This window comes from Actinia tenebrosa, unplaced genomic scaffold, assembly GCF_029948245.1.
Source record: "Actinia tenebrosa isolate PJP-AT-01 unplaced genomic scaffold, QUT_ActTen_1.0 PGA_scaffold12__29_contigs__length_12842862, whole genome shotgun sequence".
Taxonomy (NCBI): Eukaryota; Metazoa; Cnidaria; class Anthozoa; order Actiniaria; family Actiniidae; genus Actinia; species Actinia tenebrosa.
Window position 1 is genome coordinate 5,394,099 of NW_028292572.1, and position 141,332 is coordinate 5,535,430.

The following is a 141,332-nucleotide window of genomic DNA, read 5'->3' on the forward strand; positions in this document are numbered from 1 at the left end:
TCTGCGAGTTCGTCGTCGGTGTAGAATTCCTTCATCTTTTCTAACACTTCGGGCTTTACATACAAGGAATCCGTAGCTACGCGCGGAACGTCCTCTTTGTCAAACCGCAGTAACATCGCGAGAAGGTTAATGTGCGCATATGCAAGCATGCTGGCACGCAGATGATAATACTGCGGTCGATGGTCCTGGTAGTAACACAAAGCATTCCACTTACGTTCTCTCTGCTCGGCTTCTATGAAATAATCCCATTTCTCCACGGACACCATCGTTCCTTGGTCATGTGCGCGCTTTATAAGGAAGCTTAGTTCGCCTTCGTCTGTTATCAAGCGACGCTGCATATGTTTTTCTCCTTCTTTAGCGCCCTGTGTGAATTTACCTATAACAATCCGCGCTGTGGGGTTGTGCTATGGGAGCCATTGTGTAAAGGCGCTATGACAAAGTATGGCTTCATGCGCTGTGTATTCGAGCAGCTTACGCTCTTCAAAGAACTTCAATAAGGGCACCGGTATCCATTCTTTCTCCTGCAGGTGCTTTCCGTACCACGCATAGATTATTGGATGCAGGCCCGACGCTAATTTCCAAGAGGTCAATCGTACAAACCCCGTTGCCGGGGAGTCGTAGTGACCATCTAGAGACACACGGAAGAATTGGGAGTCTGGATGTCCGTAACGGTCGTAATATTCCTTACAATCTCCTAGACCTTTAAAGCTTGCAGGGTAACAGTGTTTCATATCCAAAGACACGTATTGGTCTTCGTCGTATTCCATGTTCCACAGACCACCGTGACCGTGTTCTACACAGGCTTTGGCTATGTCTCCGAACTCTTTTGGGGTGGATTTCCACCCGTTTCTTTTCTTTGCGGCTAAGAAGTCCAAGCTGCGACTGCTAAGGACCTCGTCAGAGAAGTCTTCCCCTAAGGTCTCACAGGCGCTTTGAATGCGCTGTTGTTCAATTTCGGGTCGATACAAAGTGCCGTCTTGCGTCATAAACTGACTTCCTTCTGAATCCATCAACCAAATGGAATTCTCATGGATTAACTCTGCCAATGGAGAATTCTTATAGACCTTCGTTTCCTTCTTTCTTGGGAACCGCAGTTCGCGCCAGGCGTGCCCATTGTGCTGGTAGATGACTATAGGCGCACCACGGCCCCCATATTTGTGTGTTCCGGAGTAAATAAAGCCGTCGGTGATATCTTTCACATGGATTCGCCTCTCCAGCGCCGTTTCTAACTTCTTGATGTTGTCTATCAACCCTCCGGTCCTATTAGTATCTTTTTCCCATTTCCTGATGGCTTCTCTTCTCTTTAAAGTCAGTTTACCGCCCCGAGAGGAGTCTTCAAAGAACTCTCTTACTAACTTCCCTACGCAATTACCGGGATGTCGCATCGGTTTCAACTTCTTAACGTCTGGCGTCTTTATCTTGTACGCACCGTAAATGACTACGGTAACAGGGTAAGCAACCTCGTAGAACAGCATGTCTATTCCTACCAATGCTCCCGGGCGTGTGTTTTCGTTTAAGACAAACAGGTCCTTCTTACCAGACGCCCTGATAGGATTGCGCCCCTTTTCTATCATCCACTCGCCGTCTAAATACTTTATGAACGTTAGCTCCAACCGGTAGTTACCTTCGGGTATTAAGTTAATTATTCTTTCAGCCCTTTCTTCTGTCATCGTCTCGTCCGTATCTCCCTCCATAAATGTTGTGAAGGCAAAGTCAGCATCCAGGCGATCCAACACCTGAGTTCGCAGTCGGCGCACAGTTTTATTTCGAATGCTTGTGATGGTGTCCATCTATATGTAAAGGATATCTTAACCTCCGTTTGCGATATCTTTGATTCCCAACACAGCAGCAGTAAGGACTTGTCGCGCGGGTATTTCCCGCTGCCGGCGCCTTCCTTAAACCGCCTGTAAAACCCGTAAATCTTTGACATTGACCGCGAGTCCCCCTTACTGCTGCTGAGCCATCTTGTTTATATTCTATGTGCTGAAGGGAGACAAATCTGTCCAATTAGTCAGGATCAAGTGGAAGATGTCATAAATGAAACAAGCAAGAAAGTCAAGGCTTGTTTCACAAAGCCAGACCGTACTTACAGGTCAAGACCAAAACATAATGATGATGGTTGTGGTACTGCTAAATGTAATGTGGACGACGATAATGATGATGATGACATATTGACCATCAATGCAGATCAAGAAGAAACCCTGACCAAGTGTTAAGGAGAGCTGGCAGTCAAAGCTAATCAAAACAAAGAGGCTCTTTACCTCGCACAAAAATTATCAAAATTAATAATTGGGAAGATGCAAACAATATGCAATCTAATAAATTGTTTTCTCATAAATTTTGAAGCTTTTTTTTGAACAATTTTCATTTTTTAATCGATATTAAATTCATATTTCAAGCTTCTTAATCGTGAACCACGACCTTCAGATTTTTCTTGAGAACAGTAGCCTGCGTACAATGCGTCGCTATGTAGGCTATAGAACAGAGATGCTATAAAGTTCAAGGCGAGTCAAGTTTATGTGCAAACTGAATATGTACTCAGTATAGCTAGTGTAAATTATCTGAGGGAATTGTACTGTAGTATAAAACCTAATCTTGTATTTAGTCATTTTAATGGATTTTCTTATCCGCTCAACTTTTAAAATAACGTAAATATTACGATAAAATAGCTTATGACTCACATGGAGAAAACAATTAGGAATCAATTTTCCGTAAGATAAGCTTATTTCAGCTTAATATAAAACAAAGATTACTTGAAAATACGTTTTGCTTGTCTGAGCCATCGATGATGTAAAATTTCCAAAATTTCAGATGATTTCAATAAAAACCTACGATTTTATAGCGATTTGAATTTTCCAATCTGGGCTTTTAAAAATGGCATTTGAATCGCGCAACCAAAACATCAAGTGATTTAGGCTTGTGACGTCACTTTGGTTGCAGTTTCGCATCCAGTATCAAAACAAAATGGCAGAGAACAGACCAACTCGGAGAGGATAAAGATATTGTGTCGCTGGTGCTCCAAATAAGCGAAGCTGTAAAAAATACCACTATTACACCCAATGTAAAAATGCATCAGTTTCCTTCTGATCCAGCTATTCGAGAGAAATGGGTAAAATTTGTGCAAAGACATCGGCATGATTTTCGGGAGCCATTAAGCAAGTATGCCTCACTTCGAAGAGTCATGCTACACTAGAAACTTAGCACCACAGCTTGAAGGGGTGGCCGATGCCAAATTCAATAAAGTATTGATCAAAGAATCTATACCTATGAGAGATATGAGCGTTATTGCCACTCCGGAACCACTTTCTGAGCGAAGAAAACGGCAGGTAAGCGAATGTTATATTCTTGATTCATAAATTTTAAAAAATGTGATTGTTTTTAATTCAAAAGCTATTTCAGGCCATTCGCCATCATATTGCCTTGTGTCACTTGATACTCTGGTACGTATTTATTGTTGATGTAATAGAGTTGAGTTGACCTTTGATTACTTCCCCTCGATTTGGACGCTTTGGTCACTATGAATAGTGGTATCGTTAAAGTTCTTCTTAGCTATTATAGAAAGGACGAGGAAAGCCACCAAATTCGAGTACCCATTGAGTTCGCTTTACAATCCTCTGTGCCAAAATTAAAACAGTATTTAGGCGAATTTTTTGGCCTCAAGGAGCAGGCAACAACGCATGGTCTTGCGAGTTTTCCCTTAAAGCTCTACCGGCTTTCAAAATTGCAAGGAAAGATCGAAAACTACGCCATTAACAGTGATAGTCAGTGGGCATTAGAAATGCGATTATTTTGGGTGAGGAAACGAATTAAACGGTATATATGCGTAAAAACTTTATAGTTTGTTTTCTAATACACGGGCATTTATAACTGAAGTAGTTGTCTGTCACAGCAGGTAGTCAATAATGATTAAAAAAAATTAAAGATATATTTATGTTCCATAAATTTACTGAGCCTTTTTTAAATTTCAGATAAATTGAAAAAGGCTGCGGTTCACTGAGAGTGTATAAGCGAAAAAAGGATGAAAATTATTAATTATTATTAAAAGATATTGCGTAATTATCTTTTAGTTCATGTCATTCAAGACAAAATCGTCAACCGGACTGGAAAAGTGCCAATAGTTGTTCCAGCTTGTGAAAATCCATCTTCACTCAAAAAAGTAAAATGAGGTAGATTCAGTCTTTCCACAATTAAAGCCATAGTAAGGATTCTACGCAAGCCGTTGTTTAACAGTTCATCTCTTCGTATTCTCTCCTATGAAAATTATGTTTGCCTAGTTTCACCTTTTTTAACAGACTAAAAAGTTGTTTCACGTTTTGGGACATTTCACTGCAAGCTTTGAGCATGCCAAGCGATATCGTGAAAAAAGTCTGTATGTGAATACCTCTAAAATGTCTTGCGATGTCTTGCAGAAAGTCACTAAAACAAGACCAGCCAGCCAAAAAGCCAACCAGCCTACAGAACAACAGTTTTACTACCATATGTAGATGGTGTATCCGAAACTTTGTGTAGATGCCTTCAAGACCATGTAGTCCATGGGCCAGCCCAGCTTTAATGTACCACTCAGATGGACCAGCTGAAAATGATAATGTTTGAAGTTTAGTCTGGATAGATAAAAATAAGTTATAACAGCAATTCCAAAAGAGTAGCTTTCTTGCATACTTTTTTTGGTTAAAATATTTAGAAAATTCAATTTAGCACCAAAATCGAGGCTCCATGTTGAAATTGTATGTATCTTGAGTGGCAAACTGATAAATTTAAAAACAGTATTATTATTAAGTGATATTAATAGTAACTGTGAGATTTGCAGCAATAACCTGTCTCTATGCCCAGATTTAGAGGTGAAAAGTATAAGTGCAAATCCAGGGGGGTAAAAATGGGTCCACTGGACCCCCCTTCACATTAAAAATGTTTGAAGTTTTGCTTTGAGACCTTTGATTTTCACATATACAGTCTGTTGTGTTTAAAAGCTGGACCCCCCTTTGAAAAACCCTGAAGGATCCTGGATCTGCCAGTGAGTGTGGTCTAATGTGTATAGTCTACTCCTATTACATCTATGCAAAAGATTTGTGATGAATTGATTATATTCCATATTGTTCTTTAACATTTTAAAAGTCTTTTACCTGATGAGGTTAGACAAGAAACAGTAGCTAGCTGGGAATATATATTTTGCTGGGAAGAAGATGAATTCCTTTCCTCATGTCAAAAAAAGTAAATTACTATAATTCTATACATTTTCCTTGACACCAATGATGGAAAAGGGGAACTTTTACAATATTGGCATTTTTTGGTCTCAGAATAAGAAAACCCTCACTTGCATAACATAGCCCACCTCTCCCATTTTAGAAACTGTTCATCTGTCCCTGCTTGATAAATCCCCAGTAGAGAGGTACGCTGGCTACTCTAGACAAATCACCTCTGTATGACTTATCAATTTTTTATATGGTGGGGTCCCCCCCCCCCCCCCCCAAATGTTTTTTTTTTTTTTGAGTTTCCAGAATATGGAGGTGATCAATAGTGATTGAATCTGCATTTCTTTCAAATAAAAGTATTAATTATGGTGGTATACACAGGCTAGCTCTTATACACAAAAATCCACTGTTCACTGCTGGTTTTTTAACATTTACAGAAAAGAAGAGCTCCAGGAATTCTAGATCACGAAGCCAATAAAAAGCAATCTTGCTCATTACAATATATGCACAGTGCCACTTTCTGAACAGTGTACATCTATTCTCCTTATGAAGCCCTGCTTCGTTGAAAGCCATTAAGCAAAACTACCAACAGCACGGGAATTTATGGATCTTATCATATTTGATAATGTTGATCCCAGCAGCAGGAGTATTTGAAGCAATACCTTCTAACTGAAGGTAATAAAAAAGGTGTGAAGGAATATGTATTTTTAGCACTCGGAATGCCATAAAGTAGTTGATGCTTAACCCTTTGATTCATATGACGCACAAAACTGCACATAAAAAAATGAACCTCAAGTTTAAAAATTCCACTTGAGCATTTAAAAAAATCCATGAGAAATCTACTCACTTGCACAGAAATCAACATCCATTTTTTCTAGTGCATCATGGGAAAAGTGGATTTTTAAGCAGGAAAGGTTCCAACATTAAGTACAGAAATCTTTTTTATAAGTGGCGTGCCATTCACGTGCAAATAGTTCTATTTTTACAGAAAGCAAAATTAGAGATTTGCTGATGTTTTGTACATGGTGCGAGAGTATCCGGCTGGTCTTCGGTGTAATAACCACAGCTGACGTCACAGACTGTTCATCAAGTAATAACGTGAAATGATGAACATTAAAAAAGAAGTGTCGCATAGAAATTAATGAATGTTTTAGGGGACACGTATTTTTTGTCGTTGTTCACTGGTTCCGCTAGTTCTCGTGGTTCTAGTGGTTCTCTGGTTCTCCTGGTTCTCATAGTTCTCCTGATTCTCCTGATTCTCAAGTGGTTCTCCTGGTTCTCATAGTTCTCCTGGTTCTCGAGTGGTTCTCCTGTTTCTCATAGTTCTCCTGGTTCTCGAGTGGTTCTCCTGTTTCTCATAGTTCTCCTGGTTCTCAAGTGGTTCTCCTGGTTCTCAAGTGGTTCTCCTGGTTCTCCAGTGGTTCTCGTGGTTCTCCAGTGGTTCTCGTGGTTCTCCAGTGGTTCTCGTGGTTCTCCTTGTTCTCGAATGGTTCTTGTGGTTTTCTGGTTCTTGTGGTTCTCCCGGTTCTCCTGGGGCTCCTGGTTCTTGAGTGGTTCTCCTGGTTCTCCTGGTTCTCGCTCTTGGGCTTCCTGTGTTGTTTTTTTAGAGTCAGCGGTAGTCAGCGGTACGTCATTCTCTAAAAACAATATGGCGAACCTCACGTGTTTCTTGTTTTATGTTGTTCTATTTTACAATGCAGTTTCTATATCAACCTGCGTTAAAATATCGGAGGAAAGCTATAAATTTAGCAAGACTGAAAAATCACAGAACCGCCTCTCAGGGATCGAATGGACTGTGGTTGAATCACGGTGCGATTCTCAAAGGAGAGCAGCGAAATCAAGTGTGAAGTGACCCGGAATGTTATCTTGTAGATGACATAATAATTTTGGATCCCTTAGAAATATTTCCAAACAATCTTACATGTTGTCCCAGCTGTATCGAATGTGGCTCATTAGGCCAACCACTGAAGGCCACTAGATGGAAGGACGGAAAAACGAAATGTGACAAACCGAGGCGTCTCTATGGTTTGACTAACGGTGCATTATTAGTTAGCAGAGTCTACTTATGTGATCAAAGGCACCAAATCATTGCTCATGATCCTGAGATTCTTAAACAACTGAAATGTGTGATTCCGTAGTTCATATTGTTTCACAAGACCGGTGTAACCAGAGAACTACACAACTTTATATTAACCCATGCACATGCTGGTTTAACTATTAGTGAGGTTCACGCTCTATGGCTACAAAATATGTATGATGCTTATGCTTCGTGGAAAGAATTGTACACTGCAGCAGTTTCACATGAACATAAACCTTTCCCAGCGCTTCAGCAACAATGTTCTTGGCCTGATGAAAAGATAATAGCCTTATGTATTACTCACAGTATATGTATTACACACGACAGAGGTGGCAAAAATTTAAATGCTTTTTTCGGAAAAACAAAAGAATTGGCTTAATTCTGAAAAATATGTTGCCTGATTTTTTGAAAGGAAAAGGAGTGCTAAAAACAAATCTAAACCTATGTTTAGTTAGACTAATCTTTTATTAGTTTTAATATGCAACAAACATGTTAAATGCGTTTCATTGCTACTTCTTTTATAGGCATGAAAGAGTGCAACACAAGAAAGAGTGCGAACCTCCAGAGACACCCCTTAACAAACACAAATCGAAAGAGAACGGCATTTCCAACTACCACAATGCTAGACTACAGTGTGGCCTTATATTCTTAAATATGACTGATGCCATCAAGGAAGGTGATGGAGAAAGGCTTGTGAGATGTTACAATATTATACTCCTGTTTGAGTACAAAGTCAAGCACACCAAATATGCATATGCATTGCTGTTATTTTTTTCAAAAATTATGCTTTATTGTCACCACTTGCCTGATAACCACCGCTCAGCACTTCCAAATGCGATCTCTAATCCCTCAATTTCACTGTCACTCAAGTCTTCTAATGAAGCGGCTTTGATACCGATATGTCCCAAACGTGCGGTCTGTTGCTTCCTAGAGGAGTTCTAGAGGACTAACGACTATAACTTTAATGGTTTTGTTTCTCCTGTCTTCCTTTTCCAATGAGAAGTCAATGTCTTTGGCAGAAATTGGTATATGATGCTTTTGCCATATCCAGTTTGAAGGACGCCGAGGACGTCTTTCATGTCGATTAGTAGACTTTGAAGGCAAGATTCTTGTTCTTTCTTCAGTTTTATACCAGGAAAAGAATTCAGTAGCAAGTTTTAGGTCGTATTGATTCATCAATATTGTTATGTAGAGCTATAGAACGAGCATAGGGAGGCAGCATGGTCAAGTGGTCATAGCGTCGCAATCCTGTGGTGCCGGATTCGAGTCCCGTTGTGGCCACTACCTGATTTCTGATTAGTTCAAATTCAGTTTCTCGAAGATGCTTGTAATATAGCTAACTGGTTTGCCTCCTTGCCAGTTGGGATTCTTAACACGCTTTATATTTATTTGATCTTTCATTTCACTACTGTGCCATGAGTAATGTATGTCACCCTCGTTCAATAAAGTCAATTTATTTATTTGTTTATTTCAAACAAACAACAAACACATATTCAAAATGGTGGCATACCTGACTTCGCGTTGCTTTTGCAACGATTTTAACTTCCGGTAAAGACCTATTGTCTAATTAGCGCCCCAGAAGGCCTGATACTCAGGCTACAACAGTTTCAAATGTTATCTACTTGATGGTTAGTATTTTTTGATTTGACCATAATCCAACCAACCCCGGTCCTAATAGAGAGCTAAAGAAACAACCTCCTTATAGCCCATTTTTTAACTGCATTAAAAGCGTCGATAAAAGCTTACATAAGCCATCCAGACATTCAACGGCAGATACGTGACAGACCCGAAGCAACCACATAGCTTGGTTTGGTCTGATTAACGCGATTGGCTGTTTATGACTCTAAAAGTCTGAGAGTTTTTATAAATTCAGTCAAAACTGACATAACTAAAGTTACTTCCAAAGATTTTTATCAAGAATTCGCTTCGAAACTATTTGTGGTGCCTACAGCTCAAGAGAGATACAACGCAATTTACCCAAATTGTTCTCTTGATTGGAAAAAAATCTATGTTTTGCCTTTCCAAGTTGCTTTAAACACTCGGACAAGGGAATTTCAATTCAAGATCCTAAATAGGATTTTGTACAAAAATATTCAGTTAAAGAAGTTTGGTTATTGTGAATTAGCATCATGTACTTTCGGATGTGGAGAAGATGAAACACTCGAGCATTTATTGTGTGAGTGCCGACACACCCAACTGTTTTGGTTAGAAGTAATAAAATGGCTAGCCGAATGCAATATTGTGATGGATCTTTCAGAACCTATGAATATTTTATTTGGCTTGTACAATATAGGAAATAACTTTCATTTAATCAACCATCCTATATTAATGGGAAAACAAAGTATATTGTATTGTAAAACAAAAAATGTCAGACCTGAATTAAATATCTTTATAACTATAGTTAAAAATACCAAAAAAATAGAAAAACGAATAGCCCAAACTAGGAATAAGCTTACGGTTTATTTAAAAAAGAGGGAGAAAATTAATTAATTAAACCTGCTTTTATGCTGCCAAAATAACTCAATTCCTTATGTGCCGAGTTTCTAATAATTACTAATATCTAAATAGATTGTTAATTTTATATATCTGCCTATCTATGATTTACTAGTGTTATTTTGTTTTGTATTGTTATATTTATGAAAATGACAAATAATAAAAATTGTTAAAAAAAATTTTAAAAAAACATAGCAAGACTATACTATATGAACAAATCATTTAACACCCCTTTATAAACCACCTATGCTTAATGAAGTACCCCGATGCCTCTCAATTCCAAGTCCTTGCAATCTGTAATTGCAATAAATGAAGACAGTATGTACTTGTTAATGTATTTTCTCTATTTTGAATTATTTTGTGGGACAAGTTTACAAAAACATTTCTTCCCTCACAGCGTCCAAGATAAAGTGCCACAATTGTGGAGAGAACAGGCATGTAAAACGACAATGCCCAAGTGAAAAGGGAGTCATGAAACACTACAAACAAACAAACAAAAAAAAGTCCATGTATCCATTTAAAGTCTTCATGTCATATGCGTGTTTGATATTCTCGATTTTGAAGAGGCTTTGCTGAATTTAAAGACATTAATGTGCATATAATGTTTGGTATACTTGCATATATACATATAAAACCGCAAAGCTTACGCAAACTGCAACCTGCGTCGTTTCTACACTGAGGCCCGCACTAAAAGAGGGGAAATGTACGGGACACCCAAGCTCCTTGGTTTCTGCCATGCAATAGAGAGAAACCTGAATCTTCCCCCAAACAACAGGAACATCAAGATGTCCACAGATGCCAGGTTTCAAAGGTCCAACCAGATGCTGGATGCCCAGTTAGTGAACATGAAACGCAGCTGTAAAAGCAACCCCGAACATAAGCCAACAATTGTAGACGAGGATTGGTTAAACTTCGGTCATCAGAGGCATTGTCTGTCAAAAGTCCAGCATCCTTGCTACGAAATGTTTGGTTTCATGTCGTATTGTTTTTTTGTTTTTTTGCTTTTTGTATCAGAGGGAGAGAGGGCCAGAGAGAGCTGACAAAGACGGCTTTAAATTTGAAGTTGATGCTGCCGGCCGTAGATTTGCAACGACGTCTAACGACGAGCTTACGAAAAACCACCAAGGGGATTGAAAGATCACACAACTAGTTCCGCGAAGAATGCTAGGATGTATGAAACCGATAATGACGGCTATAAAGCACTCCAGCTTTATTTTAAGCTGAATCTTAAGATCAATGCATCCTTTTAGTATCCGAGAAAGAACTGGACGCCAACCAAGAATGTTTGGTACGAAGAAAAGCCCCTTGGAGTAAACAAGCTCGACACTGTGATGAAAACCATCAGTTAATTTTCCAAGGAGTACACAAATCATTCAGTAAGAGCAACAGCCATCACCTTGTGGTCAAACGCCGGTGTGCCAAATCGCCATATAATGGCCATTTCCGCACAGAAACGAGCTAAGTTTGGCTCACTACAACACTCGCCCTTCCACCGGCCAGCTACACAACCGCAGAGAAGTCCTGTCGAGAAGTCTTGCAGTTAAAAAGTCTAGAGTCCAAGTAAAGCCACAGCTGCATTCTTTTCGGCTCTGCCTCGTGCAACTCTTACGCTACCATCTTGCTCTCCCAACTATCCGCGTACACCATAAATAGATTTACGCACGCAAAGCATTGACTATTGCTTCATTATGATCTGGTCCTTCATATGCCCTTTCTCCATATTGCTGTATGAATTGATACCATGATAACTGCAACACCCAAACATTAAGGCAAACAGCCTTAAACCCTGGATGGTCTGGTATGCACCTTGGCTGCTCTATTCCTTCTGCCTCAACTGCCTCTTAATTTTTAGCCTTTACCTTATCAAATTCCTGGCAACAACAGCATTCCAATTGTAACATGAACACCTGAGAGAACTATATTGAACACCTCATAATACAATAGTCCTTTGTTTTCTTATACACTGAAAGCTGTGATAAAGTTCAGCTAATTAATGTATTATGCTTTTTCTTTTAACTTTTCATATTCTGTACCAGTTTTCATTTCCTATTTTAATTTTTGTCTTCTGCCTTGACTTGAGTGTTTATTTGCTGGAGGAAGAATTAAATCACGTATAATTGTGATAAAAATTGTTTTTCTTGCTGTTGTTAAGCTTAATTAAATATTAGAGACCTTTAGCATCACGTTTTTTCCTGAAACCGCAAACGGCAAACTTCAAAAACGTCACGTGACCAAGGTCTTGGAGTCAGGTTTCACGTTCGCGGTCTGCGTTTGTACCTGAAAACCATCGTCTAGAGGTTCGTCGTTTACGGCAGATGCTTTAAGCGTTTCAACTGAATTTTCTCACGTTAGGAACCCAAACTTGTGTATTTAATTCATTCTTCTATCGACACATTTGATTTAAAGCAGTAAATTTATTTGAAAAGGGGCTTATTTTTGCTAAAAAGCTGAAGTGACATAAGCTGAATGAAAACAAACATGGCGGCTCCACGTGCACCTGCTGACTAAAACTTTTACTGGTTCGATATTTCAGGTATTAAAGACTAAACTAGCAAGAAAAAGGTAGCAGATCTTTTAACATCATCTTCTTTTGAGATATGGCTCCGTTTCGCTGGCCATTACAGATGCACGACTTGATGCTCGCCCAAGAGGTAGCTGCACACAAACCTTCAGGAAAGGCTGAATGGGAAGAAATTGCTCAAACGTTGAGTAAAGTGTTTTCTAAAGAAGACAAAAATGTCATTCTAAAAGGGAGAGGCTGCAGAGAACACATGGAAAGACTGTTAGAAAAGTATAGAGACGAGGACAAGAAGGCTTTGAAAAGGTACACTGGTAGTGTAGCTTTGGAAAATGCTGAATATTAGACAGTGGAATACCTGCATTGTCTTTATAGCTTTTAGCTGTTTACTGTATCATCTTCTAGGAAAATAGACTGATTCCTTTTCACCTTATTGTTTTGTTTTTCTTTATTGAAAACTATTTTATTTTATGTGCGATTCAGATCTGGAACTGAGGAAGATTACAATGAACTATGCCAACTTCTTGAAGACATATCAACCTTCAGAGGCGATCTGGAAGAGCAGAAAATCAAAGAAAAAGAAAATAAAAAGATCAAGGAGAAATCAGATAAGCAAAAGGGATTAGAAATGAGAGCTGCAGCCTTGTCTACAATGAAAAGTAAGACTGCAGACTTTCTAATCGATTAATTCATGTTAGATTAACTATCAATTTGCTGAGTTGATGAAATGAAAATAGATAAATTAAGTGCTAGTCGTGTTTATTGCTGTTTTTCACAAATTAATTAAACAATAAAGTGGTTTTCATAAACCCCGAAACAAAGTGTACAATTTAAAGTGTAAGAGTGTTTAATAGGTGAAAAGGCATAATAGAAAAAAAAAAGTGTGATAAAGTGTAATATGCCAAAGTGTATTACATGGGTTGATGAAAACCACTCTAGAAATCAAAATAATTAGAATAATTTAGCAGTATTTAGAACTATTTCACTTTTAGTGTTTGTACTCTATTAAAAAGCACTTGAATGCTTTTTAACAGAGCTTGTGATTATCATGAACAGTTTATTACAGATTTACAAATGAAACTTATTTCTTAGAAAGGAAACTTGATGACCAAGAAAGCAGCGGTAGTGATATTGATGAAAGTGACGAGGATGACATTAATGATGGTGATGATGATGATGATAGCTCAAGTAGCGCAAAAAAAGGTGAGACAAGTAAGGGGAAAATCCCATTTTGAGGTGTTGTTGGGGCTTTTGAGGGGCTTTCTCTATATAATTTAGGTATTAATGTCCTTTGTTTGTTTTTAAGATTCCAAAGTCAAGACTGGGCCAAGGAAAAGGGCTTCAAGGCTATCTGCAATAGAAATGTTGGGGAACAAATATAGCAAAAAAGCAGATTACAGAGAAAAAGAGTTAGATTTGAGGAGACAAGAATTTGATCTACAAAAGAAGAAGTATGAAGATGAAAGGGCAGAAAGGGAAGAAAAATTTAAACTAGAACTGGAGGAAAGAAGGGTGTTTCTTTCTTTTTTAAAAGATAAACTCTAAAGCACTTTTCATTGATATAGAGTTGTGTTCATTCATTGACATGCATCTAGCAAAACCAGTTTGATGCATTTTCAAGATTGTTAGAATTTTTCTAAATTGAACCAGCATTTCTTGGCTAAAATCTTTACTGATATGATTTCATGGGCTTACACCATTTCGTTTTGGCATTTTGTTGCCTTTAACCGCCTTTATGTCAATTTTCTCTGACAAAGTTCAATATATGTTTATTAAGGATTCACTCATTGGTTTTACAGATACTTCCCATATTTGTAAAATGAAGCTATATGCAGTTTGAAATTTGTTTAAAAAGGTTAGACAATATGTGCAGTAGTGACTTTGTTTAGTTAACAATGCCTAGATATATCTTATTGATTGGAAAGATATATCTCTAATGTAGGAGGATCTAATCCAAAGAACTTACTGGTTTGAGACCCATACAGGCAGGTATGACAATTAACCAGAACACATGCTACCAAGTAATATTTTGCTGTAGGCTGAAGAAGAACCTTTAAATTTCTCTTAAAATCTAAAAAAGCAAACAGTTGAGTGATTTTTCCAAATCCCCACTCAACAGTTACTCTGACTTTACTCATTAGGCTATTGAACTGCTGTTGATCAGGAGGTAGTCGAGCTCCACGGAATGGCGATATATTCTGTGTAATGCCATAAGCTGGGTCCCCGTATATAACATACGGCTCTCCGCTGGGTTTCTGAAATCGCTGCAGCTTATTTAGTAGGCCACTCTCGCCAAGCATGAAGGCATCGTGCCTCCTCCCCTCTATAGGACCATACATGTGGGCAATAAGCCCATTAGGAGCCTGAACGGACTGTAAAAAAAGGAACTTGTCAATGTTCTTTTTTTTTTAATGTTGTGTTAATACAAGTTAAAAGTTTGTTACCTGGAATTTTAAGCAATGCGTTCGCTTATGCCCACTGTACATAATCCGTTGATTAGCTGTAGGTCGTGCGATGGGCCTTGGCGTTCCATCAATAAAGCCCCAGCATTGTTCAAGTGGTGCTCCTTTATCGTATATAACTTGTGAAAAGAGTTGTGGGTCAAGCCAAATGAGGTCAAGGGATTCAAGCAGATGCTTGAAGCGATCATAAATGTCGTCCAATACCTATAGAAAAAGGAAAGAAAAATAATATACAAAATTGCAGATTAACAAATTAAGGATGCTGACCAGTAGGTATGTGTTTAGAAACTTGCTTTGTTAAATATGAGACTAAGTTCAGACTCGGGTCTTCCAAATATTGGGACAAGATCACACCATCTATTCGGGTATGCTAGCCTTCGTAGCAAGATCATGAGTGCTTCCATCCCAGTTGCTTTAGTTCTTTGGCTGCAGACGAAATGTTCGGGAATCTGTAAGCAGTCCAAAAGGTGTTCCATGTCGTTCTTCTGAAACCTACGGAATATTTTGCGACATTTTATAAGAGAATGATTGGATGAACGAGAAAGACAAAATAAAACTTAATTAAAATCCTACCTAAACATCGTTTCACAGTCGGCATCGGTGATGTCTTGAAAATTCAATCTGGGAACGTCTTTATTCGTTTGGGGTGGAAACAGAAATTCAACTAAAAGTAAGTCAAGATCGTCGTCATCGCTACTGGAGTTATCACTGCTATCGTCGAATAGCAAAACCGTAATGACATCGTCAAAATTTCGCCTAAATAAACCCATATAAAATACACGTTTTGAATATATGAACATAGTTAATAGAGGGAAATGGTTAGGAAACCCTTTTGTTATAAGTCTTTGTTCACTTTTTTCAAGCGTGACCGTGCACAATCCTTTGTTTTACAATTGTTTTACCATTGTTGGCAATGGCTGAGTGAACAGACCAAAATCTTTCTCTTGGCTGCTAGTTCAAAATACCTTAAAGATTTATAAGAGATATTTGAATATTCCTTACAATAATCCCATAGACGAAGTTTATGTTTACTTATTTTGCAATTTCGGATGAGCATAAATCAAACATTGTGCACGGTCAAGACCGGTTCAACATCAAAAGCGAACAAAGACCTGATAACAATAGGTTTCCTAACCATTCCCCTCTATTAACTATGATATGAACGATGAAAAATCTAGATTTATGTGATACCAACCTTGCAGCAGCGGCCATTTTGAGTGAAATATCCCATAATTCACTTGTTTTCTATGCAACCTCTGGGACCGTCAAGCTAAATCGATAAACAGGATCATACCTCTAACGACAAACGGCTAACGTCAAACCGCGGTTTGCCGTTTGCGGTTTCAGGAAAAAACGTGATGCTAAAGGTCTCTATTAACAAAGAAAACACGACAGACTGGATAAAGTGCTTTTATTGCATCAAATAAATATGTCCTTGCATTTTTAAATTTGAGTACTGTTTAGATTAAATTTATGCTAATTATTGAACATTGATTGTGTGACTTATGTCACGTGGACTTTTATCACGTGTTATGATAACATTGATTTATGTAAATGAGTATCAAGTCAGTTTTTTTGGTTTTCACAAATGTATGACACGTATTTTGCTAACCTGGACTATCAAGACGTTATTGCTAACCTGTACTTTACATGATTGGAATTTTATGGAAGTGTAAGAAGTATGTCTTTATATAGTCGCCACAGAAGTAAGTTGTGTGAATTTTATGATTCATTATACACGATTGTAATCGTAAATATTAAGCTATGTGATCTGCATGTTTTAGATCGAATACACTACATTACTACACAATAAACAAGTGCTATACGGTTTGTGGTGACTCTGGTAACTTCTTCGCGGTACATCATTCGATTTCTTTCAAATTCGTCCGTGGAGAAGGGAGAAGTGATGGAAGAAGAACAGCTGAAAACAGCCAAGAACAGTAGAAGATTGGCGAAGTCAACGCTAACACGATGTGGTAATGCTTTAATGACGTTATTAGATAAACAACGGCCTTCTGATGAGGTAAGAAAGTCCTTAGCTAAATTAGAAGAAGCCTTCGAATCACTCGAAGTGAAACACGATGAGTATACATTACTCATAGATGATGATGATGCGTACGAAAAGGAAGAACAATGGATTGCGGCATGTCAAGATCGTTTTTTGGAATTACAAATCGCAGCCAAAACGTATTTATCCAGTTTAGACAGCCACACGGGATCAGACGACCAGAATTTAATGCCTAATGATACAGAAAATGTGATTCCAGAGAATGGCCCAGGCAGTAGCTAAGGAATGATAGGAATGCAAGCTGAGCAGGGTGCGGCGCAAGCAACTTCCGATAACACCGATGGAATCATCGGAATGCAGGCCAATGATTCTAGCATAAACCACTCTATTGTTGTCACAGAAAACTCTAGCACAAACAATCACGATAACACTGAAAATCTCAACGCAAACAGCCCGACGGTTAATAATTTTCCTGCAAACAATAGCACCATTGATGTTCAGGACGGTGAAATTAAAGGCGGGTTACAACCCGAGAAAACTCTGAGTTTCCAACTAGAAAAACCAAAATTACCAAGCTTTTCTGGTGACGTACGCGAGTACGCTATATTCCGAGCAGATTTCAAGCACGCAATCGAAGCGAATTACAGCAAACGCGATAGCATAATGCTATTAAGAACATGTTTGACAGGAAAGCCTCTTGATCTAATTAAAGGCATCGGCACCGACTATGACGCAGCGTGTAGCTATTTGGATTCTATTTTTGGAGATCCAAGATACGTATCAGACACGATCACACACGACATCACCAAATTCAAGCCATTGCAAGATGGCGAAGATATGCGATTTTGCGACCTAGTTCATCTAGTCAACAGATGCTACAACACGTTAAAGGAAGTTGGACTGCCAAGCGACATGGATAACAGTCATATGCTGTCAATCATCGAACATAAGATGTGTGCCGACGACAGGAAAGTCTGGTCTAGAGATGTGGAGCGTGAAAAGACAAAGCCGACATTACAAGCGCTTATCACGTGGATGACAACAGAGATGAAATCAAGAATGAGAGCGGCGGCTCCTTTGAGAGATGCTAGTCATCACAAGGGAAATGTACGTCAAAGTGTACATCACGTTACAAGTACCGGTAACAAAGGCAAAGCGACGAATTGGTACAAGTGCTGGTACTGCAAATATCTTCTGATCACTGGGTTGATCAATGTCAGGTTTTCAAAGAAAAGCCTGCAAGTGATCGATTAAAAGCAGTAAAGGACAACCACGCTTGCTTCAGCTGCCTCAAAAAAGCGGGAAGAGATCACAAATCCCAAAACTGCTCAAGAAGACGTCAATGCCCTGAGATGATTAACGGTGTACAATGTACACAATACCATCATCAGCTGTTACACTGTAACTCTGTGCGCGCTAATGTTGCAGCGACTAGCAGTTCAGATGACGCCCTGTTGCCTATTGTCTCGGGTAACATACGCAGAAGAAATGGTTTATGTCAACGTGGGAACATCATGCTTGATTCTGGTGCGCAGTTAAGTATAATTTGCCAACAAACGGCCGACAAACTAGGACTTACAGGAAAACCTGTATCAATAACCCTGAGTAAAGTGGGCGGAGAAGAAGAGGTCATAAAGATGCATGTCTACAAAGTCCCCATCACATCGTTAGTCGACAATAAGAGTTATACCATCAACGCACCCATCACGACCCCACAAGCTTTTAGCTTTAAATTTTATCGTGTTTAAATAAAGGTATTCTATTCTATTCTATTCTAACGCAATCGGGCTAGCACGCATTACTGATGACGTCAGCGGAGCGCCAATTCAGACCATAACAGAACGACTAAACCTGAGGAAAACCGACATCAAAAGAGGAAAGGGTACTGTACACCTGCTAATCGGGGTCGACCACGCCCACATGCACACTGGAGAAACGAGACAAAGTGGAAATCTGGCTGCAAGACACTCTCCCCTGGGATGGGTGGTTTTTGGATCCCCATCTGACGACATTGATAGTACATCAACGAAGTTAGCATTACACGTGAAGTATGCGCAACCAGTAGACCTTACGAGTTTCTGGACAACAGAAGCAATGGGCGTAAGTCCGAAGCAAGGCTCCTTAGATCACCTCAGTACTGTCGAGAAGGAGGCTTTGGTAATAGAGAAATCCTGTGTAAAAGTGGGAAATCAATGGCTAGTACCCTATCCGTGGTTAAAAGATCCAAACCAGTTACCCGACAACAAGGCCCAAGCACTGAAAAGCCTTGAGTCTACAGAAAGACGACTCTCAAAACATCCTGAGCAAGCAGCCATCTACGACAAACAAATGACTGACCTGGAAGAGATGGGATTTGCGAGAAAGCTCACGAGAGAAGAGGCTGATAACTACAAAGGGCCTATACACTATATAGCACATCACGCTGTCATCCGGCCAGAAAAAAATAGTACCCTAGTGCGCATTGTCTTCAATTCTTCATCAGTTTACAAAGGTCATCGCTTGAATGACTACTGGATGAAAGGCCCGGATTTGCTAAACAATCTATTTGGTGTCCTACTGCGTTTCAGAGAAGATATCGTAGCGTTCGCAGGAGATATTTCCAAGATGTATCATAGAGTCTTGATCACTGAGCAAGATCAACATGTTCACCGCTTTCTGTGGAGAAACCTAGACACGACACGAGAACCAGGTGTTTACGTCAAAACTGTGCTTACTTTCGGCGACAAACCCGCTCCCGCCATGGCTCAGATTGCTCTACGCAAAACAGCACATGAAAATCAAGAGAAGTACCCAGAAGCAGCACAGACACTCAGAGAGAACACCTATATGGATGACATCTGTGAATCAGTACACACCAAAGAGAAAGCTGAAAGGATTATCAAAGAATTAGATGAAGTACTAGAGAGTGGAGGTTTCAAGGCAAAGGGATGGATTTCGAACAAAGTCTTAGACGGCTCTTCAAATCAGCAACGACAGGAGGTCGAAATTCTACAAAGCGAGGAGAAGATACTCGGAGCTGTGTGGAACAATGAAGAAGACACGATTACCTTTAAAGTTAACCCGAATCACATTAGGTGTAAAGAACAAAGCAAGTTGACAAAGAGAACAGTGCTGAGCCAAGTAGCAAGGATATATGATCCCATAGGATTCGCATCTGCCTTTCTCATCAGAGCAAAAATCGGTCTACAACAGTTATGGCAAAGAGGGCTTGGTTGGGACGACGAGCTTCCAGACGATATCAAGGCAGTATGGGTTGCACTGTTCGAAGAAATGAAGGAACTGAACTCTGTAACATTTGATCGTTCTCTAACTCCTGACGAAAGCGCACATTCTCCTATTCTATGCATTTTCACTGATGCATCGCAAGATGCATTTGGAGCGTGCGCATATATCAGATGGCAAGTCAGCAATGGAACATTTGAAGTACGTTTCATAGCAGCCAAGTCTAGAGTAGCACCTATCAAAGCTCTGACGATACCACGATTGGAACTCCAAGGCGCGGTCATAGGATCTAGACTATCCAGAAGCATCCAAGAGGAGACGAGGATTGAGTTTACTAAGGTGATGTTCTTCACCGATAGCGAGATTGTACTAGCTTGGATACGTAGCCAAGCAAGAATCTACAAGCCATTTGTATCAGTCAGGATTGGAGAGATTCAAGACAACTCTGATCCAGCACAGTGGAATCACATTCCTGGCAAGCACAATGTTGCTGATGACCTGTCACGTGGATTGTCCATCAGACAACTTGATGAAAGATGGAAACATGGTCCTGCATTTCTGAAATGCCCCGAAGAAGAGTGGCCCATTACGCACAACGAATCAAACCAGCATTGCAATGATGCTGACAAAGAAATCAAGAAACCAAAGGCAGTATGTACGGCAGTCAAGTCGCCAGACCTTATTGACTACAGCAGGTTCTCCAGCTGGAAGACGCTTATTCGTGTTAAAGCATGGCTTCAAAGATTTGTAAATAATCTACACGCAAGAAAGAGCCCAGCTTATACCAACAAGTCAGGAACGCTCACACCACAAGAGTTGGAACAAGCCAGGAAGACCATCATAAAGGATGCTCAAAGAAGTTTGAAAGCAAGAATCAAGAGCAGTGAGTTAAGTTGCCTAAGCCCGTTTGTGGATAATGAAGGTCTTATACGAGTTGGAGGAAGAGTTGACGAATCTGTTGTTACATACGATACCAAACACCCGTTACTTTTGCCACAGGAAAGCAGAGTTTCCTACCTAATCGCCCTACAGAACCATGAGTCTAGCCATTCCGGCATAGCAAGCACCGTTGCGAAGATCAGGAGACGTTATTGGATACTGAAGATACACCGTATTGTCAAAACGATCAAATTCAGATGCGTCACATGCAAAGCTATGAAGCCACAAACAGAGAAGCAGCTTATGGCCAGCCTGCCAGAATGCCGAGTAACCCCGAGCACTCCACCATTCTACTATACGTCATGTGATTATTTTGGCCCAATTACAGTCAAAATCGGACGTAACAAAACAGCAAAGCATTATGGTGTTCTATTTACCTGCCTGAACACTAGAGCAGTACACTTAGAAATAGCAACTGATGCTTCAACCATGGAATTCATTCAAGTGCTGCGCAGATTTTTTGCTATTAGAGGTTACCCATCGCTCATGATTAGTGACAATGGAACCCAGCTCGTAGGAGCAGAGAAAGAACTAAGACAGATGGTTAAGGGATGGGACCAAGATAAGCTGCGAGATTACTGTGCTGACAAAGGCATGGAATGGAAATTCATAACCCCAGGAGCTCCTCATCAGAATGGGTGCGCTGAAGCCTTGGTAAAGAGCTGCAAATATGCTCTAAAGAAAGCTATTGGCAAACATGTTTTAACTCCGTTCGAGTTATATACATGCCTATTAGAGGTAGCCAACCTCGTAAATCAACGACCAATTGGCAGAGTCCCTAACGACCCAGATGATGGAGCCTACATATGCCCTAACGATATGCTGCTCGGAAGGGCATTCACCCACGTGCCACAAGGTCCCTTTGAGGAGACAGCCAACACTAGACGAAGAGTCGAGTTTGTTCAACAAATAGTTGAATCCTTCTGGAAACGTTGGTCGAGAGATGTATTCCCTCAATTAGTACCACGTCTGAAATGGAAGACCGACAGACGAAACATTCGTGTTGGAGATGTGGTCATGATGAACGACCAAAATGCAGTCCGTGGTAAATGGACCATTGGCAAGATTATTGAAGTGTATCCCGGTCGAGACGGTAAAGTACGAAATGTACAACTCAAGACAGCAACTGGTACGTACTCAAGACCAGTCTCGAAGGTAGCGGTTATTCTCCCTGTTGAAGAAGATGCTAATTGAAGATGAAGACTATGCCCTCATCGGGGTGGAGGATGTTTAGATTAAATTTATGCTAATTATTGAACATTGATTGTGTGACTTATGTCACGTGGACTTTTATCACGTGTTATGATAACATTGATTTATGTAAATGAGTATCAAGTCAGTTTTTTTGGTTTTCACAAATGTATGACACGTATTTTGCTAACCTGGACTATCAAGACGTTATTGCTAACCTGTACTTTACATGGTTGGAATTTTATGGAAGTGTAAGAAGTATGTCTTTATATAGTCGCCACAGAAGTAAGTTGTGTGAATTTTATGATTCATTATACACGATTGTAATCGTAAATATTAAGCTATGTGATCTGCATGTTTTAGATCGAATACACTACATTACTACACAATAAACAAGTGCTATACGGTTTGTGGCACTCACCTTCAGACCGACGACCACCTCTAAAGCAGTAATTTGAAGTCGGCGTATACGTCAAGGTATGTTTGTCTTTTACCTCCATATATTCCAGGCTTTTTAATCGAATAATTTGGAAAAACTTGAAAAGTATGAGGCTGACGACGACCAAGATGAAATTAAGGAGCTCACTAAAGAGCTTCGGGGATTAGAAATGTAGGAGCAGAACTGGCAAAGACAGAGAGACGCAAGGGAATTACGCAAGAAATCAGCCTTAAGGAATGCCAGTGTGGAAAAACTAAGAGCAGAGCCACGAGATCCCTGGACTTCGCCATTGGATGACCTCATCATTGAATAATCAGCAGCAAATGCCTCGAGGAAACCTTTGGACTCAAGCAATCACCACAGCAGCAGCAACAACAAAAGTCCACTTCAGAAATGTTCCTAAAGCCAGCAACGTCTATGGACAGGGATAAGAAAGTATTAGTGATAGTAGATTTCATTGACAATATAATTCCTTTGGAAGACTAGGAAATGTTAGTAAAACAGGGGTCAGCCTATCCCAATTTGGAGGCATAACACTAACGTATTAATAAATCACTCATGATTGTAAGCTGCACGGCTGCTACTAACGCCTTAATACGCAGCCCATAAAGTCCTCCACTGCAATGTAAAGCGCATTGAGACAATATGATAATGCAATATATAAGAACCCCATTACTATTATTATTATTATTATTATCATTATTATCATCATTATCATTATTGTCGTGTCCTATGGACCAAAGAAATCGAAATTAGAGAACGTAACCCTTCAACAGTGGGTGATTGCCAATGCTAGAATGTTTTGAGTGCTTTGGTAACTAAAGGCAATTTGTCAAACTATGATTAAAATTCAGCATGACTAAGCGTAGGAATTAGCTAATCGCTATGTTTGGGAATCGGTTTTAATGTATGATAACGAATTTAGGAAAATTCATGCGATGTACGATTATCCATGGAGATTCGACTCAATACACTAATCTCGTTAACAGGGCAGGTCACGACTAATGTCACAAAAGCACGACTGCGCGACCGTACGTCTAGCGCTTTTAATTCCTTTGCAACAGCGGATAGTAAAGTTATTTGCCGTAAATTCAATTCACCCCTTTGCACATGTGTAAGGTTTCGGGGAGGAAGGCTTATGTTCAGTCATACGCTGGGTGTACACCCGCATCACATTCCAAAAAATTCCACACACCTTCAACAAAAATGACTAACACAAAACTTAAACAATGGACCTTTAAGAGGCCGTCTCGGTAAAAGCCGCCCACTGAATTTATTTTGAAAAATGTTTTTTTTTTCAAATTCTGGCTATTGAAAGACTTCATTGATTTTATCACTGAAATGAATAAAAAATTTTGGCCGCGCTAGAAGCCGTTTCGATGGTTTTTGGGCCATTAATGAGCTCTGGCTGACCAAAAAATTTGCACGTATTCACAAAACTCTAAAAAAATTTCATAGTTTTCGTATTGAAACTGGGGCAATTTGGTTATTAGTACCCCTATATCTTTCCGGTAGGTGAAAAAGTGCGTCATGTCTTCCTCCTATAGTATCAAAGCAGGAATTCCAAATTTTCAAGTCCAATTTTCCAAAGAAAACAAGATTTTATAGGGAATAATTTTGAATTTCTGCATTTATCATTTCAAGTATTAAATGGGGAATAGTGATATAAACTGCATTTAAGTCTGCCACAGCTCGTTGTCTTAGAACTTGACGGGTAAACTTGAAACCACTCTATTGTTTTCTGGGTGCCCTTTTCTGGCTGCTAAAATGAGAACGAATACGATCAAATTAGATCAAAATGCTTATTTCAATCACAAAACATAATATAAATTCGTAAACATTTATGAAGCGATGCTTTTAAGAATAATAATAATATTACTCGGCATATATTACATGATGCAATCTCAAGAAAATAATATAGAAGTCATTGATTTTCGTCCTACGGTATATAAATTATTCAACAAGAGTCTAGTTCCCTTCTAAACAAGCGGTATGTTGCTAGTAGATATTCGCCATCAGCGGTTTCGACCTGGCATGTTCTTCTGGCTACGGAATCAAATGTTTTCAGGAGGAACAAACATTCCTTTGGAGAAAGCTTCATCCCATGTGCTTGGATAATACGTATTTCTTTATAGGAGCAAACACACGCCAAACCCAAAATTGAAAAATTGCCACTACGTAAAATATCCAGATGCGGCAGTTCTCCTAGGTACTTCTTGCAAAAGCCATGCAAAACATGTTACTCCTACTCTTGCCAAGTCTGAAGGGCAAAGAAAATGAAAAATGAAACACCAAATGTGCGAGTGTACGTCCATGACTGAGTTACTTCTCGCAGAGTGGTCACTCAAACAATGACTCACTGTTGTGCACGTCTGCTTCAGCATCTTTCACTCAAAACAACACCTCTTTCTCTATTGTATTCGTAAGTAAATTCTGATCTCATATTACTGCGTGGTCGAAATTATTAGTGAAAACTAGTACCATCTCTGCGTCGCTGTGTTTTCATAACTTTGATAACTGTAACTTTGTTCGTTATTGAAATCATGGAAAGTGGTAAGAGGTAGGTAAAAAAAATTCTAATAAATACTATCTTGTGTTATGCTAGTTGTTGGATCGATTTGCTATAAAATCTGCGTTTCTCGTTAGGAACAAACGATGTGCTGACACGATGCACTGACACAATGGCCGAGGGCCACGTGGCAATGCGTCCAAAACGCTCTTCGGTAAGCTTCATATTTGAACATATCACAGGATTTACCTTTACTACTCTCGCTTTTTATCATAGTTATTCTCGATGTCTTCGAATTCTGAGTACACTATAGCCTATCACTTTGCGTTTATCCCCCTACTTTCCGTTCTCAGAACACTATAGCCTCTCGCTTTTTATAATAGTCATTCTCAATGACTTCGAGTTCTCAGTACACTATTAGCCTCTTCGAGTTTTATCCTCCTACTTTCCCTCTTCATACTTATGGTATATTCAACGACGTCAAAACGTAATTGCCCTTTTCTCATTCTACCCACTATTTAGGTGGACTTAAGCAGTTGTGTGGAAAGCTAGCGACAAGCTCAAAGAAGCGATCAGCTTTTATGCACTGGCGTGCTGGAGATTCCTTCTCTGAAATTGGCAGCAATTTAAGCGTGGCCAAAGCGACTGTGCAAGTATACATAATAGATCTTCTGGCTGTTGGATTGGCTGATGGATTGGGGAATGAAAGCGAGCGGTTGAAAGTCCTTATGGACATGGAGGTGACTCGTCAGTCATTCAGATCTACTGAGAGTCAGACTCTAAAAAGTGGAATAACAGCTGCTGGAGATAAAGGAAATAACAGGCTTGAAATATAACCAGATAAGAACCGTTATTGCATGTCTGATCCATAATACTCGTTTGTAGTATGTTTATTTTTATTTTCTCATGTCGTATTGTATTTCGCATGCATGACGGCGCATGCTATTCATCTGTAACAACTGATTTACTTGAATGAGCTTATGATAAATTACCACATGAATTAGTCCAGTATTCTTTGATAGAATATTCAAGGTCATAACTTTTAGACCTCTCCACTCTTGCTATTTCATACTAATTTTTTCATAATGCAAAATTGTTCTAAGAAGTATTTCCTGTTGCTTTTTCAGTTTTACTACAATAGGGGAAGGTTGTCAATTGGGACGCAAGTCGCAAGTCTCTCTATCCTCCTCCTGTCACGTTATATCATAATAACCTACTTCTTTTTCACTATTTTTTCCTTTTTGTCTCTATATAACTATATTTAGCTCACTTCAGACTAATGTATGTACATTGTAAAACAGAAAAATATCAAACATATAAAAACCAATCTCTCTAACTAAGGGATCGATTAATATTCAATCCTTGAAAGAGATGCAATCGTTAAGGTAGTACCCCAACCATTTTGCATCATGTTAGCAAACCAGCAACCTAAATATGAAATATTTTCAGCTATGCAAAAACCAATTGTTGCACCTCTACTGCCATGACTATCAGAGTCAAGTATCACGGCACTGTTATCTATATTTACAGCTAAAAGAACAGCACGACCATGTGCAACCAGTATACTATCGCCCAATTCATGATTTACCTGCAAAAGGAGCAAGACAAGGTAGAGAACGCGGGAGATGAGTTTGTGCAGCTCAAAGACGAAATTGAGCTGGAGGTTGTCGCCCAATCGATCCTGAATTACAATGGACTTCAAATTGCAACCCTCCAGTCAACACACCTTCTGCCGAACCTTCACCTGGGCCAACACAGAGATATCCTGATGGGCCAAACACCTCTGAAGGTTTGTTCTTTGACATTTAGGATATAATAGTTTTAGAAACAAACAGATATCATGATCAACAAGCAGCAGCCGAGCCAGCTAAGCACAAGCGAAAATGGGCACCTGTTACAAAAGATGAGATGAAAACATTTATTGGCATTCTTATTTTCATGGGGATTGTCAAATTTCCTAGTTCTGAAATGTATTGGAGTAGCGATATATTGATACACACCAGCAAGCAATTGCTTCTATTACGATCAAAACTTGATTCATTCAGATCTGGAGATATTTTCATCTCGCTGATAATGACACAGCTGTACAAAGAGGAAACCCTGGATATGATAAAATTTATCGAGTGAGAAATTTTCTAGACATTATTTTGAGAAACTCCCAGGAATTGTATAGTTTACATCAGCAAATTTCAATTGACGAGACAATGGTGCCTCATAAAGGAAGATTGTAATTCAAGCAATGCATCAAGAATAAACCTGTTTGCTGGGGCATAAAGCTGTGGGCTTTGAGCGAGGTTACGACAGTCTATGTATACAACTTCCAGGTCTACGTAGGCAAAGAGGAAGGAAATTCTGAGCAGAAGCTAGCTCGAAGAGTTGTTCGACAGCTTATCAGTCCAATTGCTGAACAATTTCATCGAAGTAACAATATTAAACTGTTTTTTTTTTTCACATGTAGGCACTTCATGTATGAATACAGGCATTTGACAAAGTATGTTAAAGACCTCTACAATGGCGCATTGTGTCCTTTATGTCCAACGGTACAACTATTTTCGTATTATAACTATCATAAATATCATGATTCTATTAGTTGGAATTAAGTGCATATATGTCTTATTCAGGATAGCATTACGGCAGAATAGCCTTTTTCAAAGTGAGTGGAGAGGGGCATATGCATTGCAGCTGTACGGAGGGAGCGTTGAGTGACGACCGACACTAAAAACGGATGCGAGGGAGACTAATAGCCACGTGACCATGGCCATAATAAGTCTAGCAATGAACTAACCAATGAAAGAACTTCACCCAGCCACCCATATTTACCATCCCTGGGCAAGCACTTGCATGCACAATTTTTCTATTTCTTCAAATGAATATATACTGTTAGATTCCTTTTTTTTACTCTTGTTCGTTTTTTCAACAGGATGGGGGTGTTCTCATTGAAAGCATGGATGGGTGTTTTGGACTATGCAGGAAAAAGGAGAAGGGACATCATTTAGGAACACCAAAACATGGAACACTACTATTTGCAGATCAGGATGATGTTGATAACCTTGTCAACAGTTATGGTAAAGCTGGGGCAGACATGGAACAGGTAAAAACCTCTCCGATCTACTTCAGATTATTCATGCATGGCCAGGTATTTTTTTGTTGTAGCCCACTAAGCTAGACAAATTTTCCACTCTTTCTGTTACATTCAGAGAAAAAAATACATCTCTTTGCTGTTAAAATTGACATGTTTAATGACTTTTTATTATGCACACTCCAACGTCACTCCATTGAAAGGGCATTTATATATGACTGTTTTTTATTCCTTATTTTTTACAGAACTGTAGTAAATTTCATGCCGGAGAGGTTCTAACTGCTTTGAGATCCAAGGGGAAAAACAAGCTCTTTGATGAGAAAGGTGTCTTCGGCCGAGTATGCCGACACGATTTTCCTAAAGGATTTCATAACATAAAGCATGGCGAAAGGTAAGAATCTGTAACTTAATAATTAATATCAAGGATTAGGCCGTTAAATAACGGAATACCAAGTTATCATAAATATATGGCATTGCCAAGCAATGTATGATTCTTCATGTCAATGAATTCTCTATAGTCTGTCGGTAAATAATTATTTTTTGAGTATGAAAGGAAATGTATTCCATCAGAAGCTGCAGGTTCTATGCCTTCATGCATACTGTATGTGAAACAGTTTTTGTTGTACTAAATGTTAAATTTCTTTTCTCTGCACAGAATATCATACTCTGTTTATGAGCTAAAAAAACTTAGAAGTTTTAATGAGAATGCTAAAAGTAGAGTTATCATCATGTATGACATTGCTTGTCTTTTGTCACAGCATTTAAAGGTTAGTAATATCATAGACTGATATAGATGATCAAATTAAGCATTTTATATTATGTAATATAAACTTTTAGAGTGTTTTAGGGTGACTATAATGCCAATCTTATTTGCAGTTTATATTCCAGAAATTTCAGAAATTACATCTACCCTTACCCATATGGTATTTTGAAGTCAGAAGTGGCAGACGAATATTGATGTAGTATAGCATGTAACTCTGACGTAGGATGTGTTGTGTTAAATCATCCCTTCAGTCAACATTTCCAAACACTAAAAGTGTGAAATACTTTGTGCTATTTTGCACATAAAATGTAACAAACACTAAATAAATCTTATAGTGTTTACAAGTATGGTTTGTCTGTACTCTAGCTATCTTGTTTTAGTTTATAAATTTCTGCATGATTTATAGTGCTCCTCTCAGGAAAGCCTCATAGAAGGTGTTGATGTGGCCATACCCATATTTCACTGCTATGGACACAAGGCTTCATGCCAGGTGAGAAGAAAAACAGTTATTTTTGTATTGGTCTTATGACTGATGCCATTTTGTATCTTAATTTCTATATTTTACCAATTGTATAATAGCTATCCTTCTTGTGTCTCAAATGCTTACTAATTTTCTCAATTTTGCTGCATGTTTAAAGATCCAGTATAGTCCGAGAAGGATTGAAGGTATTGGTTTAACAGATGGTTATGGTCTTTTTTGAGAAGGTTCTTGTGTATTACTAAAGAAATGAGTGGCCACAAAAGAACCGATGTTTTGACTGATGGATTACTTCACTATGGTCATCATTTGTACTTCAAATTTGGTATGTAAAAATTATAATAAGTTACATTTCCCTGATGCCTATATACTATAACAGTGACATATAATATCACCAAACAAGCTGTCAGAATGGCAGTGTTCGTGTTGCTTATGACTACATGTGCACAACATAACATGCTTTTGATGAGTACATTTTATGCTTAAATACTTTGATAATTTTTTTGAATCAAAGGATGATACTATGTATTTATCTATAGAGTGTGTGCATTCATGTGACTCGAAATACCTTAAGATATGAATAAATTATAACTACATTGTACAATGAAACAGCCACCATAACGAGAGAAGCTAAAAGGTGGTTATAACATAACATGTTACAGTATTTGAGGTCTTTTTAGCTACCAGGGTAAACTCTTTCTTTTTCTTAAATTGCTATACCCACTTCCATTTTCCAAGAAATATAATTAAGATGCAGAAAAAACCGATCAGCTATGATAAAGCCGTGATTTGCAAAATAAATTAATTCATGTTATTTTTTATAAGGTGTTAGTCTTAAAGCAAAATATTTGAGAGCAGAAACTCTTCTCAAGGATGTCACTTCAAAGCTTAAAGCAGTTACCAATAAACTCCCAGGTAATAATTTATCGCTATCTGTTCTTAAATGTATAACTTATTATCACGGAAATACTTTAATTTAAATGCTATGCTATTACACACACACTCGCACTCCACACATGCTTTGAGATAATTTCTTCAACTCTTCTTAAATCTATTTTTTATTCTTGTAATACCTAGTTGAATGTGATACTGTCAAGATACAAGAGTGGAAAGATGAAGAAGTAGATGCTTTAAAGCCAAAAGAACAAGGTATTTTGAATCATATTTACATGAAATTTCTGTTTTCACAGCATGCATATATGTATATAGCTGTTATTAAAAATGAAACACTTGCTGAAAATAGCTGTCTTTTATTTGTATTCATTTATTTTCATATGTGTAATTTATGTTTAAAGGTTTGATACTGCAGTGGGATGAAACTTACGTAAGCCTCCTTCTTTCAGCTAAAAAGCTCAGGTATGTAAGTGTGGATACATAGCATTCATGTATAGCAAGCAATATAATAGTATAGTACTTTTAGGAGGATTTCTGATTTTGCTCATTCCATCTTAATTGTTAGTCTGTGTAGTGTCAGGCCATCCACCTCTCCCCTAGTACAGAATTCCTAATAAAGAATTATAAGTGATAAACCAAATATATTTCCTAAACAGCTCCATTTCTTAGTTTGCAGAAATGAATTAACTTGTGTGCAGGAGGAAGACCAAGAGAAAGTCAGAGATGTAGAAAAGAAAATTAAACGATAAGTAAGATATTTTCAGTCATGTAGCTTTGTCAATGATTCTACTACGTCATCGGTCTATGTCGCTAGTAAGTCACGTGAGATATGCGAGCGCACCTTCACATTCAGTTGCTTGCCACCCTTCGTTGCATTCGGATGAAAGAAAATGGCGCGCAAACGCCAACAGACCGAACTGGTCTGAGCGGGAAAAACGAACAGAAAATGAAGAAGAAGAAATTGAGCTGCTCGGAGAAGAAGAATCCTCAAAGGAAGAAGAGAATGAGGAGGGAAAGACACCAAAGAATACCAGCGACACGCTGGAAAACACACTGGGAAACCTAAACAAGAACATGGAAATCATGGCGGAGTCGATGACTTCGATGCACAAAGCCATGAAAAGAATGGCGGAAACTCAGGATAAGAGTTTACCAAAGAGGAGGAAAGTCGAAATGTCTGACTCAGACATCGATTCAAGCATAGAATCGGAAAATTCCGATGTAGACAGCGACTCGCTACTGAAAGAAAGCCCAGAGACCAAAAAGGGCGGGAAAAACGACCCAAAAGACGACCTACTAGATAGCATCGCGAATGAGCTTGATGCAGATGAAAAAATTGGACCTGATGTGTCTGATAAGCTTGCTAACATAGTAAACAAGCGATGGTCGGAAAAATTAAATTCAGAAAAGCTTTCTGATAAGCTTAAAAAACATGCCCGACCAGGGAATCTAAAAAATCTGGTGGTACCAAGAGTTAACCCAGAGATATGGTCAAACATGAATCACCATATTAAACGAGAGGACCTTAGGAGAGCCAATACTCAAAACACTGTCGCTAAGGTCGGATCTATTCTAGCAAAGTGCACCGACATTTTGCTGAAAGCTCGAAATGACAGCAAGAAAGAGCTAGACATTGATGAAATGATCGGATTACATACCGATAGCCATCTTGGGACACACACAATACGAACTGTCAATGGCACGAAGAGATGCCATAAAACCCAGCTTGAAAAAAGAATATGCTGGGCTATGTTCACAAAATATCCCTGTCACAAGCCTGCTTTTTGGAGACGAACTCCAACAACAACTAAACAACATAAAAGCATCAAACAGGATCACACAAACAGCGGCGGGCGAACACAGAGAACGAAACACGTTCCGAAGGGATAGCTGGAAGCAAAAGCAGTCAGACAATTATTTCAAAAGATCCTATCAGTCCCAATACAGAGGGAAATACCGAGGAAACCCAAAAAACTCGAGATTCCCCTCCTACAAGAGAAAGGAGGGGGGAAAGAACTAAGCATGGAAGACATACAGGTCAGTAATTTTGAAATCAACCTTGATAATATAAAGCAGTACTTGAATACTAAAGTTGACCGCTTTAAAGCGGGAAGGATAAGAGAATCCTACCATTTGTGGGAAAAACTTACCTCAGACTCTGAGGTTCTGAATACCGTTAAAGGTCAGACTATTGAGTTCACCAGGACCCCTTATCAGGCCAGAGCGCCTACTCAGAAAAAATTCAGTGTTGAAGAGAGACATATTGTTGGGTCAGAGATTAAAAAATTACTAGATAAACAAGTTATCCAGCTATCAGATAATGAGCCTCACGAGTTCATATCCACAATATTTTTACGACCAAAGTCAGATGGTACACACCGTATGATACTTAACCTCAAAAAACTTAACGAGTCTGTTATGTATCATCATTTCAAAATGGATACATTATGGTCGGTTATCAGAATGATGAAACAGAATTGTTTCATGGCATCCATAGATATCAAGGATGCTTACTATTCAGTCCCTGTGAACCCTAACGACCAAAAATACCTAAAGTTTGAATTTGACGACCAGTTATATAAATATACATGCTTTCCTAATGGCTTAGCACAGTGCCCTAGGAAGTTCACAAAACTACTCAAACCAGTATACTGCCACTTGAGGGAGAAAGGACACCTTTCATCAGGATATATTGATGATTCCTATCTACAAGGCGATAGTTATCAGGAATGTCCGGCCAATGTTGTAGACACCATAAAATTATTTGACAAATTAGGCTTTGTTGTGCACCCAGAAAAATCTGTGTTCATACCCAGTCAAGTCATTACATTCCTGGGTTTTGTTCTAGACTCTAGTAATATGACAATTAAGCTTACCCCTGAAAAAGCGGAAAAATTAAAGAATTGCTGTCAGGAGGTCATTAGCACAGCTAGACCTACCATCAGGACCATTGCAAAACTCTTGGGTCTTATGACAGCGAGCTTCCCTGGGGTTAGATATGGCCCACTGTACTACAGGAGACTATACATGGAAAAAACAAGGGCACTTTCAATGCACAGAGATTTTGATAGAAAAATGACTTTGTCATTGTATACTAAAGTTCACATTAAATGGTGGATAGACTCTATACACACCTCATTTAATATCATCAATCATGGGGACCCCCATATTACACTTTATACAGATGCCTCAAAAATTGGTTGGGGCTGTGATTGCCAAGGAATAGCTACAGGGGGACCATGGAGCCCAGAGGAGGCTGGAAAGCACATCAATTATCTAGAAATGTTAGCCATCAAACTGGCTCTAGAATCTTTTGAAAATAAAGTTAGTCACAAACATGTCAAACTGATGGTTGATAATATGACAGCTGTCACCATCCTTAGTAATATGGGCTCAAGTCATTCATGGGAACTGAATGAACTTAATATAGAGATATGGGAATGGTGCATTAAAAGAGAGATTTGGTTGACACTAGCACATGTTCCAGGTGTCAACAATGTAATAGCTGACCGAGAGTTCAGATTGAAGAGAAGAGAGATTGAATGGACTCTTAATCAAACGTTATTTGAGGAAGGCTCTAAAAGATTATCAGTAAAACCAGAGATCGACTTATTTGCCTCACGGCTTAATTATAGACTCAAACAATACGTCTCATACAAACCTGACCCAGGGGCAATAGCAGTAGATGCATTCACCATGCAGTGGTCCCAGTACTTATTTTATGCTTTCCCACCTTTCAGCATAATCATGAGGACTCTTCAAAAGATACAACAGGATCAAGCAACAGGACTACTCGTAGTACCATATTGGCCAACCCAAACTTGGTGGCCATTACTAACAAGAATGTTAATACAAGAACCATTAATACTACCCAAAAAGAAGGACACACTGTTCCTTCCTCAGGACCTCAAAGCTATCCATCCACTTCACAAGCACATGACGCTACTTATTTGCCACTTATCAGGGAACATTTACAGAGTCAAGGAGTTTCACCATCAGCTTCCGAAATCATTATGCAGTCCTGGAGAACTAGCACAAGAAATAAATACAAATCTTACATCAATAAATGGATTGCATACTGTAGTAAATGGGAAGTTAATCCAGTTTCACCACCTATAGCCAAAGGGATCAACTTTCTCACTGAATTGTACAATAATGGACTAGGCTATAGTGCACTAAACACTGCTAGAAGTGCAATGTCAACTATTATTATCCTAGAAGGAAACAAGTCATATGGGGATCACCCACTTGTCACCAGACTGCTAAAAGGTGTATTCAATACCAGACCAACACTCCCCAAATACAAAGTAGTGTGGGATGTTAATGTAGTCCTGGACCACTTAAAGACTCTGCACCCCCCAAAGAGCCTGTCATTAAAGGCCTTGTCACTCAAATTAACCATGTTGTTGGCTTTATTATCAGGGCAACGCTGCCAGACACTTCATGCTTTAAACACAAAGGACATGTACATCACTGAAAATAATGTTGAGCTTGTTATTTCTGACTTGTTAAAAACAACTAAACCTGGAAAACAAAGAACCAAGCTAGAATTCCAGTCTTATGACAAAGACCCAAGTCTCTGTGTGGTCAGGTACCTGTCTGAATACCTGACTAGAACCAGCAACATAAGAAAGGACCAGAAGTTACCAAAAACCACATAAAGCGATCTCAAAAGATACAGTTGGGAGATGGCTTAAGATGGTCTTAAAATGTGCAGGAATAGATACATCAATCTTTGGAGCTCATAGTACTCGAGCAGCATCAACCTCAGCAGCAGAGGTCCACAAGTTCCCAATTACAACCATTATGGAATGTGCTGGGTGGACCTCTGAAAATACCTTCATGATGTTTTACAAAAAGCCAATAATGGAAACAAAGGGGAACTTTGGGAAAGAACTTCTGGAAGCCTTGAATAGATGAAAAAGTACTTGTCCTCTATTACAATGAGAAATAAGATACAAATTGTTAAAGAACTGTTAAAGAACAATTAATATATTCAGAATCAGAATACATGTAGAATCAGATTCAGAATGTCTTCTTGCTAAGGGTTGATTGTAAGTATGAAAGAACTGTTAATGAACAATTGTTATAATCCAAATCAGATTCAGTATCAGAATGAGAATCAGATTCAGAATCTCTTCTTTCTAAGGGTCTCTGCTTGTAAGGATAGGCCATAATATTACACATCTTGCATTTCTGACCAGTTATAGCCCAATGTTGTTGATACATTTGACTATGTTTAGTAAACTGCTGTGGTTAAGAAAGTATATGCTTGCTTTAAAAGGAATACAGTTACAAGTTGCTGTAAAAATTGATACGATGGCACAGCAAATAAACTGTTACATTGTTATATTGAGTCTGGTCACATGCTTTCAAGTCTCACGTGACTTACTAGCGACATAGGCCGATGACGTAGTAGAATAGGAAAATTAAACGAGACTTACCTGGAAGTTGAAGTTTGATTGAGATTCTACAAGTCATCGGTCGGGAGCTAGGGAGTCACGTGAGATATGCGAGCGCACCTTCACATTCAGACTTTAAAAATACTTACTGGTCACATATATTGGGTAGGGTATAGAAGTAACTTTACTCCAATGTATTAACCAATGTTATCATGTAAGGGTGGGCACGTGACTCTCTAGCTCCCGACCGATGACTTGTAGAATCTCAATCAAACTTCAACTTCCAGGTAAGTCTCGTTTAATTTTCCTATTAAACTATGTACAATGTATGAACATTTTAAATATTTTGTTGCCAAGATTCTATTAATTGTAATGCCAAAATATGAAGATATTACTTTTACTGTCTTAATTGATACGCACTGATCGACAAAACATACAAGACATGAAAATTGGGCAACAGAGGCTAATTTCCACCATCACGTGATCAGGCAGCCATTACAGGAAGCAAAACAATAGAGTCTTTTTCCCCTGGGAAACTGGGTCCTTTCTCATGTAAATCACATTAAACCAGATTCACTTGTTCCTGCCTCCTGTCATGTCTGCCATCATGTGATTGTGAAGGTATGATGGTAAAGTCTCTATAGACTGTCATCAATCAAAGAATGTAAAGATATCGACCAATTTCTGTGTCAGCAGCTTCTTTCCTGTCTCAGTCAGCCCGTAGAAATGAAAACTGGTAAATCTATGTTTCTGTAGAAACCACTGGTTCTGAGGTCCTGCAGAAGAGATAGAGAGAGTGGGGTGTTGGGAGGGGTTTTCCCATGAAGCTGAAACAAGCAATTAAGTATTTATTTACCATTCATTTTTGTGATACAGAAACGAGAAGGCTATAAAAGCCACGGAGAAAAAACATAATGTAAGAGAAAGATGGTCTGATGTATCCCATGTTTTCATTACTGTCAAGTCGCGACTGAATGAAAAAAGAAAAAGCGAACTGTTGCTGAAGTTGCACTGCATGGCATCGGAGAGGTGTTTTTTGGTAGAACTAAAGCTAAAGTATGCAGGTATTGTACCAAAATTCAAATGAATAATTACCGTATGTATTTAATTAGCTTCAGGTCCCCACTCTAATTCTAAAAGGCAGAGAAATCCAAAAACATTTTAATGTCAGGGAATTATCAGGGAATACATTTGGTTAAGGAAATTATAAAAATCTCTTGTACTGCAATTTTTGCTGATTGTTGTCATTTTACCTTATAGATGGTCAAGCAATCGCTACAAAGCTTTCGAAACAGATTGACAAAGTTGTGAAATCAATCAACAAGACTTTGTCGGAAGTTAATGGGTTACTGCCTGTTGATAAGCAGATCCTGTATGTTGAGGCTAAGGATCCAAAAAGTAGCCTTTACTCTACGATGACAGATGGAGGCACTACTGTACCAGCCACTCTAAGGAGACAAATTATTGATTTGTCCTGCCTGAGCAAGAGGTGTGAAGAGGAGACCAACATGTTGAAGGAGGAAATGAGGCGACTTGTTTCCTTTATCCATGAGCAGATCAGGCTGATAGACGAATATGTGGATACCCTTCAGCCTGATGTCCCTCTTAATGCAGGATTGACAGCATGCTTGAAGTAAAAAAGGATGGTTTACTCTAATCAAGTTTGCTTTTTGGGACGGTTATGGAGTGGTATCTGGGATACCCCAGTTCAGGTGCCACCAGCGAAAACGTATTCTAACCTCAGTGGCATAGATCACACTTTAGCTGAACAGAACTCAGTGGAGCTAAATGACTTGATGTTAATGCAGGAAGATGAAGAGGATGAAAGTTTTGTTTTGGAGCTGTCATCAGATAGTGATTTATCTGATGATGAGTAATGAACAATAATAATAATAGCTATAGAGCGTTTTCACATGACGTCACAGCCGCCATATTGGTGTACTTTTGACAATAACTTTGTCATTAGTTTCTTTCGTTAGGTACACCAATATGGCTGCCATCTCTATCGTCAGACGTGACGTCACAGCCTCCATATTGGTGTACCTCTGACAATAACTTTGTCATTCGTTTCTTTTGTTAGGTACACCAATATGGCTGCCATCTATTGTCAGACATGACGTCACAGCCGCCACATTGGTGTACCTCTGACAATAACTTTGTCATTAGTTTCTTTTGTTAGGTACACCAATATAGCTGCTATCAATATGGTGACTTAACTCTCTAGGGACGGAGTAAAAACGCTATTAGCTTTACAGTTCAAACCATAATAGATGAGGCGGTAAGCCGTGTGGGATGGGCTCGGAAATTTTATAAGAACATGCGTAATGGGTAAATTATGAGCCTTGTATGAAACGACTGAATAAGAGTGCTAATCGGCCTTTCGCAACTTCAAGTCGCGTAAAACATGAGCCCGCTCAACTAGAAACCGTGGACAGTACCATGAACCGTAGCTCAAAATATAGTTAATGGAACGGAATGGTTGGGAAACGTATTGTTCTAGGTTTTTGATTGACTGTATCCATTGTTATATAACGTTGACCGTGCACATAGAAGGAAAAATGTTTCTGTAATTTGTTTACAGTATTAGAGAATATAGAATTCTTTCCCTAAGAAATCGTTCTAAAATAGTTAATTAATCCTATATGACATATATATGCCCTTTTCCATGCTTTCTTACTTATCATACAGTAGCTTAGCTGTATCTGCGATAAAGGGAGTAACTAATGAAACATAAGTCATTTCTTGGTGCAGATAGTTATAGATAAGTTATAGCATTTCTTATCTCAATCATAAACACAAGCGCAAAGAACTGAAAAAAAAGTGTTCATACTTGTAATTGCGCTTATGCACTCGTGTCACGTGATCGTGTTCATGTAATAAAGAAGCCACCATTTCTCTCAGAATATATAAAATAAAGGTTTGTTAACAATTTTTAATAATAAAAAATAGCTTATCTAAGACAATTATTTACGCAGTTTCTAGAATCATACTGGTGGTTTTTCGATTCAGATGAATAAACCCCGTTTCAACACAAAACCATGGAATGAGGGCAGGACCCCACGCCCCTTCCCCTTCTTACGGGTCTGAATAGAACGGAATATGGAAAGCTCTATCTTTCCGTTGGGTATATGATGGGTTACCATGGAAATGTGTTCAATGGATAAACTGAATCTTGTATATCATGTCGCAATCTACGTACGTAATACCTGGCTGCAAACGTCAGTCTGTACATTATGCACCTATCTACTGCCTGCTGATGGAACATGTCGGGACGCACCTTACAGTTCTACCATCGTTTGGACACACAATTTTACAGACCAGGGTCCGGTTGTACGAAGCCTGGATAGCGCTATCCGACCGATAAATCTTATTCAGTGGATAAATTTATTGGAAAACATATCGACTTACCTATTGGATAAGGATTTATCCGCTGGACAGCGCTATCCAAGCTTCAGTGTACAACCAGGGCCAGTAGATCTCTGTAAATAAAGAAATATACTTCTATATTTCAATTTCCTATTTTGTATATTATACCAAGATGCACAAGTCGCTATAACGTAACTGTATCAACCTTCTTGCGGCCATAACGAAATTAGCACATTATAACGAAATTGTCACACGTGTCGAAATTACCACGAAAAAATCAACAGAAATGTTTTAATGCCCTAAATAATGGATTTCATTGTAGATCTAATACATAGGCATTTAGTACTACTAATTGGAACAGTTTAGTTGAATAATTCGGTATGCGAGGGAACGTTATGATGCGAGCTGAATAGTTGAATTTATTCAACTTATACATGGGTCAGTATCATATCACTTCACTATGTGGCAGAGCAGCCTCATCGCGTACGTACACCGCCGTTGTAATTTTGCAGTTTTCTGGTTTAGATTATTAAATATACTTCATAAAATTGTCGTTTATGGACAAAAGTAATGTTTAATGTGTTCTTATAGCCCAAGATATTAAGGAAAGTGTGTTTAAAATACTTTCACTTTTCTACGGATGAGTCGCGATTAGCACATGATTTCGTTATCGCAACTCGTTACCTTTTTGATTGGATGAACATACCGCCGGCACTGGTTAATACGGATAATATGCAGTTGTTAAAGATCAAGGTGGCAGATAAATATATGTACTTGTAATATATGTGCTCCAGCCCCGGACCCCCAGCCCCCATTAATTCCCTATCATCTTCTCCGCCCCTGGCTTGTGTTATTGTCTTATCATTTTTTAATAAAGTCAAAAGCCAATACAAGTTGCATGTCGTATGTCGTGATTGGTTCTTCAATGTTCAATGTGAAATGTGATTTTTGTCCTGTAAAATTTGATGTTATTAATTCTAGGTTGATAGTAAACATAAGACGAAAGAATAACTATACAACAAATAAAACACGTGTTGGATTCCATGCTTAACCCCATATACTGTACACCCATAAAGTTACCTTTTACACTCTACCGGTTAAACATGTAAAAAGTATCCTATCCTTTACTCCTCTATATATATCCGATACTGCAAGCAGAACCCCATTTCCTTACTAGTAAATGAAACCAGTGACTGGGTACTAGTCTATGGACACTAATGCATTGCGGCCTTTAAAATACTTGTATTTTTTTTAAATTGTCAGTGACATTCAGCCACAACGAAATCATTTTAATTAACTTTCTGATATCGCTTTTATAGATAAGAAATGTATTTCCATTATGAATCTGGATACGATGCTATTGACCTTGTCGGTCAACTTCGCCAAGAAAAAAAAGTGGCAAAGGAGATTGGTTTGTCGTATAGGAGCAATTTTCTTAGTGTCATGGAAAATCTAGTGTGCCATTTCCACGGAATCAGAGAAGTGGGCTCAATATCTGCACCTCGAGCTCGAATGTCATCGGAGGTAATAAAAATGAAAATGTCCAATGAGTCTCGTAAGATTATGGACTATTTAAATGATTCTGCACAGAAGGCTGAGACGAAGAATGGAGAAGAAATACATCGAAAGGTTTATAAATATCCATGCAGTGTAAGTATAAAGCTAATAAGCGTTTAAGATTAGTTTTTATACAACAATTATAAAGTAATACTGTAATTTAAAGCTCTTATGATTATTAATGCTTATATAATTCTATATCAGTTTGGCGATAAATAGTCATTTCTTTAAATTATAATTATAGCAGATCCATCTTAATAGGTGTTAACTGGGGAATAGGTCAGAAATATACAGCTGTCATTCTCGTGCCTTCACATTTTAGGGGTCTTAAACGTTTTTGACCTTGGATTATTTATTCACTTTATTTCTAGATTTGCAAAAAGGAATATAATAATATTTCAAACCACATGAGGCATGAACATAAACTCAGTAAAAGTCAAATAGAGGAACTTAAGAAAGAAAAGAATCAGAAAAGGGAACAAGGCAATCAGGAAAAGGAAAAGAAGTAAGTCCTTTATAATATAAGCTTAAGCATCACAAAAAGTTAAAACTTTATGAAACCAAAATATATGAATAAGTGAAGAGATAAATGACAGATTGAAAGACATTACTTGCATCAATTTTTTAGTTCCTTAACCATGCCCTTTGAGTCTGAAATCTCTACATTCATGCATCATACTCTTCTAGAATTGATATAAACTTAAATATAGAAGAAAGATAAAAATGAATTAAAAAATTGTTTTTAATTACTCAACAAATGATGAGTGATGTGACATGACTTTGTATTTCATTACCTATACTTCCTACGTGCAACTCTATTTCCAACCCGTCCACAATCACATTTTGATATTTGTAAGTAAAGACTATCTAAAAATAACCTCCAATATGACACCTCACAGTAATTTATCTCCTGGGGGAACATTTGGGGACACCAAGAAACATTTGAAATTTCAAAGAGAAGCTGTTTAAAAGTCATTAATATACATGTAGCTATTCTATTTGGTAGTTGTATAGAGTTGTACTATCTAATTTTTTTAAAAGGATTTTCTAGGGTTTTTTTTCTGTCTATGGTTTATGTCTCTGTTACATGATCATTTGTGCAATGCAATAATTTAAGGATAGCATTCATGACATTGACATTGATAAGATGGAGGAAGGAAAAGAAGGTATTCTTTAAACTTTTCCCCTAATTTAGCTATGCATACATCTGCTAGGTATGTATGTATTTTTATTTCATAATTCAAAATGCCACAGTGAGGTTTTTTGTTTTCCAAATTACTTCAATTACATACATGTATGAATTAGTCCGGCATCAAGTGTCGTGAAAATAGCTCCCGTGTGACTTTTATGAAGAAAGCAAGCCACCTATCCAGATATCTTATCATTCACTTTAATTAATTCTTGGTTAATAGTAGTTTCAAGAAGTATAAGACTTTTGTCAGAGTAGAACAGATTTGAATCATCAGCAAAGAGATGTACTCACATACGCAGAGTAAATAATTTTTAGGGTGAACCCATGGGAAGAATTGGTCCAAAGTAAAAAAAGTTACTTTTTACTTTGGATGTCGAAACCCTTACCCTATTTAAGGATAAAAAATTGGAAAATTCATACCCTTTCCAAGGATTGTAATTGAAATATACGAATGCCAAATACGTCCACTTGACACAGAGTTTATTGACTGACTCAAAGTTCATTGTTTTTCATGTTATTGTTTGTGTAGCCTATATTAGGGACTACCAGAGTAGCGTTATTCACAATCATTATGTGAAGTTGACTGATAAAAATAAAAAATCGTACCCCATTTAAGGATTGAACAGTTGTAAAACCATACCCTATTGGGGGGGGCACATACCTATATAACGCATATATGGGAGAGAATTAGGAGAGGTCGAATTGTGGTTTTGTAAGTGTTACCCCACATGATTATACCATAAGTTACGTGGGGATAAATTAGTGAATAATATAGTTGGACTAGGATAGTGGTATTAACAAAATGTCTTATACGAAATAAGATGCCAATACCTCTAGCAACTTTTTTTGATATTTCATGAATATGGCTTTTTCAATTCAAATGACAATCTAAAATAACACCAAGGTATTTAGTTTCTTTTTTCTGAGATAGGATTTTGTTATTTATGAGAATTTTAGGGTTAAAGTTGACTTTTTTCTGATAGGAAAAAAGTCAACTTTAACCCTAAAATTCTCATAAATAACAAAATCCTATCTCAGAAAAAAGAAACCGAGTTCCAAGGAGATTCTCCTGAAAAAAAAAGTTATTAGGGTGAACCCATGGGTAAATTGTACCAAAGCACGCCCAAAGCCATCCTACCCATCTACATTGACTTTGCGAGAGGATTGACCGGATTTTCCCGAATTAATGGGGTGAACTCATGGGTAGAGTTGGTCGAAACCATCTCTAAAGTCCTTCTACTCATATCCACTGAGTTCCAAGGAGATTCCCTTGAAAGAAAAAAGTTATTAGGGTGAACCCATGGGTAGAATTGTACCAAAGCAAGCTTAAAGCCATCCTACCCAACTACATCGGAATTAATGGGGTGAACTCATGGGTAGAATTGGTCCTAACCATCTCTAAAGTCCTTCTACTCATATCCATTTTTTGGGTTGGATTTGGATATAGTCTTTCTTCGAAATCGGGTACTGTATTTTTTGACGGCCTAAGATACAAAAGTGTTTAACTTATAATCTATAACTTTATAATCTTTCTTCGAAATTATGGTGAGTGTAATTTTTAACGGCCTAAGATACAAAAGTATTTCTTCCGGCGTGACCTCGGGTCGATTGCCGAAAGAAATCCGTTGAATTGGTGTACAGTGAGCTCCAAGTACGGGTCAGAACAAGCGAGGTAGTATGTGAATACAGGCAAATTTCATGGCTTAAAGACGCGAAGACTAATCTCTAATGCGACTTTCTCGGTTCTACAGAGATGTGAGAGAAGGGTCATGACTAAAATTTGGCGCTGGAAAGGAAATTCAAAGACGTACGAGGTTTCAAAGACTCGTGATGGTTCGCTTTTGGGACTCGAGTTTCCAACCTTCTCTTATTTCTTACTGGTGGGGAAAAAAATCTTAAAACGGGCTAAATTCAAAAAATAACCACGCAGTTCAAAAGAAGTGCTATTTCTCAATGATCGAGTAAAATGTCGAGGCTTTATTTCTTGTTTCAATGATTTTATTGAAATTTTTGATGAATCTCCATACATTTCCTTATAGCAGGACACCACAGAAACCAAGCTTGGGCTACCTGTGGTCAATCCTCTCGCAAAGTCAATGTAGATGGGTAGGATGGCTTTGGGCGTGCTTTGGTACAATTCTACCCATGGGTTCACCCTAATAACGTTTTTTCTTCCAGGGAACTCGGTGGATATGAGTAGAAGAACTTTAGAGATGGTTTGGACCAATTCTACCCATGAGTTCACCTTAATAACTCTTTTACTTCCAGGAAAATCTCTTAGCAACTCAGTGGATATTAGTAGTAAGACTTTAGAGATGGTTTGCACCAATTGTACCGATAAGTTCACCCCATTAATTCCAGTGAATCCGGTCAATCCTCTCGCAAAGTCGATGTAGATGGGTAGGATGGCTTTAGGCTTGCTTTGGTACAGTTCTACCCATGGGTTCACCCTAATAACTTTTGTTCTTCCAGGGGAATCTCCTTGGAACTCAGTGGATATAAGTAGAAGGAATTTAGAGATCGTTTGGACCAATTGTACCCATGAGTTCACCCCATTAATTCCAGTGAATCCGGTCACTCCTCTCGCAAAGTCGATGTAGATGGGTAGGATGGCTTTAGGCTTGCTTTGGTACAATTCTACCCATGGGTTCACCCTAATAACTTTTGTTCTTCCAGGGGAATCTTTCTTCCCCAAATTTAACTTTCATTTGCTTCATATGTTGAAGTCATTAAATTAAGCTCATCAACTGCAGACATTATGTAAAATATTTTGAGTTCAAACTAGAGGCAGCATTGCACGATCTCTAGCACTTTCTAGCCTATAAATTGATAAAACTTTTCTGAAATATCGATTTAAGACAAAATGTTTTGCAGAATAGTTTCCTATTTTATGACATTGACAAGCACTGTCCAACTCATTTTTTTAGTTGAAACATTTGTCTAATCTTCTCTACATACTCGACTATAGACATCTATAAGTACTGGAAAAAGACTTCTTTTAAATTGCTCGCAGCACTTAATTCACTTTCTGTTAGCAATGTATTCACCATTATTTGGATTTCCTTTTTTGCAGATTTCACAAAAGTGCACTTCAATGAGTGCACCGAGGCATCGTTAAAAGTGAGTCTCCGCTGCAAAATTACAAGCCTGGACAGCAGGAGCAGAAAAGAGGCTTCAACCTTATGATAAGTTTTTTAAAAGTAATGTTTAATAAATGAGCAGGAGTGTTTTTCAAATTTAAAACCACGAGGCCGCAGGCTTAAGTATCCCAATATTTACTTATTTTAACGTATTTATATGAGAAATGGTTGTTACCAGTGAAAAGGGCTTATTTTATTTCTGTTTCAATTCTGGGTCAATCCGGTCAATCCTCTGCCAGATCTTTGGTTCATTATATAACTGACGATTGAACTCCAGCTTCACGAACTCTAATTTTTGCAGTGCAAATAATTTTTTCCAGGCATCTTGTATGAACTGTACAATGACAAAGGCCAAGCCGTGGCCGAGGGCAACTGCTCGCCAAAAAGGAATCATGCCCATGGACGCAAGCTTAAGCGTGGATGGGCTGTGTACACAGTTACACGCATCCTGGTGAACAATCCCAAACCCTGGAAGGACTTTCCAACACATTCTGGGTTCGTAGAAGTAGGGTCCTTTGTGGCTTGGCGCAAATCGCATGTAAAGCAATGCGGTGAACAAAAAACAATGACCAGAAAGACCAGAGAGCGCAAAACTGAAGCAGCTATGCTGATTGATAAATTGCATCCGCAATATTCTAGCACTTCCTTCACTAGGCAATCCCGGAGGAGTTGCATTTTTTGTATATCTTTTGCAGCAGTAAAAAAAGGTCTATGATATGTTGCCCACTGAAGGGATGTACATGGGTTGGACGACGTTATGATTACCACTTGCCAAAAGTCCACGCAATTAAGAAGGGTTCTAAAAAGTACCTATCACTGATTAACAAAAAATGTTGAATTAGAGTATATTACAATTTATTATATAGATATCGATGAAATACCAGGTTTTCTCTAGTGTCGAAAACTTGATATCTTTCACCAGTGGAAGATACCATATCTTTCACACGTGAAGATATCGCTGTTGACATAGTAACACTATTTTAATAAAGAATTTTTGAGCTTTTATTTTATTTAAGTTTCATCGGTATCTATATAATAAACAGAACATTACATGGCCGCTTGGAGATACAAATTTTATTTTCTCGTGTTCAATTTAAATATCAATTGAACACTCGAAGATAAAACTCGTATCTCCGCGCGCTCATGTAATATCCTCTATATAATTATTAATATTGAAAATATAGTTAAATTTATTGAAAAAATTTTTGTTTATACATCGATAAGGTTATTGAAGGTTTTGTTACATGTTGCATTCCTGGCCCAAAATGTACTATGCATGGGTGATGTGAATACAATCAGCAAAAGGTCATAACCATAACATTTTACTAATTAATTTTTCCAGTATATTTCCTTCTTTGCTGGCACAATTTACCTATAAATACCAGACATTTCCAGCTTACCAAGCAACATGCAACACCATTTTCACCAACAGCAATGTTCCCTTTTGGACACTTTCTTAAAGATAATTCTTAATTGATGGAAAAACTTGGCGGTAAAGGATTCAACCGCATTGGTAAAAAATAAGTTGGGTGGCCACAGTTAGCTGGGATGCTAAAATGATTGATAATGATCAAAAAACAGCTAGATTTGGTTTGATTTTGCAAAACGCCTTAGTACCTCATTATGTTTTTGTTGTGTTTTCTGGTATTAAAAAAGTATTGATTTATGCTTGCTTTAATGCAGCAATAATTGCATTGTTGAATATCTCGGGAACATTAAAATACTGGTTATCAGCAATTTCCATCTTGTGTAAAAAATACAATGGCCCAAGTGCTCCATTCCTAATTAAATTGGCAATGATAAGAGAGTCCTGGTGATTGTGAAGGAGCTTGTACTGAGATTTGTCTTGAAGATCAAACCAGTAGCCTTTCAGCTTATGATTATTAGAAGCTTTCACTAGTTTAGATGGATTCTGCACAGTGTAAAAGAGCCAAAAATACTCATCCTCTGACTCAGTACAAACTGGTAAAATGATCCCTTGAGTTTCAGAGGAGTGCTGAATATTGGCACCAACAGCAAGCCAGGCATCATCATCAAAGAAATTGGAGCATTCACTCAGCAGTAGTCTTTCATCTTGGTCAAGAAATAATTCTGCTACTTCTAGTTCCTCTTCTGATATTTTGCTGGACATTCTCACCACTCTATCAGCACTTTGTCTCTCTACCACCTTGGATAGGAGGGCAACCATTCCTGACGTATCATGATGAGTTGCAGTTGAATTAACAGTCCTGCTATTACTTCTTTCAGGATTGTCCTTTGCTTGAATCACGAACTTTATTTTTTCTTTGTTTTCCATTATAGCTTTTAGCTGATTCATGCCATAATGGAAAGGCCTTTACAGTAAATCCCCCATGCAGATATGGAACTCTGCTGCCTGGCTTATGTATTGCTTCACCTGTAAAGGAAAATAATGAGATTACTCCAAGAGCATGATGATCCCTACACATACCCGTTTGTCCCTATTCACAATCCATGATATGAGATATGCTTTGCTTGTCACGCACAAAGGTTTCAGTATGAGGCTACGTGCTAAATTAAATTAATCCTTACCACCTGTTACGAATAACTGAGCATTTCCCATGTAGCCTCATACTGAAACCTTTGTGCGCGATAAGGGAAGCATATCTCGGAAGTGGGCTATTAAGGCAATGTTTTGTTTTCAACTTTCGCATATTGATAGTAAGGTTTCACCCCATTCTTCAATACAGTATCTTAAGGAAATTGTAATATGATTAAACAGTAATACCATGAATTATCAATACTTTTTCACTTACTGTATTTAGAATTAAATAGCTCCTGAACATTTTTGTATGTGTATCTCTCATCACTACATACTAAAGGACAAATGAAATGTATTAAATAAGTATAGGTTTACTATACCTAGATAGATATATAACACAGGATTGTGTGGTCTATGACTAAAACAAACATGCTTAATGGAAACCATGTAACTATCAAAATGTATAGGAAAACATATATATTCCAAACACTTTTGGATATCCAATGATGTTATTGACCGAGCTTTAAATTACCAAGCTATAAATTTTGGAAATAAACTGTTGGTAAACTTTCTTTTATATATACCTACACAGCTCTAGCTACATTGTTTTTTGTGGTTACTATGACAACTAATGAATAAGTGTGTGATGTTTTTGAGGAAGTACCCAAATTGAGGGTAATTTTGTTAAGATTTGAAGGAAGTATGGATACAGTCGTTTTAAATTTATACCTACCAAAGTGATCTCTGAATTTGATGTTAATCTCAGGATTTAGGGACAGAAAAGACAATCCTGCACTTGATCCAAAGTTGTAAACCTGGCCAGAAGTGTCTTTAAAAACAATGGAAGACTCACATCCCATGTCTTCGAGAAACATTATCTGAAATATTACACACAAAAAAGTGTTTCTACAGTATGCTGAGGTTACCAAATCAAACGCCCTTTGGCGAACTCGTGGATACTTGTTGCACTTTTCGAAGATTGGTCTTCCTGTGCCCCCTTTATGCTTGTTGACATTCTTAAACGGATTCCAAATATTTCGCTCGATTTAATATTTTGAATGCTCAATTTATCTAGTAAGATGAGTAATCGTCCTTATTATTTTCCTTTTAGCATCTAGTTCTTCGCTAGTTTGTTGAGTTTGGAATTGAAAATTGTCTGAACTTCAATTAATACGAAAGACGACTTCGACTACGACTTCGCGATAGAGTCAACTGAGTCAAGTATAGATCGAGTACAATTGGAAGAAGATATATTTGAAAACGCTTTCTCTGTTTTCAGTTTCAAAGCGGGCTGTGTGTTTATTCCAGGAATCATTCGACCTACGAGCTCAAAACTGAATATACAAGATAATCGACCGTTTATGATACAATCGGGACGATCAACATAAAGCGTTGCGTTATGCGTGTTGATTTACATTACTGTTTATCTTGACCTTCAGGGGTCACGGCTCCTACTTCAAATGAAACTATTTATTTACACTGTGAACTAAGCAAGTATTTTATAGAAATACATTTAGAAATGCTATTTATTTCGTCTTCATCCAAGTCGGTAAATTAATGATTATTTATTGGAACGAATTCTCGTTTAGACCTTCGCATATTTCAACATACAATCTGAGCATTGCTTCGGCTGTTTGTAATCTTGTAATGCGTGGCGATCAATCTACTTTTTATTCTGAACGGCTTATTTAAATGACAAAACTGGCCGAACTTCCTTCAAAACTCCATTGGAATTGTTCTTTTTTTCGTCTTTTACTATTTTTTACGATCTACGTACATCTACATTGATTATTTTCTTAAGAAGTCACTTAGTAAATACAACTGTTGATCAGTAATATTAAAACTTCGCTCGATCGAGTTTGTGAGATTTTATTCCTGAATACCGCCGTGACTTTGAGCTGTCTGTATGGAGAATAAAGTCCTCCAGAGCTTGAAATCAGACTCTCTTCTTGAGTTCTAATTAAAATAACTTTTTTCGATAACCGGCTCGATCTACGAGTCTTCTGAAAAATCACGTTGTACCTAATAAGCGTGTTTGTTTACTTTTTAAAATACATTAGAAAAAAAGGTCTAAGTCATTGAAATTTTATTTCAGGTGTTAATCGTATAATTTTACTTCAACTTGCATCTTTCCTTGATTCTTTTAATATGAATAATTCGAAGATAAAACTATATGCGAGTGTGCACATGAACAGTGGGCCCCCACGGCGTCTACAAGTGCTAGAAACTGATCCCACATGGAACATCAGCATTTCGTTTCCTCATATAAAATAACAAAGTAATCTATATGGTATAAGAGCTTTGTGCTTGCTAGTGTCGTGTAACATTAGTAATCAAATGACGTAAGACGATCGCTAAACGTTTAATTATCGATCTGCTAACATCTTAGTGAGCGAGTAAGCGAGTGAGTGAGCGAGTGACACATTTGCATATTCAGACCCCTCACAATAACTCGTTTCTACGCTTCGCGTATCCACGAGTTAAAAAAGGATTTGGGCCGCAGAAGAATTTTGATTGTAAATAAAAAATCTTAATGCAATCTTGAATGTTACTTCATCCAAAAGACTAAAATAAGAAATCTACTTCTATTTATATTCAGCCAAACATCTGTACATGTAAGTTATTAATTTTTCTGACGTTCATGTAATTTTGATTATCAGTCAAGAGGTGACTTATAATACTGTTTACAGGACTTTGCGGTCTGAAATTCATTATGTAATTACTGAAACCTTATTACATGCCTCTCTGAGGAGATTTTTTCTGTGAACAGATATTAGCTTTGATTTTTGAGCCTCGATTAGCTCTGAAACATCTGGAGACTTTAAACTGTCTGCATTGAGTTTATATTTCTCTTTCTCTGCAGAAGTCATTTCCTTCCACTTTTTGGATGCTTCTTTATTCTTTTCAGGCAAAGACATTTTCCTGCATTCATCTAAAGAAAAGTTAATAATATTTATAATTAATTAAGGTTTATGTGTATTATTGAAATACACGCCTGGAATGTTTAGCTATACTACTTATATTACTATTATTTAATTGCATCTTCTCTTTAAAACTAGCTAAATTCAATATTGCTTGCAGCATTGTATTCAGGACAGATTAGTAGATTTGTACTAAAACTATTAGATCTCAAAAATACACTCACATGGTCTACATGTGTGATATAAAAGCCCATTCAGACATTGGCCTCAGGTGCTATTGACTACTACACCATGCATGTGGACTTTCGGTATAATTGTCAATTATTCACCTTGAAACAATAGGACAATATGGCAATATGTGGGCAATAAAATTGGCAATCGTTTTGTGAAGATAAAACCCAATTATTCCTTTTGTCTAGCTTTTAAATTCCTGGCCATAGTTAGAAGGGAATGGTTAGGAAACCCTTTTGTTATAGGTCTTTGTTCACTTTTTTTTCAAGCGTGACTGTGTACAATCCTTTGTTTTACCACTGTTTTACTATGCATTGTTGGCAATGATGGCTGAGACCAAAATCTTTCTTTTGGCTGCTAGTTCAAAATGCATGTTAAGAATCATGCATGCACTTTTTCATGCTTCTTGTTTTCAATAACACACTACTGCTTGTCACAAATGTTTCATTGATATTATTCACAAGTATCATAGGCTAGTAAGCTGTTGAGTACTGACCTGACTTGAAATATTCTACACAAAACATGTTATAGGAATGTGAGCCACGTGATCCAGTGGGTATCTTGATTGGCTTTGGAGCTGGCTGGCTCCCAGTACTAATCTTTTCCTTTTGTCTGGCATTTCCAATCCACTTCTACAAGTATGATATATTTAAATTCATTAAAAACTACTCAGATTGCATATATACCTTTTCCCTCCCCCTCCTCCCCCCATTTTCACCAGGTAATAAGTTACATTAAAAGACATTTCTTCTTTTACATGCTCGTATTTCGAATTCCTCCCTCGCATTTAGCTGTTTTGTTATTTTTAAGAAAAGAGATTTTTTGTTTTATTGGCTTTCGACTGCTTCAGTACGAGCCAGATGATCGTTGAAGATTGTTGAAGATTCCAAACTCGACAACTTTTTTTACTCTTTGCCAGATTTTTATCAACATGGTACTCTTTTATAGGAACAACAATTGTTAAAGGAAAATTTGCTAGTGTATCAAAATACGCTTTGTTTTGAGGTCAGTTTGGCGTATATCCCCACGTGCCATTATTATTCAGCTTAACAATTGACCCGTACCTTCAGGAAAAATGACTTTGTTTCATACAGTAAACTAAGTAAGGGATGGAATCGATTACAAATACAATGATATAGCTATGAAATGTTGGGAATAAAATCAGTTTAAATGCCTAATTTAAGACTTGAACAAAGTAAAATAACTCACCTTGACTTGCTCAATACTAAGTCCTGTTTCTTCGGCTGCCTTATCGATTTTGTCGCGATTAACGGAAGCGCATGTTTTCATGCCGTCATCATAAAACTCCTGTAGCTTTGATCTCTGAACATCGTTAATTTTGTTGTATGTTCTTTTGCGATTTCTACTTGTATTGCTTTCGGCCATGATACATCGATTTATAATACAGTGTAGTAGCGAGAATCAAACCTGGACTTTGTCTCTTCTAGTCCACAGACAACGCGGAGATTTGATTGGTCAATTTGTATATGAATATGTAATTAGTTGCTCAGATGACTTAGATGATCATTTAAGACGGCTTCGACCCATTGATCTAAATTTAGTTTAGCTGGGTATTAGCCATTTAGATCGTGTGAATAGGGTGGCAGTTACCTGTCTCTAGTAAATTCAATATAATATAGGGAGTAGACGATATTACAATTAATTTTATAATTTTGATATATAAGATGTCACTGTATAGATCGTTTTCACGCACGTGACCAAATCACTTGACAACCGTTGCTAGCCGCCATATTGGTGTACCAAAAGTGTAAACAAACCAAGAGCGTCTTGAGTGTGAAGATGGTTTTATGTATGATTGTTGGCTGCGCATCGAAAAGTGGAAGAGATAAAGGAGTTTATTTTGCAAGAGTACCTTCTATGGTTACTAGTCAAGGGGAAGAAGCTAAATATTTGTCAGAAGAAAGGCAATCGAGGTGGATCACAGCTATAAGCCGAGATGATCTGACGGAGGCGATTATCGAGAATGATCGAGTATGTGGCAAACACTTCGTAAGTGGAAGGGCTGCGAAACCTTGGGATAAATACAACATAGACTGGGTTCCAACTCTTCAATTAGGACACAAGAAAAAGCAGCGTTCAAATCTGGAAACAGCGGCAAAGAGAAGCGAGAGAGCGAGAAATCGCGAGCAAAAGAGGTCTTTGCCGTTTGACACTGAACACACTAGTGACGAAGAGCTGTTGGCAAAGCGAAAGAAACTGAATGAACCAGGTACTGAAGTTTTGAATATTGACTTCTGTACACCAGAAGAAGATGATTCAGAACAAAAGGATGCTGCCACTCAGACAGAGGAAGCAAAAATCTCCCAAGCAGGTACACAAACCGATGAGTTTGAATATCTTTTCGAGTCTCTTAAGCTGGACGATAATAAGCCATTTGACTGTTATGACTTTGAAAATAATGATGACAAAGTCTCCTTCTACACTGGATTACCCTCTTTTGATATATTAAACACAGTTTTTAAACTCGTTTCACCACACGTAAGCCGAAGGACTCAAAGCCTGACACAGTTTCAAGAATTTGCCATGACACTGATGAAACTCAAACTTAACATGCCATTTCAAGATCTAAGCTATCGATTTTCGGTGTCTTTATCTACAGTCTCAAGAATTTTTTCTTCCTGGATGGTAGCTTTGGATATAAGATTACAACCATTAATCCACTGGCCAGAAAGGGAAGATTTGCACCGTACCATGCCCCAAAGTTTTCACTTTTCCTTTGGTAACAAAACCACTGTTATCATTGACTGTTTTGAGGTCTTTATTAACAGACCTTCAAACCTTTATGCCCGTGCACAAACTTTTTCTTCTTATAAGCACCACAATACAGTGAAAATACTCATTGGCATTTCACCACAAGGAAGTATCTCCTTTGTTTCAAAAGCCTGGGGAGGAAGAACTTCTGACAAGTTCCTGACAGAGAACTGTGGTTTAATGAAGATGCTAGTAGCTGGAGATCTAGTCCTTGCAGACAGAGGCTTCACTATTCAAGAAAGCCTAATGTTTCACCGTGCACAGCTTGCCATCCCTGCGTTCACCAGGGGAAAAGACCAACTTGATCCTGTTGATGTGGAGCAAACACGTGGCATTGCTAATGTACGTATTCATGTGGAGAGAGTCATTGGACTTCTTCGGCGAAAGTACACAATATTTTCTGGCATTCTACCCATAGATTTCCTTCAGTGCAACCCTAATGATTCCAACGAAGATTCAAAACCAATGATTGACCGTATAATTAATGTATGTGCTGCTCTTGTAAACTTGTGCCCTGGAATAGTTGCATTTGATTGATTAAAACCAGAGAAATACATTGTGAGCCATTGTTCTTAGACAATGTAACATGTTTTGAATGAGAATTGGGGCTCACAATCATTTCTCTGTAAATTAATGCAGCAAATGTTACTATTACCCCTGATGCATTACTACACATAATACTTTTTAAAATGTTAACATACAGCGTGTTTCAGTTGAGTATGGAGGGCTGAGTTTTATTGAAAATTTTATCAATATGTTTTCGTGGGATAAAACTAATGTGGTCAAGCTAAGGCGGATCACTGAAGTTGTGATGGAAATGTGAAATACATGTAGGCATGTGAAAGTTTGAATTAGGCATGCACACTTTCATCGCAACTCCAACACAATCTATCTTTAGAAATCTTTGTATATGATTAAGTATCATGACATGTACATATGCTTTTTTGAAATTTTCTAATAGCATGAACACTAACTTTTTTAGGTCATTGTATTTCATAATTAACTCTTATAGTTAAACCTTTAGAGATAAATGTCTCATGAAATTAAAGAAATAGGCAATAATTTTTATTCCAAAATAAATGCCTCAAGAAGTTCAAGTGGTAGGGAAAAGTGTCAAATGACCAGCTTTAAGACAACTCAGCAAATGTGGCCGCATCCTTGGAATGATGAACTTCACAACTGGAGTTTTACCATAGGCTAGGCATGTGGCATATGCAATGGCAAACACACCACAATCACTCCCATTTTGCTGTTGTTGCACAGGTATATGAGTGATATTCTTGAAATTTGGACCAAGCAAATTCTTCGTGAGCTCGATTATCTCTTGCGAAATTGGTGATGTCATGCTGTCTAACAGGTTAACATACCCAGGAAGACAGCCAATAGATGTTAAGCATGCCCAGTGATTGTTATTCAAATGCACTATCTGAATGAAATCACCAGTAACAACACTGAACTGTCTGACAGGACCAAGGGTTGGTCTTTGGAAACCACTTACATTGCTGTTGACTTTCATAAGCAGTACATGTGCTTCTTGGATCACAGAACAGTCTAACCATCCTGTTGGAGATGCAATAAGGTCAAACTCTGACTGTGTAAGCTTTCCAAGTGGCTTTTGTTTGTCACTGACACTGCTGTTGGTTCCTTGGATTTGTTTGACAAACTTGACACTTCCACTTCCTTTTTTCTTATTAGATTGTGCTTGATTCTTTTTACAATCTGGGCATAACCATGTGGAATTAGCATTGTTTGGCATACGTTTAAGGCTTAAACAGGCCAAGTGAAAAAATGTTCCATTTTTGCACACAGGGTTATGGCACTCAATAAGCTTATCTGTATTCTTTGCCTTGCTCTTGCATATACAGATATCATCCAGGGCCAAGGCTTTAGAAGATGCTATTTTTTTCTTGCTTGATTGGGACTTGCCTTTAGAGTTTTTGAATTCAGGTAACAATCTGCAATTTGGGCAGTACCATGTTTTGGGTGTGGTTGTCAGTCCCAAGCATGAAAGATAAAATGTACTGATTGGGCACATGGGGTTGGCACAACAGACACATGATCTATCTTGGGCAGTTCTACAAAAGCAAATAGCCCCACTTGCTGTTGGCTCACTTCTTTTTGAAGTATGCCTTCTAGTGGACCATTTTCCAAGCACTTCAGGTAAGACACAGGTTCTCCAAAAAGTGGTGAGCTTTGGCAATGCAATTTCCCAGTGTTCTTTGTCTGGGAATATTCTCGGCTGGACAAGTGTCGTACTCCCATCATCTCCAAATGCACATACAACAAAGTCACAGTAATCTTTGTGTAAAGTAAACAGCTGCTGCTGGACTTGATAGTAATACTGGTGATCATGCTTAAGGGTAAACATTTCATTGTTATCTTTTAGTAGACAACATGATGACTTTGATAGATAGCTATTAAAGTCACAGTCCTCAATGCAAAAAGGGCATTTCACCTCCCTACATCCTTCTCCACAACAGTCGCAAGAACATAAGAAGTCAGGTGTCGCATGTATATATGGATAAGCTTCATTGATAAACAGACCACACTTCTGAACCTTGAAATTGGTGTGCTTCCCTTTCATTATTTGTTCATAGGCCTTGATAGCATCTTCCTCATGTTTACAACCATGAACAGTGGCTTTAGTGGTAAACTTGGCTAGCTCTGGGTAACAAATTGATTGTATTAGAGACAGGGAGGGCAAAGCAGGATCTGAGTGGCATGCAGCCTTACTTTGAGAAGCTCCAATTCTTCCAGCTCTGTGTTTGAAAAAGTTATGTCCTTTTGACTGTTTTAAGGTATCTCTCTCAATTTGTTCTATGTGATTTTTTGAAATTTCAATCTTTATGCCTTGACAGACCTTTATAAGCTCTGGATATGATAGATCTAAGTATTCCTTTTTACAAAGATCATTTACTGTTGGAACAGATCTGCTTTTCAGCACAAAGCTACTTGAGTATGGAGAAATCAAGCTTAGAACCACGGCCTTGTTTTGACTCTTGTTGATTTCCGCGTAGAAAGCATCCATTTCCGGTTCTGTAGGAGCTTTGCATTCTTTTGAAGAAGACTTTAATGTTCCTAAAACTTGTGTTGACTTGCTTTGACTGGGAATATCGTTATGATAATCGATTTTTTTCTCTAAGTCCGTCTTCATTTTTCGTGCAGAAGTAAAATTGATATCTCGTACTCTAGCATAATCAACTTGTTTCACGTAGGTTGGCAAAATCCACGTGCACTTTACTTGGGTACAGGATAACTTGCCGTTTATTTTCGTCCAGGCTTCTAGGTAAAATAGTACGCTAGCTACGTGAGAACACGACTCACCAAGACCAGCTTTACAACCTAAACAGTGACAAGAAATTATGTTCCCCTGTTTTTCTGTGATTATCCATACTGGGATCAGAGCATCGTTCATTCGCTGAGAATGTCTCACCTTCGCGACAACAACAAACTTGTCAGAAATGATGTGGCCTTCTACGCTTGCAATAAATCCGGAGACCATCTGATTATAAGCTTCCAGACTACGAAAAGCTTTAAACTGTTGGTTTGTGTAGAAACTTGTTTCTAGGACGAGATAAAATAGCAGATCTGTAGATTCTACTGGAGGTAAACAGTCCGGCTCAAAAAGGTTGCTGTCAACTAACACGGGGTCGATTCCAATCGACGAAATTTTATCAAGATAACGCCGTTTCACTCGAGTTTCCAGCTTCTTGGCATACTCAGATAGAGGTATTGAAGATAAATTTTCGCTAAACTCTTTTTTTTCCTATTCACCGGCAACATATTCCATATTATTCAGAGCACTTCGCTAGTCATGGCATGATTGTTACACACATGTTTTTGCATAGTCACGCTATCGAGGTACACCAATATGGCGACCGGAAATTGATGACGACACGTGAAAACGATCTATAAAGCGAGAGAAAAATATTTTAAAACATTATGAAAATATAGAGAGCAAGATAGCAAAATCAAAAAATAAGACACAAAAACATCTAAGAAAATGGGAAAAAATCATTAAAAGGCCTTGAAATAAGGTAAAAGGCAAGATATTTTCTTTTCTCTTTCTGTTTTCTTTTTTCTTCTTTTTGTCAATTTTGTTTTTGAATCTCGTAAATAATGTTCAATATCTCAAAAAGTAAAAAAGTTATAAGTACAGATTTTTAAAATTAAGAAAAAAAAACCATCAAATTTATGTACTTGTAATTAATTTATTTGTTTAATGATTAATAAAAATGTTTAAAGAAATTGCTGAAGGAATTTCAATTTCTAGTTGACGAAAAAAAGACAGTTCCAGGTATTTATGGAAAGCGAGCAACGCAAGATTTTCAGACTTGAAAAAGAATCTATCCCTATCATGACCGCACGCCTAGAGTCTTGCACGAAACATTGCCGTGAAGGACGCCAATTCGTTTTGAGATGGATTTGAATATGTATTCTCTTGAAATGTAGTGCGAAGTCTATAGTAATGTTTCAAGTTGTGTACAAGTCTTACAAGAAAAGCTTATTTTAAGTAAGTGTTTATCCAACAAAGTAAACCTTACAAAGTTTTTTGTTTCGAAAATGATTGAACACTTGATAATATGCTCAAATTGCTATTTAGTAGTAAGTTGTATGTAAGCATATCAATATTTTTAATAACAGTAAACATGTTTTGATTTTAAAATGTGTAGTATTTACGTGCTATTCTTATACGTGTTATTTTCTTGATTATTACCGATCCACACATATCTCGTTTTTTTCTGCTTCTCGAGGCGCGCAGAGGTCTATTGGGATTGATTGCTTTTCAGCAAATGCGATTCGCAATCTGGTTGGCTAATCGATTTCCGTCAAATCACCTGGTGTATGTTAGTATATTAATATTTTTAATAACAATAAACATGTTTTGATTTTAAATTGTGTAGTATTTACAAGCTATTCTTATATGTGTTATGCTCTTGATCATTATTGATCCACAAATACCTTGTTTTTTTCTGCTTCTCAAGGCGCGCAAAGGTCTATTGGGATTGATACTTTTTCAGCAAATGCGATTCGCAATCTGATTGGATAATTCCATCAGATCACCTGGTGTCGTCTCAAAAAACTGATTAACAAGGTGAAATTCTAAAAACATTATTTCTGACTGACATAAAGATCATAAAGATATACATTTTTTTTTTTTAATTGCATTTATTTATTTATTGTTTTCTAACTTATAGCACAACGTTTTGGATAACCAGCTTTCTATGGTTTGATAGATATCCACATGTAGCCACGACAAAAGGAAGAAGTAGCCTTTTGTGTCGAAATGTTTTAGATGTGCTTCGATAGATTTTTAAAAACCCAATTGCATGTTTGATCTTAACTGTAATAGACTGTAAAATCATATTAGCGTTTCGTTGCCGCTGGTTTCGCACGACCGTCCTACAGTAGCGGGATATCCACCATCAGCAGCAAACCTCGCTCCTCTTAGCATTGCAAATTGTCCTATGCCCAACTGTGGAATCATCCAATAGGTCTCCGAGTCATTCAGATGACCTGGAAATCTTAAAATATACACTAGTTCGTACCATCTCCACACCGTTCTTCGAATTGGTCTTCGCAAACTCAAACTTCAAGTTCGTCGTTAGACTCTAGTCCGCAGCCAATGGTTGTAACAAAGAAAACTCCAGTACACAAGTACACAGAATTACAATTAAAACCTGAACTTTTTGAGTTTTAGTATGCTTACTTTTGGAGTTTATATGCTAATCATTCTATATAAGTAACCCCCCGTCCCCAATTCCTAGGGCTTAGAAAAAAACGCAATGAAAAAAACTATGAAATAAAATAAATAAATAAATAAAATAAAATAAACCCTTCTAACCCCTCTAATTGGAATCTGTAATATTTTTAGCTATGGTTTTGTTCTCATTCACTTAACTGGAACAATAAATTCCAATTCGGCCGGAATTCCGCTCAATCGGAAAACCCTATTTGTAATCGCAAAAAGGTATTTTCTTAGCTCGCGATGTCCTGCAAGAAAGTCAAACACTATGTTAATCCGATTTGCACTTTAGGTTTTGCACATTTTTTAGATGCCTGCACGTAGTTCCGCGTATTTTTCTTGTTTTTTAAACCGTTCTCTCCGCCATTTCACCAACTTGACAAACTGTGCCTTGTTTCTTTATCTTTTACAACTATGTCTGGTTTATTCACACCGTTTTCTGGAGCTTTCTCAAATTGAAAGGGTACATTCCATTATATTTTTGGCTTTTTCATTTCGAAGTACTGCTGATGGCATACTTTGTTGGTACCATGGCTTTCCATTATCGCTTTCTTGAACGTTGTACTTTTCCAGCAAACAGTGGTATATCGGTCTCAGCATTCTGTCGTGCCCGGCTGTGTAAATCATCATCATCATCATCATCTTCCTCCTCCTTGTCCTCCTCCTCCTCCTCATTATCAAATCAAAGCTAGTAGAACCAACGATCCCAATGATTGGGCTTTATTTAAGAAACAAAGAAATATAGTCAATAAGCAAATACGATTAACTAAACAAAGGTATTACCAAAATAGCTTTAATGAGTACACCAGCGATTCCCGAAAGACCTGGCAAACTGTCAACGAGCTAACTTGCCGAAAATCTGGGAAACGTCAGTGATGGCACTAAAAGTGAATGGATTATCGATAACTAATCCATTGGAGCTATCAAACGAATTTAATAACCATTTTGTTAACATTGGTCCAAAACTTTCCAGTGAGATAGACTGTGATGGCAGGTAGCCATCAAAGATATCTTAATGGTACAGATAAACGGTTTGAGCTCCAACCGACTAATTCAAATAAAGTCTTTTCAACTTTAAATAAACTAAACAAATCAAAGGCAACAGGCATTGACAAAATATCTGCTAGGCTTATCAGAGAATGCGCTGATTTGATTTGTGTGCCTTTATGTGATATTTTCAATCAATCTATTAAGTTAGGGATTTTCCCAGATGACTGCAAATACGCTAGGGTTACCCCTCTTTTTAAACAGGGTAACCGCAGGGACGCTAACAATTACCGTCCAATATCAGTGATTCCAATAGTGGCAGAGGTGTGTGAAAGGATAGTTTACAAACAATTATATGCCTATTTGGAAGAGTACGATATTCTATGTCAAAACCAATCAGGGTTTCGTGCTATTCACTCAACTGCAACAACTTTGTTGGAAGCTACAGATTCTTGGGCATATAATATTGACAACGGTAAAATCAATGCTGTCATTTTTCTAGATTCAAAAAAGGCCTTTGACCATTGACGACCAAATCCTTTTATCTAAATTAAGCTATCATGGTATATATGGTCATCGTAATTCAAAAAGACTGGAAGAAAGATCGATCAAACATTCACACACAATACCGGGAAAGATGGCGGACGTTAGTAAAAGCTCTGCACCAATTACCTTAGAAGTAGTTACGGAACTTCTTAAAGTTCAGGAAAACTGTTACAACAGCTTTCTAAAAATGTTAATGAATGATTTCAACAGTCGTTTAGATATAATAACTCGTGCTATTCAAGAAATCAAAAGCAGTCTTGAGTACTCTCAAAGTGACATCGATGATCTCAAGGACAAAGGTAAAACCGTTGATGATTTGAACACCAATCTAAATACATTGAAGAAACAATTTGAAGAGCTGGAAGATAAAGTGGATTATCTCGAGAATCAGAGTAGGCGAAATAATGTAAGAATTTCAGGTATTCAGGACGATCGAATTGAAAATTGGGAAACAACCGAAAAGAAAGTCAAAGACCTGCTTGATTCAAAGTTGGGTTTGGATGCTGACAATATTGTAATCGAAAGAGCTCACCGTACTGGGAAACCGAGAAGTGGAAAACCTAAACAGATTGTCGCAAAGTTTCTCAACTACAAAGATAAAGAACAGATCCTAAAGTGTAGCAAGAGGCTGAAAGGTACAGGAATCTTCATAAACGAAGATTTCTCGGCATGTGTACTTCAAAGGAGGAGTGAACAGCAAGAAGAACTACGAAAAGCTCGAAATGAAGGAAAATTGCCTTCTTTAATGTTGATCGTTTGGTCATAAAAGGTCGCTATCCAAGCCAGTTGCCGTCTGCGCCTTTTGGATTTTTGGGAGTAAGTGCTGGATATTACCCAGGTCTAGCACAGAGTCAAAGCACGATTGGAGATGATGGTAACAATGATGGCTGAATTTGTACATGTTAACTTAGCGCTTTTCAAGGCAAGATCAATTTGTTTGACAAGAGGAGAGAACCACTCTTACGACCTTTGATATGGAGCTGCAGCTATCTGCGTCGATATATGGACTAAGCTAAGTAGCTTACTGTACTTTAATATTAATAATATTTACATCATCTATCGTAATAGCTATGCTTATAATATCAACTTAAAACCAAACTTATAGTCTAGCACATATATTATATATTTTCCTTATATAAATAATAAGCACACCTTTATTAGCTCACTGTTTCTTAACTTAAGAAATGTTTTCTTTTTCTCTCTCTTTTCTTTAAATGGTATTAGAAAAAAATTATCGTAAATGCTGTTTCTATTGCAGTAAGCAAATTAATGCTAACTCTATAGTTGTCCAATGCTCGTATTGTTGTTGCTTCTCCCACTTTAAGTGTTTAAAAAAGACTTCGTTGGCTAATGAAGTTGATTGTTTTGTTGACAGTTTCTTATGTCAAAAATGTGTCATGAACGCCCTGCCTTTTATGCATCTAAATGATGATGAATTTAATACTGCTGTTTGAATTGCAAAATGGGTCAAGTTCATCGCTTGATCGCCTCTGCACGCTTTCTTTTCATCCCTTTAGAGATGACAATAATATCGCAAAATCCAAAGCTAATTTCCTTGATAATTTTTGTGATCCGGATGAACGAGTCTTTAACAAAATTGATGAAATGACTAACAAATGTAAGTATTACACTGAAGACAGCTTTCAAAAACTAACAAGCAAAAGTATTAATTTCTCTATGATACATTTTAACATAAGAAGTTTAAGAAAACATTTCGATGATCTTAAATGCTATCTTTCTTCTCTTGATTTTGAATTCGACGTAATAGCTCTATCTGAGACATGGCTGGGAAATAATGACGATCTTACTTCCTTCAGCTTATCTAACTACCATACTCCGGTTTTCCTAACCAGGCCAAATGCCAAAGGTGGCGGCATTGCCCTGTACATTAAAAACAGTTACATAGTTAAGGCTCGCGATGACGTTAGTTATAACAGTGATGAAACTCAAAATATTTGTCGATTTAGAAAGTAATAACGAAAAAATCACTGTTGGCGTGACTTATAAACCGCCAAATACAAATATAGATACCTACTCTAAATATCTCTCAAGCTTACTAGACGGTTTACAAAAAAGTAACAAATGCTACATTGCAGGTGATTTTAATATCGATCTTTTGAAATCAGATACGAAGAAACTTCTTCATTCTTTAATAATATGTTATCATACTTGTTTTTTCCTTCAATTATGAGGCCAACTAGAATAACGGATGCTTCTGCCACTTTAATAGACAATATTTATTTAAATGCACTTGACAGTGTTGATACCACTCATCCTGGTATCTTATACACAGGTATATCTGATCATCTACCTGTGTTCCTCCTTCAATATGGCTCTAAAGCTAAGAATTATCACAAAAATATAACTAAGCGAATCTTTTCAAAATCGGCCGAAGAAGATTTCGTTCAGGATATATCTTCAGCTGATTGGTCAATCATATATAACAGCAAGAATGTTAATATACAATATAAACATTTAATCGAAACTGTTACCAAATTATATGATAAACACTTTCCGTTAAAAACAGTTCGTATCAACTCTAATACTTTAATTCATCCCTTGATAGCGTCAGGTATCATTAAATCAATAAAAAGGAAAAATAAGATGTATAGAACTAAACTGAAGAATCCAACTCCCAAGAACATATCTAGGTTCCGTAATTATCGTAATAGGCTAAATCATCTAATTCGATTTACAAAAACAGAATATTATAAATCATTATTGGAAAATGCACAAGGTAACATAAGATCTACTTGGAAGGCAATTAATGAAATCTTAAACAACAAAAAATCACAACCAAAAGGTATTTCATCTATAGTTTATAATAATAAACGTTGTACTAAGTCTCTTGATATTGCCAATGTATTTAATACCTATTTCACAAATGTAGGACCTTCTCTTGCTAAAAAGTTTAGTAACTGTCAAACTAACTACAAAAATTGGCTGAAAATACCAAGCTGTGCTACAAATCTCAGCTTGCCAATTATTTCTCATCTTATAGTTCTGGACAAACTATATAGTCTTGACCAGCAGAAAGCTGTTGGTATTGCTGGAATACCTATTAGATACGTAAAAAAAGGTGCTGAATTCATTTGTCAGCCACTTTCTTTTATTTATAATACATCTATAATGACTAATACATTCAATGAAGAAATGAAAATTGCTAAAGTTATTCCTTTGTTCAAAAATGGTGATCAAGATTTAATATCTAATTTTTGACCGATAACGTTACTTCCGACATTTTCAAAAATTTTTGAAAAAATTGTATGTGAAAGTTTAACAAATCATTTAGAGTGTAATCACCTTTTGTTTGATTATCAATTTGGTTTTAGGAAAAAACGAAATACAACTTTGGCAGTTCTTGATTTTGTTCAGAGAATAATAGATTCCTTTGATAATGGATGTATTTCTTTGGGTGTCTTTCTTGATCTTTCAAAGGCCTTTGATACTGTCAGTCACGATATTTTGCTGGATAAGCTTTCCTATTACAGTCTTAGTAGTGATACTTTAAGCTGGTTTGAAAGCTATCTCAGAGATCGTAAACAATATGTGTGTGTCGATGGAACTAATTCAAACCTTAAAAGAATATCTTATGGGGTTCCTCAAGGTTCTATTCTCGGTCCAATCCTTTTTTTGATATACATGAATGATGCTCAATTTGTCACAAAAACAATTCACTTATTGCTCTACGCTGATGATATGAATCTTCTATGCAACAATAAATGCCTTAGAAAAGCTACTAATATCCTAAACAAGGAGCTACTGTCATTAAATGATTGGTTTAAGGCCAATAAACTCACAGTCAATTTGTCAAAAACAAAATATATCTTATTTGGAACGCAGCAATGGCTTAGAAATATCGTGGCTGGTGGTGTTCAAGGTCAGTTGTTCCTTAAAAAAGGTCAAAATATTGATAAAACGTCACATACTAAATTCTTAGGTGTACTTTTGGATGAGAACCTTACATGGAGTCCTCAAATTTCTTTTGTGTCAAGAAAAATTGCAAAATCAATTGGAATTCTCTATAAATGCAGACACTATCTTTCTCTTGAAGCTCTAATAAATCTTTATTATAGTTTCATATATCCGTATCTTTCTTATGGCACCTTGATTTGGGGTAGTAACTACAAATCAAGGATTAAACCCATTCACATTCTACAAAAGCGATCTCTCCGTGTAATTACGTTTTCAAACTTCAGAACACCCAGCAGACCACTTTTTAAAAAACTTGACATCCTAAATATTTTTGAAATAACTACATTTCAGCTCTGTAAACTAGCTTACAAACATTCAAACTCCAATCTACCAAATATTTTTGGTAACCTTTTTCAAGGTACAGATTGATTCACAATTACAATATGCGGTCTAAATCAAATAAGAATCTATTTGTCCCTCCAGTAAACCTAAATTATGGGAAGTTTGGTATTAAGTATGCAGCGGTCACAAGCTGGAATGATTTACCACATAATATAAAAACCAGTTCAACACATAAAGTCTTTAAAAATAAGCTTAAAAAACATCTGTTGCTTTAGAATTTAGATTCTATTTAGGTTTTGCTTCAATGTAACTTTATTTCCCACTTTAATTTAGTTCAAGCTTCACTTTAATATTCATAACTTTTTATGTGTATTGAATCTATTTTAGTTTGCTACTTTCCCCCTTGTAAGTTCTTATTTGAAAGTATTATATAGTTTCAAGGTGCAGAAATATTCTCTTAACCCTTTTGGGTTGTTTTCTTCTGCTCCTCCCAGTTAATTTTTTAAAATAGTGATGTAAAGTAGAAAATAGTGATGTAAAGTATAATTCTCATTCTGGGAAATAAAAAAACCTTGAAACCTTGAAATCTTGAAACGGATGGCTTCAACGAGTGCAATTTATATCTTTGTAGTTGTCTAGAAGAATCGATTACTTTCTTTTGAGTTCTAGTAATTGTATAGTGTGATGGAGAATGAGAGTTGTACCTAGTGTTCACCGCGTGGTTTTCAGGGACTCCTTTTAACTTTGATCTCTCTATGTCAGAACCAGGTTTTGACTTTGGTTTACAACTGCTATTTTATATAAAACATGATTAGACGCTCTGCATCATTAGGCTCAATATTTTGTAGTTCAATTATCGCTACTGTATGGCTAAAATGTCAGGCTAGGTAGAATTAAGTAATTAAAAGTAATTACATAATAGTAAACCTTGAGAGAAAACCATGGAAGACTTTTCGACCAATTTGTACGATGATGAAAGAGGAAGTGCCTCAACAGCTCAGGCCACGGAATATTCCCTTTGGGTCTCCTGAATCCCCGTGTATGAAATTGTTTTATTTGTAAGTAATCTTAGTAAATGTTTTATAATCATTTGAATGGGCCTATATCACACGGCGGCCATGTTTTTTCTCATGAGAATAAAAACCTTTGCTTCTCCAGCATAAATTCATTCTCAAGCGCTTGAATTTGAAGCTACGCGTGATGGAATCTATTGTTCAATCCAACATGGCTACCGCGTGAATAAGGCCCATGATTTTAAAAGTCGTAATCAGATTTTTCAACGTATAAAAAAATTCATGTTACTCGTTTTCTGGTTACTCTGTTTACTCGTTACTGCGTTACTCGTTTTAGTAACAACCTTCTTGGTGCCTCCCCTCCCTCTATGTTTTTTATTGTTGTTGTTGTTAGTGGACCCACATACCCTCAGTCCGCCTAATCTTCACCTCCCCCTGTCTACAGGATATTTTTCCTGTAGTTCGTTTTCCGAGTACAAAATCAAAATTTCGAAAAGTCATTTCAAATATTAATTTTTAATTTTTGAATTCGAATATTGAAAATTGACATTGATGAGATAATTTTCGAATTTTGACATGATCATAAAAAATGAAAATTCAAAAATCAGGCAAATGTCATATATCCAATTCACGCCAACTAAATTGAAAAGCTCTTTGTGGAGTGTTACACGGACCCTTGGGAATCTGTAAGATCTCAAAACGAAGTTGCGCAAGTCTTATACTATCAAAGATGACACAAGGATTCGACTAAATGGCGTGAAATGACGTCCAGTTTCTCACTGAATATAAACGGAAGCAGACCAATTTCTCTGAAGACTCTCTGTTCGCCCTTTCTCAGGCTGTTGTGGCGCATAAGACACTACTATCTACAAATGAAGACCTGTGAGACAGACAATCCCATAGTTGAGACAAAACAAATGGGTACGATGGCTGTAATTACCACTACTTGCAGGAATCTCAACTGTCATAAAAAAGAGTGCTCATGGAGAAGCCAGCCCAACATGACTGGCACTAAAATTGCAGCAGGGAATTTTCTTCTTTCCTTTGCTATTCTTTTAGCTGGAGGATCTGCTAGCAAAATACTCCAGGTTTTCTCACATATGGGAATAGCCTGCATTTCATTAAACACATTCTTCAGGCATCAAAGGGTGAGGTTGTGTCAAATTTGTTTCCAGTAGAGTATTTTGGTATTTATTTCAGAGTGGGCCATAACATATTACACTATTTAAGCCTTATAAATTAACATTTATGTCAACTTTTTTATTTGTTATCAGAGTAAGCTATTCCCTTCGATTCTAATTTTCTGGAATTCGTACAGAGAAAAGATGCTTAGAAAGATCAAGTCATTGCCAGAACCACTAGTCATGGCAGGGGATGGGCGGCATGATAGCATGGGGCAAAGTGCAAAATATTTTGCTTATACCATGTTTTGTTGCAATGTCCCAGCTATCCTATATTTCTCTATCGTTCAGGTAAAATTCATTATTGGGTAGCCCTAAAGTGATTACACAAAAACTTAGAATTTGTAATTTTTTGCAGAAAAACCAAGCTGGAAACAGTCCAGCAATGGAATTTATGGCCTTCAAGCAAGCCATTCATTATCTAATAGACAGTGGGTCGAACATTTCAACTCTTATCACTAACCGCCATCTACAAATAGCCAAATATATGAGGACAACATTAAATAACATTATCCACTACTTTGACCTATGGCATCTGAAAAAAAGTGAGTTATTTATATCTTATAAAATCAAAAAGCTCGCCAATTATCTATAATATTTCCATAGATCACATGCATATCATATGTACACTTTACTCAAAATGATAATTTACTTTCACAGAGGTTCACAAAGTTTTGTCGAAGATTTCAGAAGAAAAGGGAGGTGAAGCTCTTGCGCCTTGGATCCGTCCATGTGAAAATCACTTGCTATTGAGTGCACTATCAACAAGTTCTGGAAATGGAAAAGTAATCTGGGCAAAGTTCAAGTCATTTTTAAGTCACATAATCAATAAGCATGAAACGTTTGATGATCCTCTTTTTGATAAATATGACCATGGTGAAATTGAGCCTCGACAGTTGTTGAAGAAAGGTAGGTAGACAGTTATCATTGGATCTTTTCATGCATTTTCAAATAGAACATAATGATATTGACACTGATCAATAATTTCTTTTTCGCATTTAGATTCTGCTGTCTATGATAAAGTTTTAAATGCCCTGGAAAAACCAAGTTTGGTTAGAGGAATACGAAAGGCATCCCCTTTAGATCAAACTAGCTGCCTGGAGGGATTTCACTCCGTTATTAATCAATTTGCCCCATAAGATGATTGCCTATTCTTATAATGGAATGTTTTGTAGATGAGTAGTTTTTTATGAATATTAATACTACCAATTATTGGACATATTATTCTGGTTTGATCTTTAGAATTTTATTTTTTCCACTTTCCTCATTTTTATCCAAAATCTGATTCTCTTTCATTCAGGCATATTCTTGCCGCCATACACTTCAATGCCAATTTAAAAAGGGAAGTAAAGAAAGGAATGAATGGCAAAGAACAATCCGTATCATCTATCAAAAGTTCAAGAACGGTGAAGCGACAGTCAGAGATGTTAGAGTCCCTCAAAACTTTGGTAATTGCTGAGAGCCTGCAAAATCAACCCTAACTATTTGACAGTATTAAGAGTTCAATTATATTCTTTTCTAATCCACAGACTATGTTGAAGAAATATATCAAGAATTTCTTCTTGCTCAAAAAGATGGTAAGCTCTCAGATGCTGTTCAAGAACTTAGAATGACCCCTGCCCCTATGAACACAATGCTTACAAAACTCCATAAATGATACTTTATTTCTTATTATAGTGTACTAAAGCATGTTTTTGTTCTTTGTAGTTTTAAGCAATCAGGAAGCAGAGTCTGTCAAAGGAAAGCAAAACCCAACTGCAGGGCATGCAAGAGACCAATGAAAGGCCACAAGAAATATACAGACTGCCCCAGAAATCAGAGCTTCAAAACTTAGTTTAATAAATATCTACATGTTATTTTTTTACATCTATATTTATTATATAAATAATAACTGCCATAGCTGGAAAGAGCATGCTAGAATCCATGAAACTACAAAGTTTGAAGAAAATGATTTAAACTAGCAAAGATATGAACAAACATCCAAATTTTGTATGAATTTCTTTTTCATTTATTACATATAGATATATGAATAAAATAAAAATATATTACAAAATAATTATTGGCTTTTATTTTGTTTATTGAAACCCAGTTGAGTGATTTTCCTGAAAAATGATATATTTATTTAGTAGTCTGTTATATAAGTTAGAAGACACTTATTCCATTTGACTTTCACGGATTACTAGTAACTGTTTCACAATTGGAGGAAATCCTCCCTCCCATCAGAATGAACTACCATAAAAACCTAACTTAGATATATGAGTGTTCCTAATTTCTCTTGGGGGGTGGAGGGGCGTCAATAATTCACTTAGAACATCAAGATTTTTTACTTGACCACAAAAAATTTATGATTTATAAAATATTTAAACATTTCAAAATAAATATAACTTAATATAATATAAAATATATAAACATTTCAAAATAAATATAACATAATATAATATAAAATATATAAACATTTCAAAATAAATATAACTTAATATAATATAAAATATATAAACATTTCGAGATAAATGTAACAAATTACAACAAAAATTTTCTTTTCGTCATCAACTTCGAATTCAAAACCCTTGAAAGCTACCTCTGCAACAGTAAATTTTCCACGAATGGCACTATAGGCACATGCTGGTAGTGGGTTCCTAACGTCCCAAATATCCATACACCAATTACGTAAATTCTCTGTATGCTACACTACGGAAAAACTTGTAAAAAGAGGAACCATAATCAGAATTGTAATACTGATACAAGCAAACTATTATAACTATATTTCTGTGGATCAAAAGCGAATATTTAGGTAAATTACTGGTTTGTATTATTTGTTATGTGTACTCATGATTTATGTTTGTTAATAAATAAAATAATATAAAAAATAAATAAATAAAAGTCTCGACTGTAGAAAGTGTATTTAATGCTTTGCAATCCACCCGATCGGTACTTCTATGCGATCGCTCCGCCATGTTTGTTTACATGAAAATATACCACTGCGCATAATCAGGACTCCTTAAAACGACCACTGGCTAAATATACTCAATAGCAAAATGTCTTGGATTTCTGGTAATGTTTGTCATTGTGTTGTTGTTTGAGCAAGAAGCAAATAATATTTCTCTCATCTCTTTTTCTCGTCAAATTTTTGGGCTTCAAACATTACTGGAGTCTTCGCCAAAGTCTATGGCCTCAAGCGATTCTCGAGGAGTGTCAACAGCCGTGGTTGGTTCAAAATCGGTGCTGTCGCCTGACTTTTTGACACCCATAAAAGAAGCTGTGAAGCAGAGAGACAAAAACATTGCTTCGAAGATGTGATTAGCTGGGTCGAGGCCTTTTCAGTCTAATCCATGGTCGTTACGTCATTTTGTCCCCAGCACTGGCAGGATTTGCTGAGTTACAAACTTCTGATTGTTAGTACCTTCAGACAGTTTACCGGAAATATCATTGTTGGCGTACGACCAGGCATTCAGGGAACATGCGGCGGTGATGAACATTACCGATTGGTCACAGATCAACGTTCAGTTGTATAACTACCATACAGCGCGTATTGCATCAAGGCAGTCAGTTATATGTAGATCTTGGCATCGTCGCCATTGCTCGTCGCCGTATTTTCCCTGCTGCTACGCACAGAAGTGCTCTAGGTGTTTTCCTGCACATAAGGAGATCGAGTGTCCTCAGTCAGCCACATCCATGTCCAGGAAACGGGATCGTTCACCACTTCCGGCTCCCCTTCCTCGCTGGAGGCAGTAGGTTCACAATTATGTAGACCATCCTAAGTTCTGGTCAAGTAACTGTCAGTTTGTCATTCTCATGGTGGCGACTATATTAGTATGGTTGGTACTGAGCGATTGATTGTTGTATGTTGTTATTGGTTGGGGACTAGAAACTCCTTCACCCCCACCCGCAGTCATAGATTGTTGTATTAGAAATTGACGGATTTGTTTTTCGTTAGCACTAGTTCGCTTGTTAGTGGCATTACTAAAGAACGATTGCAGTTCTCTCGTTTAGTTGCTTGACCTCGTGTAGAGGCATTAATCGTTACGCTTTTATTTGCCAACGCTACGAGAACAGGATATCAGCCGTCGCTTTGGACCTGGGCACTTACTACACTGATCGTTGCGCCAATCGTTGCACTAATCTTTGAGTCAATCGTTAAGCCATTAATTGTCAACTCTGCTGGATCAGGATATCATTCGTGCCGTGGTGGCCTGGACACTTGTTGCACTTAACATTGCTTTAATCGTCGCGTTTTTCAGTTGTCAACGTTACGGGATCCGGATATTAGACGTTGCTTTGGACCTGGGCACTTACTACGTCGAACAGTGCGCCATTATTTGTCAACTCTGCTGGATCAGAATATCATTTGTCCCGTGGGGTGGGGGGCGGGGGCTTATTCCGCTTAACGTTGCGCTAATTACTGTTTTCTTTCAGTTCTTAACATTTATGGATCAGGATATCGTTAATGCGGTGATCGTTGCGCCAATCGTTGCGCCATTATTTGTCAACTCTGCTGCATCAGGATATCATTCCTTCCGTGGTGGCCTGAGCATTTGTTGCGCTTACTGTGGCGCTGATTGTTGGCTTTTCAGTTGTCAACTAAACTGGATCAGGATATCGTTGTGTCAAAAGCCCGGGCTGTTAATGCGCTTATCGCGGCGCGTATCGTCGTGCATTCATCGTTAAGTTTACTGGATCAGGATATCAGACGTCATCCATTGGAATTGGGCTTGGTAGCGCCGATCGTGACACCAATTGCTGCGCCTTTATTTGAACTCTGCGGGATAACTCTACCAGTCAGGGTGCGGGGGCTGGGCATTTATTGCACCATTCGTTGAGCAAGTATTGCACTTCAGTCTCTCTTGGGCAAGGTACGGTCGTGGCTCGCCTTGATGGGCTTTTCCAGTATCTCTTTCCTTTCAGCATCTTCAGCGGCTCTCCCCCCTGTATCCATTGTTTCACCACTCAATGCCGATCTATTCACCAGGGAACTATGAGATCACAAGGATCAGCAGAGTGAACTTTATAATTAATGGTATTTACCATGGATTCAAGGTGGGCTTTAATCAGATCCCGTCTCTTCCTTCCGCTCGACGTAATAAGAAATCGGCCGTTTACCACCCCAGTCGTCGATAAGTACTTGGCCAACGAGGTTGCCTTGGGCAGGGTGGCAGGCCCTTTAAACAATATATTAGAGTCGATGATATCATCAGAATGGTTAGTGAATACGGTCCAGAAGCCCTGATAGCCAAGTTCGATGTCCAGTCCGCCTATCACAACGTTGCAATTCACCCTTCTGATCGTCACCTCCATGGCATGAAATGGCGTGACAGATACTACGTCGATTTGGCGCCCACCTTTGATCTTCGGTAGGCCCCATTTATCTTTGACTCCATAGCGTCCGTGGTAGAATGAATCGTGTTAAATAATCATCGTGTAAAAGAGAGAAAAAGAAAATATATGAAGTAGTTATAAAAAAAATGATATGCCTTTAAAAAGGCACAAAAAACGACCAACATCACACCCCCAAACTCTATTTTACTATGTAAAAACAAAATAGAGACGGTGTTTTAATTTTGACGTTACTATTTTAGTATTTCTGTATTCATTTCTCAATAAGTAGGTGAGGTTACATAATTGGCTGTAACTTCCGAAAAACTCAACATGCGCCCGGCAAACTTCAGGATAAAACACTATTACCATAGCTTTCGCATGGATAACATCAGAAAACTGTACAATAAACGTTTCGTCAAAGAAAACCCCTAATAGTCCTACTTTAGTGAGAATGGGTGAAATAGAGATGACTCTGCCGATACATTACTCCCATAAATTTGCTATACAGGTATGTGCCGCCAGATAGGGTATGGTTTTTAAGCTTTTTGTCTTAGATAGGGTATACAATTTACCTTATAATTGTCTTACATATATGGTCTAGCATTTGGTCAAAAACCGTAATCGGTTTATGGGTTGTATTAAGTCTTAGACAGGGTCACAACCAAAGTCAAGTACACCACTTCCCCGGGGGTGTACTGAGTTTGACTTTAGTAGGTCACTTTAGGTATTTAGCATATGCGTATGTAGGAAATATATTTTTCCCAAATGTAGAGCATTAAGTCACCAATTTTGCTGAGACGAACTTTTTTTTCAAAACGCCTAAAGAGAGGAGAGAAATCAGTTCGATGTAAGTAGTACTTATATTATGGATTGCGTGATATCTGAGAGAACCCTCATTAGAGTGACTTATTCCTGAGATCGTTTTGGGATCATTACATGTGAAAACCCTGTGGTTTGTAAAACATATATTATCACTCGAATTCTGACAGATTCTGTTTCAACAGGAAAAGGAAAATGACAAGTTAGATTTTATCTGTGATGAACACTTTGAAGATAAGAAACGTCCTAAAACATAGACAGGAACTCTTCAAAAACGCAAGAAAGAGTACACTACAGATGTGGTTATAAATATAAATATATGCTTCAGTTTCAGACACATGCAGCTGCTGTGGCTCTAAGGGATGGACCATTAGAAAAGTGCTGGGAGGGGGACTTCTGAAGCACTATCTGTAGGAATTTATTGGTTGGGTCCCTAAGCCTACTTCAGTTTTCCCCACATGATAAATCCAATGATATAATAGATGGTGAATTCACACGTACAAAGAGGCTAGACTTTTTATGGTTTGTAGGATGATAAAACTGGTAAATGGTCTACCCATTTGCAAAAAAAAAAGAGGCCCAGTACAAAAATTATTCTGGGTATCGTTTACTTTGGCCATAGCAAGAATAACAAGCACTATGACTCTATCAAGCCTATTGAGAAGGTATGTACAGTACAGTATGCCCTGAATAAATTATAGAGGATATCAGTTTTGATGCTTAGCTGATAGTTTACCACAAACAAAACTAAGAAACATATATATTACTTTTCAAATTATGAAAAAACTTCAGTTAAGCTCTATGTCATAGAATAGTAAGGCTCATGAACTTTACAAGTAGTATTGTACCTTTACAGTAATCCTTTCGTATTATCATCATGTATTGCATTGCAAATTCTGTTTTCGTATTCACGTGTTAATGTATTGTGTTTTTCGGCCTTATATACGTCCTGTGCCCTGTCTTGAGAGTCAGTTGAACGCCAAAACGTCAACCAGAACAAGAAAGAGAAGTTATCGAAGGAGCGAAGAGAAGAAGTCAAGCCAGAGATTTCATCTGAGCTGAAATAATACAGTGAAAGAACTCTCATCTTCACTGTTAGAGGAGAAAGAAAGAAAGAAGTTACAGCTACAATTGTGGTACTAAAAGAGCATTTATCAGTGGCCTTCTTGTCTTTGAAGACGTGGTTATTTTAAACCCAGCTTCAACCCAGGAAAATAACCTGAAGTAACAGCGTCCTGTGCAAGGCACTGAACTAGTGGAGAATACAGTAACTTCATTCAGTCGACAAGAAAGTAAGAAGAGAACCGTTCAAAACCAAATCCAAACAGGGCAAAATTATAAAGGAAAAAAAAACTTCGAGAACTGTAAGAACATTTAAATTTATTTATCAGCAAGAACTTTCATAATATATTCAAGCTATCTTTAATTTAACTTAAGAATTTCAAGTTCACAATTAGTTTCTTTAATAGTTTTTATAATTATATGTTGCTATACAGTAATATTATCTTTTCTTTATCAGAGTCTATGTTTCAAAATTAAGACCGTGTGATTGTTTTGTGTGAGTTTGAACACCCCTCGCAGGCCGTCCACTCTTGTGTTTTGTATTTTTGGTATTGGTATTCTGTGTGTTCCATTGGACCTCCTGACAAATATTCATTTCACATTTTTTATATACAGTGAAAAATTATGTGAGGTGAGTTACATACACTAAATTCATAGCTGTGTTCGCATGCTGTGTCCAAAGAAACGTTAATGAACCCGGAAATTAAGTCTAATAATACTATGTAACTTAAGTCTTAACAGTCAATCTACCTCAATCGTGACCACCAAGAACTCATTACTAATTTCATCATTTGGAAATTTAAAAGTGTATTTCAAGTGTCAACAACTTCAGGAAGCTCTGGTGGAATCACAAAAGTTCCTGAAAATACAAAGGGCAAGATCTTTTTCTTTTTAATTTAAAGATGCTATGAAGCAAAATGGTATTCGCAAGGTAACCAGAAAAGACATTACACTTTTAGTTGGAGAATGGCATAACGTTGTTATTTCTGGACAGTTGGAATTTTGACAGTTATGATGTCACTAACAGACATCACAATGAAAATAAACTGTCAGGTCCTGGAGTGTGTTTGCTCAGTGATCAATTGCAATCAGTCTCAAGAAAATAAAGATTGTATTAATGTATACAACATTTCAAATGAAGGCAGAACAAAAGTGGGCTACTGTGATGGCTGGGCAATCGCTAAAGTTCGATATGCACATATATCTGCATTTTGAAGAAGTGTGCATTCTACCAACCAGGGAATGAAGAAAAATGCCATCAACTCATACAAAAAAAAATGATGGATAGGATGAATTGGTCATCTCAAGGGGCATTATGAGGAGACTTGTCTGTTAACTATTACCGTCATGTGTACGGGGAAAACTAACACATATTACTGATAATTGTTTTGAATTTTTTTCTTGCACTGGAACAGAAAAAGATAACATTTCTTAACAGTAAGATTTTGAATGCGGTCAAAGACGACCTAGTTAATAATTGCAAACAAATATGCTCTGATAATAATCTTTTTCAAAGTGGAAATGCGCGAGTTTAGGTTTTGGTCGAGTCTCGAGGGTCGAGGGTAGAACGCCGAGGGTCGAGGGTCGAGAGTATCGTATAAAATAGACTTTAAAAACTATATCAAATAAAATTAATTTCAAAGGATTTTTTTGTAGCTGTTTATGTTTTTTGACGCTTGTCTTTTTCAAACCGCTTTGACACATTCTGAACCTTTCTGATCGAGCAAAATGAAATCAGATACGCCAGTTTGTGTTACTCCATCGTCTGCAGTTATTTAGGTTCACCTTACTAGTTAGATTTCGTATTCTATTTTATTTGCTTTCATACAAGCAACATGGAAGAGCTGAAAAAGACTGAAACAATCTGGTTTTGTGATATCGTTAGATCCCCGTAGGGATGGAAACTGTTTTTTCTCTGCTGCAGCATATCAGCTTGACTTAGAGGCTGAGAGTCTAAAGAATGTAATTCTACCTCGCATTTGCATACAATCGGAGGTCACGTGAGATAGCAAGCATGCGTATCCGAGCTCAGTGCGAGTTGTTGTCCGAGCATACAGTCGCGATTTGTCTTAGAGGAGTTGAAATTGCTTCTTTTCGACGAAAATTATCCCAAGATAGTTTTAAAAATGGCTGAAAACATCAGTCTAGATTCTGAAGACGAAGGAAAGGGACCGGAAAGTCATTCTAAGAAGACCGTTGACAGTGGTGAAGGAACTTCGGAGTCGGCCATGCCGCTCGATACATCAACCGACCAACTTACCCGCTTAACATCAGCGATTAATCAACTTACAGAACATCTAATTGGCAAAGAAAATCCTACAAAATTGCAAGAAGACTCTTCAAGAACCCCTTCCGTGAAGGGAAAAGGCAAAGGGCCGCCAAAACGTTCAGCGGCCCCTGAAGATCGTCCCGCCAAAAAACGGCGCCAAGATGGCCGCTCCACGAGCACGCCTGATGGCGAGGATGATCGAGACCCTGAGGAAATCATGAATGAGATCATTGGTAAAAACAATGTCTCAGATGAATCTGAACACGAACATGAATCTGGTGAGTCAGATATTGATGAAACACTAGCCGAACTCCAAAAGGAGTACGAGTCTGATGACATAACTGGGGCCAAGCTCCAACATAACCAGCTCGCTAAGCTAGTTGACAAAATGCTTCGACATCGTATGTCGGATAAAGCATTAAAAGACAAGTTAGATCGCATAGAAAGGCCGGAAAACTGTCAAAATGCAAAGCCTACTAGGGTGAATCCAGGCATCTGGCGAAGGCTCAGAGATTACACTAGAAAAACTGATGCACAAATGTACAAAATTCAACAAGCTCTAGTGAAAGGAATGATACCAGTCATGCGCATGACTGACCTGTCCATGACAGGGCACCTGAGCGGCGACCAACTTCAGCAGATGAAGAAAAAGGGCTTAGAGGCCTTATCTCTCTTCTCACATGCAAACTATGAGATAAATGTGCAGAGAAAATTGTTTATGAAGTCAGACATAGGCAAGGATTATGCCTATCTGTGCTCTTCACAGATTCCCTTCTCTGACATGCTTTTTGGAGATGACCTCCAAAAACAATTGAAAGATATTGGTGACCAGAACAAAATTGGTGCCAGAATCCAATCCAAAGACTACCGTAGCAACAATTCATATGGTAATTCGCATGGTAGCAAATACAGGAATTCAAAAAACTCCAGAGGCCAGGACTACAAACCCTGGAAAAGGAAAGAAGGTCAGAGACAGAGCACAAAACAACGACAACAGTCAAAATAGACACAAAAAGCTCTAATGACCTGGTAAGTGCATGCACTATCAACATAAATTTTAAAGCTGGTAATATAGCTAATTTTATAGACACCTGGAGGTTGCTAACATCCGATAGTACCATACTTGAGATCGTAACTTGAGATCGTAACTGGCTATCGTATAGCCTTTGACTCAGAGCCTCATCAAACAGTAGCTCCCTGCATTCATTTCTCCAAAGGAGAGGAACAAATTATAGACAAAGAGATTGCTAAATTGCGAGATAAAAATGTTATTGTGGAAACTACTCACTGTGAAGATGAGTTCATATCAACCATATTCACAAGACCCAAAAAGGATGGATCACACAGGCTGATCCTAAATCTAAAAAGACTCAATGAACATGTAACCTATGAGCATTTTAAAATGGAGTCCTTACAATCAGCTGCCCAACTCGTTAAACAAGGGTCATGGATGGCAGTTCTTGATCTCAAGGAAGCGTACTATTCAGTGCCTATAGCATTTGAACACAGAAAGTACCTCAGATTTAATTTTAAAAATACATTATATGAATTTACATGCTTACCTAATGGGCTATCTAGTGCCCCTAGGTCATTCACTAAGCTTATGAAACCAGTTTATGCTACCCTTAGAGTTAAGGGCAACCATTTAGTGGGATATATCGATGACATTCTTTTGTTAGCTGATACCCCTCAGGAACTTAATAATCAAACTAAAGATGCAACTAACTTGCTTAGCTCATTGGACTTTACAGTCCATGACATCAAATCAATAATTACACCATCACAGCAAGTTAAATTCCTGGGATTCATTATTAACTCGACTACTATGGATATATCTATGGTTCCTGATAAAGTTGACAAGCTAAAACAATCATGTGCAAAACTATTAAAACATCAGGGACTTGTACCTATAAGAGAAGTTGCCTCTGTAGTAGGCCTTATGGTTGCCTCATTCCCTGGAGTGTACTATGGACCCCTATTTTATAGGTCCCTAGTGAATGACAAAACAAATGCACTAAAATCACATAATTGGAATCTAGATAGTGAAATGAGCATCTCACCCGTTGCTAGGAAAGATCTAGAATGGTGGATTAGGGAATGTGACCTCTTCCCTTGCCCACTAGTCTTACAACCACCTGAGCTCACCCTAAAAACTGATAGTTCACTCTCAGGCTGGGGTGGCATAATTGAAGGAACAGACTTAATAGCACGGGGAAGATGGTCACCAGAGGAATCACTTAACCACATTAATTTTCTAGAGATGAAAGCAGTGTTTTTATGCCTTAAATCTCTATGTCATCATTTGCATGACAAGGTTATAAAAGTGCTATGTGATAATACCACAGCAGTCGCATACCTCCAGCATATGGGAGGCACTCATTCCCCACAATGTAATGAAATTACAAGGGATATTATACTATGGTGTAAAGAAAGAAGCTTAAAACTGTCTGTCTCCCACTTGCCTGGCTGTCTTAACACTGAGGCAGATGAAGCCAGCCGGAAAAATGACAGCAATACTGAGTGGTCCCTTGACCTAGACTCTTTTCAAAACCTCACAAAATGTTGGGGAATGCCGGAGATAGACATGTTTGCTTCTAGACTTAACCATAAAGTCCAAAAATATGTAGCCTGGAAACCTGACCCAGGTGCCATAGCCATTGATGCATTTACAATTGACTGGGGAAAATATCAACTAATATACTGCTTTCCCCCTTTTAGCCTTATAGGGAAAGTTCTTCAGAAAATACAGTTAGGCAAAGTAATGGCAATCTTGATAATTCCTCATTGGACAACACAGTTCTGGTATCCGAGGCTATTGCAAATGCTCCAAGCTCAACCAATAAAGATAACAAACAAACGAAAAACACTGATGCTGCCTCACAGCCCAGAGGAGGTACATCCACTTTACCCCAAACTGCAACTTCTTGGTTGTCTTGTATCAGGTTAGCTCTTACAAATCAAGGAGTAACAGGCGAACCTCTTGACATTATACTTCAATCCTGGAGGACAGGGACTCGTAAGCAATATCAGACATATGTTGCAGCATGGGTCAAGTTCTGCGAGGAGCATAATGTTCATAGTTTTCAGCCCAGCCTTCAAAATGTCCTTCAATTTTTGTGTCATTTATCTAAATCTATGGGTTACAGTGCAGTAGGAACAGCTAGAAGTGCTTTATCAAGCTTCATCAAAATTGATGGGATGAAGCTGGGCAGCCATCCTGTTGTGTCCAGATTTATGTCAGGGTTGTTTAACCTCAAACCTGCATTGCCACGATATATTGCCACATGGGATCCACAGCAAGTGCTACTTCACTTGAAGAAATTCCCTACAGCCAGAGAACTATCTCTCAAACTGCTCACGCATAAGCTAGTCATGATTATGGTACTTATATCCGCTCAAAGAACACAAACACTCCAGTTACTGTCTTTAGATAACATGAATGTACAGCCAAATGAAATCTCATTCAATATAACTTCATGCCTAAAACAGACCAGAAACACTGGGGGGAAAAACAGACACTTGACTCCCATTGTCTTCAAGCGTTACACTTTAGATGAAAAACTTTGTGTGCTTACTCTGTTGAATGTTTACATTGAAAGAACTGCTTCCCTTAGGAAGGATTCTCGTCAACTGCTTATTTGTCATGCCAAGCCTCATGGACCAGCATCCAGAGACTCTATCTCTAGGTGGATTAAACAAACCATGAAAGCAGCTGGAATTGACACTAGCGTTTTTAAAAGTCATAGTACTCGGTCAGCGTCAACTTCAGCAGCTAAAGCTGCAGATGTTCCTATTGAAGACATAATGACCACAGCTGGCTGGAGTTCAGAGTCAGTATTTGCACGATTCTATGACAGACCAGTTGTAAAGCCAAATAACTTTGCAGAAGCAGTGTTGGCTTCCTCGAACAATTAATATTCAGGCTTAGTCCTATATTGCTGTTACAAATTTATTGTTAATTGTTCTTTTACCTATGTTACAAGGTTTCATTTTGACATTATTATACATGAATCTCAGTAGAAATAAAATTCATGTAGCTATTACTGTTGTGAGGGCTAATTTTGTGAGACTTTGAGCTTTGAAATCTCACGTGACCTCCGATTGTATGCAAATGCGAGGTAGAATTGATAAATTAAACGAAACTTACATGTAAGTTGAAGTTTGATAGAGATTCTACCGTAGCATTTGCAGAAATGAGGTCACATCCCTCCCTAAAACCCATTCACCCTGGGCATTAGTGTATGCCCCCATATGTACTTTTCAAAGTCACCCAAAATTCTTTAAAGACTGAGCTCGGATACGCATGCTTGCTATCTCACGTGACCTCATTTCTGCAAATGCTACGGTAGAATCTCTATCAAACTTCAACTTACAGGTAAGTTTCGTTTAATTTATCAATTTTTAGGTATCTGGAAAAGCACCAGTTCGATGTAAGTACCTTATTTTTACTTTTATTTTCGACAATTTTTAAGTAAAGATAGAGCAAAACCTGACTGAAAGATCTAATGTATGGTCATTTATCTAAATCAACAGCATGCGGGAAACGATAGTCTTGGCTTTTTTTATTTTGAAAAAACCAAACCAAAAGAGGGAAACAAGTACACTGAATTGTTAGAGCTGCATGAAAAATGATAGTTCCGGAGCATTATTGAAAACTAATATCAACTTATAAATACGATGGTAGTCTTGAGGCTTTCGTGTTCCATATAAATTATACATGAGGTTTTTTACGGTTTGAAGCACGTGTTGAAAACATTTTTGACGTCTCGTCTACGCTGTGGTAGTCTTCATCAGAATGAGGTATGGTAATAAGTGCAGAGTTTTTATAGCTTTTTACTGTTGCTACTGTCGGATATGGATATCTTTTAGAAGTCGTTTCCAGGTAGTGCTGAGCTTGTAGGAGTCTTCACGGTTAAAGTTGTGGGTCGTGTCGTAATTTCGTTAGATTCTTTGATTAGTCGTGCTTCAAACCGTAAAAAGCTCATGAATAATTTATAAATACGATGTTTACACAAAATTGTAAAAAGAAAGAAAAAAGAAAAGTTAGAAAAGCATAAACGTTATTTCGTAAAATAAATGTGCTATTTTCATGATAACAGAGACCAATATGTGTAAGCATAAAAGTATTTAAGAGAGCATGTCAGCAAAAATCAAACATCGGGCGGCAAGGGTCGAAAATTTGATTTTGCTAATATTTTAAACTTAGGTAGGCCTTAGTGTAAGTAAAACCACTGTGTAGTTTGTTTAGTAAAATAGCGCTTAGTTTTCGAGAAAATCGAAGAAAAGAGTTTTGGACTAAATTCGCTAATTTTCGGCCGATAATTTACATCAACTTTAACAGCTTATCGCGACCAAACAAAGCAACCTAGCACTGTAATATGACTAAATAGTAGTTAATTGGTATCTTAAGAAACAATTGGTAGAGTGTTAGTAATTTTGGTGAAATTTTTCGATTTTTACTTAATTTATTTTTGGAGCACATATAAAACTCCTCTTAAAATGGGGTCAAAATAATCAGATTTTTTTTCATGCGCGACGAAAAATTTTTACCTAAAAGACAACCTGAATTAAAGTTGAAATAATGATTTCCACGAATCATGCAAAATTTTCTTGGGGAAATTATTTTGCGCGTTGCACCACAGCCTGTAAGTTGTAAGAAACTCACGGATTTTATCTGTCGGCGAGTTCAATCAATTTACATTTTGTTTACTAATGTAAACGAATTCATGTTGACTTTCTAAGAAATAAAAAAAAAGAAACGATTTTAAAGAAAAAATAAAAGCTCTTGGACTTATTCTGAAAGAAGTTGAAACAGTAAACTCAAACTATGAATTAAATTTGCTCAAAATTCACTCGACTAACCCAAAATAGTATTGCACGTCTCTGGCCTTAAAATGATAACATGATTATTTTTATCAAAACATACAAAATATTTGCTACAACCTGCCAGATTCCATAAAATAGTTGATTAAAGTTTAAATTTTAAGAATTCTTGCTATGATATATTTTTTACTATGATTTTGGGTTTATATAACAAGACACCCTCCAAAATAACAACAAAAGAAAGTGTTAAAAATGTCATGGTTCCGGTCGGCACCAATTAACGTTGCACGCATGAAATTGACAAGTAATTGTTGTCCAATCATGCTTATGTTTTTTAAATGCAACATAATTCCTTTAGTTGGTTACTGCGTTGCTTTTAAGTACACTGAATAGAATGGAGATTTGCTGTTCATTTAAAACGATTGTTGGAGGAACCTGTGGATTCGACAGAAAAGATCGAAAGCAAGACACCACAGTTATACCTTTACAAGCATGTAAAAAAGAAATCAATGCGCATAGATCCGCATTTCAGTTTACGGGCATCGAGAATGAGATAGATCTAATTCTTAGCCGAGCAGCCATATTTACTTCGCCGGAAGATATCCATAGTTGGACTGTTTGTCCCCTGCATCGATCCAAACTTGGGCTAGGATGGGCTAGAGGTAATAACGCCAGGTGTAGAGTACCCCCTGCTCTCTCTAATCACAGTGAAATCAAGGGAAAGTGGCCAAAGTGCTATAGGGGTATTAGTAAGGACGATTCGCAGCTGATATTAAAGAAGACTGGCATTTTCCTGCAAGTTGGATCAGGTAAGAAATATGTAATGAATATTTAATTTCTGTTAATTGATTGTATCTGAATGTTTGATATGCTTTTTTTTTTTTTTTGTCAGGTATCTGTTCATCTTGTCGTAAGACGTTGAAGACATTTGGGCCAATTACTCCAAATAAAGCAGAAAGTCTTCTCGATCAGATGAGTGCATTAACACTTGTAAGTTAGAACTAGTAGTTCACTACTGAGGTTTTCCATATTCTGTGAACTCAGACATTTCATTGGCTTGTTGTGAAATTGGTTTTTCACTGCCGCCAGTCAAGAACAAAGAAGGTACGGACTGATTTTTTTTTGATTGATGGCAGCGAAAAACTAAATTTGAGTGTGCTGCTCACTACCGAGTTACTGTGCGATGCAATCGATTATTTAATGAATTCAACGAATATGAGAAACTTTTTATTTACATTTTTGGCAGGAAATGGCGCACCTGCGGCATTTGTATGTACTGCGCTAATAATGTTGTTTAATACTAAATAAATAAATGAAAAGAAGAAAAAAGCAAATAGTTGTTTTATTTCCACTAAATACTTACTACTACTATGTACTTTCTATTTCCAGAATAGTGATAATGAGGATGAGAAAGTAAAGTTTTGCCCACAATTTACCACCCCAACGTTTCAAGCATCAGCGGGTGTTGTTACGGAAACCCCTATGAGCCTATATCAACCTGACGAGACCTCTTTTGCTTCCACTATCTCAGAAGATGAATCTACCACTCTAACCACACCGAGGGAAAAACTGAATGCATTTCTCATTTCAAGGGATGTAAGTCCGATCAGATACGCTCTTTCAGCGCCAATGGAACAGCTTTCAGACCGTACAAAACGTTTCCACATGCGTAAAGCTCGCCAAGTTGTTACTAATTGCCTGGAAGAAATCGCGCCTGGCCAGTCGACCGCTCTGCTTGAAGGCTTAACATGTGACAAGTTCGATAAAGATGAAAAAAAAGATATTTCTCTGTTGGATGCTTTGGCAGAATGCTATAGAAATACCAGTCACTGGAGCACCCGAAGGCAGATTTTGTCTATTATGGCTGATAAGGTTACCTTTAAGGAACTTCAGAAATGGATACCAGACTTGACCAGATACCGTTTCAACATCGCTAAACATCATCTATTGCTACATGGTAGGGGCTCTGTACTCCCTCCTTTAAAAAACACAAGAGTTTGTGTTGAGCCAGAAAAAATTGACCACTTTGTTACCTTTATATCAAGTTCTCATGTCATACAGGACTTGCCATTCGGAGAAAAAGCATTAAAACTTTCTACTGACAGAGATATAAAAATCCCAAATGTTGTACGAAATCTTATCCCAGAGCAATGTATTCAACAGTACGAAAGATATTGCAAGGAGATGAATTTCCAACCGATGAGCCGCAGCACATTGCGCAGAGTTCTTAACGTCTGCTCTGCTTCAGTCCGTAAATCCTTACAAGGACTTGATTATATCTCAGCCATGGGCGGAAAAGCCTTCGATGACTTGGAGAAAGTCGTTGATAAGCTTGGAGATTGCTATGAAAGGGGTTTGACGTGGGCCAAACAAAGAAACCAAAAACTCAAAGATGCCAAACGCTACTTAAAGGGTGACTATAAGGTAAGAACAGGTGGAAGGTATATGCATGATCAATTCCATGAACATGCGAATCTCACCTTGTTATAATTGAAATACAATAAGTCTTTCCAAAACAGGAAATAAAGTACGCTAGGGCATGTTTTGATAAACTACCAAACTGTTGAGTGGCATCGTTAGTTCATGTAAGAATACAGGACTAATTGTTGTTTTTTGTTCATTCATTTTTCCAGATTCATATTTCTAGTCATTCTGAAGTTGCCGATCACTGTAGGGCATATGCTCTTAGTCTTTCAAACGATTACAATTATACTGCCGTCTGTGATCATGAACACAATGCGAAATGTGACAGATGCCGCTTATTTCCCGATGTTTTGACTGAAATTCGCGCAGCTTTGGATGAAGTACATTGCTCTTCCGAGGAAAAAGAAGCTATGGAGTACGTAACTACACAGGCAGCCCAATACATTGTGTCTTGGAAAGCACATATTTTAAGATCAATCAATCAGGACGCTGCACGACACGACATTTTAGAAGAGTTGGATTCTCATTGCGCCTTTATTGTGTTAGACTGGGCGATGAAATTCGTACCTCGTAAATACCGTGAAAGCCAGAGAGACTGGTTCGGGAAACGGGGACTTCCGTGTCACATAACGGTATTAACCAGGAAGAAGGATGATGGTGAGGTACAAATGCTTACTTTTGTACGTGTTCAAATCCTGCAGCCAGGATAGTACTACTGTTGTGGCAATCATTGACGATGTCTTAAGGCAGCTCCCATCGATTGCACCCGAGATAAATACCGTATATCTGCGACAGGACAATGCAGGGTGTTATCACTCTGCATTAACTCTGCTGTCTTTACCAATGATAGCGAAAGCAACTGGGATCAAAATCCGACGTATCGATTTTTCAGATCCTCAAGGGGGAAAAGGGGCGTGTGACCGCAAGGCAGCCCCTCTCAAAAATCACATGAATAAATATTTGAACTCCGGGAAAGATATCGAGAATCCAAAGCAAATTAAGGCAGTGATCGAGTCCTTTGGAGGCATCCCTGGAGTGAAAGTAATAGTGTGTGATTTACAAGCTAGCCCTGAGGGCGTGGCTGGGAAATGGGAGGGTGTGAGCCATATTAACAACATAGAGTATAAACGCGAGTCCATGACAGTGTGGATGGCTTACGATACTGGTCCAGGAAAAATCTTGTCTTTGAGTAATTTTTGTCTGCCCTCATCCTTACCAAAGCTAATCCATAACAAAGATACCACGGACCAGAATCAAATATCGTTCACTACAGTGAAAGCAAGGGTACAACCAAAGAAATCTCTTCTAAAACGTGATGCTGAAAATGACGAAACTGAAAGTGACGACGAAACTGAAAGTGACGACGAAACTGAGAGTAAAGAAAACAGTGATCAAAGACCCGACACTTCCAGCAAATTGTTTTTTTGTCCCGAACAAGGCTGCACTAAGTCATTCCAGAGGTACTCTTCCCTAGAAAAACATTTGGATTGTGAAAACCATAAATACGCATTAGAACATGAAACACTTTATGACAAGGCAATGAAATTATATGCAACAAAACTTGAAAAAGGAACCAGTAAAAACCCGGAATCAACAAAAAGTAACAATTTGCCACAGCTTGATATTGGTCCTGAGCTTCATATGGGCTAGGCCTTAAAATCATCTGCTAAGAAAAAACGGTTTTCTGAAGGGAGTAAGAAAAATAAAGTTTCCTTTACAGAGGAAGACATAGAAAGAATCATCAGTCTTTGGTCAACCAAGGAAGTTTTATACAGATGTTCTCACCAAGACTATTTTAAAAAGGATTCAAGAGCTGCAGCACTTGCTGATATTGTTTCCAAAGCGGACATTCCTGGTAAGCTCAAGTAATTTTGTTAATAAGCTTATTTGTTACTAAAGCTGTTTACAATATCTCATATCTAAATAACAAGCCAAATTTGGTGAATCGTTTCTTTTCTTACTTGTTAAAGCTTATGCGGTCCACGAAGTTAACATGACTTTGAGCTGAAAACGCAACCTGTGATTGAACTGTCCTTTTTTGTTTTGATTAAAAACGCATATCTAATCAGCTTATATTTTCCCTGCATGTCTGTTTTCAGCATACTGGTTCTTAATATATCATTAACTCTTTTAGGCTAGCCTGCACTGCATCCGGAATTTTCTGTCGTAAAGTCCGTCTGCGCAGCAGCGACAAGAATCGTGTTCCAAGGCCCCCCCCCCCCCCCCCCCCCCGCATTGATTTGTCGACTCAATGCTGATTGGTTAATCTAACGGCATTTCTGATTGGTCTTGAGTCTTTGCTGTTGACTTGCTGTCTTCGTCACAGCATCTGAATCAAAATGGCGGCATACAGCGAAGAGTTATGGAGAGAAGCATTTTCGGCAGTTTAACATCAGTTTGAAGTGCGGAACCTCTTGCCGGAACAAGAGGAGGCTATTAAGGGATTCTTTAGTAACAAAAATATTTTTGTAAACCTGCCAACAGGTTACGGGAAGTCACTGATTTTTCAGTGTCTTCCCATAGTTTTGGATATTTTGCGATGTAAATCCAGAGGATCCAGCATCATTGTGGTTCTTTCTCCACTTCGATCTTAGATGGAAGATCATGTGCTATATCTAAATAATATTGGGATTCCAGCAATTGCCATCGGTGACGAGGAAGATGCTGAAATCATCCAGCAGATCGTGGCAACTATGTCGTGTTGTTTGGTTCCCCAGAGTGCTTTCTGTCTACGACAACATGGAGAGGAATTTTCTGCACGCCAAGCTTCAGGGATATGATGATCGGCGTCGTAATAGATGAAGCTCACTGCATCGTTCAATGGTATGTTGACAAATTTAAAACTTTTTATCTCTTTTTCGTTTTGGTAGATTTTCAAATTTAGTATAGAGCATTTCTAGCTAGGTTGATATTCACTCTAAATTATCCTTGTGATTGAAAATTAGAGGGTAAAACCTTTGCAAACGGATTTTTGCCTTTTTTAAATTTGTCATTTTTGAGCTGGAATTAATAAGGAACGTGGGAGAAACTAAAATTGTTATGTCCACCAAAACGGTGTGAAATATTAATTTTTAAAATCATCCAAAATCCCATACAATTTATGCAAAGATGCAAAGCCATAATTGATAGCTAGACAACCAGATCAAGCGAAGATGAACGGATTGATAGATATATAAAAAGACAGACTGATAATCTAACATAAAATAAAATAGAAAACCCATGCAAGAAATACTGTCTATGGCTTACGCTGTACATTAGATGTATAGATATATATTTATTACATAGCAGTGTTATGCAACAACATAAATGTAGTAGAAACATAAACATGCACATTGATTAGCATGCTATGTTTGAGGTAGTTCATTCAGGATATAATATTTTCATTATTCTATAATTTTTAAAGTTGGACATACACCTACTTGCAAGAACGTTGACATACGAAAATAGAACATTAGTGGTTTAGTGGGATAGGAATTATATTAAAGACCCATTGCCACTTACCGTGATGCATCACAATTTGTTTACATTTTGAATCGTGTCACCACTGAAAAAACAATTCTAACCTTTTGAATAAACTCTTAAAGGAATGTAAAAGAATTAATTTGTGCCTTAGTGCTATGTCGGAAAAGCATTTAATATGAATTTATCATTCAATTTATGAATCTTTGAATTTCATGGACCATTCTTGCAAGTAGGTCTATGTCTTAATTACTGTTTTGTTCTTTGTGTTATTACAGGGGGCTAACAGGTACCAAGAAGGTCCCATTCAGGAAGTGGTATGGTTGCTTAGGAGAATTACATTCTTTGATTCCCAAAGATACTAAATCAGTGATCCTAACAGCAACTGCCACCAAGGCAACCAAGGAACAAATAATGGAAACCCTGAACCTGTCACCAAAGGATGTGCAAATGATCCAGCAGAGTCCTGACAGGCCAAATTTATTTTATTCTACACAATATGTAGATAAAAATGAGCCATTGGAGATTGTGTTTGGGTGGCTTATTAATGAAGTTGATGATATGGGTGCAAACACGCCAAGAACATTAATATACTGTCAAACACGAAAGCAGTGTTCAGTTCTGTACCGAATGTTTGAAGTTTTTTTGGGTCTGAAGATGTACAGTGGTGGAGTAACCAATCCACAAAAAAGACTGGTTGAAATGTTTCATGCTGGCACCCCTAAAAGAGTTAAGGAACACATAATCGAAAATATGGCAAAGGATGATGGACATTTACGAGTTGTCATTTGTACTGTTGCCTTCGGCATGGGTATCAATTGCAGGAAGGTTAGACAGATTGTGCATTTTGGACCATCGAAGACAGTGGAACAGTATGTTCCAGAGTGTGGGCGTGCTGGACGGGATGGACTTCCAAGCTCTTGCATCCTGCTGTTCAATGGACTACTGTCAGCACACTGTGATAGGGATATGAAGGCTTATGTCCAACAAGAAGGATGCTCGAGTATATGGTTAATGAGCCATCTTGAAAGTAAAGTGGCAAGTAACAGTTTACTTCACAAATGCTGTGGACAATGTGCAATGAAATGCAGGTGTAGTGACAAGGATTGCAGGGTGCTTTGGAGTCCCAATTTGAATGGAGATACAACAAAAAAGTCACCAGTCCAGAAATTAATGACCACCATTAATGCACATGCTCATCATGAAAGAGCCAAATTTACAAGAGTTGTCAGTGAACAACAAAGGGAGAAACTGAGATTGGAACTTCATTGCTTCCAGCGAGAAATGATGAAGGACGTACAAGTGGACACTATGGTGACATGTCCCAATGTACTCATGGAGTTTAATTCTTTCCATATTAATCAAGTGATTGAACACTGCAGCATTCTTTTTACCATCCAAGATGTTGTAGAGTTGGTAGAAATATGGAGAATGAAATATGCCACTGCCATTCTCACAGCTTTAGACAAAGTCTTCAGTGATATAGATGCTGCTGAAATACAAATGGATGTGTTTCCACCTGAAATGTCAAATTATTCTGACTGGAGTCAAGTCAGGGATGACACCACACTGGTAGGGATGTTGAACAGCCAAGATTTAGAGAATCTAAGTTCTTTTAACACATGTATGGACACAGCAGACAGTACTTTTTTAGATACTTCTTATCAGAGTTTGAGTACTGCTTAGAGCTTTTATCCATAAGTTAAATCTCTCTTACCCATTTCTTTTTTTCATTTGAAAAAAGCAAAGTTTATCACAAACGTGTTTATACCATACTCTAACAACATATTGTCCTGGTTTTGAGATATTTTCCTCATAAGGACAGTCCCCTCTCTAAATGTGCATATATTATGCAATAATATGAACATTTGCAAAACCTAAGTTTAGATTTGAGTAGCATGTGAAATAGCTTTTTAACCCTGGATTCATCAAAAACTACAAAAAGGTAAAAGCTTTGGAATACACGTAGTTAAACACTGAGTGACATCACTATTTCTACAACATTTCTTTTAGAAACAGATTTCAGAAATGAAGTTATTTATCTTAGCAAAATAAGAAAATTAAGTTAAACATTGAGTGACATCACTATTTTTAAAACATTTCTTTAAGAAACAGATTTCTGAAATGAAGTCATTTATCTTAGCAATCCCAATAGATGTCTTATCGATAATTCATGATGCATTATTCCATGAGAAACTTCGTGTCAATTTTATATGATTTTTTCCAATGAGAATGAAACTATCTGAAGGATTCAAACTCAAATTGTCAGATTTTGCCAGAGCATTTTTCATATTTCAAAAAAGGTTGTCAAGAGCTTCTTGTAACATCTATATTCTATAGAAGGCAGAAAAAAGGAAAAAGTAAGATAATGTGCTTATTCCAGAATAAATGAGCTCCGATGAAAGTGCCTGGAGTAAGGATGAAGCTGGGCCCAAAATTAAGGGCTTTTTAACAAAAAAACTACCTTGGGAGAGATCAAGGTTAACGAAGTGTAATGAGGATCTTGATCTGGGTAAGCTAAAAAGCGTATCTAATAGATGTAGAAGTCAGTTGCTAAAGCGTTTACCCCATCCTGTGAATTCCTGCAAGCCTAGGACAACTATCCCAAAGGATTGGGCTGTTAGAACTAACAGCTACAGTAAGTGACCTTCTTACAACGTCTTTAAGTGTATACACTCAATTGAATGTATATTGTATATTGCCCAATGGAATGGACAATTTTTATATTGTTTACAGTTCGCTTTTTTCTAAGGTTATGAAAAATTTGGGTGGGTTTTTTTCCCCTTTTTCTTGCTTCTTCTTTTCTTGATTCGTAAGAAGAGCTCCTCTATTATGGGCAAGATTATTGACATCTGCACGACCCATAAGGAAACCTTGGGATCAGTTCTAGCCCAGTGCTGCTTAAATGACTCCAGAAATAAACCTTCTATTGCCCGAGAAACCAATCCAAGGTTATTGACGAAGTATCTGAGAAGAAGGGGGTAAAGCGAGCTTTTATTGAACTTATTTCCGATGACGCCTGGGATCAGAGAGTTTCGGAAGTGAGAGTACCAGATTGGCAGTGCTTGCTTCTAAAATTGGAAACCAAGAATTTTTATGCAAGTTGGCAATCTGTTATCAATACTACAAGACTGGGAAGGAAAGTAAGTGAAATTATCTCTTTCTGTATCTAAGAACAGGAACAATAATAACTATATGTTTAATATACTTTATAAGCTGTCCTTGTGAGTCCTAGATTCGTTTTCTTGTTTTCGCTCATATCTGAAATTTTTTGGTAGTGAACTTTTTACTTATAAACTTCAAAGGGTAGCTAATTAGTTTCTACATCTCGTCAATTTTCCTCTTATAGTACACTCAACAAAATTACTAGACTCTGATTGGTCGAGAGGAGTACAATTAGAGCGTTAATTGTACTCCGTAGGAGTACCGAATTAAGTCGCTATGGCAACACGGCCAAAACAATGTCAAAACAATTATTTGTTATCATTTTGTACTTAAAAAACATATAAATAAAATTTTAAAGCTGTAAGAACTAATCTTTTTTATGCACTTCAGTTGCGCGATGGACTGAGAATCGGCCGCCAAATAAACAAAGATGAACGGCGTTGCTTCGCATTTTTTACAGTAATTTTGTTGAGTGAACTATAAACAAAAAATCACACGATGTCCTCCGAGATCGTGCGATTTCCTAAACTAATTTTTATTCCATTCCTTGATACTGTAAACCATATATATCTTGAGATGAGTAAATAAAAAAATGAAAAAAACAAATTAAATCTATTAATAGCTGAATGACCATAAGCACTTGTTAAAACAGTAAATTGTATCGAAATAGTTTGTGATTAATAATAATATGGCTTTTCCAAAAAATGATTTCAGGGAATGTCAAATGTATTAATTTTGCCAATCAAGAAACACATGAAAGCCTTGCGTGCTGTTGTCTTTGGGGCTGTCAGAAGTATCATGGAAATCAAGGAAATACCAGATCTAGTAGTTAATGGATTTCGAGTAAATCTCCAACAGATATTGTATGGAGTGTTCGAGAACAGAGGCTCCATGGCTGCTCAAAAGGTGGCGTTGTGGAATTTCTCCTGAAATTAGATGGACGTCCACTTTTTGGTAATTTCATTAGCCTATTTCAATAGACCCACTCTGCTTCAACTAACGTTTTGCCTTTTCAGATCATGTCATTCTCTTGGGAATAAGATTGTTTGTTCGAATCATATCTATATTCATGTCTTCTTGTGCGCAACCCTTAAACAAAAAACGATGCTCTAGGGAATGGCACGTGGTCTGAAATGGCAAAACATTACATCCAAGCTGAAGAGGTCTTTTTAGATCTGAAAAGCCTATAATGAGTTTTTAGTGTAGTTTTCTTTGTCTTAGGTTTGTTTATAAGTGTTCCATAGCTTTTGTTTCACCCGTTTCAGTCTAAATATTTTCGTCATTGTTTCGTCATTCAGTCTTGTCCCTTAGAAGCTTCTGTACGCCTTATATACGCCCTCTATGTAAATACTTAGTTGGTGCTCGCAGTTTCGTCCCTTCATACACAAATGTAAGTTATTCGTTTCTATATATTTCTTATCGTTTTGCAGTTTCATGTTTCGTAGTTTTCCCTATTTGTCATACTTACTAAGTTATTTATCTATTTAATATATTTGTCTAGTCTTTACCGTACGCTTTGCGTATGTGTATGGAATAAAATCAAGTATGGGACTCGCAGTGCCAACAGGTCTATTCAAACAAACTTTGATTGAGTGTAATTTTCTTATCTTATTTGTCATTTTTGTTTCCTTTACAAAGGAAAAGATCAAGTAACTATTGGAATTATACCAAAGTGCATTGGCTGTTCACACTCTTCGTGTTGCTAATATTGAAGAAAACAGGTATGTAAATGTTCCAAAAATATGAGAGCTAAAAAGTACATTATTCATTTTCTGATTTGTATATTGTAAATCAGAGAAAGCATCAAGACTATGGTGAAAGACTTCAACAAACAAAAGGATTTGATAAAGAGGAATGGCATTTATGTAGATGGAAAACTCTACAAGATAAAGTTCAAAGGTATAGCTATGTCAACTATAGATGTTAGGGGATTTGAATTTACATCCTGACTGTGTAATTTATATTTTGAAAAGTGCCCAGTAATCAATGTTCAAATGTTGGACCCAATGTCTGTCTTTTTACAGTAGTCCTTGACTGTAAAGATTTCTACTTGTTGCTTCCAAAGAAGAATGATGCAAATTTCATGCTGGGTGGAAAGGGGTTTGGTGAATTTTGCATGTTCTGTCATGCACTCAGGGCATGTTCAGTCTTGTACTTTGTAAATACTGTTAGTAAACTACAGCTGGACTCAAGTTTGTTGAGAGTACACAGAGGGCAAAAAACTAAAAGCAAAAGGACTGTTACTCCTCAACATAGTTTGTGACATAGATAAATGCAAGAATTCAACTTTGTTGTCTTGCTTTATAGTTATGCACTGAATGTGGCCTTGGCCCCAAAGAAGTTTGCATTGAACACTTTGTCATGACAAAAGCCAACATAGGGGGGTAGGTATAAATTTGATTAATAGAATAGTACAGAAATTGTCTGTCCGTCATCTATTTACTGTATATGCTTGTTTTTTTACTTATCTATTTATTAATTTGTGTTTCGTTTGTTTGTTTCTTACAGCTTTGTTCGTTTGTTTGTTAAGCTGGGGAAGGAAGTTCAAGCTGTGGAATTGGAGTAATATATGCTGCAAAGGACATTGTACAATATGCTAGCTCTGGCATTCCAATTTTTCATTGGTCCTTTCATGAAAGCTCCAAAATGAGGAAAGCTGTCATGAAGGAGCTTATTTCTGAAAGAGTTGCATCTAGTTCAATGTCTCCATAATTTATTTAGCTCAACAGACTGCCATGGAATATGGCTACCAGTTTTCTTTTCCATTGAAATTGCTTTCTAATGGAAGCATCAAGGAATCATTTTCAGAGTGCTTGAATGTTATAATAGGATTGCTTTTATGATCTCAAACATGGAAAATAATATTCAACAACATAGGCTTTAAAAACAGCGTATATCCTTTATGAGAATGCATAATTATAATTTGAATTGATTGACATAGGAATAGTGGCAGATTTGTATTATAAAATTTTCAATGATAAATTCAATATTCTGTCGCTTTTAGATAAGGCTACGACCAAGGGAAGTGCATCAATGTTTGATTCCGTATCTTTAAAGACTGGCACAAAATTCTGAACATCAGATTCATGGTGCTTTGATAGCATGTGCTTGCTCAAAGAGTAGAAACTCTTAAAATTTTAAAGACAAAATGAACATACGGTGGTGTAAGTGAAAGAAGCCATATCATTACTACTACAAGTGCAATGCGAAAGCTATTTAGCGCCGGAAGTTATCAACGGTGATAGCGAAACTACTGCCAGCGATGTCTTTTCATTTGGTAAAATGTTAGAATTTGACATTTCTCGCAGAAGTTTTAAAGTTTCATTTGCGAACCTAGTTAATAGAATGATTTCAGTTTTGCTAAGCTAAAGAGCGTCAACAGAAATTATAGTTTTATTGGACAGTCTACTGAAGACTGTATGAAGCAATAACATCTTCTGTTGGCGCTCTTTGGCTTATTCTATTTCCTATGATTGGAATGGTAAAGGCCATGAGCATACACTTCAATTATTTTAATTTCTCGTTAGAAATGTCATTATATTTGATATCATAGTATTTGAGGATCAATTACATTCATTGTTATTCATTTCGATCGATATTTCGGATATGTGTAATAAAATATCTTGGTGATGACAAATAGGGAATATTTAGTTCACTAAAATGTCCCTGCCCTACTTAGTTCCAACACTACAGACCACAGAAATGCAGAATTGCAGTCGATTTGCAACGCTTTCAAATCCTCGCAAAACAAAATCAAAAGGTACAGGGCTCGTCGTGTAAATGTTACACACTAACTATTAAATTTTGTTTCATAATTTTTTGTATCCACTCTACTTGGCTATAATTGATATTGATTACTGAAAATGTTCTCTTTTTTCAACTTATTGTAGGTGTGGAAGTTTCTAGCTGTGGTTTTTTATAAACACCCACATGATGACAAACATAGTGCAAGCCCTGTTGGCTTAACAGAAGCCTTTGCTGTAAAAGTGAAGACAACAAACGAGAATTCGGACATTACACGAACTTGATGGAAATAAGGAACATAGGCATAAGGAACATGACTTTAATTATATTGATTATTCCCAAGTTTGGAAGGAAACATTTGACAATAAGCATTATCATGTATTCGCGAACTGTATTAAAGTAAGAAACAGATTCTGTTGCCAAAAGTGTCCTACTTGCTGTCAATCGTACAGTTAGTAAAAATTAAGTTTCATGCCTCAGAGAGTGGGGGTGTAACAAACAAGAACACAGCACCTGTAGCACCTGTATAATCAATCAGGACTTACAGTCATTTTTGTTGTTGTTTTCATTTGTATGCAATGTACATGGACAACTTGTAGCACCACACAGATAAAGAAAAGGAAATATTTGCTTGTTGCCCACAGCCAAATCACAGGTGAGCGACCTATAGCTACTCAAAATCCTGGTTCGTTGCCAACTTCATTATTTCGTTCTGCTGACCTATCCATTGATGCCCGGGTATCAGATAAGCTAAAGTCCAAGATCTGAATACCTTGATCTTGGTAGTCTTCTAGTTAACCCAGAGCTAGAGAACAAATTTAATATCACAATACAGAATCCCAATGATGGCCAATTGCCTTCATTGTGTCTCGAATCTTCTCTCAAACCGAAGCGCGTCAATACAATCGAGTCCTGGAAAAGTGCCGTTAGGGTTTTTGTGGGTATCTATACTCAGAAATTCCCTCTTGAAGCTCCAGCTTTAATGAAATATAGCGAGTTGATTCATGATTTGGCAAAATTGGAAATATTACGATGAAAATTTTCGATTCTTGCGACAGCAAAGCCCAACTATGTATCCTTGGGAACATATGCATTAGGAATTGTGGCTTCGTGCTCAATCCACCCCTAATGTGAAGGAGAAGTCCCCACGTACATTCTTTTTGTCAATTCCCAGGGGTTTTTGCTACAAATTCCATAAGGGATTGGAATGCTCTGGCTGGTCTTTCAAGCATAGTTGTTTTAAGTTTGAGGGCAGCCATAGAGCCCTGAATTACAATTTTCCTCCTCAAAGTGAGAAACGATTTCCCAAAAGCCAGCCCTCCGCTGCTAAGTCATCTTCCAACGCCAGTAAGAATTGATAAATTAATAAGCTTGCTTGACGGGTATACTACTTCACTTCTCTCTTACATTTCTTCTGGCTTTACTGAAGGTTTTCGTCTTGGTTATGAAGGTCCTAGGCTTTCATTTCAGGGTAATAATTTGATATCGGCTTTTCAAAATCCTGACATTGTTACTACCAAAATTGAAAAGGAACTGGCGGCTGATAGGCTTGCAGGCCTTTAGTTCCCCTCCATTTGAGCATTTTCAGGTTTCACCCCTTGGAGTGGTACCTAAGAAATCTCCCGGGGAATTCAGATTGATCCACCAATTATCCTTTCCTAGGTGATCATCCATTAATGACGGCATTTATCCGGAAAATTCTTCTGTTCAATATGCATCCATTCAGGATGCTATACAATATATCAAATCAGTTGGCCCCAACTGCTTTTTGGCCAAGACTGACATTAAGAATGCTTTTCGGATTATTCCAGTCAATCCCCTCGATTATCCTCTTTTAGGAATGCGGTGGAACGATGCCTATTACTTTGATAAATGCATGCCTATGGGTTGTTCCAGTTCCTGTAAAGTCTTTGAAACCTTCAGCACTGCCATTGAATGGATTGCCCATCGCAAGCTTCACATTCCTAACGTATTGCATTTACTTGATGATTGTCGAGCTTTCCTGCGTCGTCTAATTGACTATTAATTGACTACTATCTAATTAACCCTAGGTGTTTATTCTCCACATCATTTTATTAGATTTAATCAATCCGTTAAGGAAGATTTGAAAGTTTGGCATTCTTTTTTCAAGTCATATAATTGTAAGTCATTCTTTCTGAAGGAGACTTGGGCCACTTCCACTAAGCTTAGTTTGTATACTGATGCTGCTGGATCTCTTGGCTTCGGTGCATTATTTGGCAACCACTGGTGCTATGGCCAATGGCCTGATAATTGGATTGGGAGAAATATTGCAATATTAGAATTTTATCCAATTGTACAAGACTACACCTCTGGGGTGCTGAGCTTCGCAATCAATGTGTTTTATTTTTTACGGATAATGAGGCTCTAGTCCATGTCATAAACAAACAGTCCTGCAGAGACAAGTCGCTCATGTTTTTTGTTAGAAAGCTGGTTTCTATTTGCCTTCAGGAGAACATTATGTTTAAAGCGAAACATGTTCGTGGCATACACAACGCATTGGCTGATGCTTTATCTCGCTTGCAGGTTTCAGCTTTCAAGCAGATGGCCCCAGCTTCCATACACTCAGACCCCACAGCGATCCCTCCTCATCTTCTACCGCAGCGTTGGGCAATATAGTCTCCACCCTTATCAAGTCAAGCCTTCAGCCATCTTCCATCCCTGTTTATAAGAGGGCATGGGGTCTGTTCCAACTCTTTTTAAGTACATATTTTCAGCGCGCTCTGACTTCTTTACCAATATCCCCTACCTTGCTAGCTCTTTTTATAGCTTTTCTTTTTGATAGGAGTTATGCACCCTCAACACTGCATACCTATGTTTCTGCCATAGGGTATTCTCATAAGCTTTATCTCCTACCAGATCCATCTAAAGCATTTTTCGTTTTGCAAATGCTCAAAGGCTACAACAAGGTGGGATTTCGTTTAGATAGTCGACTCCCTATTACTTTGCCCATTTTACAAAAGTTACTGTGTCTCGAAATCTCTAAGTACAAGACATCATATGAACGTGCTTTGTTCAGAGTAATGTGCTCCTTAGCCTTTTATGCCTTCCTGAGAGTTGGTGAAATGACATCAGTCTCTAGTAGTTCGGGGATTCCTTTACAGCTACAGCAACTCACTCGGCTAGTCAACACTGGCAATTCGGTTCAGGCACTTAAAATCACTTTCAGGGACTATAAGCATAGCTATAACCAGCCTTCATTTTCACTTAATATTTCACGTCAGCAAATTTGTTGTCCAGTTGATATTATTTTGGATTATTTGAAATTTCGTGGTTCCAACCCTGGACCTCTTTTTCCTGGATCCTACTCGGTATAAAGGGCATAGTTTCCGAATTGGTGCGGCGCCACATGCAGCCGAAAAAGGCCTGTCAGATGCTCAAATCCGCATCTTAGGGCGATGGAAGTCAGTGCCTTCTTGAAATACATTCGTGTTAACAGTAGGCATAACTAAGCATATTGAATTTCTACCCTGGTATCAGTTTGAGCAACAAGAAAATCTGAATGTTCTGCAGGGGCAGCATTCTATCTCTATATATTTATTCTTATTCATGCAACATTCTTTTGGGAATTGACTTGCAGGGGCAGCAGTTCCAACTGCATTAATTCTTGTATATCACTGTATTCTTAGTATTCATGTAACATGCCCTTGGGAATTGACCTGCAGGGGCAGCATTTCTTCATGGCATTAAACGTTTTATATATCCTGGCCTGATAGTTTAGGTTTATCAGATAATGTGGTGTGACCCGCATGGGCGGCAGATCGTCAATACAATTTTTCTCTACTCCCATTTTGTATTTTGTTGTGTTCTTTGCACTGCATTGCCTGGAGTTGGGCAGCATGATGGCATTTCCAATGCAATCATCCTTTTGGCGTTTTGATGCCCGCACCATTACTGGGCAGAACACTCTGCATTGTAAAAATCAATCATTAATTGTTTATGTCAATAAACAATATTTTCCCAAGCCATTTTACGCCAGTAGAAGGTGTGTATGTTTTTTCCCTTGCCCAGCAAACGCAGCTCAGGCAATGCAGTGTCTTTTCGTATCCATTGATACTGAGATAAAGACATAAAGGAAATATTTGCTTGCAAATAGGGTTTTTATGTCTTATAGAAGTTTTTGATATTTCATGGCCACTAGTGTAATTAATTATATAACCCGTGACGGGGTAAAGGGATTGAGGAATAAGGCATACCCCCCTATAATGCGATGCGTTAGTCACGTGGTCTAACACTCGCGGGGGTCATTAACCTTCTAGCTGTCACCGAGTGAAGACCAATTCTTGTCTGTGGCTCTGAACTGTTATTCTTTTTTCCCTCCTGCCTCACCTTACCCCCGTCCACGGTTTTCTTTGACTTCTAATGTTTTTGTAATTATTAGGGGCGTTTTGATGCCCGCACCTTTACTGGGCAGAACACTCTGCATGGTAAAAATTAATCGTTAATTGTTTATGTCAATAAACGGCTGGGGTTTATTTCCCCAAGCCATTTTACCCCAATAGAAGGTGTGTATGTTTTTCCCTTGCCCAGCAAACGCAGCTCAGGCAATGCAGTGTCTTTTCGTATCGATTGATACTGAGATAAAGACATAAAGAAACATTTTTGAGTGCGATTTTTCAAATGAATGAGTTTTGTTGAATTACCTAAAATTTAAAACTGTTAATTATATCGTCACTCTATAATCCCATATAAGCAACTATTTTATTATTTATAAATTATCTTTCCTGTACAAATTAAATCAACAAAGATTCTGAATCTTTCTTTCGTCGTACTCGACTCAAAGCTTTTTTTCATGCTGATAATTCTTCAACAAATACTTCTCATTGTGAAATTTTTCAACTCCTCAACCCACGTAAATCTAATTGGATTCCCCCCGAGGGCCAATTTGTATGGAACGCCAAGTGTTTCAAAAATACTTATGCGCCACCTATAAAACTTCTGTTGACATATCTAAGACTTCCTACAACATATATACAAGACATAGGTCTTAAAACAAAAGTTTCGACTAAATATAATACTTGTTTATAAATATATAAGACATCTATCTTAAAATGAAAGTTTCGAGGTCTCAAGGTAAAAGTTTCTATCAAATTAATACTTGTCCTGATAAATATACAAGACGTCTGTCATAAAATAAAAGTTCCGATTCAAATAGATACTTCTTGTCAATAGCTTTTCTCGGTATGTATATATATATAGTCTTTACATGGATATGTAAAATAAATGAGTTCATAAATGTACAAAAATATAATAGCAAAATAAACGGATATCTAACACTTACAAAAATATAAAACTTCTTTCCAGAAATACAACTTGTTGCGCAATTTGCTTTAGGAACCAGGCTCTTGCGGCCAAGTCCTTGTTGAGTCTGGGTTCTAATCCATAATGGCGACCACGGAGGACAGTACAGATATTATTCGCAGAGAGTTCCAACGATTTCTACTTGATCTTCCCTATGAACAACTTCGAGTAAACGCTCTTACGGACAAATTGGAGGTTGCCGATGAAATGTCTAGAATTGCACAAGGCATATGCTTTGGTTGTGTGTTGTTTTACAGCATTTTCGAGTCGCAGAATTTTGGAACGGAAGGAGCAGATTTGATGAGTCATTTGCTGCAACTACTAAACGTTTATGAGGAATTCCGGGCAAGATACCAAGAACGCTGTCAGTTCCTTGAAGAATGGGAAAACAACCAAAGCTTTCGATGTGAAACGTCTGGAAGCCGTGAACCTAGATCACGAGGCTGGCCACGTTTTGTGGTGTCCAAATCACAAATTCAGGCGTTGAGAGAAATTGGCTTTTCCTGGACAAAAATATCAAACCTGCTTGGTATTTCCAGGATTACACTACATAGACGGCGAAATGAATTAGGTATCCAAGAACAATGCAATTTTAGTGATATTACTGAGCAAGAACTTGATGTGTTTGTCAAATCTATTATGGACATCTCTCCTAATTCTGGAGAAGTAATGATGCGAGGTGCACTTCGTGGACGAGGAATCATAGTACAGAGGTGGAGGCTGAGAGAGTCAATGCTTAGAGTGGACCCACTACGAAAGCAGCAGATACAGCGGTTGCACATTAGAAGAAGAGTGTACAGTGTCGCTGGACCAAACAGTTTATGGTATGTTTATAGAGTAATATCTTGGGAACCTCGTATGTACCTCCTCATGAATATTAAAGCTTAAATTGATAATTACATTCACCAAACTGGCATTCTGCCTTTGAAACTCCAGAACATGATCTGCAGAACCGGGGGGTGGGAGGGGGCAGGGGTTACTGCCCCCCCCCCCCCCCCCAATAATTTGTCTGGGGGCCAGATGCTTTCTGGCTAACAACATAAACTCAGCAATTTCAGATATTTATGCTTTTCATAAAAACAATTTCACTGTGCCCCCCCAATAATTTTTTTGCTTCTGCCCCCTAATATGCAGAAGCTCACTAATACAAAAGTAACCAATAGAATATTTGCACTAGTATGGTGTCATTAACCTCTACTATAAGAATCCCTTGAACACTTTCTTTTGTTCACCATTTGTCTTGCTTTTCTCATGTAGAAATACAAATTTGAATAATAAAGAAAATTTGTGAAACCTGTTAATAGTGTTGAAAGGATGCCATCATGCAAATTAATGTCCTATTATATTTATTTAGCATTAATTTTTCTTCAACAGGCATTTGGATGGACATCACAAGCTTGTGAGATGGAGATTAGTCATACATGGTGCAATAGATGGTTTTTCAAGGACAATTGTATTCCTGAAGTGCAGCAACAATAATGAAGCAGGAACGGTATTAGATCTTTTTACACATGCAATTCATAAGTTCAATGTCCCATATCGAGTAAGATGTGACCATGGAACAGAGAACATATATGTAGCAAGGTGGATGTTGACAAGATATGGAGATACACATCACCCTGTAATAACTGGACTGTCAGTGCACAATCAAAGAATTGAACGTCTGTGGCGTGATGTTGGTGACTCTTTTGGAAGATACTATAAGAGCTTATTCTATTTTATGGAGGAACAGTTTATACTTGATCCTCTAAATGAAATTCACCTTTATGCATTGCATTACATATTCATACCAAGGATCAGTCGGTCTCTTGAAGAGTTTGTATTGCAATGGAATAATCATCCAATCAGAACTGCAGACTACAAATCACCTGTTCAAATATGGACTGAGGGTTTTTATCAAGGAGTAAATTCAAATCAGCCATCTATTAGAAGAGTTTTGGATGATGAGATTATTGACCCTCTCAACTATGGCACTGATGATAATGAGCCACAACCAGAACTTCAGACAGAAAATCACGTGGTAATTCCTCGTTCAACAGTATGCTTAAATGATCAAGACAGAATAGTACTAGAGTTAACTGTGAACCCTCTCCATGATGATGGAAATCATGGGATACATTTATTTCTTCAAACTGTGCATCTTATTACAAACTTCACAGATACTCCTTAATGGAAGGTACTGTATTATTATAGTAATAAAGCAAAATATAAGAAGGGAATCATTTGATGGACTATGAGTTATTAACTCACATCCATATATAGATCCTATTTTGGCAGAATCAAAATCAACAGAAACAACATGAACAACAACATATTGGCCTTACTTTACAAAGACCAAGTGTTAAATTGGGCCTATTGTAAACAATAATATCAGTATGTGAACTCTAACTCTGTAAATACCCAAATAAGAAGAGCTACCACCAAACAAGGGCAACAACCATAAAAATGCTCAGACTTATTTTGTCAAGAACACTCCTAACTGTGATGTACATTAATATGTACTAAATACAAATTAGATGCTACCAAAACCAAAACACTCTTTGAGCATGGAGATCCCAGCCTCGGTCATGTCTTCATATGATTGGAGGTGTGTTGGAAGTCTCAGGTGCAGGCTACATGTTGATGCTGTTGGGCGGCACTGACATCCTGGTGTACAATCACCGATGAAACTGACAGATCTTCTTAGAAAAACCAAGGGGAGGTACTTGACTGCATCCAGTAATAAATTTCAGAACATCTGTCAAGGAAACCTCATACTTTGACATGCCTGTTGGGTGCAATAAACAATATTGAAAATAAAGCCAAGTTATAAGTTTTTTAATAGGTAGTTGTATTTAAGTCTCACTATGCTAAAATATAGAATACATCATAGAGACAGAAAATAACCCTCAAAAACTCATTACTGTTCATATTATTAAGGTGCACTGCCAAACAGGTACATCCATTGATAAATAAAATTATATAATACTGGATATGAATAAGTTGAAAGTGGTTTTTATAATAGACCAAATCAGCTAAGGCATTGCTATGTTTGTTTCCATCCCATTCAAAACCTTTGGGAATGAGAATTTTTGTTGCAAAAAATTTCCATGCAAAATAGAAAAAAAAGCAAAAAACAAAAAAATCCTTTGGGGGGGGGGGGGGGACTCCATTATGAAGGCAGGGATGCTTGTCGAAAATTTTGAAAATAAACCCTTAGAGGCACCTGTATTATGAGATGATGGGCGTGGCAGGGATGAAATTTCACCCCTAAGAGGGGCCAATGGGCTTTTGGCAAATGTTGCATGCGTGATGTCATGCCCATTTCTGAATGGTTAAAGCATTTTGGTGTGCAAAACAAATCAATTTTGCAAAAATGCAAATATTGTACCTACAGAAATCGACTTTTAATGACAATTTTTCCAAAATGCAGACCAATACATGGTATTACATTTATGTGTTAGATAATAATTTTGCCCTATGAAAATTCTAAATTTAAGATCCACAGTTTGCCTATTTTCCGTGAATTATACTATTTTTGTCTGTCTGTTTATATTGTTAGTAATTTTTTTGCCCAGTCAGAAGTTGACTGTTTTCTTTTTAATTATACTTTATGGAATTGAGGGTGGGTCAGGGAAAAAGTACAGAAATATTGATGTCATTAAAAAACAAACCCCATCACATGGAAAATTAATGACACTAAAATTATGGGGTTTTCCAAGTTTCAGGAACTACACACTTGTTAGCATGCTTTATAGAAATAAAGAAAAGAGAGAATGTTTTGAGGACAACTTCCCCATGTTTTTTAGATAAGAACTTGTCTTATTTATTAGGAATAATTGGTTCTTATATATATATGGTGCTTTATTGACTACATTTCTGCCTGAAGGTTATTATGCCACTTGTTCTTATATGTGGGTGTTTACTACACATTATCTGTGTATGATAGTGTACATCTATATCTATACCACCATAGTCTATTTGTGTAATGTTTGTAGCCTGGACAATCACACTGAAAATCAAAATTCTGAAGAAAGCATTTTAACTTCGAATTACCTTCATATTCTATCATGTGAAGGAAGTCACAGAAAGCTTTGTATGTGCGTATTTCAGCTTCCTTTAACTGTTGTGGAAGGGAGAAATCGACACACATCAGCCCAAGTAAGGAATCTGCAGTCAGATCTTCAAAGCTGTCCAAAGTGAACAACTTCTTCATCTCCTCTTTGTTTTTTGCTACTTCTTCGAGGACTTGAAATAACTGCAGCCCCTTTGCCATCTGACTCAACATTGGAATTTTTGGTTCAATATAAACCTTAATATATATTGACCTAGAAAAAATAATTATATATGTCACAAGTTTGTATATGTAACTGAATATTCCATTCCCTTCATTGATTTAATTCCATTCCTGAGAACAGAAAGGAAGTCTGATACTCCAAATAAGGGCAACTCATTATGGAGTACATGAATTATTATGTTTTATATATCATGGAACAAAAGCATGATTGGTTATGAATTGTATGTACTTTGATATGATATACCTTACCTTGCTAATTTACACTTGTTTTTCAGTTTCTCTCGTTGCGGAACTCCCCTATAGCCCACTTCACTTAAGATGTCCATACACTCATCTTCCATCAACACATCTTTCAGTTCTTCTTCTGTGTTTACTGCCATGATCTTGAACAAAACAATGTAAAACTAATTCTTACTTGCCTGCCTCATTTGTTTATTTACTGGTTCAATTCTCACACACTGCTGCTGATAATAACAGTGGCCATAACAGTAAAAAATTATAATTTTTGTTGGTCATTGGAGAGAAATTCACTGTTAGCTAAGAGAGAATGAAATAAGGTGAAGCCAAAAATCAATTTCTGGAATTTTCTTAAATAACAGGTAAATCTTTACTTCAAACATCAGCAATAATGATATAATTGTATCAAATCATTGGAGGTATTGGGTTTTTTTAAATCTCTATTCATAAAAAGGAAACATCCCAAAAATAAAATGTTAATAAATCATTTGTTAATAGTTTTTCTTTTAATCAATGTAATGGAAATAAGACAAGTTTAAGAAAAATTCATTCCATGTTACCTTCTGAGCCACTGCCTTAAACTGACTTTCTTCCATTTTTTCTATTTCTGCTACAACTCCATTAAGGCCAGTGGAAAGGTAATCATAAACCCAAGGAGCAAGAAAGTTTGGGGTTGGTCCACCTTGGGCAAGAGACATTGCCATGAGCTCTCCAGCTATTTCAAAGCTTCCCTCTGTCAAAGCAACAGTGCTTTCACATGGCACATATCCACCATGTTGCTGTTCTTCAATAAAAAGTCTTCTCTTCACTTGTTGAAGAATTTCTATGATAGAATGAAAAGTAATTAATGACTTGTCAGAAAGTAAAGAGGGTGGGCTATAAATAAGCAATTTTCAAAAATTGAAACAGTGGTGATCCACCATTGTTTTAAAGCCTGTATTATAATTGTTATGACCAGCCCTTAAATAATGTCCCCAAAAATGGATGAATAAGCTGCAATGATATATAAATGTTTATTATCATTCATCATGGGTGGCCAAGTGGTGAGAGCGCTGGCTTGTGACCCGGGTTTGATTCCTGCTCTACTGGTCATATGCGAACTAAGTTTGTTCGATGTGTTGTTATCTCTCATGTGACAAGGGTTTTTCTATGGGTTCTTCGGTTTTCCTCCTTCTTTCTTTTCCTGTGTGTTGCAAATATTGAATATAGAGGTAGTTAGTGTGAGAGTCATCTCTGAATGAGGCATGTACTTGGAAGAGATGAAGAAAAGTTTTTTGAATTTTTTCTTCACCAGTCTAATATTTGTTCGAAATCTGTTTTTTATTTAAGATTCATATTTCATAACAAAATATGGACAAGGGATTGTATACAAGGTAAAGTGCCCAAAGTGTGGCCATGAAGTTGACCTACACTCTGCTGGCACATTCACCAGTAACTCTGGCTGTATGAGGGTTTATGCCGATGATGAAGAGTTTGTCTGCCCCAAGTGTTCTTACACTGATTCAGGAAATAGCACAAGTAAGTTCACAAATGTCAGTAAAACCCTGCATATAAGAACCAGTGGGTTAAGAACTACTAGGCTAGTGCTTTTTAAACATCAATTATAAATGACAATTACACAAGAACCTCTATATGAATTGTCATCAGCTAGCACAGAACTTAATGAGTACATTCGCAATGTCTAAATACTGTGGTATGGAGTATTTTTATGTGACATAATTGTAATGAAAACACTCACAAAATGCCAGAGGTGTATAGGAATGTACCCTTGTCATGACTAGCAAATAAAAAGCCACTTTTTCCTTTGCACTTGACTTTATTCACTGGCTTAGACTTGATTATGCTACAAACAGGAATGGTGTTGCTAGAACTAATAGCGTTATTCTGGAATGTTGCAAGTACTACTTTCAGTCATATATTACTACCAATGTATTGTCCTTGAGTATACTGTGTGATAAAAGGTTCAGGTTCATCCAAACCTTACTATAATTCTAGTATGCTCTTTCCACTTATTGATATTGGTTTTACAAAGATTTAAGATTAAGGGGAGATGAGGTCATGTGAACTTAGTGCAAGTAACCCATTGTAATTTAATAAAAAAGGAAAATTAGATAGGTAGGGTCTTCAGTCACTTATAGTATAACTTTATAAGTTTATTTCAATTCATTACCATTACTTTCAGGAAATGATCTGGTCAGATGGAACACTGTTGACAGTGGCGAAGAAGACAGTCTAGAAAACATTCTTTTGAATATCAGTAGCAAAAAGGACCCACCATTGAGAATTACTATCAGACGAGAAACCATCCTTGCTGATAGTGTTCCATTCTTCAAGAAAAGGGCGTTCGATTACAGCAGTCATGTCATGGTTACCTTTGAGGGAGAACCAGCACTTGATGGTGGTGGCCCAACTAAAGAATACTTTACCCTTCTAGTTAATTCATTGTTATCTCCATTTGCCCCAATAAAGCTGTTTGAAAGTGGAGGGACATTTTCACTGCCAATGCACAATACAAATGCAGTACGAGCAAGCTTGTTTAAGGTGGCAGGTAGAATGATTTCCATGAGCATTCTTAATGGAGGGCCAGGATTTGCACATCTACCACCAGTGATTTATGAGTACCTGTTATCTCCAAATGATGAAAACACAATTGCAGACATTACCAAGGATGATGTTACAGACTATGCAGTGATTCACACTATTGAGGAGGTTTGTTTTTGTTTTTTTTGATTATCGTATAAAATAAATTATGAGCTTCTGTTACACATGCATGTAGACATAACATATTTGTTTAGTTAACTACAATTCCAGTTCTGTTTGCTTTGGTTGCATAAAATGCAGCAATTTTATTGTAGGATAACATCAGTCTCCTCAAAATCTGTCTTAATTTTGGTTCACACTGGCAGCATAACAACATAATGCTGTTATAATATGTTGGCTTGTCGTTAAGCAATAAGTTGACTCTCTTATTAATTTGAACTGCCACCAAATCGCCCCCGCTCTCTATAAGCCTGCTAAATAGGCATTGTTTATGGGAGGGGTTTCTTTGTGTGTGATTGTGGGGCGGGGGGATGAATACTTAGAACCTATTATTATTTGTTAAAAGAATGGGACAAAGCAAAAAAAAAAAAAGGAAGGAGGGGTTTTTGAAAACCTTAAAGATCAATGACAAAGAAATAAATGATCCCTTATATATGTAAATTCGAAATGAAAATTAATATAGATATCTGACATTTGAAATTTTGATGTCATCAGGCTTAGATTAACTGTGCTACACTGGACAACATAGTCATGGTATATACAAATCACCAACGTTTATTGGCTGATTCTGGGTACCTCAAAGTCCTACATATAGAAAATAAGATGGAGGCAATTACTGCTCTTTGCTTGCATTCAGTAATTCTATCTAGAAAAGCAGAGATTGATCAGTTCGCCACAGGACTTGGTCCTGTTTTAGAAATGGCAAGAAAACATCCTGTTCAGTTCAAGAAGCTTTTTGTCAGTTGTAACAACACATCAAATATTACAACTGAAGAATTCAAAGATCTAATCATGTTTGAAGATGTCAATGACAAAGTAAAACAGTTTTTCATACAATATTTGGAAGAAGAAGGTAAGATTGATGACAATAAGAAAAATTTAAGTGTAAGCAATTTCACACAAAATTATTGACCTTGTTTTTCTACTATATACATTTGTAGTGTCGTATATAGCACTCATTTGGAAAAGCAGCCCTGCGATCATGCTAAAACATCAAATCCAAAGAACTATGAGTGCTGTATGATATGACTAACAATGTCTTTCTTTATTTTCAGCAACTAAGTTGGGAGATTTATTAAAGTTTTGCACAGGGGCTAATGTGATCCCTCCACTTGGTTTCCACAACCCTGCAAAAATCACAGTTCTGCAGCTTGGTCCAAAAGATGGTCCTCTCCCTAATGCAAATACTTGCCCTCAAGAGTTAGAACTTCCAAGTGTGCATGACGATTACACTAGCTTTAGAAATGCTATTGACATAGCATTGGAAAATCAAAGCACTGGTTTTGGCATTTTTTAATCCCTGGGTTTACACTAATGTGTAATGAGTTTTTGTGTTATAATCACCCAGGGGATGTACTGTGGGGTAAAGTTACGGGGAGGGTCAGACAGAGCTTCATATTGAAACTAAAAAAATACTCGAACCTGAAAGTTTACACCCAAATGAATACTGTTCAATTTAGCATAATGTCATTTCAAACCTAAATAACCTCACATATTGCAAAGTCTACTGTATATCCACAAAATAAAACTTTTTGGGTGACATGCATTTTAAAGTTTACACAAACTATATTGTTAATAAACTGCGTGATATGCCCTGTGATTACGAAAGGCTCCTGTTTGTTTTAAAAATAAACTCTTTTTTTATGCTAAATAGATTATGACGATCCTATAGTTGGATAATAATAGCCCATTGATGGATTACAAGGCGATAATGCATGACCACATAATTAACTACAGCTACCAGAATGCTTTGCCCACTTTCTTTTGCAATGGAATTGGTAATTATTAATTACTAATAATTACGTGATTAGTAATGAAATTAAGAAATCATTCATTGTTACCAATTATCTCTCTTACAATGTTACAGACAGCACAATACAACTCAATTCCATGATGATAGTCATTGGAAACTGGGTTAACATCACTTATGAGCTGGGAAATCTTATCCTCCGTAAGGTGAATGGTAGATGCAGGTATTTCAACATGGTTACTGGTTTGAAGCTCAGGCATTGATCCATCATCATCAACACCATAATCCTGATTACAATTCTGTGGGTTGAGCATGTCTCTTACAGTCATATAATCTGACTGGGCAAATCTGTAAAAGCCCTCTGTCCACCTCTGTAAAGGGGTATATCCACCATCACCAGAGAGTGAGTGATTGTTCCATTGCAAAACAAATTGTTGAATAGCATTATTTATGCGTGGTAAATAAACATAATGTAAAGCAAACAAATCCACTTCATCATCACGATTTAGAAGTTCAACTGATTCCAAATAAAAGAAAATGTTTTTAAAGTATTGAACAACATAATTATGCACATCACGCCAGATCTGGAAAATCCATCTATGGAACCATGAATGACAATTCGCCACTGTATCAATTTGTGGTGCCCATCAAGGTGCCTGCAAAATATGTAATACAGTGTATATAATCAGCTAAGGTTATTTTATAAACATTACTTGTACTTACATATATGTTATTTACCGGCCAGGAAGTCCGGATAGGGAAAAACTGTGCCCGAGGTCTGGAATATACGGACCGAGGGCACAGTTTTTCCATATCCGGACCGACTATAGGACGGTAAATAACTTATTAATTTTTTCCCGTATTGTTTTTACTTGTTTTTGTAATCGTTTTGTTTTGTCGTTTAGTGGCAAAGGATACCGGACCGCGCGCGTGGGCAGATACTGACAAAATACCGCCCGCTCAAACAGCCAATCAGAACGCACGATTTTTTAGGATACCGGACCGGAAAAAAATAATAATAGATACTAAATACTAGTCTTGTGGTTTCAAAGTATGTCTAAAAAGAATTTCCTTTAATAATAATAATACAGTAATTCCTTTTTGTATGTTGCAAAAAACCACATGAATGATCTAATAAAACATATTTTAGGCACCTTATTGTGGTCACCCTACAAAAGTTCCATAAAGTTAACCAATCAGATAATTAACACGTTTCACAGCTGGTATTTGTTTTGAAAAGCAAATACAACAACAAATTAAACATATCCACAGTACTTGGGAAATTCTGGTTATTAATTGCAATTGCAATCTTGGTTTATAAGATGGCTAACATGGGATACTTCTATATAACATTTGTACAGTGGCCATGATATTAAAGGCGTGCTGTAAACTAAAACTTTTTTTCTTGTTTCATACATAATTTAGATGTGAATTAATGGTACAAGCCATCAAATACATCACTACAGTGTTAATGGTTATAAAATAATACAAGAAATTAAAATTCCTACTATAACCAGTCGTTCTGGTGGTAGGATGCTTTAAAGTGTGCATCGTACTAGTGTTTTGGTTCCAGCAATCAGTTAATAACAGGCAAATATAGTACATGTAACCAGATGAACTTGTTAGCTTATAAATTATTAAGACCAAGGTATGTGTTATAAGCCAGAAATAAATATGGCTGTGAGAAAACCATATCAAGGCTAATAATGGCTACTGCAACAAATTCAGTAATTAAGCTTATTTATGAGTATATCATATTTTAAGGGGAAACACTCTTTTTTGTCCATGAGGTAAGTAGGCCTCCTTAACTTTTAAGGGGAATGTACTTATGGACAAAATGATTGTTTCCCCTTAGAATAAGTTTTTACAGTGTAGCTATATTCTTACCACAATGCATTTGGAGTTGGAACTGAATATGCTCTCCTCTTGGTGACTGTTTTCCTTCTGAGCTCTCGCCCAATTGGGTCCACACGAGATATTGCCTCTCTTAGTCTCCATCTTTGAATGCGAATCCCTCTTCCCTTGAACCATCCCATCATCATACGTTCTCCCGAATTGTGTGACACTTCCAGAACATGCTCCACGAGACTGTCCAATTCATCATTCGTGATATCCGAAAACAGTACAGCATGCTCAGATATATTGTACTCCTCTCGCCTACGTTTGACAGTCTTCTCCGATACACCCAGCATTCTAGCTATAGCCGTCCATGAAAAACCCAGTGACCTCAGCCCTTCTAGCTGTTCACAAGGAATTTGGAATTTTGGTCGACCTTGACCAACACCTGGAACTGTGGGGCAAGAATAATGCGACTCATCTCCTTCCTTTTCAGAGAATCGTTCTTCAAACAATAAAATATATTCCTGAATTTCTAGGATTAACATATAAACATTCTCGTGAATAAAATTTCGGTCTTGCTCGTTCAACGGTAGTTGTCTGGTTGCAACAACTAAAGCGATGATAACTTTAACACAGTTATTCCTGAGTTTCCCGGCTGTCTCTCTATCGCTCACAAAAATATTTCTTCTCACTTCGTCGCAGATTTGTTTTCCAATGTGTAAAATGTCAAGAAGAACAACCAAGTCGTCCGCCATCTTTGTTTAATGACTCGGGTTGATGCCCGCTGGTCAATAATACCGCAGTCTCGACATTTTCTGTGCTGCTGACCACAGATCGCAGGCGTCAATAAAGTCATATATTTCGACAAGAAGTTTTATATTTCTTCGACAAGTCTTATATTTTTACATGAAGTCGTATATTTCTTTGACAAGTCATATATTTTGACAAGAAGTTTTATATTTCTTCGACAAGTCTTATATTTTTACAATAAGTCTTATATTTCTTAAAACAAGTTTCATATTTTGACAAGAAGTTTTATATTTCTCAAAATAAGTCTTATCTATTTGATACAAGTATTTTTGTCCGGTTTGGCGCGCCATATGCTGTTTTCGTTTGGCACACCGATCTGTACAAAGAAGAAGCTTTACCTTGAAATCAACAAAGACCTCACACCCACCTACCAGCAAACTGTCAAAGACACTATTAACTCTTTTATTTCTGACGGCAGTCTTCCAGCTACTGCCAACAATCTTATCATTAACACTCCTCGCACCTCTCATGTTTACTTTTTACCTAAAATTCACAAACCTAATAATCCTGGCCGTCCTATTGTATCAGCTTGTAGTTGTCCCACCGAACTTATTTCTAGCTTTCTTGACTCTCTTATGTCACCTATCGTTCAGACTCTACCCACCTACATTAAAGACACTAATCACGCCCTCGGAATTTTTAATGACTTTCATTTTCAAAATTCTCAATCCAGGTTTTTATTTACTATGGATGTTAAATCTTTATATACCGTTATTCCTAATGATGAAGGTCTCAATGCTCTCAAACATTTTTTTGATCATCGCACCGTTTTAGAACCAAGCACTCCTACTTTATTACGTTTAGCTGAACTTGCTCTCACCCTTAATTGTTTTTCCTTTGGCGACCGCTTTTTTCGACAGATTAACGGTGTAGCTATGGGCACCAAAATGGGACCTAGCTATACTAATTTATTTGTTGGCTGCATCGAGCAACAGATTTTTGATCTCTATCCAGGCATTAAACCTGAACTTTTTGGTCGCTACATTGATAATTGTATTGGTGCTACTTCTTGTTCAAAACAAGACCTAGATTCTTTTATTCTCTATGTCAATTCTTTTCACCCAACTCTTGAATTCACTTGGGACATTAGTGAAACTTCTGTCACATTTCTTGACATTTCTGTGAGTATTTCTGCTAATCATCTCAATACCACTATTCATTATAAGCCCACAGACTCTCATTCATATTTACTTTATTCCTCCTCACACCCTAAACACACTCTCAATTATATTCCTTTTTCGCAATTCTTACGTTTGCGCCGTCTTTGTAGTGACGACACTGATTTTTCTCACAAATGTCAAGAAATGCGTTCCTTTTTTCTTAATCGTGGTTACCCTATTACCATAATCGACCGTGCTATGCTTAAAGCTTCTTCCATAGATCGTAACACTGCTCTCACCCCTAAATCACGCAATTCTAACCTTAACCGCATTCCATTCACTATTACTTACCGTCCTATTAACAACTCTATCAAACCTGTCATTAATCGTAATTTCAATTTACTCAACTCTGATCCCACCACGTCCAACATTTTCAAAGAACGCCCTCTTTTTTCGTTCAAAAAGGACCGTAATTTACGCTCTTCCTTAGTTAAAGGTGTACTTCCTTCTAATAAAGAACCCGGTACTTTTCGCTGCTCTCGCAAACGTTGCTACACTTGCCCCTTTGTTGCTTCACAAACTTCTATTAAAGGTCCCAAATCCTCCTTTAATATTACAGATCATTTTGATTGTACTTCTTCTAGCGTCATCTACTGCATTCAATGTTCACGTTATAACATGCTCTATGTTGGAGAAACTGGCCGCCGATTAGGTGATCGTTTTAGAGACCACCTTTACGACATTCGCAAGAAAGATTTATCTAAACCAGTTGCTTGGCACTTTAACTCTGCTAATCAATCTGAGCTTAATGCTATTGCTTTTGGTCTGCGTTTAACCCACGGCAGCAACAATCATCGTAAAACAAAAGAAATGCGCTTAATTCATTCACTTGACACCGTTAATCCCCACGGGATGAACGAACGCTTCGCTTATAATTAAGTTATTTCTCACCTATTGTTGCTTTCGATCCTTTTGTTTTCCTTTGTTTTATGGCTTGCTTTTTTCTTATTGGTTTGTTTTCTCTCTCCTCTACTATATAAACATCTCTCTCACTCTTACTTTCTATTGACTCCGACGAAGGACTAACGTCCGAAACGTCAGTTCCTATTTTTACTACGGTGAAAAACTAATCAATCTACGATAACTGTTTCATTAGAAACACAGACGCAGTCCACGCTAGTGTTTACTAGCTATCATGTACAAACTAAAGATTAGTTTGGATTGTTTCCATTCGCATTTTTCTTGGGAAAGCTGAAATTGTCCAATTGATTAGTAATGGGATAGTTTTTATCAGGAGAAACAATAGAAATTGACTTTGAACCAATAAGCGCGCGACTTTCGCTTGCCGGCCGGCCTTGTTTACTTTTTTTCGTCTTGTAATGTTTTTCAAAATGGCGGAGGAAGTTGTAAATTGGGATCTTTTTGAAGACCTTTTTAACGTAAACAACGATAATATGGTTGACGTGGAACTTCTCCAATCAATTAACAGATTTCCCGAAGTATCTGAGGATAGTTTGAATGGAATGCGCCAGAGAAATGTTAACAAAAACACGAAGAAAAGTACCGCCACTTGGATGGTTTTGCACATTGCAAACAACTTAGGTATTAAGAAATGTATTGTAATTAGTTTTTTAAAAGATACTGCAATGCTTTTGGTTTTTATAATTTATTCCCTTTCTAGTTTCAGCTTCAATCAACAATTTCCAAAGTTGAATTCTAAGTATTCATAAAAATATATTACTATCAATTGCATATTAGGGGTATAATTTTATATTCCCAATAACTTAATACCCCATTTTTGAAAATCATTTTCCACCATAAACAACTTGCTGATATTTTTACCATTTAAGTAGTATTTTTATTACAATAAAATTGCCTTCAGCAACACAGTGACTTCTAATGTGCTATTTATTTGTTATTCTTACAACAGTATCAGTTTTAGACTGATTCCATGTGTTTGTTCCAGTTTGCTCTCTTTCCGGGGAAACTATGACTCATAGAACCAGTCTAGTATAGTTTGGGATGATATAATTAATCTAAAATAGGAATACATGCTGTCCAATTTGGAAATAATTGAATTCAAAAAATTCCTCTGACTGCCAAATTGAACTCGGCCTATCGGCCTCGTCCAATTTTGTCAGTCCTCGGAATTCTTTTCATCCAATTGTTTCCAAATTGGACAGCATGTAGTCCTATTACAATACTAATTATGCTGATTATTTGATTACTGTAATAATTGCTCTTATATATTGCACCATTAAGGCAAGGATCAGAAGTACAGGTACAGAAAGTTTAAATCCTTTAAAATACTTGTGCTTATACTTAGAGTCGTTAAAAGCCTGACTGTGGTCTAAGTTGTGCCTTTTACATATTGCGTTTCCATGCAATGAAATTTTTAATTGATGGAAATGTCATGTTGCGAAATACCGCCAAGACAAAAGTTGCGACGAGTCAACTGCCATCAATCAAACACCTCATTCTACTTGGATGTACTCAAACTCATTGCAATCGCTTTCGAAACTTTCCTTCATGATATCTGTTTGAGAAAGTTTGATAGGAAAGCCAACTCACTGATCCAAACGTGTATAAATGGCGTCAACATGAATGATCGACGGTAGTCTATTGCGAGCTACACGACTCGATTTGTGTCTAGGGTGGCCGCGTAGTAATTCAAACGGCGGTAATATGAGTTGTATTGCCAACACTAGGCTTGTGTTTTCCAAGTTGATGAAAAATACTAATGATGGTATATTGAACTGAGTAGAGTGCAATTTGGTCTGAAATCAAACGCGCGATTACAAAATCGCACGACCGCGTATTGGGAGTGCGATTTGTAATTGCAAGTTTTATTTCAGACCAAAATTGCATGACACGAAGTTCAATTACCACTTAATCGTATTCTTTTTGTACGCAAGAAAAAGACACAATAAAGAGTGCAGAATAATCAATTTAATGTAGTAGAAGAACTAAATGCGAACAAAAAAACACCTAAAAAAACTTTTTTATTTTTTTTATCACATAGCATGTACTTGTTGACTTTTAGCAGTAGCTATGTCACTCACAAAAACAGCTCTACTATATTACACTTTATTTTGTTGTTTACTCTATTATACTATTAAGCGCACTAAATACCTGTGAACAATGTGTAACTATAAGATTGCATAATTACAGCCAATTGATGATGATTCATGTGGCAAACATATTCAGCAGTATTATAGTTGCATTTATGTAAATTAATGGGCTTATTGCACAGTTATGGCAATCAGTTTGTTATCCAACATTTTTATTAGGTTTCCTGTGGAAACTCGAAATAATGGCTCACAGCAAGATTTCCAGAAGGTTGCTGGCCTTGGGGTGGGCCATAGGTAGGACCATGGGTAGGCCATGGCCTAGTCCCAGGGTTTATATACATCCACGTATACACTGCATGGAAAGAGCATATCAAATTCAAAGTGCAAAAAAGGTTAATAACTAGCGAACATATTGAGTGATTTTTCAATCACAATCAAATACTACAAGCTTTGCATTGCATAATTTCTGGGGCCCGCCTTGCTTGGCAGTCATAAGCTAGAGGTTATCACATAATTGACCATGCACATTACTTTAAGCGAGCAAACTATAACAACAACAGTGTAAGAAAAATATTTTAATACTGGCGAGTTTTGAATTCACATCTTGTTGCAAGGAAATAGATCTCAAAAAATTAACCATTGATCAAACTTAGAGAATATGATCTTAAATTTAATGATTTTGATTTTCAAAAATCAACATTTTTTGTGAAAACCAGCTTCTTGGTAGGGCAATAATTGCCAGCTATATAACGAACAGTAATCATTTATCTGGTTTAACTAATTTTTTTCGTTACCCTATGATTTAACTCTGCATGCAGCATGACACGCATAAATCATGTTATACCTATGGAGCAGCAAAGTAATCAAAATGAAAGAAATTTAATTAATCACAGAATTTAAATTCCTCTCTTTAATTTTTTCTGCAGAGTTTTTTTCAAGAATAGCAGTGATACCCTTTAACAAAGTGGCAAAAGAACAAAGCATTAAAAGTATGTTAAACTTTCAGAGTGAAATAAAACGACTCATAAACAAAGTGGTCCAGAGGGTTGCAGAAGATCGTAAAAAAGCTGGGGTTAAAAGGTGTTAACTTCCCCCTTGTGATGAAGTGGATGGTTGATGCTGTTATTCCTAACCACAAGGAAAATCATGTCCTTGGGAAACACCTGCACGTCTGTTAATGAGAATCTGGAGACTAACCATGGAGAAGAAGTAAACCAACAAAGCTGAATTTCTTTTGACATATTTATCCTACAGTAAAAACATTGTGATGAAAAACACCGACGTTTCGATGTCATACAACAGTGTTTTTCATCACTTCTTTTTACTGTAAAAATTATCCAATAAGTGTTTGTAAGCCGAGTTAAGATTCATGATAGTTATGATTCATCAGCTTTTTAATTATAAATCAAGCCACAGCATTAACTGGCTTGGTAGTTCTGTAGTTTATAAAGAAGAACGATGGCACCAGAGGAAATGGCTGGAGGCATGGAAGATTGCTAATGAATCACATGCTCTCTTTAATAGAGACAGTGGAAGAACATTGCCTGATAGCTATCGTAGCTTGATAGGCAATTAAGATCATATAGCGTATCTTAATAGACAAAAAAAAAATTGCGCACGCAATTAATTCTCCCTTCGTAACACGCGCGCTCCTAGCAACTGATACATTTAACTATAGCACGCGCACATTGTTATGTTGCGTGTTTCTTGTAAAACCGTCACAACCGTTTGCCCTGATGGAGAGCAAGATGCTCGAAAGCTTGGCTTGATTTATAATTAAAAAGCTGATGAAACATAACTATTATGAATTATAAAGTAGTCTACTTTCATCATCAGGTATCTGCAGCATGCATAATACCTAACTGACAGGCAAGTGGTCTGAATGAAACTCCACAACTATTAAATAAGTGAAAAAACGTCATGCCAGAATCAGATAAAAATGCCAGTTGAATTTTGAAAGTTGCACGTTTTAGGTGAAATATTTTTTGTATGTTCTATTTTCAAATGACAGCGTTCTGGCGAGTAGGTTTATGTATACTGCACGTGACAGTGACATACAATCTTTATCTTTCATCTGCTTTTTGTAATTGCATGGAAACTTAGCATAGAACACCTGCACTTGCTTATCAGCTATATACACACAAGCACAATACAGTTTGCATAGGCATAGGGGCTAGCTAACTTAATATAGTAAGAATCTTGAATTAGGGCTATTAATATCTTTCATTAGACTGATTTAGCATCGGGACGGCAACGCCGAAGACGACGTGACAGCGCGCGGTTTGGACTGGAAATAGCGGTTTTTCACTTCCGGTTTTCGAAGCGACGTCCTACTTGTCTTAAATGCGTTTGCAGTCATTTGACGTCGCGAAGAAAACGTGAAAAGTTAGTAGTCTTTTATTTACTTTTAAAGCCTAGAAGGGGACATAATTAAGCAAATGTTTGACTTAAAATACTTGCCAATTAGTTCACTAGACAATTCGATTCGTCTACAATTCATTTTTCTTCACAAAAGGAAAGAAAATGCGTGAATAAGCTTTACTATAAAGCTAACGGCAAAATGTCACACAGCTTTTAATTTTTAAAACAGAACATTATGCTGACAGCATAATGACATTTATGTCGAAACATTATACTGTTGTTAGATCCGGTAATCCAACTAGATGAATCCGCATCTCTCAAGTCGACCAATAGGATATGATTACTGTTATTACGTAGCAGTACTTAAGGCGCGTCTTACTACCACGAGGCCTCTTTCCTATTATTCTCGCAGTCGAGCAAATTCACTGTAAAATTATCAGGCAAGTTATTTTACTTTTACACCTTAACTGTATTATGGCTGACAAGCGCATTCTTATTCTGGGACATTCCTTTATTCGTCGTCTCCACGACTTCATCGAACGTAATTCCGATCTTACCCCTTATTTTCATTGCGAGAATAATGTAATTGTAAGGTGGCACGGTGTTGGGGGCAGAACTCTCAAAAAACTTGTCCATTATGACCTACATGTTGTAAAGTCTTTTCGACCCCACATTGTTATCTTACAAATTGGAACAAACGACCTAACCCGTGCCAATCTTACCCCTGCTCTAGTGGGTTCTGGTATTGAGGATCTAGTTCGTTTGTTACATGACCAATATGGGGTTGAGCGCGTTTGTGTTTGCGAAACACTCTATAGGGAGGCGTCAACAGCTTTTAACCAAAATGTTGATATCTTAACCCGCTATCTACGCCTAGTTTTGGAGCCAATTCCTTATGCAATTTATTGGGGTCATAGAGGTTTCTGGCATACAAAGGCTAATTTCTACGCATACGATGGTGTTCATCTGAATAGCTGCGGACAGCGCAAATTTTATAGCAGTTTAAGAGGGGCAATTCTTAAAAGCCTCCGTTCATTCCATGCTTGTAATTGAGTGATCTCTTGTCACTACTTTTATTTTATCTGTTACGCTTTGAGTGCAGTCTTGTTTGCTAGCTAAAAATGTTAGACCGGGACCACACCCCTCCTTATCTTGACAGCAGTGTGGCATGTCAAGATTAGAATTACATGCGGTGTGGCATGTGGGGTTTTTAGTTTCTCGGTCTACAAGTTGCACAATACGTGCTTTGTTGTTTATGCTTAGCCTAACTGTGGGTGTTCAGAAACCATTTTGAGTGTACAATCCCTTGATCGCCGTCTTACGGTGTGTCCATTGCACTCGGTTTTCTGTTCTGCCCTTTTTCTAATTTATACTGTCACTCGGCGTACAGATGCTTTTAATATCGTATTACATACATTACGGCTTTGTCGGGTTTTTTAGATAATGCTGGACGGCGTTTGGCTCGCTTTCTGTATTCGCTTTTACACGTTGCCCTTCTCTTTTGTATGTTTTACTTTTCGCAAAAGCACAAGCGCTTAATTTATCTAGTTCGCGTTTTTGCGAGATAGTTTATGTATTTACACTTTTATCATGCACTTTGTTAAGTTATGCCTCCCACCAAGCGAGTGACTAAACACACGAGGCCATCAAGAGCTGATGCAATAGAAGTGCCAGCGCGTGATGTTCCTAGTTATCGGCCTGCAGGGCCCCTCACCTTGGACCTGGCTGCCTCTTTATCGACTGCGGTCACCAATGCTGTGCAGGCAGCCATGTCGCAACCGCGAGTTGGACAGGAACAGGGTCTCGTCCCCCCAATTGTAGAGGACGAGGTCGCTGATATTCGCACGAACAATGAGACACCAGGTATATCAACGAGGTCAGATCCGCGGTCATCCCAAGTCTTTACTAGTGCTGCAGTGACTCTGGGCTCGCACGTAACTTCTAAGATTAAATCCAAAATTTGGGCTAACGAGTATGTCGATTTTGGCGCCCTTCTTAATAACTCCCCTACACCTGAAAAATACTCGCTTTCAGTAGGGAAACCCTCCGAAAATTCACGCGACCCACAAATTACGCTGGAGCCCAGTCACCAGCCCAAGAAAGTTACTAGTATTGACTTATGGCTGATGGCTTTCCACACTTTTGTAGCCATTTTCTGTGAAAAATTCTCGGACCAAACCGCGCCATTAATGAAATACTGTGAGACTATTAGGGATATAGCTCACAAGTCAGGTGATTGGTGGTTTTCCGACGAGCAGTTTCGCTATCTCCGACAGTCTGCCCCCGACTCCTTTCCTTGGGACCAAATCCATTGGGAGCTATGGCTTGGGGCGGTAACAAATTTTCGGAAACCCCAACAAGGCGCCAAGAAAGGGCCGGCTAAGCGAAATCGTTTTCGCAATACTAACCCCCCTTTCCCCAAGGGAACGTGTTGGGCATTTCAGAGCGGAAAATTTTGTAAAGGGTGTCAGTATGAGCACGTTTGTTGCAGATGTGGTGGAAAACACTCCGCCAGCAATTGTACCAACGACAAACGTTCTCCTTCACACCCAGCCAGTAACACCAATAAAGGTGGCAAGGCTTGAAAATCTCTTGGACGGATATCCACGACCTTTAAAGTTTTACTTGTGCAACGGTTTTCGTTTCGGTTTTCGTATTATCTAAGTTGCGTAAGGAATGCGAAGCCGGTAGAATTGTTGGGCCTTTTTCGGTGCCTCCATTCTCTAATTTTCGGACTTCGCCCCTGGGTGTAGTTCCCAAGAAAGTTCCTGGGGAATTTCGTTTAATACACCATTTATCATATCCTAAAGGCTCTTCAGTTAATGATTTTATTCCCGAATTTTATTCCTCGGTACAATATGCTTCAATCGGTCAGGCAATTTCTGCCATTAAACGTGTGGGGGCAGGCTGTTTTATGGCGAAAACTGATATTAATTCAGCTTTTCGAATTATTCCAATTCATCCTACTGACTATCCTTTGCTGGGGCTCAAGTGGGATGGCATGTATTATTTTGACAATTGTCTACCTATGGGCTGCTCTTCTTCATGTGCCATTTTTGAAGCTTTCAGTACATCTCTAGAATGGCTCTCGTTGACACGTCTCGGTGCGTCGGCTGTGTTACATGTTTTAGACGATTTCTTATTCATTGCACCTACTGAGGATAAGTGTCGTACAGATCTCAATAATTTCATGGGCATGTGCGATTACCTTGGAGTCCCATTAGCTCCAGAGAAAACGGTGAGCCCTGAGACAGCTCTACAATTCACGGGTATTACTTTAGATTCTGTCAAAGGCGAGACCTAATTACCTGATGATAAGCTTCAAAAATGTCACACTCTTCTTCGTTCGTTTTATAAAAAGCGGTCAGTAACGCTAAGGGAATTACAATCCTTAATAGGCCTTTTAAATTTTACTTGCTCTGTGATCGTTCCAGGTAGCTCTTTCCTGCGCCGCATGATTGATCTTACCAAGGGTCGCCTTAATCCTTATCATCATATTCGTTTAACTCAGGAAGTCAAAAAAGATATTATCACGTGGTGTCAATTTCTAGACGCTTACAACGGCAAATCGTTTTTTCTGGGGGGAAAATGGGAGACGTCTTCTACCCTCGAACTATACACAGATGCCGCTGCATCACTTGGTTACTGGGCTATCTTTGGTAAGCATTGGTTTTGCAGTGCTTGGCCGGCTTCTTGGAAATCCTTTAACATCGCATTTCTAGAATTCTTTCCTATTGTTATTGCCATACGTATCTGGGGGTCAAATATGGCTAATAAGTGTGTTACGTTTTTCACTGACAACGCAGCAGTGGTTGAAATAATTAATCGACAGACCTCAAAAGATAAGATAATTATGATGTTGACACGTGACTTCGTATTAAGTTGTTTACGCCATAATATCTTATTTCGAGCACAACATGTGCCAGGTTTAAGTAATAGTCGTGCCGATTTAATTTCCCGCTTACAGGTAGACAAATTCAAACAGCTCATGCCCGACGCGGACGAGTGCGCTACGGCGATACACGCGAACCTTCTGCCGGAGAGTTGGTCTCTAGCTTAGGTGTTCTCTTACGCTTGGCTTTGTCTAAGGGCTCTCGTGCTTCTTATCGGCGAGCTTGGTCGGTTTTTAGTACTTTTTACCAGAGATTCTACGGATCTCCTCAACCAAATTTACCTCTAAAGCCTGATGTAATAGCTTTGTTTATTTCATACCTTTTGGCTAAGAAATTGGCTTGTTCCACTATTTCATCATATTTATCCGCGATCGGATATTTACACAAGCTGCAAGGGCTTCAAGATCCGACAAGAGCATTTTTAATTCAAAAGCTCGTGACAGCTTTAAATCGTCGGCGTCTGTTTGATGTACGGTTGCCAATCACTCGCCCACTGCTTCACAACTTAGTACAGGCCCTCAGACATACCAACTCTTCTGCATTTCAAAGAGTTCTCTATTCTGCTATGTTTTTGCTAGCCTTTTACGGGTTTTTCCGTGTAGGAGAGTTAGCTGCCAAGAGTGCACAGTCTAGAGACACAGTTGTTCAATTTAATGCTTTATCTTTCCTGATGACCCAAGGTAATCTCCACTCAGCTAAGATTACCATCATTGATTACAAACATAACACGAGGCGCCGGCCTTTTGACGTGTTAATCGATCGTGAAGATTCCCAGCCATTCTGTCCCATCATATCTCTCTCACAATATTGTCATCTTAGAGGAGGGCTTTAAACTTTACGCTAATGTTATATTCTGTTCTAGCAATCTGCGGAAAATGTAGAGAAAAACATACCAACTTGTTAAAATTAAACTCATGATGTCTAAATACAGCAGACCTTTTTCAAGATTTTACTTCAAAGGGCGTGCCTGAATTGAACCTCAGACCAAGGTAGTCATATGTTTATCTCAATTTCTCTAGCTATGACCACTGTCTTAGAGCTTTTTACTTTTTATAACGCTTTCTGTACTTATAAATTTACAATTTGTAACTGTGAACACGAGAAATAAACGACTCCATAAACCTAAAACTACCGATGTCATATTATTCCACAGGATACCCAAGGATATGAACGAGAAAGCGCAACTGATACTCCACGGATTTCTAGAACCAATGAAGGTAAGGAAGCATACATACAAAAAGCAACTGAGGCACGTGGTATTATCTGTAGTGTGATTGCTCCCAAAGTTTGTGAGAAACTATTCCAAGCAATACAGCAACCAATACAGTGCCAGTCCGTCAGATGACCTTGTTGCCTTTATGTCTGCTTATCGTGATGTTTCAAATAAAAACCTTAAAATACAGATCTTGAGTCAGATATTCCATGAAGGAATTGCAGACTTTCCACGAATCTTATGAAAAGGTAAGCTTGAGGCAAATAAAACAAGCAAGAGCACATTCAAGAAAAATCGGGCCAAGTTCAGGTGTCATTAAAATAGCAAAATATGGTGTGCCCCTGGATACTAACAAGGTGGACCACTTTGTTGAATTTATAAACCGGCCGTACTTCTATCAAGATGTTGCTTATGGCACAAGAACATGGACTGTGGATGGAGGAAAGCAAGAAACAATGCCATATGTGATTCGCACCATCTCAAGATCAACAATGATAATGCATGACCGCAGCAAGGCCAGTATGTCAAATGCTGCCTCTTCTACACCCACTACTTTATCAAACATAGCTCACAAGCGTTGGCCATATGTGGGATATTACTGAAATTTTCGACGGTTTTTTCAATTTTGCTAATCAAATATTTATTTATTTATATTTTTGGCTACAGGTTAAAGAGCGAATAGTCTTCAAATTGTTGCTGATTACCTTCAAGGCTCTTCATGGTTCTGCTCCCGCTTATGTCGCCACGCTCCTACAAGAACACAAGCCTGTACGCTCACTGAGATCACCTAAACAAAGCCTACTGTCTGTTCCTCGTACCTTCACTTCAAATTATGGCGATCGTGCTTTCTCAGTTGCTGGTCCTACACTATGGAACTCACTACCCGGACACTACTGAAAACTACCGGTCATTACTGAAACCTCTACTCTTTCAATCACCCTACTTAATTTAAATCTTTTGAACCTGTTTGCTGGACTGAACTATTTATTATTTCCGTTTTTATCTCCACAGCGCATTGAGGTAGCAGAATGTGCTATACAAGCACTGTTGTTATTATCATTATTATTATTGCTAATATTTAAAGAGGTCTCTGAAAGCACGACAAAGATGTTTCTGTCTTTTAGAGTCAGCCAATGCCTCCAAGGATTAACTGTTGACTTTTCCGATGCCGAAGCTAGGGTGCTGACGGAAGTTCTAGGAGACGATGCTCAAAACTTGTTGCAAGGCTGCAAAGTTAGCCAAACCCAACAAATGCACGATTACTATTGTGTACAATGGCGAGTTTTAATGGACAGACAAACAACTGACTCCCTCAAAGTAGCGTTCAAAGAGGTCTTTGAAAGCACGACAAAGAATGTTTCCGTCTTTTAGAGTTCGGCTAACGCCTCCAAGGAATAACTGTTGACTTTTCCGATGCCAAAGCGAAAGTGCTGACGGAAATTCTGGGAGATGATGCTCAAAGCTTGTTGCGAGGCTGCAAGGTTAGCAAAACCCAACGATTGCACTATAGCACTATTGAGAACTTTGGACTTCCATTAAGTTTAAGCAACACTTTTCAATCTCTTGGTAGTGTTCATTGAACTTCTGAAATTCCTCCAAGCTCATGTGCAGCCCTACTGTGTTCTCGTTTGGAGGTGAATCGTAGTCTTCTATAAAAATATTTCTACTTCCATCTTCACTGACAGTCACTGAGACATTTTTCATTAACCAGGATCAGCGTGTTTCTGATTAATATAATATTCTGAAACACAAACAAATATTCGAAATACAAATATTAAAATAATATATAAAAAGGCAGAATATTCAAACCAAAGCGCGCCCCAGATCTCAAAACACAACTCAAAGGCATGGTAATTTATTCGAGATATTTGAAAGACGTAGACTGGGCAATACTACCTATGGTTTGGAACGCCTGCTAAAACTAGCACGAAGGCCTTGTGCCTCATCTTTCCTACTAAAGATACCAAAAAATTCAAAGAAATTCCGCTCAACTCAAAAAATGTCTCGCTTGAATACTGATTATCTATAAAACTTAAATGTTCTTGTTTGGGAATGAATGCAACAAATCGATAACTTTGAAAATCAGGTATAAAAACAAACTCAAAGATTTATTGAATGGCATTTCATTAAACATTATAATATATCGATTAACATAAGTTTACGACTGTAATAATAGTTTGTCCATTCCAAGGGTGGGAATGGTAGTTTCTGATTTGTTGAGTGGTAATTTCTTTCAAGTTAGTCCGTGCTAACTTTCATTGACGGAAGCCAAAACTCTAAACGTCTGAAGCCGTCTGTAGTCGAACCACATCACATCATATCGTGCCATACCAATGAAGTTATAATCATCTACAAATCGATCTACTCAGCTTTCAACCACCAATAAACGACAATAGACTCATGTGCGTTTGAATTGGTTCTATCTAACTACATTCTACAGGTGCAAATTCTGCGTGAAATGAGGTAATCATGTGAGTTCTTCCTCCGATCAGAGCAATGTTGTGTCTTGCAAAGCTCCTAAAACGCAGGTTAAACCACCAACTTAAAATGCTTTTATGCTGAAAAAGGATGAACGAAGCAGTCGCTTTATAATAATTTATTTATCTACAGTCGTGCGCGTCGAGCCGTGGCCACCCATTCAAAGTTTTTGACAGTTTTTTGACAAGTTTGAGTCGTTTGATGACTTCCTGTTGTTTTATATGACCAATCACCTTGCTTGTAATCTAGGGAGCGTGAAGCAATATACTTCAGAGTTACACTTCTTGTGTTGATGTTAGCGCGAACAGAAGAGAATGGCCTTTCAAATTAAAGTTGATTAAGGGGAAAGGTTCACTACTTTCCTATTGGAAACCGTATCCTATGAAACCTTGATAGAGATCATAAAAAAACTCAGCACTTGCACATTTGGATTGAGTTACGATCGCTATCGCTAAAATTTTATGGAACTTTTTAAAACTTCCCAGGTGACTGAAAAGGATGTGATCAAGATGTGGAAGATGCAAAACAAGAATACATTCACCAACATTAAAGTAAGCATCTAAAATTTATGATTTTACTCTAGTTTGGTTCAGAAACACGTGCAATTGTCACTGTCTTCTTGTAGAACTTCAGGAAATATGAGTAAATTGCCCAGTCAACGAAAGGAATTGGGGTAAGATTTTGAAGATAGAGCACTATGCGTCTGCAGTACTAAAGTCTGGTAGAATAACAACATACACCTTCAAGAACATCATGCCCACAATGAAAGAGGCTGAAGTCTTCGAAATTCTTTGCGGAATTTTCAACGGTGAAGTAAAGCTTGCGGAGCTAAACAAAGTCAGCGCACCTAAAACGGTATGTCAGTTACAGCATTTGCCTGACTAAGTACTCAATACAGTATACTGACAAAAGCTCTATCTTATTACAGACGAACACAGAAACAAGTGAAAAAACGACCAACTTCGGCTCAAGACAGGATCACTTAGAAGTTTACAAAGCCGAGAAATTCAGCCTTTTATTTATTTAGTTATTTATTTTTTCCTTGATAACATCATTATGGTATCTGAGTGCTGTTCTCAGGGTAATACAGATAACGAAAGAATTGACAAATTGCCGTAAAAATGCTGCTTCTATTGAAAAAGAAAGAGAAAGTTACAAGAACAAAGCTACAGAGGTATGTACCACAAACACGTTTAGGCCTGGTAGGTGCTTAAGTCGGTTAATGACGCCAATAAATGATTGTGGAGGTTTATTATCTTAACAAAAAAGCTTCGTTTTCTTGTAGCTTTTGAACGAAAAAAATTGTTTAGAGCAGACAATAGATTCCATTGTGAAGCGAACAACAGATAAACGTATCCAACTGGAGGTAATTAAGTACATTACTAACATTTTAGCAGTACCTAGATACACATGTGCGATTCAAGCACATCGATGTCAACTGCAAGAGCGCACTTACAGACAAGCCAGTTGAAGGTTCTTCAGGTTTAAATATCCCTACTGCCAACATGAAGAATGATGAAATAACTGTCCAGCAAACCAACACTGAAAAAGTTGACAAGAGACTGGGGCGCTGTCAAAGGATATTATACACTATGGAAAAAGAGGAGTAGGTAAATCTCTCGTATTTAAGTGGAATGAAAACAGAGATAAGTTACAGGCAGAACTAGCCTTCAACGAGCATAAACAAAATGTGGGAAGAGTGAAGGTGGCAAGAAAAAGGAGAAAATTAGTAGGCGAGAAAGCTAAAAATAGTAATAAATATCCATTGGCTGCTAATCGAGTTCTTGTCCAATTCAAGCTTCAAAGAGCAAGTGGTTGCAAAGTATCAAAGCTTTGGATTAAAAAAAAGGTATTTTTGAGATTAAGGTATTTTATGGCAAAGAAGAAGCTGAGAATCCCAAGGGATACCCACAAAGGTCTCTTAGATAAGTTCCTGAAGGCCATTGATCATACGTAAGAATCTATATATGATAGGCCATTCATTTATACCTGACAATCATAGAATGGTTGCCATAAATCCACGAGATAAAAAATAGTGTGATAATCAATAAACACAAAAGAAAAGAAGGCAAATAAATTCTTCTAGTAGTCTGCTAGAGTGATTTCATGCGAAACAATTAAAATTAAATGACTTACAAGTTCGTGTTGCTAGTTATGAAGAACAAAATAGAGCAATAAATTTAGAGACTTCTGCTTATTATTACAAGTACCATGCCAATTTTTCATTGGGTTAAATAAACTCACTCTTATTTCACTGGGTTATTGCAATCACTATAACACCAACTCAAAAAGTTAACAGTTCTTGGTAAAACTGAATTTTGCAGGAACTCCCAGTTGACAGTTATTGCACAAACTTTATATCTGAAAACTGGGCCCAGCAATTAAGGACAGACATTAGGTCAATAAAAGTGAAAATAAATAGGCTGGAAAAGACAAATGTTCAAATGACAGAGGCACTGGCAGAAACAGCTAAACATCCAGTCACAATAACAACAAGTACATGTGTGTTTTACTTATTCAAATTTGGTGTGTCATTGCTTTCATGCTTTGTATGCAAATACCAGGGATGCAGGAGCAAATTTTTATTGGGTGGACCTGAAATAAAAATTAGGTGGTTCAACTGCAAATTTGATTTGATTGTTATAAACTTGCATAGAAAATGCCATAGCTATTTCTACCTCTACTAAATCTTCATCTTCATTTGAAAAATTATTTATTTCTCAAAAGTGGGGTGGCTCCTTTGTCCCTGAATACACACTTGCACAATCTGTTATATGTGTTACATGATGTTGTATATTTTGTTTGTGACAGGCTGTCAGACTGAGGATGTAGTAGAAGAAAAAATGCTTTCTGTTGATCAAGAGCAAATTGACATGGAAACTGACACCAATGAAGAAATAGAGCAAGAAGTGAAAAAAGGTTTAGAGCATGATGAATAATTTCCAATGGAGGATGACCCAATCACATCTAGCAGTACTGTAGAAGATGATTATGTTCAACATGGTGATGATAATCTTAATAATGTCAGACAAGGAAATGTAAACCACAGGTAAAATAGCAGTTTTTAAATTTCATCAGCAAAGAACCCCTTTTAATTATACCAAACATACAAAAATACTTCTTTCTGATAAAGCCAGATGCTATGTTGTTTTTTTTTTTATTTGCGTATTTTTATTTTCACATTCATCAAATGCACGTTGTAATTTTAATTTCTCGGATAGTGGTATTTCCTGTTCTAATGGAATGCTTTTCTGATATTTTTAATGCAATTTTTGTTGATTATATGAAAATTGAGAGCTTTTAATTGTCCACAACTTACATGAAACCTACAAGTATAACTATTTATAAAATGGAATTGAATTTCTTTTAAATATTCAGATTGGAAACTCAAGGAAAAGATTGCCGTGAGGAACCAAAGGGCATTGTGTTTCTCTCAAAACTCATGCTTCTTTTTTAATTCTGCCACCAGTTTGCGGTTCTATCTAGTTGTGCCTATTGTTGGGTAAATACCCCATTACCGAGTACTTGTAAGCCTCCTCTGATTCCTATCTGTACTTTTAAACCACATGATTGTTTGCTGTGTGACTTGATTGACATGGAAATTCGAATAATTTATCAAAACTTGTCAAAGGTAGGATCTCTACAACTCTCTGGGCTTCCCACTCTACTTGAATGAAGGGAGTCTATATCTGCAAAGTTATGACATTAACGACCCACAACACAAATTTTCACCTTCTTTTGCCAAATTGCAAGATGTCTAAGTATAACCTAAGGAAAAGCAGGACTTTCTCCTTACCTAGATACAAAACAGTTTGATCCTCAGCCATGCAAATAACTAATAAGCCCTAGTCCCGTAGGTCACTGTGACAGTTATGGGTAGTCACGTGGTCTGCGCATGCTGTCTTAATGGGTGGTTCCCAGAAATCAGAGTGTTGCAGCTAAGCCTTCTGACGAGATACTTATTCGTAAAATTCAATTTGGGAAGAAAAATATACGCTCTGCATCAAAAGTTATCAAGTACGACCCTTGGGAAGCTTAGGAAAGAGAAATCAACAAATATGAGTTTGACATTCTTTGCAATGATTTACAGCATTCAATGAAATCAAGTTCATTTTTCTTATTCCATGACATTAAACCATTGAGTTCAACATGAAGTGAAAATGTCATTCCACCAAAAAAAAGTGAGGAAATCTTAGACTTACTTTTTGGGGACTGTTATGACATTGCATCCAGGAACTTTGAAGAAATGATAGATATATATGTATCAAACATGACCATAACTGACAGTCAAATCTTAAATATAGAAGTGGCTACCAGAGGAAAATCACAAAATGATGAGTGGAAAAATAAGAGAAAGGAATTTTTAACTTCATCCAATTTTGGCACTGCTGCCAAAACCAAGGTTGAGCCATCTAAAAAAGCACACTTTACACAAATCCTAAAACAGAAGCTATTCAGTATGGCTTGGAAAATGAAGGACGGGCAGTTTCTGCTTACTTGAATCTGAAAAGGTAGCATGGGCTGAAGCTTAAGGCAAAGGAAGTTGGACTTAAAATATCAAAGAGGAACCATACCTTGGGTCCAGTTTAGATAGAATAATCATCAATGAAGAAACTAAGGAGCAATGGGGACTGGAGGTTAAGTGTCCTTTAAGTAAAGTGGGCAAAACTGCTGAGGAAGCTGCAGAAGATAAAACATTTTGCTTGCAAAAAAATGAAGGCATCCACCTGAAGGAGGTTCATAATTACTATCATCCAATACAAGGACAACTGTATGTTTGTCAGTTACCATATGTAGACTTTGTTATTTATTTTGGAGATAATATGCCCCTTTATGTGGAACGAGTTTTCAAAGGAAAGGAATGGGAAACACATACTTTACCCAAAATAGAGTATTTCTAAAAGAAGGCATTTTACCAGAAATGTTAACACGGAGGATTTAGAGAAACACAATCCTTTATCAACATGGTGGATGGAAGCCATATATGGTACCAAGAAATGTCGAAAACTCCAACTCTGTAAGTATTTTAGTTTAAATTATAACAATAGGCAATGTGCATCAAACTTCTTTAAAAATGAACAGAAAAATCAACTGTCAGAAAAGTGACTCAAAAACTGTGTGTGATAATATATAAATATAAACAAAAAAGTTTAAGGAAAAGGAATTGAAGAGAATTTTTTGAGAAAGCAGAAAAGGGCAAAAGGAATTTCTCATTATGCTTTTCTATGATTGAAATCTGAGCTCATGCACATTGGTTATTGTTTAATGAATCATTATGATGGAATTCAAATACAATCATTTATAAAAACTAGTAAAATAAATCTTAAAAATCACTTAGCAAGCTTTAAATGATTATCCTCATCACCTGGAGGCAGAAGTGGAGACCAAAAATTAGTCAATAAAGCACATACTGTGAATACCTGTGATATGTATGGAGCTAGTGAAAGGGGGAAATTTCCATCCAAAATATGAAAGGTTTTTATCCGTTGTATAGCCCTCTCAACATGGATTGTGACAGAAGCAATGTTCATTGTTTTTTCAGTATCTGCTGCAAAAAACGGACGTCTGGACTGCAAGGATGGAGGCATATTCACTCGTACACCAGGTGGGACGATATCTTCAATTTCGAATCCTTTGTCGACCATCACATTGTCGCCTGGTTCAAGAAGTTCTAAAACTCTACTGTCTTGAGTTATCTGTTTGTCACTAACTTTTCCACTCCATGCATCTGATTTGAATGTCACCTGACCATTTGGTGAAATGCAAACCAGTATCTTCCATGTGTTGTGGTGCTTATATTGAGACCACGTCTGGGACTGTGCTAGCATGGAAGAAGGCTTTTCACTGAATATTTCAGTGCAATCTAAGATAATTCTGCTCGTAGAGTATTTAATAAATTCTTTGGCCATGTTTTTTCTGATGAGAGCTTGGTTTGGAAAAGGGAAAATAAGTTTGAGTTCATAATATAAGAAATTAATCCATGTGTTGCAGATTTTTGATGCCAAACCAGCACTGATTCCAAATCGGTCTGCTATATCATAAATAAATAGGTCAACCCTTAGACTAACAAGGACCAGAGAGAATTCATCCAGTGGATCAAGTTTCCTAGCAGGCCCAGGTTTTTTTGTATCCTTTCCCTCCTGGTATGCAGTGCCTTCTTTAAATCCCTTTTCTCCTTTCCAATATTGCAGGTTCTGCACTTTAGGCTCCAAGTACCTATAAAATGCCATTTAAGTCTTGTAATTTGGGAAACCAGTATAGAATGAGACTGCTTGATCATCTTCACTACTCTTATCCAACGAAAAATATCTATTCTTATGATAGACACATTCATTATTCAGCTCTTCTATTTTAGCCTTCAGACATTCTTGCTCTTTCTTCAACTGCTCAATTTCTATTTTCCTTCTTTCCCCTTCTAGGTCAAGAGAAAGACGTGACAATAGAGGAAGAATTGAGGAAGAAAGAAGAAGAAGTTGAAAGGCAGGAGGAAGAATTGAGGAAGAAAGAAGAAGAAGTGGAAACGTTGAATATAATGATGGGCCTAATTTTTTTTTTTTTAATCATCACCGTCATTATTTTTGTTAATGCTACTATTTATCCCTATTTATTTACTTTGAAAGAGGCAGCCGGGGTGTACAATTCACCTTAGGCTCAGTGATTATCACTGGATATTGCATAATTATTGTTAGTTATTGTCATTGTAATCCTTTTTTAGGATTGCCTTTTCAAGTCCAAGTGGGTCCATTGGAACCAAGGCCCAAAAAGGAAAGGAATGAGCAAAATAAATCGAATGGGTTTGTGTCTTGATTTTTTTCATCAAGAAGAAAACTTGTACCTGATGTCAACTTTACTGTATTAAAGGTGGCTAAGTACATTCTTGCAGCATAACAAAGTAGAGCATTCACCTATCCATACTTGATTCATGTTTATTCCTTCTTCTGAGGTTTATTGAGCAACACCATGTACCTCCCCATTCTGTTAAGCCGTAGCACCATCTTCTAACTACAAATGCATGCTAAATATCAAGTACCAGTTCTAAAAGGACGCAAACGTCTAATTTTTGCAAACCCAACTCTGACTTTTCAAAGGAGAAAAGAAATATTGTTAATGTATTTTTTTTAGTTCCGAAATAGTTATTATTTTGTTTGTTTGTTTGCTCCTTGTTTACAGAGGACAAGGAAATATGCAACATCTGCCACCGCAATAAAGGAAGAATAGCCATGGTTGAGTGTACAAGGTGTGGACAGTGGCAGCACACTTCTTGTGCAAAGTTTCCGTTGAATAAAGCAAGGAACATTCCTTTCGTTTGTCGCGAATGTTAAAGTTACGATAGAGAGTTTTTAAACTCAAACGTGACCAAATTTTGTTCGTTTTCCTGTAAATCACTTTAGGTTTCGCAAACCCACTTACCAACGAGAAATATTCTTTTGTTTATCTACGATTTGGAGAGTTTTTCGATTCCTTTTTTGCTAATTTTAAAGAAATTTTTTGCTAGTCAACGGACGTTTCACGTTTGCCGTTAACGTGATGCTTAAACTCTCTATTATTACGTGATGTGTATGAAAGGAGTGCAATATGACAGTGACGTTCAAAGAATAATAAAAAATACAATGTAGATGTACATGGTGTTAGTTTTTAATCGTTTAGGGAGGAACATTTGCTAGTAATCATTTCAACCTTCTTCAACTCGCTGAGATATTAGTGCGTAAAAGACTACGAATACTGATTTAAAAATATATAAAGTTTATGAATAATGAAGATAGCCAAGTCTTTTTGGGCTTCAGAAAAAAATATTTCAAGTCGTAGCGCTGTAGCGTTTGTAGCGCTGTGGCGTTTGTAGCGTTGTTGCGTTTGTAGCGCTGTGGCGTTTGTAGCGTTGTTGCGTTTGTAGCGCTGTAGCGTTTGTAGCGCTTTAGCGTTTGTAGCATTTGTATGGTTGTAGCACTGTAGCGTTTGAATGGTTGTAGCACTGTAGCGTTTGTATGGTTGTAGCACTGTAGGCGTTTGTATGGTTGTAGCGCTGTAGCGTTTGTATAGCGCTGTAGCGTTTGTATAGCGCTGTAGCTTTTGTATGGCTATAGCGTTTGTATGGCTGTACGTTTATATGGCTATAGCGCTTTATCGTTTGAGGGTCGTAGCATTGTTTGGAATTGGAAGCAGAGAGCCATACTCTACATCGTACATAGAAAGACAGTTCGAAATACTGAGAAAACAGTTTTGGGAGTATGTATCAAGAAATGCTCTATTGTTCTATTGACATTTGCTTCAACAACAGGGGATAAACGTGTTTAAATAAGGAAAGTATTATTGTGATGAACAATTTCTTAGTGACAGCTCCCATTAAGTATCAGTAACTAACCTGTTTCCGTTTAAAAAAAAGCCAGTTTGACGGCTTACTTGTAGTTGTTTACGTCCACCCAAGAATCATGTTTGGAGCTGTATCCTTTCCAGTGAAGTAGGAATTGTACTCTTCCTTCCAAATCAACTCGCCTATCTAATACTTTTGATACTCAATACATCATGTTTCGCTCTGACTGGCAGTTAGCTGTGCAGCACTTCTGAGATGCATGCACCTTTCAATACGTAATAAAACAATAGAATTGTTGAGCGGCAAATTAAAGACGGTTCTACTATTGTAAACTAATTGGCAGCCCGGCATACAGTATTGAGAAATTTCTTACAAATCAGAAAGTGCATATGCATCATCATAAGAAAGCCAAGTTTGCTGCAATAATTAATTAGAGTTCCCTTGACCCACGCTCAAACTAGCCCATAGTTGATAATTAACTATGCTTTGCCGCATCATCTGGGGTGAAGGCAATCAAAAAGCATGAAGAGATGCCAACTTGATTATAAAGCTAAGATCAACAAAATTTGTGACGTCCGTTTGATAAACTTGATAGCACACTCATCTCAAGAACTGGTACTTAGCTGCAGTACTTTAATACAAAAATACCGTGTCGTATTCTAAATATTTGTTCAATTTTGTGATTGAAATTTGAAACTCTTCTCTAACTGCCCAAAAGTGTTATGACACGCACCTATATATATCCTGCCGACTCACACCGTTCTTTCATACTCAGATCACAATGGAGAAGAGAAATGCGAGAGTTTTGTGTCCGTGCTTCCTATGCTTGCATAGAGCAACCGATGTTCAAGAAATTTAAATACCTCAAAACTCATCTAATACATTTTCACCATCTGCCCAAACACACCCATGCAGATGATAAGTGTCCGTACTGTGGACTTCATCTCACAGGCGGTCTTCACAAGACTTTTGCCCATGTGTGCCTAGAAGGTAGATCACTCAGAGCGAGCCAGTACTTTCACAAATGAGTGGAGCACAAGTTTTACATAATACAGGTTTGCTCAATGATGAGGTTAGAAGCATTTTTGTCAATAACGGACAGTAGTAATTGCTGATCAGCGAGGCTGCTCTCTGAGAGGATAAAACTTGTTTGTAAAACTTTTTGAAGTACAATAGATGCTGCTATTACTCAACTTTCAAAAACAACGAGATATGTTGGTTTAATCAAAGTATAACTCGGCAGGCTTTGAGTTGAAATTTACGAGCACAAAATTCTTATAAGTAGGGTGGACTGGCAAAAACAGATATAGTGATTTCTGATTTTTCACTGTAAGCTATTGAATGATTTTTTAAGACCCTGTATCACGAATTAAGGAGAAAAATATAAATCAGAGGAAAAGAAAAGACTGAAATCAATTGTGTGAGGCTCACAATCTTAGTTTAGTTTTGTAGAGTTTTTGTCATTTCTTGATTCTAAAAATTCTGCTAAGCTAGGTCTCACGAATACAAATAAAAGCTTTGTCACTTGTGTTCTGTTCATAGTGCAAAGCAAATTATAACTTCAAGTAGAGCAAGGAACTGTCATAATACTAAATTAGACCAAGCGGGCAGTAAATGAGTTAAAAAAGCGAATAGAAATTCCCATACACTAGCTTGAGTTATGTAGGTCAAAAACTTTGGTTCTCAAGACGCTGGTATTTGTTCTGTCCCGAATACACAAACTACCTTAACAGCCATTAGAGGATGTGCTCTGTAAATTAAATTCTTCAATAATACCGAAATAGCCATTCAAAAGTTTTAGTAATATTAACTTCGATAACGCAAATGAGTCCTAAAATCCCTTTTCTGTCATGAGATATGAAAACAAATAATAAGATACAGATATGAGCTTATCAAACTACTCCATTGTATAGATGTTATAACTGCACTTCTGACAAACCAAATAAGTTTATTATATTTTAATTTGAGATACTGCTCTGAAAAGCAAATTATTTCTCAGTTGACACGGTTTTCTTTGTTATTCACAAGGCTTTATTTTTGTTATAACCCTCAATATATAGCTAGTTATTAACCCGGTTAATAACTATATATAGACCTCGCATTTATAATGAGCAATTTTTGATAGAAAACCTTTTCAATTGATAAATAAAATAATTAATCACATGAACTAAGAAAATGATAGTATCATTAAGTAAAGTCTGCCGCATTACAGTCCATATGCTTGTTCTTATTGACATTTTCATTGATTTGTTCTGCTGCGCTCAATGTTCAAATATTAAGCTTGAATTAATAAAGAAAATAGCCAGGATCTAAATGACAAGCTTTATTTTCGTAAAAGACCTAATTAGAAGTGTTAAAGTTCTCTATGTAAAATGTCTTCTTAGTAAAGAGAAATATAAGTCAATAAAACTACATCTTTCAATGAACAATGAAAGAAGCAAAGGCAAGACAAGAAAAGCAACACCAATAGGAAATGCTGGTAAAGTTCATAACACACTACCTTATGAGAAACTCAAATCTTTTATTAAAAGTATCAACATTTGTACTGTCAGAGACCTCAAATCTGATTTCTGTTATGATCTTGATAAGGATAAATAAATTGATGGTTCTTATGGAGATTTACAAAAGTTTATCTTAGAGCTAGCTGAGATGTATATTCCTATTGATAAAGAATTAGAAGAAAACAATTTTCTTTTGCATTTTGGTGATCCAAAATATAGTTTAAAATTGGCCATTGGCGCTGATGGGGCACCTGTTGGCAAAGATGACGAGGCAACTGCTTGCCTGATGTCTTTCATGAATGTTGGCGACAGAATAAGCAGCAAAAATGAAAATTTCTTTGCTTGCCAGAGCAAACTGTCCTGAATCACATATTGCCATGATAAGGTATGCAAAGAAGCTTTGTTGAGGCCAATCCTCGACAACGGCATTATTAACTCCGGAGTTTCCGCGTTCAATTCCACGTTTCCGTATTGATTCCCGTAGTGCTTTGCGCGGTATGTAATAACCATGTGCTCGAAGTAGTGTGCTCAACCTGTGTTGTCAATTCGATGAGTTTTGTATTGTTTTTCCCCTAATTTTTCTCCGCATCGTTGTAATTTTTGCCTTGGGATTATCTTAGGTTTTCCCGGGCCTTTCATTGGTATGTTTTCACGGTATTCCTACATATCTGTAATGTTTACATGTGCCACAATAAAGTGTAGCTTTACTGCGTAAATAATGCCCGTGTAGAACAGAGTCGACACATTCCTCCCAAAGTATCCCAGTGTATATTGGGTAACTGCCCTCAATTTTTCAAAGAGTATTTTCATTTTAATCAGCCTAGGGTAACCAGACAGAACAAATTGTTATATTTGCCAAGAGTTAGAAAAGAAACTGCTAAAAAGTCTTTTTGTTATAATGGATGTATTTTATATAATACATTTATCTTGTAAATAGTTTGTAGGTTTTATATATTATAGATAGATATAAATTTTTAGATTTTAATATTTTGTACATATGTATGTGACGTAACTTTCGTATTAACTTTTGATATTATTTGTATTTATTTATTTTTGTAAATATTTGCCAGGGCTTCCATGGATAGCAGAGTTTTAATTAGCTCTGAAGGGACTACCCTGGCTTTACTTAGTTTATTTTCAAATAAAGGCTTCATTCATTCATTCACTACTCCATGCTTTGTAGAGATATTGATGAATTAGAAAAAAAGCGATTCACTATTGCAGGGTATTCAGTTCATTTTAAGATAACCCTGGTCGCTAGTGACATGAAATGGCTAGCAACATTTTCAGGAGGGCTATCAATTGCAGCTCATTATTTTCAAGTTTTTCGAATACCATAAATTGCATATAATAATTTTGACAACTGAGTAAGGTAGTATTGAGCAAAGAGATTTCGTCATTGGAAGCTTAGCAAAAAAACATGGCGTAATGAGACCTGCCGTTACCAAGGAGGAATTTAGAGCGATTTTTGGAGATTCCGATGATGAAGATAGAGTTGAAGATGAAGATGAATCCAATATTGATTTGGATGGCCTTAGACCAGTTTCAGACTTGAGTGAAGGCGAAGAAAGTGATTCTGAAGAATCGGAAGCCGAAGGTGAAGTTGATGAAGAGTTGTGGATGGAGGAACTTTCAAACTTTACCCTTCCAGGATTCAGTAGTTTCTCAGCATTGTTAATAGACTTGGGAAACAATCCTAAAGATAACAATCTCTTCTTTGAAATTTTTGGAGAGAAAAATCTTCAGCTTATTGTCTTGGAAACCAATAGGTATGCCCGACAGCAACTCGTGAGCAAGCCCGATCAACTTGCTTGCTGGAAAGACACAACGGCAGTCGAAACGAAGACACACTTTGGACTTTGCATAATAATGGGAAGCAATGTTTTGCCTGCAGTCGCCAATTATTGGTCTACAGCTCCTTGTCTCGGAAATCAAGCTGTTAAATCTGTGGTGAGGAGAAACCGATTTCAAGAAATATCGCAGTTCCTGCACTTCAACGATTCAATGAAAGCACCGCCATGTGGGGACGCCAACTGTGACTTACTCTTCAAAGTAAGGCCGGTTTTGAAAAAGGTCCTAGAAAATACCCAGAGATACTACTTGCCCAAAAAAAACATTGCTGTTCATGAAGGAATTATTGCCTTTAGAGGCAGACCTTCTTTCAGGCAATACATGCCTGCCAAGCCAACGAAATACAGCATCAAAGTTTGGATGGCCAACGACTCGTCAAAAGGTTATGTCTTGAACTTCGAAATTTACATGGGAAGTGAAGCAGAGAAGCGTGTTCACGGACTTTGCTATCAAGTTGTAATGAACATGGTCAAGCCTTTCTTGAAAAAGAATCATGACATATGTTTTGATAATAATCAAACAACCAGGCGAGCTTGCTCAAGCACAGAAAGGCAAGATTGTTTTTACCAAATGGCACGACAAGTGAGCTGGTCTTTTCTGTTGACAAACATTTCTCATGATCAACCCTCTCGAACTGTTCAGCGTGTGAAAAAGGGGAGAAATATCGAGATTGAGAAGCCTCATGTATCAAACACAAAAAACAGCGAATGATGTGCCGTCTGAGAGCCTTAAGGTCACTGTTGTAGCATTTGCTGCATTTCAACTAATAGATGCAATATCTATATTTAACAGAGTAAAGTAGAAAAAAAAGAGTAAAGAGAAGTCATCATTGTATGAGTTAGAAATAATTTGCTCTCTCAGTTTCAAGACATGTTCTACATTACTCAAAAAAGTAACCCCAACCACTTGGACTATCAGCTATGCAGTTCCATTTCATGCCAAACTATTATTTAAGAAGTTTGGCTTTGGCCTAGGGATAAACACAATGCAGGGGCGAGAGGCCAAACATGTAGATTTAGCATCATATGCTCAACCAATTACGGTCTTTTCGCTACCTTGCACTTTCGCTACTGCACATTTGCTACTAATAGAAGTTGATTTGCTACTTAATAGAAATCGATTTGCTACCTCGAAGAAGCACAATCGCTACTTTATCTTAAGATGCCTGTAAACCTCCTCTATAACATTTTGGATTGTTTATTATCAGTAATTTTAAGTAATCTATTATTATTTGAATGTTTTCTTAAAGAAAGAAATTTCAAAGCGTATTTGGCATAATGGAGAAGTCGGCCGAATATCCGTCTTGTGATCTGTTATATCAAACAGAGTTCTTGCTTTCGCTCATTTCTTAGGAAATTTTTTGAAGGATATTTATGTCAAGGAAGTGTTTTAGCTTTGAAGCAAGCAATCTAGTGGAGTTATTTTGGCTTCGTAGTAAAGTAGCAAATGGACTCATGGCATTGTGTTACAACAAACAAATCGAAAGCTATGAGAAACGAGAAACGTAGCCTTTTTTTGTCTCCACTTTTGCTTGATGACTAAGTAAGACTTTAAAATACGCATCACGCATCACGCCAGGAGTCCATTTGCTACTTTACTATGAAGCCAAAAAACTCTAAAAAAGCTTCACTAGATTGCTTGTTTTGTAGCTAAAATTCTTTCTTGACATAAACCCTTTTATCTTAAAGTCAAACTTTTAGTCATCAAGCAAGAGCGGGGATAAAAATAAGCCTTCATTTTTCATAGCTTTCGATTTGTTTGGTCACACAATGCCAAGAGTCAAATCGCTACTTTACTATGAAGCAAGCCAAAATAACTCTGAAAAACTCGACTAGATTTCTTCTTTGTAACTAAAATTTTTTATTTGTCAGAAAAGTTCTTCATTGAATTCAAGATTCTGTTAGTCCTCGTTAACTCGCACGTAAATGAGATGTAAATATCTTCTCTTCGCTAGGTTTAGATCACTCAATCGAAATCTGACCAGAAAATTGATAACTTTCAATGCCGTAAAACACAATTTAAAATTATCGATATAGACTCAAAATTAATATATATGTAATATATCTTCCTGATATTGTGATATTTAACACTTTGAGATAAGGTAGCGAATCGACTTCTATTAAGTAGCAAATCGACCTTTTAGGTAAGTAGCGAAAGTGCAAGGTAGCGAAAAGACCAGATACCTGCTCAACACACTACTTGTTCACATCGATGGCTTAGAGATTTGCACATCCCAAGAAATGTGGAGAGCTTAGAAGATGTCAAAGTAATATGGGAAGTTGGCACAAAGAACCTTGTACCACTAAATTTGTGGACAGCCAGGATGAGAAGGCCAGGAGAAATAGTGGCAATCATTCTTCAATCTTTAACCAAAGAAAAAAGGTTTACAATGCTTTCAAAGTAAGTACTTCTACA

General features: G+C 37.4%; 18 protein-coding genes, 2 long non-coding RNA genes and 6 pseudogenes across 20 annotated transcripts in view; 20 read left to right on the forward strand and 6 right to left on the reverse strand.

Annotated features, from left to right (window-relative positions):
- The first annotated feature begins 3,120 nt into the window (after positions 1 to 3,120).
- LOC148912078 (uncharacterized) lies at positions 3,121 to 7,856 on the forward strand. Its single transcript, XR_016119411.1, has 2 exons — positions 3,121 to 3,326; positions 7,791 to 7,856. It is a non-coding gene; the product is annotated as an uncharacterized LOC148912078 (long non-coding RNA).
- Positions 7,857 to 10,025: 2,169 nt separating this feature from the next.
- On the forward strand, positions 10,026 to 11,412 carry LOC116291727 (uncharacterized; annotated as a pseudogene).
- Positions 11,413 to 12,193: 781 nt separating this feature from the next.
- On the forward strand, positions 12,194 to 13,822 carry LOC116291726 (uncharacterized). Its single transcript, XM_031698935.2, has 4 exons — positions 12,194 to 12,583; positions 12,761 to 12,936; positions 13,370 to 13,480; positions 13,584 to 13,822. The coding sequence occupies exons 1-4, from the start codon at positions 12,357 to 12,359 to the stop codon at positions 13,820 to 13,822; spliced, it is 753 nt and encodes a 250-aa protein (XP_031554795.2). The 5' UTR covers positions 12,194 to 12,356.
- A 365-nt stretch (positions 13,823 to 14,187) lies between these two features.
- On the reverse strand, positions 14,188 to 15,390 carry LOC148912079 (uncharacterized). Its single transcript, XM_089027885.1, has 4 exons — positions 15,313 to 15,390; positions 15,033 to 15,231; positions 14,722 to 14,943; positions 14,188 to 14,649 (listed from the first exon to the last, which is right to left on the reverse strand). Exons 1-4 carry the CDS (start codon positions 15,318 to 15,320, stop codon positions 14,188 to 14,190), a joined length of 891 nt encoding a protein of 296 aa, XP_088884011.1. The 5' UTR covers positions 15,321 to 15,390.
- A 1,642-nt stretch (positions 15,391 to 17,032) lies between these two features.
- Positions 17,033 to 21,009, forward strand: LOC148912080 (uncharacterized; annotated as a pseudogene).
- Positions 21,010 to 21,124: 115 nt separating this feature from the next.
- Positions 21,125 to 22,202, forward strand: LOC148912081 (uncharacterized). Its single transcript, XM_089028411.1, has one exon. It carries the CDS (start codon positions 21,125 to 21,127, stop codon positions 22,100 to 22,102), a length of 978 nt encoding a protein of 325 aa, XP_088884537.1. The 3' UTR covers positions 22,103 to 22,202.
- A 6,423-nt stretch (positions 22,203 to 28,625) lies between these two features.
- Positions 28,626 to 30,347, forward strand: LOC148912082 (uncharacterized; annotated as a pseudogene).
- A 92-nt stretch (positions 30,348 to 30,439) lies between these two features.
- On the forward strand, positions 30,440 to 31,014 carry LOC148912083 (uncharacterized). The gene is made up of 3 exons (XR_016119476.1): positions 30,440 to 30,516; positions 30,663 to 30,723; positions 30,938 to 31,014. It is a non-coding gene; the product is annotated as an uncharacterized LOC148912083 (long non-coding RNA).
- A 51-nt stretch (positions 31,015 to 31,065) lies between these two features.
- On the forward strand, positions 31,066 to 32,281 carry LOC148912084 (uncharacterized; annotated as a pseudogene).
- Positions 32,282 to 32,283: 2 nt separating this feature from the next.
- LOC116286930 (uncharacterized) lies at positions 32,284 to 37,300 on the forward strand. The gene is made up of 4 exons (XM_089027944.1): positions 32,284 to 33,942; positions 34,002 to 34,852; positions 36,540 to 36,727; positions 36,924 to 37,300. The coding sequence occupies exons 1-4, from the start codon at positions 32,284 to 32,286 to the stop codon at positions 37,298 to 37,300; spliced, it is 3,075 nt and encodes a 1,024-aa protein (XP_088884070.1).
- A 12,829-nt stretch (positions 37,301 to 50,129) lies between these two features.
- On the reverse strand, positions 50,130 to 52,028 carry LOC148912085 (uncharacterized). The gene is made up of 3 exons (XM_089027945.1): positions 51,780 to 52,028; positions 51,067 to 51,202; positions 50,130 to 50,350 (listed from the first exon to the last, which is right to left on the reverse strand). Exons 1-3 carry the CDS (start codon positions 51,954 to 51,956, stop codon positions 50,130 to 50,132), a joined length of 534 nt encoding a protein of 177 aa, XP_088884071.1. The 5' UTR covers positions 51,957 to 52,028.
- Positions 52,029 to 52,370: 342 nt separating this feature from the next.
- On the forward strand, positions 52,371 to 54,404 carry LOC148912086 (uncharacterized). The gene has a single exon (XM_089027946.1). The coding sequence runs from the start codon at positions 52,371 to 52,373 to the stop codon at positions 53,877 to 53,879; it is 1,509 nt and encodes a 502-aa protein (XP_088884072.1). The 3' UTR covers positions 53,880 to 54,404.
- LOC148912087 (uncharacterized) lies at positions 54,050 to 58,830 on the reverse strand. The gene is made up of 2 exons (XM_089027947.1): positions 58,750 to 58,830; positions 54,050 to 57,108 (listed from the first exon to the last, which is right to left on the reverse strand). The coding sequence occupies exons 1-2, from the start codon at positions 58,828 to 58,830 to the stop codon at positions 54,436 to 54,438; spliced, it is 2,754 nt and encodes a 917-aa protein (XP_088884073.1). The 3' UTR covers positions 54,050 to 54,435.
- Positions 58,831 to 76,392: 17,562 nt separating this feature from the next.
- LOC116309007 (uncharacterized) lies at positions 76,393 to 79,282 on the forward strand. Its single transcript, XM_031719532.2, has 2 exons — positions 76,393 to 77,564; positions 79,254 to 79,282. Exon 1 carries the CDS (start codon positions 76,393 to 76,395, stop codon positions 77,539 to 77,541), a length of 1,149 nt encoding a protein of 382 aa, XP_031575392.2. The 3' UTR covers positions 77,542 to 77,564; positions 79,254 to 79,282.
- LOC116307132 (uncharacterized) lies at positions 77,938 to 80,557 on the forward strand. Its single transcript, XM_031717286.2, has 2 exons — positions 77,938 to 79,158; positions 79,254 to 80,557. The coding sequence occupies exons 1-2, from the start codon at positions 77,938 to 77,940 to the stop codon at positions 80,448 to 80,450; spliced, it is 2,418 nt and encodes an 805-aa protein (XP_031573146.2). The 3' UTR covers positions 80,451 to 80,557.
- Positions 80,558 to 83,893: 3,336 nt separating this feature from the next.
- Positions 83,894 to 86,432, forward strand: LOC148912088 (uncharacterized). The gene is made up of 3 exons (XM_089027948.1): positions 83,894 to 84,782; positions 84,992 to 85,444; positions 85,578 to 86,432. Exons 1-3 carry the CDS (start codon positions 83,988 to 83,990, stop codon positions 86,430 to 86,432), a joined length of 2,103 nt encoding a protein of 700 aa, XP_088884074.1. The 5' UTR covers positions 83,894 to 83,987.
- A 5,727-nt stretch (positions 86,433 to 92,159) lies between these two features.
- LOC148912089 (uncharacterized) lies at positions 92,160 to 96,508 on the forward strand (annotated as a pseudogene).
- A 482-nt stretch (positions 96,509 to 96,990) lies between these two features.
- On the forward strand, positions 96,991 to 98,620 carry LOC148912090 (uncharacterized; annotated as a pseudogene).
- A 2,324-nt stretch (positions 98,621 to 100,944) lies between these two features.
- Positions 100,945 to 102,675, forward strand: LOC148912091 (uncharacterized). The gene is made up of 2 exons (XM_089028341.1): positions 100,945 to 101,293; positions 101,844 to 102,675. Exons 1-2 carry the CDS (start codon positions 101,109 to 101,111, stop codon positions 102,637 to 102,639), a joined length of 981 nt encoding a protein of 326 aa, XP_088884467.1. The 5' UTR covers positions 100,945 to 101,108; the 3' UTR covers positions 102,640 to 102,675.
- LOC148912092 (G2/M phase-specific E3 ubiquitin-protein ligase-like) overlaps positions 102,417 to 141,332 on the reverse strand; it is a 42,978-nt gene continuing 4,062 nt past the window's right edge. The window contains exons 2-5 of the mRNA XM_089028342.1: positions 105,543 to 105,805; positions 104,995 to 105,128; positions 104,505 to 104,776; positions 102,417 to 103,236 (exon numbers count right to left, since the gene is read on the reverse strand). Coding sequence (XP_088884468.1) covers positions 103,127 to 103,236; positions 104,505 to 104,776; positions 104,995 to 105,128; positions 105,543 to 105,686 — 660 coding nt within the window. The 5' untranslated portion in view covers positions 105,687 to 105,805 and the 3' untranslated portion in view covers positions 102,417 to 103,126. The remainder of the gene's footprint in view (positions 103,237 to 104,504; positions 104,777 to 104,994; positions 105,129 to 105,542; positions 105,806 to 141,332) is intronic.
- LOC148912093 (G2/M phase-specific E3 ubiquitin-protein ligase-like) lies at positions 108,290 to 109,314 on the forward strand. The gene is made up of 2 exons (XM_089027909.1): positions 108,290 to 108,595; positions 108,798 to 109,314. The coding sequence occupies exons 1-2, from the start codon at positions 108,346 to 108,348 to the stop codon at positions 109,037 to 109,039; spliced, it is 492 nt and encodes a 163-aa protein (XP_088884035.1). The 5' UTR covers positions 108,290 to 108,345; the 3' UTR covers positions 109,040 to 109,314.
- On the reverse strand, positions 109,319 to 112,160 carry LOC116295965 (uncharacterized). Its single transcript, XM_031703930.2, has 2 exons — positions 111,380 to 112,160; positions 109,319 to 110,148 (listed from the first exon to the last, which is right to left on the reverse strand). The coding sequence occupies exons 1-2, from the start codon at positions 112,084 to 112,086 to the stop codon at positions 109,998 to 110,000; spliced, it is 858 nt and encodes a 285-aa protein (XP_031559790.2). The 5' UTR covers positions 112,087 to 112,160; the 3' UTR covers positions 109,319 to 109,997.
- LOC148912094 (uncharacterized) lies at positions 112,432 to 114,180 on the forward strand. The gene has a single exon (XM_089027949.1). The coding sequence runs from the start codon at positions 112,432 to 112,434 to the stop codon at positions 114,178 to 114,180; it is 1,749 nt and encodes a 582-aa protein (XP_088884075.1).
- Positions 120,281 to 121,258, forward strand: LOC148912095 (uncharacterized). The gene has a single exon (XM_089027950.1). It carries the CDS (start codon positions 120,281 to 120,283, stop codon positions 121,256 to 121,258), a length of 978 nt encoding a protein of 325 aa, XP_088884076.1.
- On the forward strand, positions 121,588 to 123,398 carry LOC148912096 (uncharacterized). The gene is made up of 3 exons (XM_089027951.1): positions 121,588 to 121,942; positions 122,108 to 122,332; positions 122,641 to 123,398. Exons 1-3 carry the CDS (start codon positions 121,588 to 121,590, stop codon positions 123,396 to 123,398), a joined length of 1,338 nt encoding a protein of 445 aa, XP_088884077.1.
- LOC116296006 (uncharacterized) lies at positions 131,588 to 132,487 on the reverse strand. The gene has a single exon (XM_031703975.1). The coding sequence runs from the start codon at positions 132,485 to 132,487 to the stop codon at positions 131,588 to 131,590; it is 900 nt and encodes a 299-aa protein (XP_031559835.1).

What these genes read in the sequence shown, in the direction of transcription:
- LOC148912091 (XM_089028341.1), top strand. Translation starts at nt 101,109, where the DNA reads ATGGACATCTCTCCTAATTCTGGAGAAGTAATGATGCGAGGTGCACTT. An exon ending in GCTGGACCAAACAGTTTATG is followed by an intron (nt 101,294 to 101,843) that starts GTATGTTTATAG and finishes TTTCTTCAACAG; the next exon opens with GCATTTGGATGGACATCACA.
- LOC116296006 (XM_031703975.1), bottom strand. Translation starts at nt 132,487, where the DNA reads ATGGCATTTTATAGGTACTTGGAGCCTAAAGTGCAGAACCTGCAATAT.
- LOC148912096 (XM_089027951.1), top strand. Translation starts at nt 121,588, where the DNA reads ATGGCGAAAACTGATATTAATTCAGCTTTTCGAATTATTCCAATTCAT. An exon ending in GACAGCTCTACAATTCACGG is followed by an intron (nt 121,943 to 122,107) that starts GTATTACTTTAG and finishes TGATCGTTCCAG; the next exon opens with GTAGCTCTTTCCTGCGCCGC. An exon ending in TGGTTACTGGGCTATCTTTG is followed by an intron (nt 122,333 to 122,640) that starts GTAAGCATTGGT and finishes TCCCGCTTACAG; the next exon opens with GTAGACAAATTCAAACAGCT.
- LOC148912086 (XM_089027946.1), top strand. Translation starts at nt 52,371, where the DNA reads ATGGTTTTATGTATGATTGTTGGCTGCGCATCGAAAAGTGGAAGAGAT.
- LOC148912085 (XM_089027945.1), bottom strand. Translation starts at nt 51,956, where the DNA reads ATGGCCGAAAGCAATACAAGTAGAAATCGCAAAAGAACATACAACAAA. An exon ending in TTAGTATTGAGCAAGTCAAG is followed by an intron (nt 51,203 to 51,779) that starts GTGAGTTATTTT and finishes TCATACTTGTAG; the next exon opens with AAGTGGATTGGAAATGCCAG. An exon ending in TGTAGAATATTTCAAGTCAG is followed by an intron (nt 50,351 to 51,066) that starts GTCAGTACTCAA and finishes ACTTTTCTTTAG; the next exon opens with ATGAATGCAGGAAAATGTCT.
- LOC116307132 (XM_031717286.2), top strand. Translation starts at nt 77,938, where the DNA reads ATGGAGTCCTTACAATCAGCTGCCCAACTCGTTAAACAAGGGTCATGG. An exon ending in ACCATAAAGTCCAAAAATAT is followed by an intron (nt 79,159 to 79,253) that starts GTAGCCTGGAAA and finishes TCCCCCTTTTAG; the next exon opens with CCTTATAGGGAAAGTTCTTC.
- LOC116295965 (XM_031703930.2), bottom strand. Translation starts at nt 112,086, where the DNA reads ATGGCGGACGACTTGGTTGTTCTTCTTGACATTTTACACATTGGAAAA. An exon ending in CCAACTCCAAATGCATTGTG is followed by an intron (nt 110,149 to 111,379) that starts GTAAGAATATAG and finishes CATATTTTGCAG; the next exon opens with GCACCTTGATGGGCACCACA.
- LOC116291726 (XM_031698935.2), top strand. Translation starts at nt 12,357, where the DNA reads ATGGCTCCGTTTCGCTGGCCATTACAGATGCACGACTTGATGCTCGCC. An exon ending in AGCCTTGTCTACAATGAAAA is followed by an intron (nt 12,937 to 13,369) that starts GTAAGACTGCAG and finishes CTTATTTCTTAG; the next exon opens with AAAGGAAACTTGATGACCAA. An exon ending in CTCAAGTAGCGCAAAAAAAG is followed by an intron (nt 13,481 to 13,583) that starts GTGAGACAAGTA and finishes TTTGTTTTTAAG; the next exon opens with ATTCCAAAGTCAAGACTGGG.
- LOC148912081 (XM_089028411.1), top strand. Translation starts at nt 21,125, where the DNA reads ATGAAGCCACAAACAGAGAAGCAGCTTATGGCCAGCCTGCCAGAATGC.
- LOC116286930 (XM_089027944.1), top strand. Translation starts at nt 32,284, where the DNA reads ATGGAAGACATACAGGTCAGTAATTTTGAAATCAACCTTGATAATATA. An exon ending in CTGACCCAGGGGCAATAGCA is followed by an intron (nt 33,943 to 34,001) that starts GTAGATGCATTC and finishes CCCACCTTTCAG; the next exon opens with CATAATCATGAGGACTCTTC. An exon ending in CCAAGTCTCTGTGTGGTCAG is followed by an intron (nt 34,853 to 36,539) that starts GTACCTGTCTGA and finishes TTTGTGATACAG; the next exon opens with AAACGAGAAGGCTATAAAAG.
- LOC148912079 (XM_089027885.1), bottom strand. An exon ending in TTAGTCTCATATTTAACAAA is followed by an intron (nt 14,944 to 15,032) that starts GCAAGTTTCTAA and finishes CTTTTTCTATAG; the next exon opens with GTATTGGACGACATTTATGA. An exon ending in CGCATTGCTTAAAATTCCAG is followed by an intron (nt 14,650 to 14,721) that starts GTAACAAACTTT and finishes CTTTTTTTACAG; the next exon opens with TCCGTTCAGGCTCCTAATGG.
- LOC148912088 (XM_089027948.1), top strand. Translation starts at nt 83,988, where the DNA reads ATGGAACAGCTTTCAGACCGTACAAAACGTTTCCACATGCGTAAAGCT. An exon ending in ACTTAAAGGGTGACTATAAG is followed by an intron (nt 84,783 to 84,991) that starts GTAAGAACAGGT and finishes TCATTTTTCCAG; the next exon opens with ATTCATATTTCTAGTCATTC. An exon ending in GGAAGAAGGATGATGGTGAG is followed by an intron (nt 85,445 to 85,577) that starts GTACAAATGCTT and finishes TATCTGCGACAG; the next exon opens with GACAATGCAGGGTGTTATCA.
- LOC148912095 (XM_089027950.1), top strand. Translation starts at nt 120,281, where the DNA reads ATGCCTCCCACCAAGCGAGTGACTAAACACACGAGGCCATCAAGAGCT.
- LOC116309007 (XM_031719532.2), top strand. Translation starts at nt 76,393, where the DNA reads ATGGCTGAAAACATCAGTCTAGATTCTGAAGACGAAGGAAAGGGACCG.
- LOC148912087 (XM_089027947.1), bottom strand. Translation starts at nt 58,830, where the DNA reads ATGATTCCACAGTTGGGCATAGGACAATTTGCAATGCTAAGAGGAGCG. An exon ending in ATGGTGGATATCCCGCTACT is followed by an intron (nt 57,109 to 58,749) that starts GTAGGACGGTCG and finishes GCCGGTGAATAG; the next exon opens with GAAAAAAAAGAGTTTAGCGA.
- LOC148912094 (XM_089027949.1), top strand. Translation starts at nt 112,432, where the DNA reads ATGCTGTTTTCGTTTGGCACACCGATCTGTACAAAGAAGAAGCTTTAC.
- LOC148912093 (XM_089027909.1), top strand. Translation starts at nt 108,346, where the DNA reads ATGGAGGCAATTACTGCTCTTTGCTTGCATTCAGTAATTCTATCTAGA. An exon ending in ACAATATTTGGAAGAAGAAG is followed by an intron (nt 108,596 to 108,797) that starts GTAAGATTGATG and finishes CTTTATTTTCAG; the next exon opens with CAACTAAGTTGGGAGATTTA.